Source organism: Rhopalosiphum padi, chromosome 1, assembly GCF_020882245.1.
Source record: "Rhopalosiphum padi isolate XX-2018 chromosome 1, ASM2088224v1, whole genome shotgun sequence".
NCBI lineage: Eukaryota > Metazoa > Arthropoda > Insecta > Hemiptera > Aphididae > Rhopalosiphum > Rhopalosiphum padi.
In genome coordinates this window covers 18,426,127-18,567,483 of record NC_083597.1, presented here as the reverse complement: position 1 = coordinate 18,567,483, position 141,357 = coordinate 18,426,127, and the positions used below count along the sequence as shown (strand labels likewise).

The 141,357-nt window shown below is 28.3% G+C and overlaps 4 protein-coding genes and 1 long non-coding RNA gene across 11 annotated transcripts; 1 reads left to right on the top strand and 4 right to left on the bottom strand.

The window, feature by feature from the left end:
• Window positions 1–21,433: 21,433 nt before the first annotated feature.
• On the bottom strand, window positions 21,434–65,646 carry LOC132932283 (innexin shaking-B). 5 transcript variants are annotated; one of them, XM_060998579.1, is made up of 6 exons: window positions 65,408–65,646; window positions 57,089–57,785; window positions 39,293–39,512; window positions 35,295–35,583; window positions 32,041–32,350; window positions 21,434–22,886 (listed from the first exon to the last, which is right to left on the bottom strand). In XM_060998579.1, exons 2-5 carry the CDS (start codon window positions 57,446–57,448, stop codon window positions 32,110–32,112), a joined length of 1,110 nt encoding a protein of 369 aa, XP_060854562.1. In that variant the 5' UTR covers window positions 57,449–57,785; window positions 65,408–65,646; the 3' UTR covers window positions 21,434–22,886; window positions 32,041–32,109. The 5 variants fall into 5 exon arrangements, with proteins under 5 accessions (XP_060854562.1, XP_060854565.1, XP_060854560.1 ...); XM_060998582.1 differs by lacking the exon at window positions 65,408–65,646 and adding an exon at window positions 63,547–64,006 and having other exon boundaries at window positions 21,434–22,880; XM_060998577.1 differs by lacking the exon at window positions 65,408–65,646 and adding an exon at window positions 63,547–64,005.
• Window positions 65,647–71,031: 5,385 nt separating this feature from the next.
• LOC132917893 (uncharacterized) lies at window positions 71,032–77,038 on the bottom strand. Of its 2 annotated transcripts, XM_060978877.1 has the most exons (9): window positions 76,883–77,036; window positions 76,723–76,818; window positions 76,385–76,617; window positions 76,246–76,310; window positions 75,945–76,085; window positions 75,362–75,538; window positions 74,995–75,210; window positions 74,865–74,918; window positions 71,032–71,702 (listed from the first exon to the last, which is right to left on the bottom strand). In XM_060978877.1, exons 3-9 carry the CDS (start codon window positions 76,575–76,577, stop codon window positions 71,661–71,663), a joined length of 888 nt encoding a protein of 295 aa, XP_060834860.1. In that variant the 5' UTR covers window positions 76,578–76,617; window positions 76,723–76,818; window positions 76,883–77,036; the 3' UTR covers window positions 71,032–71,660. The 2 variants fall into 2 exon arrangements, with proteins under 2 accessions (XP_060834860.1, XP_060834861.1); XM_060978878.1 differs by lacking the exon at window positions 76,723–76,818 and having other exon boundaries at window positions 76,883–77,038.
• Window positions 77,039–96,399: 19,361 nt separating this feature from the next.
• LOC132930020 (uncharacterized) lies at window positions 96,400–111,616 on the bottom strand. The gene is made up of 5 exons (XR_009662186.1): window positions 111,353–111,616; window positions 107,181–107,446; window positions 106,774–106,997; window positions 96,784–96,925; window positions 96,400–96,473 (listed from the first exon to the last, which is right to left on the bottom strand). It is a non-coding gene; the product is annotated as an uncharacterized LOC132930020 (long non-coding RNA).
• A 257-nt stretch (window positions 111,617–111,873) lies between these two features.
• Window positions 111,874–130,595, top strand: LOC132930013 (nose resistant to fluoxetine protein 6). The gene is made up of 15 exons (XM_060995674.1): window positions 111,874–112,810; window positions 123,458–123,630; window positions 123,880–124,058; window positions 124,140–124,315; window positions 124,385–124,432; window positions 124,505–124,672; window positions 124,788–124,881; window positions 125,410–125,538; window positions 125,622–125,787; window positions 125,864–125,943; window positions 127,733–127,828; window positions 127,926–128,055; window positions 128,133–128,307; window positions 128,542–128,684; window positions 129,858–130,595. The coding sequence occupies exons 1-15, from the start codon at window positions 112,075–112,077 to the stop codon at window positions 129,981–129,983; spliced, it is 2,619 nt and encodes an 872-aa protein (XP_060851657.1). The 5' UTR covers window positions 111,874–112,074; the 3' UTR covers window positions 129,984–130,595.
• Window positions 130,596–131,630: 1,035 nt separating this feature from the next.
• Window positions 131,631–137,785, bottom strand: LOC132917166 (26S proteasome non-ATPase regulatory subunit 5). 2 transcript variants are annotated; one of them, XM_060977774.1, is made up of 9 exons: window positions 137,316–137,785; window positions 134,707–134,884; window positions 134,497–134,641; window positions 134,188–134,409; window positions 133,815–134,073; window positions 133,523–133,738; window positions 133,280–133,401; window positions 132,325–132,523; window positions 131,631–132,224 (listed from the first exon to the last, which is right to left on the bottom strand). In XM_060977774.1, the coding sequence occupies exons 1-9, from the start codon at window positions 137,341–137,343 to the stop codon at window positions 132,013–132,015; spliced, it is 1,581 nt and encodes a 526-aa protein (XP_060833757.1). In that variant the 5' UTR covers window positions 137,344–137,785; the 3' UTR covers window positions 131,631–132,012. The 2 variants fall into 2 exon arrangements, with proteins under 2 accessions (XP_060833757.1, XP_060833754.1); XM_060977771.1 differs by having other exon boundaries at window positions 137,298–137,784.
• Window positions 137,786–141,357: the final 3,572 nt, after the last annotated feature.

Genomic DNA, 141,357 nt, shown 5'->3' with positions numbered 1-141,357 from the left:
AATATAATATATTTATGGCGTACATGGCCATACATCGAGAACGTTCACCCCCTATTTTATCTTTTAATTATGAATTTATATAAATTCTGGTTTTTCTTCAGTACACCTATATTATTTAAAAACCACATTTTCAAATTTTTATATTTTGTATTCTATTTACGGAGTATTCCGTAATGGTACACATTTATTATTATGTTTATTTTATTTTTATTTTAGAGAGAAGCGCCATTTTTAGTGTCAATTTTTAAAAAAAATATGATGGCCTTTTTTAAATATTAATGTGCTTTAATCGAAGTTCAAATGAGTAGTGTCTCAGTTCTCATAAGCTAATACTATATAAACCTTAAGTGCCAAGGATAATAGCCATTAATGATAGTTATATATATGGTAATATATTTTAGTATGAATATATTTATTTTGTTTACTTATTATATACTCCAACGATTTTTAAAACTAATATATTTTTATTTTAAATTAATATTAATTAGGGTTTCAACTATAATATATTTTGAAATAATCATAGCCTACATAATTATAATTTTATATTATCATGAACTATTAAATAAACTTATTTTGATATAGTTAATAAAATAGTAATTAAAATTGAAATCGTTCGTATCAAAAATATTTGTTATAGGTATATTAAAACATTAATATTAATTACTTTAATTTTTTTTTAAACACAATATTTATTTTAATATATTAGTTTTTAATTGGTTAAATTTCTGTAATATGATATGTACCAAAAAGCAATAAGAAAATTTTTTTGTGAAATAAATTACATAATAATAACATAGGATTACCCTACCTATCAACATTGATAATAAATAAATTCAAATAATCTAATTAAAACCAAAAGAGCTTTTCATTTCATCGAAAGTCCACGTAAACGTTAGCTAAAACCACGCTTACCACAATAAATCTTCCTAAAGAAGACTTGTAGACTTACCAGACTTGTTATGAGCAAACTTCAATAATTCACATCTACCTACAATATAATATAATAGGTTTATAAGAACTATGTAATATTTATATTAATGTAAAACATAAAGTATGCTACTATAATTAATTTAACTAATTAAAAATTAGAAATCATTAAACTTTACTATAATATACTATTTCATACTTGCATTTGAAAATTTAACAATGTTTTATATTTCGATAATTTACATTTTACATTATTTGCTATAATAATTGTTTTTAACTATTACACAACTTTTTATTTTTACCATCAACATTTTAATAGAGCTTTTTATATTAACAAACGATTAACGTTTTATTCCAAAATATGAGTAAGTAAACGGATATTATTTGTGCGTAGGTAGACAACTGCAAATATTTATTATGTAGGTGGACCCATCGTTGGAACGGATGTATTTTAGAGGTGTGTTAGAGTTAATATTACGTATATACGTTTATAAAATAATTTTAAACGGTGATGATGAGTTGCTTTTTTTAAATTTATCGAATTTTATGATAATCTGTAAGAAGTTATTCCTACGTTTACAGACATTTAATTTAATTTTTCAAAACTCATTACTAGATAGATGACTGTCTTATTGTCATATTATGTTAAACTTTTAAATTGATTGAAATTATTCTAAAATTCTAAAATAACGTTATATTGTTCAACGTTGTGTATGCCGTATGCGTCACAAATCACAATATATACAATAATTGTATTTTATTATACACGACAGAACTATTTCAATTTTGCGTTATAGAACTTTTAGTGATTACAATATAATTGTCTGCAATTTCTAAAGATACATTATCATGTTATTATAAAATATAATCCCATTGTATATTTGTCTAATGAAAATAATAATTTACCGAAATACGTAAACATTTCAGAAATAATATATGCATTTACGCTGATTTGGTTAAACATTGCAGCTCTTTGTACTTTATATGACATTTAAAACCACATTAATATACAAATTACAAGGTAACGCTAATTATATATTTTGTATTAGTTATTATTTATGTCGCTTAATTAGTAGTTAGGTAAGTACATTATCCTTGGGCGATTGATCAGATCGTATTTTTATTTTAAATATTCTTTATTTTATATCAATATTCATGGTTATTGATATAAAATATTTATCCCAAAAGTCCTATAAATCTACATAAAATAATATCATCACATCAATAATTCACTATCTAGAATAGGTTCGATAGAATCAAGGAATGTACATATTTGATAAGTTCCGTGTTATACATTGCCCAAACCTAAGTTTAACGTTTAATAATTAATTTAAAAGCTTTTCTGATGTTTGATTAAATAATTCAAAAGGAAATATATGTCTTGTCGTTGATTTAACTATAAAATATCGAATAAAAATTTTAAAATATTGCGTTACCTATGATAATAAATAATGATTTAATAATTAATAATGAGATACCTATGTGTAGTAATGATATGATCACAAATCGTTATATTATTATAATGTAATCATATTTTCCATCAGCACTCCTATGTGTAGGAAAATTCCGATACTCCGATATAAAACGATATAAATGTGCAATTTTAAAATGCACTAACTTGCTTGAAAAATAAGTAATAACACATCAAACTATAGGAGGTCTATACCTTTAATATATTTTACCTCAAATTTGATAATTGATTAATGCAAATAGCAAAGTAACAATTAAACATTAATAGGTAATATTTTATTATTTTATTCTTATATTAAATATTTTTCATCATGTTAATAAAAAATGTAAATGCCTTTATCAGAGTTTCAACATTAAATTATTTGTCTATTCTGTGTGAAATAATCTATAATTTTGGGACCAGTAATTTTTTATTCACCTCGAGCTCCGTAAGTCATACGGATGGCCCAGTGTGTATAATTTACTTCCCTACGACATAGTGACTTTCAAAAACTATAAACAAATAACTTCTATACAATGAAGGTAGATTACTTACCAACAATAATTTTATAACGATGAATAATCGATTTCACACGACAAGTAGATTTATGAGTGTAATATGTATGTATATTATATACAGCGGTACATAAAGCGCCGTAATAACACGGTAGGTAAATCATTAAAATCATCGTTGTATGGATAACACTCCAATCGAATGGTTTGACCGTCACACCGTTTGCTTATATTGCTATACATGAGAATATATAATAATAATAATAATAATAATAATTATATATACTCGGGCAGATGCCCACGCGCATTTCTCCTTTATTTACAGCAGCGCACACGCGTGTACATTAACGATTTGAAAACACGTCGAGTCATTGCAGAAATGTTTTAAGTCAACGCGATGACCGGGACTCGTGACGTGAACCATACGCATGACGCTGTATATATTATATAATATTATAATGTGTACACCCTGTACGGTGAATGTAATACGTATATAATAATAATATTTCGTCTTTTGGGTTCTCGATGCCCGCAATCGTCGCTGCGGCATCGGCGTCTGAGTGGGCCTTGTATATATATAGCAGTATTACGTATTGATACTAACGGCCGAGCAAAGTCCGTTGCGGGCTTATTACAGTTGAGCCCGACCGGTGGCTTGTCGTGAACATTAATCAATAACCGACAGGCGGCGACAATCATTATTTATTATGTTTATTCGAGATACACGCGTTTAACCGATACGATATAATATTGTAATATATCGGTTATTATATGTTATCCGGGGGGGGGGGGTGAAAACAAAGCCCTTACATATTATTATTATTATTACAACCCATAATAACAACATGCAACCGCAGGATATCACAGGTGGTTTTTCGTATATTTGTCGCTGTGTGGCTATTGTAACATTAGGCGCATTGTAATAATAACATTATTACATTCACATTCCCGTTACCTACGTTATTATCGGTATTGTTCACAGCGCATCATCACGGCCTAATCATTATGAACAGTATAATATTATGTAGGCCGGTGGTTGACATAAGCGCCGCCAAAACGAGATAAGAAGTAAAAGTATCGTATAATATAGGCGGAAACGTTTAACCTTAATCAACTAATTTATTACGAGCTCATAACATCGCTCACTGGTATAATAAGTTAATATTATATATTTCTAATTTTACTTAATGTTGATTGACGATTTATAGTATCTAATACCTATGGACTATAGAGTAATAAATTATATAACATGTATGTATGGTGTATCTACATATTATTGGCATACCTATTATAAATTGAAATATGATTTTTTTTTTTTTTTTATTACTTTTATATTATAGATAACTTACTATTTATATTAAAAAATATTAATATTTGTTTTTTATATCTTTGGCATAAATTATATTTAATATATTATCTTACATATACTGGCGTTTATACTACATAGAGAGCGATTCTTTCGTCATTAAACACTCATTGTTTCGTCAAGTACCTATGGATTTTTTTTTCAAAATATGTTGTTTTGTGGATTTATCAAACCCTACGAAATTTTTATTTTTTCACCATTTTCTTTAATAGTGAGACCACTATCAACTTTTAATTTTCAAATAGCAACCTATATTTAAAATGTACTAAATTAATAGGGCTATTTTTTATGGATTTTAACATTCAAATTATTATTTTTCGTTAATTTTTTAGCGAATTATAGATTTTCAAAGTTGGGCGGTTTTCGATTTTTATAATACTTCTTGTTTCATACAATCATTTGTAATTAACTCGTTATCGACTACCGATGCAGCGATGAACTTAGTATACCTGTAACCTATAGTTACCAACACCTCACAGCCGTAATGACCTGTAGGACGAACACCTAAAAACCTCAAACCACCCAACTTGAGCAGCTATAAACTCACTAACGTTAAAATTCATAAAAAAAAAAATAGCCTTACTATTTTATGACATTTTAAATATAGATTGTCATTTGAAAATAAAAAGTTGATAGGGATTTCATTACTAAATATAGGGGTAAAAAAAATAAAAATAAAATATAATTTTAGAAAAGCACGAAACTAAAAGTTTTGAAAAAAAACTGAAAAGTCAACACTTTTTAAAATAATGACTGTTTAATGATAAAAAAAATCACTCTGTATAGAGCCATATATAGGTACACCGTTAAGCCGACTTCACTCTGTACCGTGACAACGTGAACCGTGATTTTGTAAAACAAATAATGATTTTAAAATCTATAGCAATTTTATGATATGATCAAGTGATTTAAACGTTTGTATTAATAAACTAAATGGTACGTATAGTATCTGCAGATTTAACATATTGTGTCAAGAGTAGAATTCGGCTCTGTTCCCTTTCAGAAATATGTTATGGTAATATTGTGGTATACCACTTACTAACCGCAAGATCCAGCCAATTATAGTGACAAATTGTATTTTGGAAAACACAGTTGACCTTATCACGGCGAAGTGTGAAATTCTCCTTCCAAAACGTGTATTGATTTATTGCGTATGATTTTCCTACATGCGTTCGATATCTTTATTTTAGTTTTTTTAATCTCGCACCATTTGGTCGATGGACTTATTGTATTGTATACAACTCAGTACAATTAATTAACAGATTGTAATATAATGTGAAAATATTTGACACCACCTAGAATGTACCTTCGCGTATATTATTATAATTTATAATACACACACACACACATATATGCGTTTAAAATTTATTCTACATTGTGAATAATGAGCTCATTTGCTGACTTCGAGTAAATATTATAATAATATGTAAATTATTTAAATGTATAAGCTCTTTAGAACTGTACCTGAAACTATTTTTATTCAAACAATCGTCACTCTGCACATTATGCGCTCTCGGCACGTTTTACCGGTCAACATACGTATATAGCTATAATAATAACATCTAATTAATGAGGAATAAATTATATTTTTTAATTATTTTTTTTCATTCACTTCAATATAAGTGTTATAATAAATATGTGCCATACCTATTCTCCGTGAAATTACAAGCATATTTAAACATTTTTTTTTTTATTCTAAAAAAAATCACTATTTATGTACCTATACTAATGCTTTTAAATGTACGAGCATCATTATTCAACTGTTTTATGCACTAAAGTTTGTTTCTCCTATTTTCTAATATCAGTTTTCTTGTTAGCCTATTATCCTATGTTTCATAATATTTTTTTTTACATAGTAATCAATACTATTTATTATATCGGTACCCAACTGTATTTAAACATTAGTCTACGACTACTTAGGTACAACGGAATATAGATAATTGGGTTTAAGCGCAATTTTGTAGGATCTAAAGCGGAAACCAATCTCATCGGTTAATCGGGTCATTTCAATCCGACCGTGGGTCCGTTAAAAACTCGTAAAAAAATCACTGTCACACAACAATAACAATCGGTTTGTTTTGTAATTCACTTAATCGTAATAAAAAAATAAAATAAAACACGACCACACATTCTCGTTTTAAACCAACTCCGAAATAATTACATAAAAACGCGTGTTTTACCCTCTTCTCCCCATCACGCGCACACAAATCGTTCGATGATATACTTTGATAGCATTCGTAAAACCGCGTTACTGCCCCACGTGGGTATTATTAATAATTAGTCTACCTATATTATTATATACCACTCGTAACGCCGCCGTAAAACGATATATTATTTCGAGACGAACGAATGCGTTTAGTATAAAAGCGAGCGGAGAGACTATTTATACGCTGCAGCGTAAATCCGCGAGTTATACCGAGTGCATTATATGGATCCATTCACTTTGCACAACGCGTATACACATCATGAATATCATTAAAACTATACGCAGTTGATTGTGCAGCGTGTACAGAGCGATAATTACAATTTACAACGTATAATAAGATATTATATTATTATACTGTACCTGTAGCGGCGGCTGGCACATCAAATCATACACATGGTATTACATTCTCGTAGAATGCGGTCGAAACGATTATTAATATAGCAAGCCGTTTTGCTGCACGTGGTTTATGAAATCGGTACGGCGGCGAGCATCCAGCGAGTGCAATAAACTACTTTTTCGCCCAACTCTGTATACAACACCACACGATAACACTGTGCAAATTTCTGATCGTCGACTGTAGCTATATCGCAATACGATTTATGTATTACATTAAACGTGTCGAATATATTACTATGTATGCTACCAATGGAAAGTATAATGCGTGCGACCGACAGTCTTGAGTCTCGCAGTACCTGGTTAAGACTTAGGTGCTCAGTATTTATATCTCGTCTAGATAAATAAGTAAATGGAAATTTAATACATTTTAATCTACATATAACCATTACCGCAAATGAATCATTTTTATGGTCTACGCATGATGGACTTAAACACATGAACAGATAAATCGATAAAATAGTATATAAAGAAAAAAGGAAAATCATATGTATCTTTATTTTTTAAAAGCGATATTTACAAGAAAATTCAAATTTTATTAAATACACAGCTGTTGTTCAAGGTGATGACAAAATCAACTTCTTTTTTTTTTTTAATTTTCAACATTTTTTTTTTTTGAGAATTCTGAAAGTAGTTTTTTTCTGAAAACATTGATGATTTAATAATAAATGTTTGTTTAATTTAATTAGGACGCTCCTCGAAAACACGTTTTCGTGAACAATAAAAAGTATATAAAAATTTGCGTGAATTGGGGTTTGCGTTTCAGATCTTTTAGTAAAATTTATCAACTATTGAAACAACTGAATCTTCCTTAGAATACATTTATATATATGTATACGCATAAAATGTACTATACTTTTAATGCTTAGTGTTATACAATTTTAATGAAACTCTGATTTATTCTGTTTTACTACATGGCAATGGGATACGCATTAATGGGTATACCTATAGTTAGGTCAAACACAAACTTGTCTAAGCAACCAAAATTCGGAGCGAATAAATAATATATTATCCAAACGAATTATAAAATTTGAATATTAATGATAATAATGTAATACATGACGCATACTCGTATGGCATCCTATAATAGATATTCCTTATTCTATACATAATGTCATACATCTATACCTACCTACATATAATACGTACTTTCATAAAATAACAAAACATTTATATTATTTAAAATTTTTTATACCATAAAACTTATTTTTTCAAATAATAAGGACAATCTACATTGGTTAACTATGTATTGTAGTCGTTTAAAGAGCAATAAATGAACGCGTTATCGGATTATTATAACACATTATTGTAAGTCCTTATAGTTTCAACGCAAAATAATAAATCACGGACGAATAATCCCTTCCAATTAAAGTCAGTATTTAATATATATCGATTTAAAAAATTGTTATGTGCGTTCTTATTAATATTGTATATAATATTATGTTATTATGGAAGTGTTTATGCTGAATGAAAAAAATATACAAAGTATAAAATATTATAATATAGCTCTAAATTTATATATATATTGGTATCTATAATGTGTTTTATTTTTAGTATTATTAAGGGCATTTCTCTTTTTACATGACGTGTATTACACTATTACCTATCCATAATCTTAGTACTAAACTATAATATTGGATATAATATACCTACTTTATGTTTAAAAATTATTTTTTATTTTAATATTTATTTGATAGCAAGTAAATAATATTAATTTTTTAGATCTATGTAGATATTTATCATAAATATACATTATAAGTATAGGTAATTTATACAGATATCCATACATGAAAGACGAGTTAAAAAAAATTACCCAGCATTGTTTAGGTACGTGATTTTCTGATAATATTTTTAATGCTAATTCTCTATAAGTCAGTTTCTCTTTATAGCACCTTCTCAGTAGATTTCCAAAGATATTGTCGGAGTCAAGTACATGGATCAGTGAATATGAATGATTTAAAAAGTGAGTGATATTAAACTATAAGATACGATATGAAATCAAAATTAGTTGTTATAAATAAAATTTTCGTCGGTATAATACATAGTTATTTATTATATAATTTACTATAAAATGCATTATAAATTATAATTCAATCCTAAACAGTAATTTTCTATTAACGCAAGAACGTGTAGGTATATATGTAATGAATAGTTAGTATAAAATGGTTAATAATATGAAAGTTACGGTAGTATTACTTTGAATCATATAAATTATAAATCATATGTAATAATAATTTATTTTTTCTCCGGTGTAATAGATAAACACTAACCCTGGAGTGGCGTATTTCGAAGATATATCTGGGAAGTGTCTTATATTCATTAAAAATTTCTCAAAAACAAAATACATTTTATAGAATATATAATTAAACGATATTAAATGGAAAAATTATATATCTATAAAATCAGAAATATTGAGAAAAATTAAAGTTCTGTATCGAATATTTAGTAGTTGAGTATTAGTTATTATTACTATTTCGTGTATAATAATATATAGTATACTAGTATTTATTCTTAAATTATCTTTTATTTCATTTTTATGATACATCACATGCTTAATACATAATTCACCACTAATATTGAGTCTATAAATGTTTGCAATCTTAAATACATAATATCTATTTATTTATAGTTATTATAATTACTATTCCTAACGATCCTAACCTTTTTATTTGTATATATTATTATTATCATCATTCATATTACAATCATACATATTATTTATTATTGAATATAATATATATAAATATTTCATGTATATATATATATTATATATATATATATAACATGTATATACATAAAAGTAACTATAAAATTACTTTTCTTTTTTTATAGCGGTAAGCTTATAAATTGCTGTTTTTGATACGATTTATACTTTCAAATTCGAGTGAAGAGATTAGACACATTTATTTTGTTATCATACGTAATTATACGTATAAATGTTATGGTTTGTATTTTACGTATTAAATTGTGTATAAGCCAATTTCATCTCACGACCGTCAGTTATAATATAATGTATTAAATATGGGTTTTTAAGTTTCAATAACTAATTATAGTATATAATATATTATACAATATTAATAATACTAAAAAAATGCATAGCTATTGTGTAATCAATGGATTTATTTCCACGATTTGATTTTTAAATCAATACAATTGTTAAAAAAAACCTTTCGATCATTAATTTAATTGTCATATTATGATACGTAGGTATAGTAAATTAAGTAATAATGGTTACTAAGTTGTAGTTTAAAATAAATGTCATCAATAATCATACAATTTGGAATTTATTGGCGTTTTTAAAAGATTACATTATTTTATTATGACTCAATTTAATAATAATTATTAATAATTAAATAATATACTCTTACGTATCTGCCAGCTGTTATACTTAATATAGGTATTTTAATTTAAACTAATAATTATTTATCACATGTTATTGCTATTTGATGGAAAAGTAAAAAAAAAATCATTCCACGATTTAACAATAAAACTATCGACAATTTCAACTGCTTAAGTCTAAAATTAAGTAGATTCAAATAAAAATAAACTCTATTACAGTATTACACTATACTATAAGAACATGATAAGATTTTATCGTTTTATTTCAGTAAAAATAAACGAGCATGAACTATAGCTATTAATATTATTATATCACGACAATTTAAGTTGGTTATGTATTAAAAATTAATCTAGTTTAGTTTTGCATACAATTTTTCTTCGTAGACATTTATGAGGTTTTTAAGTTGAAATATTAATAATTATATTAAACGAACAAAACTCGTATAAATGTATAATATGCAGTTTTCAGTATTCAATACGTTCATACAAAATATGTACTAGTAAATTTCCAAAAAAACAATTCTTCAAATAAATCTATATTAATAATATCCTACTTATATAATTTATTTTTAAATGAAAAAAAAAAATATAAACTACACTCATATAAGTCATATTATAGCTTAACATTAATTATAACTTACTAGTAAATACATTGTTTAACAGTTGCTCGCCATTTTATTCATTCTGCTGGACAATTATGGAATACTTCTAAAATCGATGAAAGTCTTCACCATGGTAATTATGAATAGTTGTTACGCCAATTATAAATTAATTTTTAATTTTAAACATTTAATAAAAAATAAATAAATATATACTTTTATTTCACAAACTGTTCATATTACTAAAACAACAAGTGAATGAGATGAAAAAAATAAAATAAGAATATATGTTTCACTGAATGAAGAAGCTTCCCAGTGAAGCATACATCAATAATATGGTGATTTAATTATTATTGAAAAATAATATTAATTTAACAACTGTAAAAAATAAAAAAAAAATATTGTGATCATTAGGGAATCAAACCGTAGACGTTTTATTACTTGTTGATCAAAACCGATTAATTTGACGAAAAATAGATTAAATAATCATTTTATTTCTAAGAAACGTACTGAAGATATATATATATATATATGTGAAAAAGAGGTATGTGTTTCTAACCTAACTCTCCAGCGGCACTTGCCCCTTCTTATTTCAGTTAGCTTCACAGGGTTTAGCTTTCGGAGAGCTTATTTAGTCAACACATAGCCACCACGCCAGTACAGGCCACAAGTGATTGAGCTAATTGTATAGGTATTTAAATATTGTTTTGTTTGTTCTCTTGGTAACGAACTAAAATAAAATAACTATTTATATATATTATATAATATAATATTATTCTTTTTTTAATATCAAACAGCTGCGGCTACTCACAAAACGGAAAATTAAAATTATTATAATCAGCTTTTTAACCTTCGTCTTCGAGGTCACGATTCATTCTTATAATATTGATAATGTTACTATCAACAGATTTTCATCATTACTATACCTAAATATCAATAAAAACTATCTTGTTAAGTTTAATTTTTAGTCAGATAATATGTCAAACAACTTTTCAAAAATAATTTGTGCACGAGTAAAATTTCTAGCTATTCTTACATTCAAATAATATACAGTCACTTAGGAAATTTAAACATTACGACGAATTATTGTTACCGTTTATCAAGCAGAAGATTAAAATAAACCGGAAATTAAAAAAAAATTGAGACGTTCAAAACACGAGTTTATTTGCATTTTAACAGCTCCGGATTATATTATATTTAGTCTTCTGGATGGTACATTGATTAAACTATACAAAATGTTGTTGGATAAATGTTACATAATCAGTTGAGTTGGTACTTTAAAAGGTTCATTCATTATTTAAAAAAAACTTGCTATATAATCAACAAGATTTTTGATCAATGATATCAAAATTAAGAAAACTTGTCACAAATAAAATACAAAATGAATAAATAAATAAATGAATGATTTTAATAGTTCAAAATAATTTATAACGATAATATTGCATTACTTTTATTTTTACATCATAACTTAAAACCAAATTGATGTGAGTTATAAAATTAAATACCACTAGATTAGTTTTATTTAAAATTTATCTAAACAAATATGTTTGGAGTTTCTAAAGTGGTTACGCTGGACGCCTTTTCTTTCAAGTCAACGTATCAAAATTCAAAATGTTATTTTCAAATCACTTTTACTAAATAATACCTATTTTGATTGTATAAATACATTATTTTAAAAAGATAAAAATAAACTTAAATTTTAGGAATTTATCAATTTTTAAATATTTTGTATGTAATACAGATTTCCTACAATATTATAATATAATACACGGTATGGTTGTTAAATTATAGGTCACACTAGTCAATACATTACGGTATTTTCACCCAATAATTTATATATATACTCCCAGGACAGAGAAAATTCTATGCATTAGTTAAATCACTCAATCGGGACCACAATTTTTCCATCTCAATCAAATGCGCCATCGATACCAATCTATTCAACAAAATATAATTCTCGCTAATGTATCTAGTACTAAACAGTATACTTTTATTATCATTTGTGGATCGTTATACCTCTATTCGCATATTTTATCTTTACCATTAATACCATTAACCTGGTCAATACCACCCAATAGACAATAGCCTCTGTTGCTGGTTGTTTATTTTAATTAATTAATTTAAAAACTACATAACGGTACGCTGCAGGTATATTATGCATATTATACAGTAAGGGAATAGATATAATATTATGTAAGCATAAACATAATGTTTATATAAAAAATTGAAGTTTCGTTCTTTTACAAGGTAGGTATACTGAAAAATCCAGAGGCATTATGAGTTAAATTATTAATTTCCATTAAGTATACTTCCTACGTTATAAAGTTTATTTAATGAATAAAATATGTATATACCTACACGATACTAAACACGATGAAACATTTTATAATAAAATATATAGGTAATATACTTTTTTAATACAAAATTTAGCTATGATACTCTTTTATTATACCAAACTATAACTCATAAGGTATACGTAAAATGGAGAAGAGTATGTAGGTAGTACAATAATGTACGTGATATCAAGAATATATAGTAAATGTCTCTATAGAAAAAAAAATGTTTTTTAGTGAACTAAATAAGAGATAATAATATGTTGTTCTGAAAATCGATCGGTTTTTAATTCTGAATTCACTTATACTACACAACATAAATACAATATATATATTATGTTTATTACTTTATGAAATTAACCGTCATCTTACGCTATCGATAAATCGTAAAAAAGTAGAAATCAAAAGACGACGATTTTACTAAAAATGTTCGTTGAGTTCTGGCTGCAATTAATTTTACTTTTTAAAATCAAAAATTTGCCTGTCAATCGGCAATACAATATAAAAAAACCAGTTCCAGGTTGGAGATATATTATCGTATGTAATTCCGTATTTACGGTGTGGACGTGACGCGATCACGGAGAAACGCGCGTGGGCGATGTAGGAGGTGACAGTCATGAATGGTGTGGCGCGGGCGAGTGTTGTCGAAAATCAATAGATCTTCGGTAATCCAGACAAAAAAAAATATCGATTTTAAAGAGAAAACTTTGTGGTAAGATAAAGAAAACTATAATGCGTTCCCTCTAAAAAAAAACCAACGAAACTCACGGATTTCGTGACGTTATCAATAATGACGATATTACGTCAGGATAAACATAGTTATTTTATTATCGTATACGTTTTAGATATGTCTACTCAATGTCTTTATCGGTTGAATTGTATCCGTTCGATAATTTTGAAACGTGATTTTGGAAAACATTCATTATTATTATTATCCCCCCCCCCCGTAAACAATTTTATAATAAATATAATATATTTAAGTCATAATATATATGATTTTCGACCAACTTTTACAACAATTTCAAAGATTAGAGATAATAGGAAGATTAATACAGTAGTTTAAAGTTTTGAATTATGTCCCAACGGTGGCGCTGACCAAATTATTTTTTTAAACCGATTAGCTCAAGAAGTTATTATAACTAAACCGAAATACACCGAGCGTAGTATTCAATTTAAATAAAGATTTACATTTACAATATTTTAAAAAGTATTTTTAATTTATCTGGTAAAATATATTTAAAAATAAACACTATAAATAACAAGTAAAATAAACCTACATATAAGTATGTAAATACGAGTACAAATGGTATTTTTTTGATTATAACTTTTTCGGCAATTAAAAATATATGACAATTTTATATTTTTTTCTTTTTAAGTAGGTATAGAATTTTTAGGAATTAAAGTGTTAAATTTTAAATTGTTGAAAAGTCAATCTCGAGTAGACCAAAAATTCAAATCTGTGTTTATAATTATTATCGATTCACTGTACCAATCAGTATAGGTGGAGCTAGGAGGAATTTTGGAGCTAAGCCTCCCTAAATTTCCGATTTTTATATTATTTATATTTATTTTATATTTTATTTAATTGTTTTTACAATGCATAAACAAGATTATTTTTAACCAAATAGAAAGTTATTAATTATTTTTATTAAGTAATCTGGGGCTTAAGCCCCATAACTAAATTTATCAAGCTCCGAGTATGTCAATCAATATCATCAGTACGTTTGGCAAAGAACACGTCTATTGTCTATATGTTCCAAGTGTGTTAGACAAAACAAAAGCAGTCGGTCTGAAATCTCCTTAACTGTAAAACACAAACAAAATATGTCTGCATAGTCATAGGGGTTTACAATATCTCTATTTAGCAGTCAAGGAATATTTTTTTTTTATAGTTTATATTAAAATAATAACAATATTGTAGATAATTTCAATTATATTATAACAATAAGCTGTATAAATAAATTTTCTCAAATAAAGGTTTTCCAAGAACGCATATTAAGTATAATAATATAAAATATTATAATATAATATTATCATAATTAAATTCCTAATATTTTCGGGATCACGTTTTAACCTGAAATATCAAAAAAAAAAACTTTTGTAATTTAAAATTTTTTTTACGCATTCCTAAAAAATCTTAGACAGTCAATTTATTGAGATTATTTATATTCAATTAAATTTATAATTATTAGAATTGGTAGTTTACTACATAGTTTATCAAAACAATATACCATTACAATATGTCCACAGTCACTTGGGTTAAGGTGTAGATATTATATCATACATACGATATAGAGAATACTAAATCCCCGTTACAAACGTTTTTGATTTACGACCCGATCATCGCTTAACGCATTTTATTTTAATGTACCTAGGTATTTTGTTAAAGGAAATCTGAAATCATGAATGCTATTTTAATACATGTTTGCAGTTATTACGATAAAATTTATATTTATTGCTATACTACGGTTTAGTTTAAATGCAAATAATAACGATGGTCGATGATAAAACTCACCTATTATAACGTTTTATACTTTGAATTTTTATTTTTTATACATCACTTTTGATGCTGCAGTGTTATTATTGTTGTACAATGTTATATAATTATGGACTATTATAATAAATATATTGCAGAAATTATAATGCGCATCGGGATGACCAAACTTGATAAATCTAATCTACCATTGATCGCCGCAAAAAGTGAAAGTGAAAATTTACATCTCTTAAATTTAATTTATACCAACCCACCTAATTTTTTTCCGCAATCATTAAAATAAGTGTATGACACAGGCGAAGTTTAGTACGACGATCGATGTACAATCTCTTCTACAATACGCTCTTGAATTTTTGAATTTATGTGAACTTTCTTCCGCGCATAATAACTATTAGTTATAAACAGAAATATATTTTCTAATTAAAATTTTAATAAATTACCTATACAGTTCAAATTAAATATTATATAAAAATATAATTACATGCAGCAGTAGCAGTCTATAGTGTGATGTGGTACAGCATTTAAATTTATTTGAAATATATATACAAATAAATGGTTAAAAGATTTGAAGTAGGTTTTTGATGCGGAAAATATTGATAACTATAAAAGATTTAATATATATGATTAAAATTTAAAATTGAAAGAGGAGAGTAATTTTATTTTGCTTTAACATTTTTTAAAACGTTTTTGTTCTATTATTTTTTGGAAAACATTTATTAATTTTGAGAGGTGTTTTGGTTTGAATGACTGACAATATCTATAATTTTCCGACGAAACCAAAGTTTCCCAAACTACATCAGAGTGTGCATTTCAGATGGCATAACTATTATTGTGCAATACGTCTTCGCTGTATGGTAACGAATTGGCTAACTATGGCATCGATGTATTATAGGCATCGGCACTGGTAGACTGTGGGCTAAGCTCATTTTTCGAAAAAAAAACTATTGGACCAAGTGATTTTCCAAATGTTTAAGGTCTCGGTCCTCACATGCGAATTTTACACACACATATATAATCACATCATATATGCATATAGTAGTTTCATAGATCATTGGATTGGAACGCGTATCACTCATAAACCGTCGGACCACGACCTGATAGTAATTTTACCAAACGTTTCGACCTTCGCGTGTAGGATAATAATACTGATGAAAAACGAAAACGGAAACAGACTGACAGACGAGGAAGGTCCTGCATTTATCAGATTGCGTTAGAATAAACGAATTTTTTTCTATCAAGGTATACCTACCAATCCAGTCGTTTGGTCAGTAAATTCCATCGGGACTCCCGTACTAAGTTTTATTTAAGACTGCCGTCCAATATAATGTAGGATTTATTTTTAAAGAATATAGTTTATTAAATTAAAATGCCACAGATTTGTTTTGAGCTTAAAACAAGATTGGAAAAAATTATAAATTATACTACTTACGGCTTGATGCTAGAATAGTGTCTCACGAATTTGCCAATTGACATTTATGTTAATATTTAAACCATACGCATATACATAAATAAGAGATGAAATAATAAAAACTATTATTTTAATTATAAGTTCACTTCACACGCATACATGATATTATACTCTAGACTTCTAGAGTACTCAAAGCCAGTACCGGATTAAGGATTTTTCCGCTCAAAGTCTATAATACATTTGTCACATAATTCGGCATATTGATGTTTTACTCCAAAAATGCGTTACGTAAAGGGGACATCTATACTTTAAAAATTATCATTAAATAACAAAAAATATATAAATTGATCAATATCGTATTTATCTATTTAATAAATAAATAAAAATTATATTCATTAAATAAAAATAAATAATAATAATGCATTCATTCTCTTACACAGTTTTGTCTTATGTATTCATGTTTGTTTTTTTCAGTCTTTAATATTACTGTCATAAGATAACTGATTTGTTAACTAATATTCAATACTTTTGATGAAAAATAAAAAAACTAAAACATTTATTAACTAATAATATTTAGCCACTTACCGCGAAAATTTTCCCACATCGTATATAAATAATTCTTGTTATACAGTTAAATTTAAATATGGGTTCTAGACGTTCTAGTAGTGTTCCTTCCGGGCTGCGACTAACTATGAATACATATTATATATAATAAAATGTATGCATAACTACGACTGTGGTTTATTTTGAACACTTAATATTGACATTGTTTCATAGTATCATAATGCATTAAAATTACTTAGGCCTGTACTTTTAAAATAATGTTTCAACGTCAAATGTTATTTTACACCATAAAAAACGTGTTGTTTTTTTCCACCATATAAAATTTTCCATCGTAGTCTGTAGCCTAAACCTATACAGCATTGCCTAAAGCGGTCGTTGTTACACAGCCTTTGGGCCTTTGACAAGTCGCCACCATAGTTATATTAAATGGAAAAAAATCGCGATTTTAGATGTCTTTAACGGATTTCCGACATGTTCTTTTAATTTGCATAATATACACATTATATATATAGATATGTACATTGTACACTATACGACTAGTACGTAAGACGTGTTATAATGCATGTTGTCAACAAGTTCGGTTTACCCGTAGTTTTGTTCCAATAAAAAAGTACTCGCATTATAGGCATACGCGTATCACATAACTGTGTTGGTGTATCATATTATTATGTCTTTTACGTCTATATAAGGCCGTTTTTAATAGCGCTGCATATTATCTACTGTCATATATTATCATAATACGGTCGGGCTCGAAACAGCTTTTTTCGTGTGTCGTGCGGCGCAACCGTGTCGGACGACGAGAAATAAAACTGAACAGTGCTCCGTCGCGGCAATAATATAATATATTATATTATAACGTCGTAATGTTTTAACTTTAATCTAAATCGTGTTAAGACGGTGTTACGAAATTCCGTTTCGTTATTATTTATTATTTTATTATTCGTTCCGTCGGCATAAATAATGAGTATCATAATATAACACATAATATCTTTGTTTTCGTTGTTTGTCGGTACCTATAACATTATAAATTTATAAACATTTGTCGATTACATTATATTATAGTATTAATTATATTATTGCGTTTCACACTAGTAAAATTAACACACACTAATACGAGAGTAAACCGCATAAAACTCTGTACAAATCTGGCCTAGTGGGACACACACGGTATAACTGTATAGCTATATCTAAGATAAATTATTTGTAATTTTTTTTTGATATTTTAAAGAATCAGAGTTTGAAAAATGTCAAATAATAATTATAAACATGGTCTTAAAATAAGAAGTAAAAGTAATGTATTTTTCTACAGAGCAACAAAGTTATATTTTACTGTTTTTAAAGTTATACAAATTTATTTATTTACTTCTTTATATAATCTCAAACAACAAATTATGTTAAGCTTACCTAGACACTTGACGAATATACTCAATTAATATATTTCTTAATTTTTACCTATAAAAATATACAAAGTCTAAGATTTCCATTTTCTAAATTTATTATATTATTTCTGACATTTTTTTGTGGTAAATATATCTTATTAACATAGATTCTCGAATGCGTTATAATCTTTTTATATTCTTTTTTTAGTTTTTATTATTATTATTTATTTATTTTTTTACATGAATAATCATTAGAAATATTACACGAGTTATAAGTTATAACCAATTATTCGTTACACAATTTTAATTTATTTTTTTTAAATTACCTTTTTATAAAAGTCTCGACAACAAAAGTCGGGTAACCTAAAGCTTTGAAATTATGCAAAAAAATATGAAAAATAAATTGGACACAAAACTTTTATTAAGAGTTTAAGTAACATCACAGTATAACGAGAATGTATTTTTGTACTTCAAATCATTAACGTTAATTATTAATTTGTATTATATTATGCTCGTTCGTATATAAAAACAATTACTATTTTTCGAATACTTTCAAAAGTTTTTAAGAAAAAGACTTTTCCAAATTAAAACTTAAACATTTTAAATAAAGTTGTTTTAATTAATGTCCTTTACGTTACTAACACAAAGTTGGCTATTTAATTTCATGTATATTATATATGTAATGTATAAATTATATACAGACTAAAATGAAAAATATATTACTAACGGACACGAAAATGATTTAAAAACGAACACGTATAGTGTGTAAATACAGTAATAACATAAATGTAAAATGTAAAAACCATAAACACGTTTTCCATTAAAATAAAAAAATGACATACTACAATAATAATTGTCATGTAAATATGGTATAGTGCAGGTTATATGGCATCCGCGTTCATTGACGTGATTTATTTATTCATTTGTCAATATTGTCATAAATGCTTAATAATAATGTATTTCCAGTGGTTAAATAAAAAAATCGTGCCGCCGGCCAACTACACTCCTATAGCTCCGATAATATAGCGACCCGCTTAACTGCAACCGATTGATGCGACCACTTCGGCTGTAGGTACGCGAAGCATTCGGTTGGACTCGATATCTGTATGACACCGTATGTTGGATCACACATTCGCCATCTAACAAACGTCTTCAGACATTTTTTTATTATTATTATTTTCATAATAAATATACAAATTTACATCAAGCGCAATACATAGTATAATATGAAGAAGGAGAAAATAACATTATTAAAGGTGTATTATGATCAAGGAACCATTTATTAATGACACTTAACTTGGAATTGCAGATAGTACGTTAAAGTCGTTGGAGAATTAAGTTTGGAGATTACGACAACGTTTTCTTTTAAATCTACGAACGGGAATTACAGGAAGTGAAGGAACATGAAAACCGTTTATCAATGAATTTCGATGATTTTTTTCATCTGATAAAAATACTTTATAAAAGATTACTACTTCTTCCTCGATTGTTTTAATGTTAATGTTTTTTTAGAGGGTCAGGTTAAAGACAAATGAAGAAACACTTACAATCTTGCAAAGTGTCTTATTTGGAAAACTCGAATTAAATTTGATTTCTTAGCCGATCCAAATGTGTATAATTCAACTGTATAATCAGGTAAGTATACTATCATAATTTAGTCATGACCATTGTCCATTCTCGTCGAGTTCCAGATCACGACTGCGAACTACGTCCTTAAACATTTTGAACTATACCTGTAAGTCGAATAAATAATGCTCTTAACATGTTTACATAAATAAACTTTATTCCTTGACTTGGTAATTTCGTATGACTCAATACGGTTTAGGAAAAACCAAAATAATATCGTAATTCGGAAATGTCAACGTAGAAAAAATTATTGATGGAGACAAACACTGCAATTGATATCCTGGACAATTAATCGTGCACAGTTTATGATGTACGAACACATGACAATTAATAATTATATATTTTACTATTGTAATAATCGTTGCAAAACGCATTTGCGTCGTCTTCGGCTACCGCGACACCGTTTAATAACGAGTACCTATTATCAATTCTATTACCTATATTATATAGGTACACGCGACGACAAATAAATAAATAATATTACGGTTATTAACGATCACGATTTATTGTGCGCAGTCGAAACTCGGCGCGTTATTGTCACGATTTATTATCCGCGTCCTGCCTATTATATTTGCACGCGCGTTACACTTATTATATGATTTTCAATCGTCGCCACTTGTAATTATCGTCGTTAAAAACGGCGTTTTCATATGTAAACACACACGTTTACAGTGCGTAGTCAATATTACGTGTAATTGCGTTATATACGTATCCGAGAGACGCTGCGGGAATTACAGGAATTTTCATGATTTCCTAAACGCGTGTTTTGGTATGATAAGATAACAATTTAAGATCAGGTACCTACTGTATTAGTTATTAAAAATACAAAACTCGTGCTTCGGTTAATCATCGGTTTTACATGACGTATGGTATTACCAATATTATACTTTTTTAAGAACAACATACAAAAATACACAAGAGATTTAACTATCACAATGTTATATCCTTTTCTAAAATTTAACATTAATTTTAACATTTATTTTGGTCACAAAGTAAGATTATATGAAATATTTAATATACAAATTTAAACTGTGCAGTACCTACTAAAATATGTTTAAAAATATTGTAAAATTGCGTTATTAAAAGTAAAACAAGTGATTTTTTTCCAAAGGAATTATTTTATTAATTTTATTAAAAGTTAAAACAATTCAATAAATAAAAGATTTCGATACGCAATGATTTTCAATAATCAATCTGTAACTATCTGTCATCAAAACTGCAATATTTTTGAAATTATAAAGCAAAAACCCCTCATCTAATTTTTTTATACCTAACTTGTAAACTATATTTTTTAGTAAATATTTTGGGTTTTATAGGTTTGTTTTTGAACTGCAGATATAATCTTATACTTAAAATTATATGCAATTAATGACAATCTGAATCTAAATAACTTATAATAAAATACAAACAGATACAGACAAATATATATATTTTACTTTTATGACCAAAATAAATGTATAAATTAAGATTTTATTTTAGAATAGTACATACATAATATATAAAAGTATTTCAATTTTACAGTCGCAAAGTATTTTTTTTTAAATCTTAAAAATTCAAGTATAAAATAACAATATTAACTGAAACCTGAAATTTCTAATTATGAAAATCTATACGTGTAGATACTTGTATAATAAATACCTAAGTATAAACAAGTACATTTTTAAAATTAAAAAAAAACTATTTTTTAACACAACCAAAATAAACATCTGCAATAATTTAAGTATAATATATTTTACTTATAACATTTTTAGACATTTTAAATGAATAGTTGCTATTGTCTTCTTTTAGAAAATAGTATTTTATGTAATATATAATAAAATCTTAGTAATAACAATATTTACTCATACTTAATTGGGATATATTTGGGGTCTAATTATTACCACATTGTCATATTATTTAATAATATTAATAATTACAATTACAATTACATAATATAAGCTATGAGCCATTTTGGGAGATTTATCAAAAAAAATCAAAACGTCTTTTTGTTGATACATTGCTGTTCTTCATTTTTTTTTCATCAACAGAAATTCTAAAACCAAAAGATTACAAATGTATATATATATTTTTTAACAATTCGTTTGGGCGACAATTCACGAGTCTATAGGAAGCGCGTTCGTTAGTTCTGATGTCTGACGACCTTTGTTTTCCGAGACAACCGATATGGCAGCTGCTTCGTCCTATACATTAAAATATATAGTCTTCTCCTCCGCAGCCATAGCAGACGAGATCCATTAACAGTCATCGTATAATATAGTCGCGTGCAAGTCGGTCGTCGTTTACCCTGTAACTGTAGAGCATAATAATTATAATAATTGATAATAATATAATAACAACAACAAAACGCAACAATAATTCCATAAATATGATATGTTGTTTTCAAAGACATCCGACAAATCCAAAGATTACAGGCAGTACCTATTATTACTATTATTGTGATTTGTGAATCGTCTGATTTATAATAACATTATATTATCTTCTCTATCTTTTATTATCACCCTGCGGGTCGTCTGTGTATGATATAATATATAATAATATAACCCTGCACATTGTACACCATAAACCAATAGACATATATATATATATATATATATATATATATATACGACGTATACGTTTATACACTTTATAATCGGATTTTTATACCGCAGAACGTAATAAAAAAAAAAAACTTCTTTCCTTCATTTTCAAAACACGCATTGCGTAATCTAAATACATTTTTGGTTTTTTTCTTTTTTATGTCCTCGTAAACCGTCATACTCGGTCCGGCCAAACACGCGAAGACCCGGACGGCGGCCGATCTACATAATATAAATCTACAATATATTATTATACACCGAATGGGTCTAAACGATACTAGTATAGTGTATTATATATCATTATACATCGCTGTTGAGCAACGTCCGCTTTTACTTTTTCGAAGGTCGCCTTACTATCTATATCTACCTCATCTATCTGTAATAGTCGTTCCCCGGCCCCCTACGGATCGTTTATTATTACATCGTATTAATAATAAACGATAACATATTATAATAAAATGTGTGGTTTCTTTCTCGGGACAGTTGTAAAATAAACAAAAATTAACTATACTGCATATATTATGACGTCGACCCGATACATTCCCGACATCTACATTATATACATATGTATATAATGTATCATTTACACCGTCTTAACTTTCGGTATACTATATGACACAATTTAACAAATGTCTTATGTCATATTCATTCGGCGCTGTACACGAAATTAATACACGAGTATTTCAGTGATCTAATAAAACCAGTGACCGATGGCGTGAAGTAAAAATCGCTTAAGTACGACATTCTCACACCAAAGTTCCGGCACGGTCGATTCGGCATTTGATTACCTTAATTGATAAACACTATTTGTGACGCACTGGATAGAGCCATGTGGCTGTTATTAGACGACTATAAAATATAAAAACTAAACAATAAACATGCTGCACTATAATATTATAGTGGACCATTAAACAAGTTCCTATATAGTGTCATCGGATTAAATATAGACGCGTGCACGCGTGGAAAGCAAAAAAAATTCCTCGGCACCACGCCGCATCGGATGAACGACAGAATAAATTTGTAATGCGCGGAATTATGATATTATGTATTTATGTATATTACATCCGTTCTCCGTCAGCGATGCGATCATCATCGCTGTTTTAAATTGTTAAGTTATATATATTCATAATTTATTATCATTTGTGCGGGGGATAACTCTTAAAGAATAATAATAACGCACGAGCACAGCGTGAAATTATGTGGTAAATATAATTCGAAATTAAATAAGCACTGTTCCTTGCAAGAACTGAGCAATAAAACAAATTAAATTAAAAACGAGGTAATTCTATTATTATTTTTTTTGTTTTCCATATATAAATACGTCTCTTAGTCGTGTACTATGATCAGTGGACAAATAATTTCTAATTATTTATGTGCAAATTTGATTGAAACTTTGTTTGATTTTAAGTAATCTACTTCATAAGATTTACCACATGATATAAATTACTCTGATCTCAAAAGAAAAATCAAAGATATATACGATGATAATAATATGATAACTAAATGTGTAAAGGAATAAGGCGTTATTAAAGTAAAGACGAAAAAATATTTTCATAAACCTGGTGTTGCGTTGAATTGGTTTTTTATTCGTTTGTTCGCTTTTATTTTTTATTATTATAATATTAAAATTTCTCAACAAAAAAACGGTATTCATGAACGCCGAAAGATAGTAGCAGTCTCCTGTGATGGATCCATTGTAATATGGTATAATATCTACACGTTTGTCACATTTCTATACACATCGATTGTTATGTTCGAGAACAACAACAATATAATTATGTTTAAAAAGAATAATGAAGCCCAAACTAGGAAGTAAAATTAAAACCGCGGCAAATTCGTTTGAAAAAAAAATATTTGACGACAATATTTATATACATAATAATAATATACAATAATATAGTATATTACTTTAAAACGATATTCCTGAAACGGTATTCCGCGCACTTATATTATATAGGTACGATGAGAGTACGCAGACGATGACGGATTGTAAACTGGCAACTAAACGATGGTATTAGTGTCGAAAATAATAATAAAATATGACAGCGGTGTCAAACTTTTGATTAAACACATTTTTATTTTTTACCAAATGTGATACACATACCATGAAGCAAGAAATGGAAACAAATTATCCGAAGGTTTATTCAAAAGCCTAGGACTAAATTTTCCATTACCTAACATCGTATACTTCCTACAAAAAAAAATTTTAAATGTTTAGATAAATTAATAAAACGTGTAATCTATAGAAATTTATCATTATGATTAATTTTAATTCACAGGCATAACTAGGGGATGATCTTCAGCCACCCAATTTTTTTTGGTAAATGTGCCTATAAACATATTAGTATTAACTTAACTATTTCGACAGTGTAAAAAAAGTATAATGTTTCATATAAACGAATAATAATTCAAGAGTCAGTTATAAACATCAAAAGAAACCATAAATAATAGGTAATCTAATTAAAAAAAAATTTGCTATAAAACATTTTTGGAAATCCAGTCCTTGTCTAACTATAAGGACTAGTTACGCCTATACGTGTTATTAATATTATATATAATTTAATTTTGCATTGTATAATACTAAAGTACTAATCAAAAAAAAAAAAAAATGTCACTTTCACTAATACAAAAATATTTGTATAAGTATATTAAAAATAAAGTAACTCCCAATGGCCATGATGCCGAGTGTTATTTTATATTTCCCTGAAAAAAAAATCATAAAAATAAAAATAAACTAGTTGAGTGGGTGTAAGTGTAAGGGTAGCTAAATTACCACTCGTCAAACCGCTGATAAGTATAAAGGTTATTTACACTCAAACCTGAGTACTAATATTGCAGCAGTCGTACCTATATATATTGACATCCGGGTGCGTATCCATACAGACATGTTAAAATATAAACCGAAACATATCGCAACATACTATTATTAATTATTATATATATTATATGTATGATGTATATTGTATATTATGATATGTGTACATCGAGCCGCAAACAGTCAAAAGGACATAAATTCAGATCGTTAAAAAAATATGGTCTGGTAATGGTGAAACAGCCGCATGACCGACGATGTTGTCGAGGCGAACTTTGTTTTAAGATATCGCCTTATTCATTCTAATTCCCCCTGTCGCTTCCGAGAAAACGGTAATAAATTGGCGGTCAAATTTTGGACGATAATCAAATTCTATTTTATATTTATAAACCTAAAATTTCGCTTTATTTTAGCCAAAATCTATATTCCGAATTCCTTTGACAGTATTATACAAATTATCATATTTTATGATGATACACAATTCAGTCGACTCGATTCGACGATAAACAGAATAAACATCTTATATTATATATACTTTAAAAGTTTAAATTGTTCAATATATAGTTTACATTGAAATGAACGTACAAGTAAGTAGTAACTGTAGTATGATACACTTCTTAAAACTTTCTACAAAATAATATATTGTACTAACAGAAATTAAAAAGATTTTCGGCTATCAGTGTAGTATATTGTCAATAAATACAAGTAATAGGTATAATCTGCAGTTCGACAACAAAATATCCCGTGTAAATATTAACTTAAAATGTTAATCTTTATTATTAAAATTGCAATTAGAAATAATAATCGAACTTTATCTATAGTTAGTTAGTGTTATTCGTTATTTTTATAATGTCGTAGTGTCATCTTATAATATCATTACCTACAACGCGTTTCGTGAGCTAATAGCCTTAAATTAAATTATTTTAGTAGGTAAAACTGTTTATAATAGGTAATTTTATATACAATATATTAAAATATAATATTACAATATGATTTTAATATTTTTTTAAACATTTTTTAATTAATTTTTTTGTATTTTATAAATGTTAATAATAATTGTTTGTATCTATGTAACTTTTATAAAAATATTTAAATATGAATTAACATTTACGTGGAATAATTTTTCATAGAATATTTTTTGCGGGAATATTTTATTTTTGGGATTTTTGTCGGGGATATTTTGACCGGGATAGTTCAATGTGTCACCACCATAATCGGCGAAGCTGATTAGACTACAAAAACCTAAAAATTATTCAATTGAGAAAAAATATTCCAGCTATTCATAATTTTATATTTCAATTCTGCAGGCGAAGGAAAAATCGCTAACATTCGTCGTAAAAACGACATTATTATTATTGTTGTTGTTATGTATCACACGCGCGCGACATCGTTGTACGCGTGATCATACCGGATGGGAGAAAATTCTAACCACATGGCGTGGTGCAAATCGTACCTCGCACTGCATTATATTTATAATATACATTGCCACGCGTCCAAGGATATTCTAAGGGTCTCTGTGATAAATTCGCTAATGGGCACCGTACCGAACGTGATTCCGGGAAAGCGTTAAACAAATTCGAATAATCGTTTCCGTTTGCGCGGTGCATGCGTTGTTCCGGAAACGTGTTTATAAGACTAAATGCTTGATATATTATATATGAAGGGCGTGTGTGTGTGTCATTGATAGCTTTCCAAATGAAAAAAAAATCGTTTTATTATTATTTAAACGTCCAAACATCAAAAAGCTCGGCATCGTGAATAACTGTATATATTATGACAATAAAAACCGTTCCTTAATGGCACGATCGTAAACGCTGAAATCGACCCGCTAATCGCGATACTCGCTCAAAAATAACTTTTTCGCACAAACCGAAACCGGTGCCAGTTCAGTGCGTTCGTGCTGCAGCGGTAAAGTCGCTAAAATACCATATCGTTTCCACAGCGGCAAACGTCGTCATATATTATAATATATTATAATAATTATAGACCCGCGTGTAACGACGTAACAGTTGAACAAACTGTTTAGAAAACTGACAAAATAATAATGTGTCGTCGTCGGAAAAAATTGCTATTTGACGAGACGCGTAAATATTACGAGTATATACCTATTCCATAGCTAACTGCAGCTGCGGTTGGACGACATCCAGTCTTTCCGTCCCGGAACGACTTTCGGTTGCGATACATAAATTTAAATTTATTCACAATTTGTGATTTTTTCATGACGTACGCATCAGTTCTTTTCGTGTAGGATCGATTTAGTGTTTTCACTATTTTTTTTTCTCAATGATTATTTTTTACGTTATACTAACAATGGCCCTCGCTTTTTTTATATTTAACGAAAAACGCATTTAAAATTAGTAACGAATATTGAACATTGAAGAAAATAAATGATTCGCTGTATTATTTAAAAATCTTTAAGTAAATATATCTACGTACTCGAGTTGATGGATTAAAGAAATGGAAGTTGCTTTAAGTTATTTAAACATTTATACCTAATAATTATAAATATTCTAACCAGGAAATTGAAGAAATATGAATCTGGTACATTTAATACTTTTTGTAATAATGAATACCAAAAATGCACTTAAAATAATCATCCGGTATAATTTTAGCAATACTCATTAAACTCATAATATATAGACTGTATAGTTATGGAACTGAAAAAAACTTCATACGAATTTTAAATAGATTCCAATCAAAACGACATAGGTATTTATGTAATTATGTCTAAATATTTAGTTCTTCGCGCGTATATTTTATTTATCGCGTAAATTTGACTATTTATATTGCACTGTAATAAACGCTCGTTACGGTCCATTTTTTTTTTGCGCCTATGTGCGCATTACATATATTACTATTACGTATAGAAGACGAAAACCACAGGTTGCATCGCCGCGGTTTAAGTTATTCGTTCGAATGCAACGCGCTGTTAATTGCTATAAATTACACATACACACACGAGCCGATTTCAGTTATCAGACCTTGATGAAGTTACTCTAATTACTCGTTTAACCGAATACAATAACGATATTGGGAACATAATATATATTCCGGCACACTTTTTTCCGTCGATCACGGTAATTCGGTCAAACGGGCCTACTATGGCTTACCTACATAATGTATATACATATACATATATAATATAATAGTTTAGATTAAAGTAATTAAACTATGCTCAAGAGTGAAAATAAAAATTCAGAATGCCTATTAAATGTATTACAAACAGCACTATACTAAATAAAATATATTCTATTTTCAAACGATTCTCAGCCGTAAATAGAAGTTACGTCGTTGATAGCAATGTGTCGATGACAAAATAAATTTTCAAAATATCCTATTCGTAGTTTTAAAAAGTCGAAGAACCGTTAAGTGGTTCGGTTAAGATATTGTCGTCTATTTTCTATGGGTACAATGAAAAAAATTAAAAAGGTCTTCGATGGCAAAAAAAATAAAATTATATTTCTGACGGAAACTAATAAAAATGTTGTTCGTGGCAATATATTATCAAATAATACGTATGTTATTTTCTGCAGTGGGTTATTAGATGGAGTAGAGATCGGCTGTAAAAAGGCATAGTCGTCGCGATGCCTATAGTTGACTGTTATAGCATAAAAATAATAATAATTATGTAAACCTTATTCATTTTTATCACAATAACAATTATTTACACACATGCTCGGAGAGGAAAAAATATACGTCTACAATTCAAAGGAAAAAAAAATATCAATTGATGCTTAACGATATGTATTGCTCAATCAAATGTTACGTGCGTCTATTATATATGTCTGTATACTAAACGTGTTTGCTTTGAATCAAGCGCCGTCCGACGTCAATATCTATCTATTGTAAAAACTCCTATGTCCGCAGATACACATTTATTCACGCCGACTCGATAATAATAAATAATTATTGAAGAATGCGGCTACGGTTCAGTCCTTGGACTATTGTTACGATATACGTACAAACAAGCGTCTGTGGACTCACGCGGCATTTGAGCATTGAGCGTAATAATAACTCCTACTACCGAACCGGTTTGGTGCTTGAACCCTTGAAAACCTTATGGTTAGATAACCGTGAGGTATAACAAAGTTCGAGGCGAAATCATGAGACAAAAATATTTTGAAAACAATGAAAGTGGCATATATTGGTGAACCATGAACACAATAATATACACTCGATAGTCCCGACCTAAAATAATAACAACACTCTAAGCCCAGGGGCTGACGACATTTGTCCTTTTTATACACATACATTGACTGCTCACAAGTTGTCCTACTCCACGAAATCAAAAAGACTAAAATTATAAAGTTTAATAAAATGTTTTACTGATGTGTGGACAAATTTCTAGCTTTTCCAAATGTCTATATTATGATCTTCGAGTAGCCTGCGAATAACAACTTATCCGCAATATTACTAATAATAAAATCTGTAGGTTTATGACTTGCAATCAGATAAAATACTTTCAAGGATAAACTTGAATTTACTTCTCTTATAATATAAACGATGGAAAATAATACAGAAGAGTCGCACTTGAAATTTTAGGAATACGGTTATAGGTACTTCGTTATATATAGAAATGTATTGAAAAGCGTAGTATCCTAACACGGGCATTGATTTTTTCTATATTTTTTTTATTCTGTAGCAAATCAAAAAACGTTTGGTGAAAAATATCATTGATTGATCACATAAAAAATAACATTTGTAAGTGTGATTATGTAAAAATGCTTGATCCATAAATACATAAATATAAACAGTTTACAACATTATTAAATCTCCAAGTGTCTTGTAGTACACGTACCTATATGATATAATATATTTTATATATTTAGCTGTAGGTAAGTTCATAACAACACAATATCGAAAAAGGATATAATCGTAAAGCTCGTAATTTATTAATTATCCACGTCAGGAAAAAAACTATTTACTCATTATTGACATAATTAAACAAAGCAAATGAAAGACATATATTTATTATGTTAGTATGTTACGTAATAAAAAGAACTTACAATTCAATTTTACGTTTACGTATATACATAAAAACAATGAAAGAATGTATTATTTTACAATGTATACTTATATTAAATAGACCGCATGGAATACAAAAGGATGATCCAGGAGATATCAAATTTAGACTGTGGCAAAAATAAAACATGAAATTTCGGTCAAGACCTTTTTTATGTTGTCATTATTATTATTATTAGATCTATTAATAAACCCTTATTCAGCTCCGTCTTGAATAAACACTATCGGTAGTCGGAACACAATGAACTCGAGACAAACAAAAAAAAAGAAAGAAAAACTAACATTCGTCATTCTCTGCCAACTATACGTGTATATACTTAGGTAGATAAATAATAAAAAACAAAATCATAAATCTCGCAGAATTGTTGTGAAAAATCCAAATTCAATAGTCTGGAATTTATTTTTATTATTATCCATTTGGTAGGTCATTTTCATCCTCAGACTCAATCGAATTTTATTAAACAAAAAATAAACTATTTAAATCGTCATTTGCTAACAACAATATTAATTTAAGTCAATTGTATACACCAGATAGGATTTTGTCAATCAGAAGCACCAAAAGTCGCAATTACTTTTGATATAGTTGAACAGGTGAACAGCATAAATCTGTGTAATGTATAATAATACAATGGAATGGATATGTTATGATAGTATGCCCTTTAGAGCGCTCCAAAAAATGTCAATCTTCAAAAGCTTAAAGTCTTGCAAACTATGTATTTCGGTGCGTCTAATAGTTATGGAATATCACAGTGTCGGACGTGTCGATATATAACATTTGTAATAATTATAAAAACCAAAATAAGAGCATATTATATGACTAGTTTTATCTTCTCGAAATGGAAATCCGTATTTAGATTTATATAATGATTATATTCGTAAAGCTAATTTGAAATCGTGGTTATTAGGAGATAATAAAAATAGTGGGTTATATCTCCAAAAATAAATTAATATTATTATCTTTATGTTAAAGCTCACGTTCCGAAAATATCGTTTTCTTCCTACATAATATAATTGCAATATTATATACTGACCAAATATTACGTTTATTCGTTATCGATTTGAGCACAATATATACTGTTGACTGGCAAACACCGCCGCCGTCACGCGTCCACCGTCCTGACCGTTGAGTTTTTGTTGTGGTACGCCTCCAGTCGGTGCGACAAATCGTGCACGATGTCTCTGAACACGACAGAATCGACGTTGTCGCCGAGAACGTACAACAGCATCCAATCGCCCAACTTCGATCGGCGCACGATGTTTCCGATTGCCTGCCGTTTGATCAACCGAAATCGTATGCAGAAAAGGTACACGCGCATTCGCGGTGACACTATTATGATGAACCTATAAAACATAAAAGATTAAAAAACAAATTAAGGGAAAAAAATTAATTTCTTTGGATTTACAACGAAAAAAATAATTTCCGTGGACAATAATGCGCTACTGCAGCATCTAAAAATTTTAAAACTTCATGTTTACCACGAATATGCGTAGGACTAAAATCAAATCATTCGATTTCCATGTTAATATTAATAACACAGGGCAGGTGTTCAATACGTAATTAATCCAAAAAACTTAAAATATTTTTTTGATTTTTCTTTTCATTTCAATAAAATGTATTCCCTACAGAAATAATAACTACACACGTCATAAAAATTAAATTATACGCTATACGCTTGACTTCTATTAGATCAAAGCACAGTTCGCCGCAGTAGGTTTATGTATATTGGTATATATTTACACTGTTGCAATAGTGCATATATATGTACATAATTATATCCTCTCACTGGTATTAATAACGTATAATTAATAATACACGCTTATTGAGACTTTGCAAAATGGTAATATTTATAAACTGTATATATTGTATTGCAAATTGTAATAATTATAATATAATTATTTTTATTATTATGGCCTGTCTGTCTGACATATTTTGTTCATTTAAAAACGCTAAATCAAAAATCGTATTTATTATTATTTTAGTTTTCACGTCGATAGTTCTATTTGCGGAGCATTCGATGTAAAAACAATACGTCATCGGTTTTTTATTTTTTCTTAAAGCCGGAGAAAACAACTGCTATACTTATCATTACCTAGACCAACAAACGATATATATATACATATAATAATATAGTTACACATTTCCTAGCGTGCAGCTTCGTTAACGAAATAAAAGAAAATGAATGCTAATCTAATTATCAAAACTTTCGGATGGTTACGCTTCGTAGAATCACTTACAATATATTTTCTCGTAGATATTTCTTTTCAGTTTTAAACACATAAACCTAGAACGGTAATTTTTAATTGATAAAAATGTATGATCTGAAAAATATGCGCAAACTACAACTACTAGTATATGTATATCATCTGCTATTAAGCCAAAGTAAAGTAGGTTAAAATTTACAATCAAAACATAACAAATAGTATCGACTATCGTAGTAACTGTAATGCTATATCGTATTAATTATGTTAGGTTTAAATCAAAATTATTTCAAGCTGATACTATTGTATACAGAATCGGCCTTGTGCATACAATTGACATTATATGTTATTAGTTTATTGTTGGGATCAACTTTTGTGCGGCGCGATTGTATATTTTATTTTATTTTCTACTTTCAGTAGTTAAACCTGTTATTGTATACTTATACTGATGTCTTTTATAGATCAGCATTTTATATTTAACTATTAAATCTTTACTCGTAATAAATAAATTACAATGGTCTATAAAACCCTATGCGAAATGTTTACCTGCAGAAGAAAGTAGAAGACATTTTATGTGGATACTAAAGAACTCTGTAGATTGTCTGACATCTGATTCAATGAAATCCGATATCTATTATAGTGACTACAATAATATAATATATATTGTATTGTATAAAAACTAAAATTTATTTGGACGATTGTATTTTATTGTGTTGTCCAATTTGCGAATTTAAAGGAAAACAAATTATGTTTCAAACATTTTCGAATGATTACACCATACAACGATTTTTTTTCGTCTTATCCTCTAAAATATGTTGATTCTTACGAAACAATTGTACGAAGTAACAATATATTATAAATAATACTAAGAAGTTGCAGGAGTTCCATATTGTTCTATATGCTCTCAACTTATAGCAGACCAAGCTATGAATTCGAACTATACGATGGTAAGTTTAAAAATCGAAAATTTAAAACGCACATTTTACATAATTCGTCAATTTTAGGAGAAAAGTGCATATTTCATTAATTGCATACACTTAATATTTATTTTTAAAAATTAATTTTTTTTTTCTTAACCTATGTATTTTAAATAATATTGATCACAAAACTCAATATTATTTTACGTAGGTATTAATTGTGAAACCATCCCCCTAATTTTTAATTGGAAGTAGGTAGTTTTGATGGACGCTCCCTTCCACCACGTAGCCACGTCTAGTATTCTATGTTATCACATTTACTCATTGTATTATCCTGTGTATACAGATTGTAAATATCTTTTTATCTTTTATAAATAATAATAATAAAAATTGTCATCGCCGCAGTCGAATATTAATTTGACAATAAAGGTGCTATGTGCATTTAATCTTGCGTTAATATGCCGAAATATAATATCTTATCGTCGATAAGTTATCGATTTAACTTATTTTAAATGTATTTATTATTTTTTCATGAGAAAATATTTTGTACACGATTTACACTTTATAGTATTTTTTTATGATATTTTTTCCATTTAAAAAGATATTTTGTTTTTAAATTTCGAACAATTTATTGCATATTTAATATTTTTCATACAAACCTATTGTACAATTTTCGTGCATATTTGCGGTATACATACCTAATCTATTTTAACTCCTAAGATTTTCAAGCCCTAGTTATAAATGATATAGTAATTTAATCAAAATAAGCACAAGATAAACAATTTTTTGATACGAACATATTTTCCTATTGATTTCACAACACAATACAAGTATAATATTATATTATGTAACCTTTGCGCATACCTATAACTACACAAGTACTGTAGCAATATAGCGTCGGTCTATGCAATATAATTTTATATTCACATGATAATATATTGTATGGACCTAAAAACTTCTGCGGCCACCTCCCTTCCTTCTCGTAAAGCGCATAATATGCTACTACAATATTATAGTAATGACTGTCAATTTTATTTCTAATGTATAGGGAAGAAGATGAAGAGGTCAGTAAATATTTTTTATATAATATAATATATCATAAAAATACTATTTCAATAGTATACATTATATGTCCCACCCAGGTGACTGACGAATACTTATATTATTACCTGTAAACGATTACAGCCGCCGACAAGACGCCGAGGATCATGAACCAAAACCACAGGAAGACGTAGATTTTTTCGTTGACAGCATTTAGTGGCAATATACATATTGAGTCGTGCGTTTCCACCTCGCCGGATACGCCAAATTTGTGGAAAATGCATTTGGTCATCCTAGGAAATATAAATATCATCGGATCCACTCGGTCTTCCTGGTCGCTCTCCAAAAACCGGATCACGTCCACGCCGAATGTCAGAAACGCACCGTCAAAGAAACGGTTCATCATAAACATTTGACCTGTAGTAATCAAAAGAAAAATTTGTCTTAAATACTTAACATTTTTGGTATAATTTTCTATATAAGTATGTAATAAGACATAAATTTAGTTTTTTATTTGTAATCATTTAATAGTAAATCCTTGATATAATATTATATCGTAGTCGCAGAATTATAAATTATATTATGTGTTACATTTCACAGACTAGTTGACAAATGAAACTGTATCTTTGCCCTTTGGCACAAAAATCTAAATATTTTGAAAAACAAAAAATATAGTTTAAATATCAAACGAGGATAATTTAAACTGTAAATAAATGTCATCAAAAATAGAGCACTTTTCTCAATTCATATGAATTCGAAATAATTAGCTGAAGAATAAAAAAAAAGTATAATGTTTATAGCGTTTTAAATGCAATGATTCTTATTTCATAATATGAATAATGAATATAAACTAATTTTATTTATGTAACGTTGACGTTTACAAAAATAATTTTAGCACTTGGTTATAGCCGTAAACCATAATATTAATAACAATAAAAACTAAACGATTTCGGTAATATGAATAAATAAAATATTCTTTTAATAGAAAACATATTTTATATATTAATCGAAATTCTTTGGATTTTTTATAATAAATATTATAATACATAATTATCTGTCAGGAGCATCAGGGATAGAGCAAAAAGTCATAAATATATTTTTTTTTTTTTTATCTAAGTGTTATTACACCACAAGAAAATCACTTTAAAAACGTTAAAAAACTCAAATTGTTTTAATTTTAAATATTTACGGTAAGAAACGACGTTTTTGGTACATTTGTATCAAACTATAGGTATTATGATTTGAGAAATAATTAAATCGTTTACTTTAAAATTATAGATACTTAAAATAACAATTTACCATATTGTCTATATTTATTTAGTTTTGGAACTAATGATTTAAAGCTCTGAGCTATAATTAGGATCAAACATTTTGAATGAATATTTATATTTTTAATGCGATAGATAAATATAAACCAAACGATAACGCTGAACACTTTAGATCAATTACGTTTTATCTGGTATTTGAAAACCAAATATATAAATATTATACTCGGTAACTAAAGCCTGGATATGATGACATGATGTATCTTTGACGACGGTTAAAATAGTCATCTACATGTAGATCTATTAGGATCTATCATAGATCTATGGTAAAAATAAAATAAATATAAATGACAAAAAACCAATATTAAATAATAAATAATAATACATTATAAATTGTAGCTAATACTAATAATAAATTACTGGTAATTACATTACTATATGATATTTTAATTATGATATGGGTTGTGACATATTTAAAAATTAAATATCAATAAGACTATATAGTTATTACTTATTACTAATTATAATAACAATATATCTTATCAATTTCGACTTTTTAGTAAACATCTACGAATTAGGTTATAACAATTATCATAAAATGGTTTTTATTTCTCTCTGCTTGAGAAGGCCCAGTTCAAACCCTGTGGGACGCCTTTGGGGAGTCCCAACTTCAAGAAATACGCTACTATAGTTTAACAATACACATATAATCATATGTAGATCTGTGTACTCGGCACTACCCAGCTAAAATTTTAACTTTAAACCCTGGACTATCATTTCGATTTGTTTGTGAACTATTTGTGTTGGTTTCTGTTATTAAACCCTTCGTTTGTGCACAATTCCTATCAAAGCAGGTTAATTCATAATTTACCCTAGGCGGTGGTGACAACATATGGACCCGTTAGATGCAAGTACGTGTATATAAATGCTGTAGAGAACACCGACCTATCAAATCCAACCACTTCCCACTATCACACAGATATAAATTGTGCTGCGGTATAACAATATAACAATAGTAATAAAACGGCAAAACAACCGCTAAATGGCCGTCGGCGGGAATAACTGCAGTGTTGCAGTGTGCGGGACGTAACCGTCGTCTGTATAAATTATATATATATATATTATAAGAGACTAGCCCGACTAGAGCTATATCCATTAATTGGGCACGATTACGACACCGGTTGGACACACGAGAGGTAAAAAAAAAATATACAATTACTAATATTGACCGCTAATTCTGCAGTTTTGACACAGCAGTTAATGCACACCTAGAAATCAGTTCCGAACCCTGCCGCCGTCGCACGATATTATAAATGGGAGTTCTTGAAAATTCTCTATCGTTTTTATAATAATATTATATATTATTATATTAAGCCTATGTATATATATACATCGTCGTGACCCAATTGATCGTCGGGCGTGAGGCGAATTTCGTTTGCTCCGTCGTCGATATAGACGATTATCATTGTCGTAAAAAAACGACGATCGTTTCGGATGTGATTTTAAAATATTATACTGTCGCTGGTCTTATGTGCGTATTGTATAGATGCCTATTGTTATTATAATTAACATCGATTTTTTTTTTTTTGGTCAGTGATACTGTTATTGTTATCAATATACGTCAGTACATCTTTTATGAAGAATTTGTATGCGTTATCGAATAAAAATATAAAAAATAAATTAAGATATCTGCCGCAGCCGCGTGCCAGCAAAATATTATTTAATACAATGCAAGACGGATATTTTTGACAATTACAATAATTGCGTACACTTTTAAAGCTAATTCCGTCGGTTTTTAAAATATTACATTCACCGTAGTCGTTATAAAAATTGAAAATATGAAATTTGATATAATTATCAGGACAAAAAAAAATTTTACGAAGACCGTTTTATAAAAAAATTTAGATACTATTTCTGAAACATGCATATTATTATTGCACAACGTCTAATAACTATAATATCGTTAAGAAATTATCGATTTAGTCGATTTAGTCAAATTTGTTCGGTATTTTTTATACTTTTCGGACAATTTGCATTACGTATAAAAATATTGGCCTTAGAATAGAATATTATCATCAGTTGCAGTAGGCGTAAAATTTTAAAATGGCATGCTTTCTATACGCTTCGATCGGTGGTTGTACTCCCGGACTCCAGAAGACGAGATTGTGTGATAGTGGGCCGAAATCACGTTTTCCCACGCACCCGGATTTGGCAGGTGGTCGTCGTGTCAGCAGATGATAAAGGATATTATAATACCATCGTAGGTAGGTATATACACGTTTATTATACACAGTAATCCATTTATAAACCGCTATACTAATTTGCTTAGTCGAAGCTTGTGATTTTGAAAACAAAAAACGTTCAAGGAATATTATACCGTTACGTATTTTGGATAAAAATCTACTTCGTTTTCTATTTTCTATCGTAGAGGTTAAGATATTTCCACCTTTTGTGCAAATAATAGCAAATTATATTTTTTTAAATATGAAAATTTTATTGCGATTGTAAAACAAGCATATAAATTAAGGTGATGTGGGATGATCTTAAGTTTAACATAAGATAATGCATAATGTTATACAATATTTTTTATTTATACATCACAAATATGTTTTGGGTATAAATATAAAAACAAGTATTAAAACAATAACACATTATATTTTATATAAGAATTATTTTTGCATCGGACCTTTTTTAATTTTAGAGAAATTTTAGAAATCGTGTATACAAATATATTGCCTACCTTTAACTTAAAAAAAAAGCTATCAACCAGGACAAACTGTAGGAGATATATGTATAGTGATATTATAATTATAATCGAGATACGTTAAGTATTATAAATATATAATGTACCCAAGACTTACCCACGACGTTCAGAAGCGCCATCGTTTCGCATAAGTAGTACCTGTAGGTCCACCAGTTGTGGTACCGCAGGTTCTCCCACAGGTAGTCGAGCAGAATCTTTTTCTTCTGCTTCTTCTCGGCATCCGTGCAAATGGCTACGTCCAAGTCCATCATCAACGCCCGGATTTTTCCGCCTTCCCAGTGTTTCCACAGCCATCTTGGCGTGTAGAATAATATCGCCTGCGAGAAAAATATATAATACATTTAATTTTACAGTGATAATAATATAAAATCACACTAATTACTATAAATTAATAATAATGGCTGTGTTTTAAATGGTAATGAGTTTCAATCTCACTGCAGTACACATGTATACTAAAATACTAGCTTCACCTTATATCGCTCCACACTTAAATTCTCGATCTGCAGGCCTCTATCTATATTACGCTACTCATAAATATTACCGGAACATCTAAGAGGGTGCAATCTTATTTTACTAAATAATACACATAAACATGTAAATGAATCATCTTCACATCATACGACAACACAATAAGTTATAAATATTTATTTCGACAGACACAAAGATCACACCATTCTCCTACAACTAAGAAAGATTTTTCAAAAGACGTATTTTCATTCCTTAAAATTCGGATTCAGATTATTAGTAGCAAAACAGATAGTTTTATAATACACCTATTTAATTTAATGTCTTTCGGGGAAAACAAAAATAACAATATAAAAGTACTGGTGAGGCCAATATGACCATAATATAATATATTATGTATATAGCGCATAGGCTACAGCTAAAACGAACAAAAATAATTAGCTACATTTGAAAGAAAGATCGTTAAAAGGATATTCGGATGCAAGTATATATAAAATCATAAAATATTATCACGCAGTTACATATTTTTTATTTTTTATTTTTTTGAAGACTGTAGGGTTCATCCCCTCCTTTTTGTAGCACCTTTACATCACAGCTAGTGATTTACTATTCGCCGACGTCACGAGAATATACCCATATAAACACGTGCACATGATAAGTATATGTACCAAATGCACGTCACATATATTATATAATAATATAATATGACGAGTGACCATATTATGTACGGAGAGAGACCGAGCACGCGGGAGCGATCAATCATTTTGCAGAGCGAACAACAAATTGGCCAACATCCCGTACACATATACACACCCCTCGCAATCTCCGCAGTGGACGTCGTTTTTATTGGCCAGTATATTAAAAATAATTAGAAGTAATTTTATATTTTCTTTGGCACCATTGTCGTAGTTTTGGCACCGGTCTGGGTTATGTGCACATTGTGTCAACCTTCACCAATAGTAAACTTTTTTTATTATTATTATTTTGTTATATCTTCGTTTGTTTGGTTCGGTTTTTTCTTTTCTTTTTTTTTTCTCGTACAGCCGTTGAGTGATTTACGAGACACGTTTACCTCGGATCCTTTCGCTACCCTCCCCCTTCTATCCCACACCCCGTGAGAAAACGAGTTGAGAAACCCGAATCAGACGTATGGGAAATATTTCGACGGAATGTGACGAGGACCCAACGGTTGGACGGACAGCCGTCCGTCGACGCCCGTACAAGAATATAATATATAATGCTATTATAATATAATATTCGGCAGAGCGCCCGTCCTACCGTCGCCGTTCTGTAAAATTTCTTAATTAGAATTGTTTCGTACGGTCTGCAACGGTGGAGCCAAACGGCGTCCAGTTGAATTAATTTTAATGTTATAATCTAGTCTAGCCAGAGTGAACAGTAGTCGTCACGGACGGATTGTTATTATTATTTGTTTTCTTCATATATATTATCATTTTTTTTTTAATTTTTCGTAATTCCACGAAAATTGAGGCCAACGCAGTTCAGTTATTCAAAGCTATATATAATGATACTATACACTGTCACTGTGTATACATAGTACAGGATCACAGAAAGGATGCTTTACGACTATTGTCTCTGAACTATGGCCTTAATCCACCATCACATTTTTAGGCTAATCTCGATGTAGAAGAAAAAATAATAACATAAGAATGACGCGTCTTGCGATCGAACACAAAGCCGAGTAGTGGTACGGCAACTAATGAAGATAAAATTAATGACCATCGAGTGAGTGATGAACTGAAAATTAAATATCAAATATTTTGGTGTAGGTACCTACCTATAAAATTATAGTGTTACACATAAAGAATACGGTTATTTACCTCAAAAGTATTTTCTAAAAAAAAAAAATTAAATTTTGACGGTCTATAGATAATATATTATTCAGTATTATAATGTAATAAAATATTTACAAAATATACGTGTCCAAAGTAGGAATATATATTTTTTTTAAATTAATTGTTGCACATCTATACCAAATCCGTAACACGCGCGTTATGAATATAAGTGAATATTTAAATTACAAAACAATTAGATCTTACTTATTCTAACAGTTATATTATTATTGTTTTCGACGCGAGTATTGAGTGTATAATATTTAAATAAATATATTATAAACGTTATTGTTGTATGTACCTAGAAAACAAATTTGAATAATTAATTAAAATAATATTATTATCGTGTTCAATACGTATGAAAGAATCGTTTATAGTATGATTTAAAAATAAAAATATCAAGCAATTACGTAGTATGATAAATTATTATATTATAGTAGTCCTTTAAACACGAATTAACCGTTTTTTCGATATAATCAACAGTGTTGGATAGGACGTCTAGACGATCGATATGTATCCATATTATTTATTCAAATCCGTTAAGTATTTAATGTAGTATAAAATGTGTGCTACGTTTATTGTTTGAACAAAAAAATAATTTAGTAAAAATATTGCGTTGTGCTCGCGGTACGATGACAAAAAATATCAAAACCAAAAAAAATGTTCATACCTAAGGAATACACCGATGACAGTTCCTTCGCAAAATACCACCGCGGGTAGGCTTCCCGTCCATCGAACATCGTTGTACAGGTATCTTATATCACTCGAGGGGAGCAAAAACTATAGCATCTCGTCTCGCATCGTCTTGTTACGAATTTATTCGGTCGAGCGGGAATTCGCCTACGGCGCGGCGAGCGTCGAGACGAGTAACATGATAGCCAGACACGAGTATAATATATATTAACAAACGAGCTGGAAGAGTAAAAAGTACAGGACGAAATGCAAAAACAAATAATACGACAAAACTGGCGCGCGCGAGGCTATAATATCATGACTTCAAACAGTTCAAACTGTTTGATAACACCGTAAAGCATTTTATGTGTCACAGAAAAACAATAATCATTATTAAAGTATTACGATAAGTCTTGTACTTATTTTTTTATCCAACTTTATTTATTCTGCTTCGTGAGTAGTTGATATACAAAGCACTAGTTATTATTTTATTCAATTTCGTTTCCTTTTACAGAAAACGTACAATAGCCATTTCGAGTAGAATTTGATCGTTAACACCTGAAAAAAAAACTATATCTACTGTCACAACGTGCAATGTCAATCGAACGACATTCTTCAGAGTTTTTTCTCTCATATATAAATAATAAATAATTAACGTGAAAAACTCAGTAGCGTCAACAAAAATTGAAGTGATATGCTACAACAAAAACTCGTTATACATTTATGCTAACATGACCTACGATACATACATTAATGTATAATATCATATCTGACTGAATTATCTAAATTGTTGTAGAAAATAAAAACATAATAATTAACAACGTCCAGTATAATAAATACAATTAATGTACATGCCTAGCCTTTAAGGAATTTACTATCTTATAATTGGTACATTAACCGCGTGTTCACCTTTTATAATTAGAGCAGCGTGTTTACCGCCTGTGTATGCGGTCCAGATTACTTGGATGTTTCAAAACTAGAACACTACCTACATCGAAAATTAAAACGCAAAAATCGAACGTCACGGATAGTCGCTGAGTATACTACACGTTAATTATTCTATATTTAGACTTAATTATCAATGTCGAAAGTCCATCAGCTCGGCACAGTGAGTAGAAAATTTCTACTCATCGCAGCGCGCGGTTTTCGTGGCAATAAGTGTAAATTCATAACCCAAATCGCCCGCCTCAAATCCCGTGATGCCGTGGTATAAAAAGTCAAAAGTAGGTATACGAGACGCACAGTTCTTAAACATATGAGGTAGCTAGTTCGGGAGACTTGGTTGTCCATAAATCTTTTCGTCGACGAACCCTGTTTCACCACTCAGTAATAACTATAACATTACATCCTATATATAGTGCTTGCATAACATTATTACCTAGCATAATATCGTCTTATATTCGAACAACGCGGACCGTTGTACGACTTGTACGGGGACGACAAAGAATAATTGATACCGAACGACGCAAATATGCGTATACAAGACATGTCTGGACGGAAAAACTCGGCGAAGTGTTAATGGGCTCGAGCGATGATAATATAATGGACGTCGGTCACAAATGCTTTTAAAATCCAGAACATGTGTTTTTGATCTACGAGCGTGACAACTCGTCCGAACATCTATTTTGACGGATAATCACGAGACGTGAGTATGGATGGATATACAATATACATGTACATAGCTATGGTGTACAAGCATATACGTATAAGTTTATAAGTAGGTATACTTGTAAACGCGACGCTTTTAATAAAACCCATTATTTGTTAGCCGCGACCGCATCGAATCTATTTGATTTTCGACCAACCACACTACCCGAAACGTATACGGATCATATATGATTAACACGGAAATAAATTATTAAATAATGAATACCTACGATTATAAAATAATGAATTTTTTTTCGATTTTTTAAAAAATTTTAAAAGGCATATATTTCTAACGTACACGTATTATTGCCAACTATTTTCCATATTAATTGACATTATCATTCGTACTTCTCTAACAGAAATCTTTTAGAAAAATGTACGGTACAAGACTATATAAAAAAAAAATTGTTAAATAATATTATATGACAGATCTTGCAGGAACAGTGAATACACTGCACTATACGGTACCCCTATATCTAATAATATTATATGGCTCCACGACAAAATACAATAATACAATATTATTTTAATATTTTTTTAAACATTTTTTAATTAATTATTTTGCATTCTATAAATGTTAATAATAATAAATTGTATTGTATTAATAACTATGTAACTTTTATAAAAAGGTTTAAATTTTGAATTAATATTCACGCGGCCACGCGTAGTACAGTGGAATTTTTACAGGGATATTTTGACATGTCACCATAATATTATATTGCAAAAAATCAAATAGCTCTCGTATGGATTCAACCGATAAATGTTAGCTGAAGTTTAATGTTTAAATGCCTACAAAATTATTTTAAATATATAATACTATGATATGAAATTTAAATGTTAAAATTAATTTTAAAAATACGTGAATGACTCAATGCCACTCATTATAGTCGATCAAGTTTAAAATTTATATTTATTTATTTATTTATTATAATTTTAACGAAAGAAACTTGTTTTCAAACAGAATACAATATACACAACTTGAACGGCTTTCGTTTTTCGAAATGAAAAAAAAAAATAAATATATTTTAACCACTCCACCCTTTTCAACCACCATGCATTTAGTCGTCACTCTACGCAGTGGCATAGCTGACCAGCTATATAATCCAGGAGTATAAGCTAACCACGAGAAAACGACGACGCGTCCTGCAACTATATATCAAACATGTTTTACATAATATGACGGCGAGATATTTGCAAGCCGGTGACACCGGTGATTTTAACCCACAGAATTTTACTGACCAAACCTTTGGGTGCGGTCTCTGCCTGGGCAACGGCAATCTTAACGGCTCCCATCCACGTGTATTAAATACATTATACACATATATACCTATATAGGTACCATGGTGCCTAAGCTGAACGTACAATGTATAAGATATATATAGGTAAAAGCACGTATAAGTAGATGTACTAGTACGTTTACCGTCTAACGCTACGGGAGTCGAAGATTAGTCTTTCTTTTTTACTGCGTGTCGTAAAAAAAAAAAAACGAAACCGGTCGTTGAAAATTGTAAGTTTTTCGTTTTTATATCTCGTAAAACAAAACAACAAACGCGCAAGCGACGACTACGGGCAATACACTATTGCCTTTACGACAGTGACGGGTCAGAATGCGAGTTCGAACGGGTAATGTTATTACATACCCCGTGTATTATGTTATGATATTTTTGTTATTACGGCGCGGAGACATAAAACAATAAAAAAAAAAACCTATTCTGTAGAGTAGGTACCATTTTTCGAATTGTCTATTTAAAGTAGCGTATGTATACAATGTGTGCTGTATAAATTCCGCTAAAAAACTGGACTTAAAATTTATTTTTTGACGTGAACCTTCGATTTATTATAAATATATGCGCTCACTGGATGTTTGTTCGTCGTATAAAATGGTCGATCGAAACTTCAATCGTTCAAGCGATAACGCAACTGCCTGCTCATCTAAACTATGGCACGAGGCCTGCTGCAGCAGTTTCAGAATATTGTTCTCACACACACACACACAATAATTCCAACTGGGACCTACCGAATTGCCGAGATCCGGCGATCTAAATATAAATTGCCTAAAATAAACAATGGATTGTGTTTTTTTTAGTAATTTACTTGATTTAATGTATTATTGAGCCCCCTCCCTCCATTACTCGAAAAATTAGAACTCTCGACTGAGAGATCGTGCTATGAAATATGTAAGAGGAAGGGAGAGAGAATGTAAGAGAAAGAAGACAACTTATTCGCGCGTGCGTATTACGTAATAACTAGTACATAAAAAATTTTATATAGACGTTGCTAGATTCGCTGGCCCAAGCACACTTACGCCGTTTTTTTCGTATTTTATCAATATTGTTATGAATGCAACGTGGTGGCGTTTGAGCGTACGCGTAAAAAATATTCGAAACCGGTCCATGCGATTACAACAACAAAAATATAATATAATGAGTTTTGTGAAATATCTTTGTGTACAGCGTACGCCAACTCGTGAATATAATACGTCTGACGTCAGGACATATTATTATATTATAATGATTGACGATAGCGTGTATAGCACATATGAGCGGAGATCCAATCAAATATTTCAAAGGGTGTTTAAGTTTAAGCAGGCTTAAGAGTTTTATCATATCTGTATTTTTTTGGACTTAATTTCGATAACAAGATGTATTTACAATTAAAAAATTAAAACACAAATAAACTACTAATAGGAGAGAAAATCTCCCAACAGCAGTACTAGATACTTCAACCATGATTAAATTGTAATACTTAATAATATTTTTTAGCAAATATAGCTTTAAAAATGTCTGTATCAATATTAAAACTGTATAAAATAATATAAAAATTATGACCATTTAACCTACAATTTACTCCCGATACCGTAAAAATTGCCATTTATTATAACATATAACCCAATTATAATAGTCAAGTAGCAAGATTATTATTTATGTGTTTTTTTTTTTAAAGGTTTCTTTTAATAAATTTATTTAGGAATTTTAGAAAATAGTAAGCCCTAAAATTGACCATCCACAAAATCTCTAACTCTGGCAACCATTATACTCGTAGTAACACTTAATTACAGACGAATCAGTTAACTTATATACAGATTGCCATAATTAGATGAGAGACACCATCAGTGGATAAAAATCTTATACCGTAAAATAATAGGTATGTATTTTACACATACACATAAACTGACATAATAATAATAATATGCAGTATAAACTATATCGTAACACTCCGTAAAAAAATGCGAGAGTAGTTGCAGAGACAACGAATCGACAATACGATTTATATATACGAGTATATATATATAAAAAAAAATATGCATCTCGAAAACTTGTATTGACTACCACATCGACGTCTGCTGCAATGTCACGCAAGTTTGTTAACTCTGCTGCACATTACTCGAGTTTTTTTAGTTTTTTCTACAACTTTTAACTTTACTATACAATGACTTTTTTTAAGATGTACTGTACACAGTAGTATACCAAGACATGATTCATTTTTTATCGTAACAAGGTAAAAATAATAATATGTATTTAACATTAAATTAGATAAAAGAAGTGTATAGTGTTTATTCGTGCATTTTTTTCAATATGTCAGCGCTAGCTATTTATTAAGGAGCGAAAATGCAATTACTAGTAACGGTGGTCATACAGCAATATATAATATAGCCAAACACTATTTCAATAGTCAAAAATGACTTTATAGGATAAAATAATTACACCTCGTAAAATAGTCAGATTTTCGATATTTTATTTTATTATTATTATTTGAAAGAGGAAAACTTTATTTAGGTCGCATTGGACTATGATTTTTTTATTTATACTTAATTAATGCTAGAAAAGTTCTCAAAAACGTTTATTACAATAATCTCTATAAATAGAGATTTTATAATTAAAGTCCAGTACGACCTATTTTAAGTCCTCATCTTTCAAATACAAAATAAAAATTGTTGAAATTTGACTACCCTATTTTTCAAAGTGTGTTGTTTTATACTAAAAACGCTTTGACTTAGACACCCTTAACCGGATAATGACGAGAAACTGCGTTAAACCGACTCAATCCCTTCACTCCAACATAATTCCAATAATGTTAAATTATAACTGTATGACAAAGTTAAACGTTGATGTACACACTCGCTTTCTAACAGTACAATATTTAAAAAAAATTTCTTTTGACTTATCAAAGTCAATTTCTTTTATAGGCCGGCCCGCCGACCTGATTTGAATATTAAATAAAACAACAACAAAAAGTAACTCGTCCAGCCACCAGTTGTATACAAATTAAGCTCAGTAATAACATGTGTGTTGCACGACCTGTAGGCTGTAATATAGTAATAATAATATATCGTGGTGCATATACGGGTACCAACTACGTACGAACGCGATTAACCTTTCAAACTCGAAACAATGTCGGGCCATAATAATAATAATAATATATTAAAATAATGTGAAGTATCATTGACTAGAACACGTTGAAAATTTACCAATACCGTTATCATTGTTGTTATTGTTATCATATTGGTCGATTATCATCGCACGGGTTTTGAATTTTTTTGTCGAAAGAAACAAAATGTTATATATGTCATTAAACGGTGCGTCGGTCGCGTGCGCGAATTCCTTCATCGAAACGAAACGTAATATTATTATAAATCGACGTTCGGTTCGTAGGTACTGCAAAGACAGCGATTAAAAATGTACCTATGTCCTATGGTATAATATAATGTATAGATACGATATTAAATTACATTAAAACAAGTTTCGGGCGTTCAAATCGTTCCGATCGAACAAATCGTTTTTTTTAACGTCAATGTGCGACCAACTGCGTGCACACAACTGCGCTGGTGTAGTTTTTAAACGCATACATGATAGGTATTACATCTTGTGAAGGTATGTGCAATCTAAATCGACGCGAAATAAGACCGAACGTCAATATCAATTATTATCATTATTATTCAGCACATAATTGTCTATTGGTCAACTGTGTACACGGTTTTTGCGTACTCATTATTTTATTATACTTGCTATAAAACTTGCAATTAATCATCGAGTAAAGTATTAAAATTTTGCTAGAGAGGGGAGGCAGTGATCCCTTATAAAAAATAAGTCTTATGAGTGTTTAATGCACCTACCTTAAGACTCGAGCGTTACACAGATATGTGATGTTGAATTAAGAAATGAGAAAAGAAAATTAACGCAAAAACGCAAAATTAATTATAGCCTATAGGTACAATAAAAAAAACTTATAGGTAATCGTATTATACTCAGTAAAACAAAAAATAAATTATTAGTTAGATTACCATAGTGAATATCGATTATTTTCCTTATAGGTATTTAATAGGTGTGCCGCAATAGTGTATTATAATATAGTGCAATAATAGATCCGTGGACTTGAACTATAGTATATTTTATAGTTACAATATGCATATCACCGTTGGCGCAACTGGATGGAACCTGAAGTATATATTATTATTCAATATTTATTTTTTTTAAATTTTATTAAACGATTGTTTTTTGTTATTAGTATGATAGGTATATGTTATTTAAAAACAATGAGGATAAATTTATAAGGGACATTAGTCCTACGACCTACACATCATAATATATATCATATGTGTATGTACTTAAACTTGCGTTAAACCTCGTTAATCGCTATTGTATACACATATTAGTAATAAAATAACATTATTATTTTATAATATAAGAAAATCTCGTTCGCTTTTAAACGCGACAGACCGATTCGTACATAATATACGTGGGGTGCTTCCGTTCGCATATTCGCTTAAAAGTTATTGCCGCCTGCCGAGTGCTAAGCCGCGGAAATAGTAGTGGGTGTAAATGAACAATCGAATAACTCATGTCGTACCCGAACATACTATACGTATATTCGTATACGTTTAATGGAAGTGACTCATAATATACTTATAGTATGTAAATAATTTTCCGACGACACGTCATTTTAAATGCACTTTTTACGATAATATTTTCATATACAATTATTATTGTGTTCTCTAAAATATAATAAAATAACTTGACATAATATTTAGTGTCATAATATAAAATTAATAATAAACATCTGCAAATCTACTTCGGTTCATTGGAGCAGTCGCAAAAAAAAAAATGATTTACATAATTTATTTTAAACTATCATTCACATATTATTAACACGAGATCAAACCGCGTGCACGTATGGTTGTCGTGTCTGTATACGACAGTATAATATATTTTATAATTTAATATGTACACAAATTTACATTATATAATATATATATACGTATATATTTATAATATATATAGTGAATGAAACGGGTGTCGCAAGTGATTATGTTATGATATTTATACTAAATTATTATAATAGTATAACGTTATATTAAAGTCTGTATGAAAGAGATCTCATCTAAAAACAATATTTCAACCGCTACTCTTCTATTTACAATCCAGAATAATCTTTAGCTTATCGAATCATCCCGTGAATTCTTGAATAATAATTTCACTGTTTCGTTTCGTTGAACTTTGGATGCTACGACTTGATATTGTATAGTGACGTGAAAATAGTTTAATGTAATAAAAATATGGTTTTAAAAGAATACTGATTAAGAATAGATTTATTTTATCTGGTGGAATCTGGCAGGTGGTTTATATTCTAATATTCCATTATACATATAAATCGTCGAGTATCGATGTGTGTACATTTTTTTTTTTTTACTTACAATTTTGCTTTATCTAAAAATCCAGTTTAATTTTGTTGGGTGCTTGGAAAAATCAAAACACAATCTCTTCACAAAGCACCTAATAAAGTTAAAACGTACAAATTTTCAATTGATAAACAATCATTCGTAAAAAAAGCAATCTATATTCTCTTCATAACTTTATAAGGAAACTAAAAGGTGATATTTTTTTATTTTATCATAATTAATTTAAATGTAGCCTATATCGAATACTCGGCGGCGTCATACCACGTTTATATAATATTTTAATTGTACATATTCGTTCCGTGGAGAGAACCAAACATTTTTCTGTCCATCCTACTACAAAGTTATACACCAGTTGATGCGTAACTTTGAAGACGACATCAAACATTTAAAAACGCAACTATATTTTTAATATATCATAAAATGCATGTACCAGAAACAGTTTTATTTTAATATAAAAAAAAAGTCTGCAGTACAAAGCACTGTAGTAAATTGAAAGTAGTTGCGTCTGCGACATTTGTGAACTAGTGACTTACACATTGGAAGTTATATGATAATTTCATACAAAAATAAATTAATACGAACAAAATCATATTTTAATAAATAATAAACCATAATATTATGGTATTATTCTCGTTTTTACGTGAATCAGTACCTATCATTATTTATTTTACTTATTGTTATAAGTATGTATAATACATAATAATAATATTATAGGTAACTAATATTAATAATAATCGTGTTTAAGAGCGTAACACGTATCTTGTACGTCGGCCCTATAACCGTCCGTCTATTCGGCACGTCCCTGACGTTTAAAGTCGATATTATTTTTAGACATAACCGGCACGTAAATCGCATTGTCCAAAAAAAAATAATAATAAAAAAAAAAAAATTTAAAACTAAAACTAAAAAAAAGAACGGTACGCACGCGCGTGTAAAAAAAGGGAGGTGGATAGATGATGGGTTTTAAACGGCTGTTCCGGTGGCCGCCAGCCAAACGCGGACCGTGGAGTAAGTATATATGGTATCGTTTTTCAACCGCACGTGCGATGATCTTTACCAGGTGGCACATTCCTCCCCTCCCGCGGACATTGCGTTTATTTTTTCCGCCGTTTATATCTGAAAAACGCGTTTGATACAGCACGCGAATTTAAATCGTGTCGATACGTCAGCATTGTTTTTTATTATCATCGTTACGATCATTATTATAATACAATATGCTACGGTCGTAACGGAACACGGCGAGGCAGAACCGCGTATTGGATAGTCGACGTCGACTATGGGGGTGAATTCGTGGGCAGGAACGAAAGACTAGAGATGCCAGAGTTAGGACTAAACGTTACTTTTAAGCGAACGTGATGTTCTCTCAGAGATATAAACATACATCAGTGAACAATGTGAATAAAAAATTATTAGTGTGAAATACGCAATGAATATTGTATCTACTAATAATATATCAATATTAGAATCCAGGAAATTATCACGTACATATTGAAGTACACCATCAGGCGAGGTATTGGTCACTTGGCAATAATTGCGATCAAATGTTGGGTGATCAAGTTTCCACTGTGTCTTGTGGACAACATTCGCCAAATATTTGACGCATATTCATATAAAAAATAATTATAAATATATAAATTAGTGTTATAGATCCAATAATAAAAAACAAGTACTTAAAATCCGTGACTGGCGTTCTAGTACATAACTATGAATACGATTCTTGAGACTTATCCTACTATGATTTTTATCCTCTCTTGAGCGTTTTTAATTGTCCGTGTTAATATCGCGAGATTGTATAATGTATATACACACAAACTGATCGGATAAATCGATAGACCAATATATAATGTAATCATAAAAGACAATAGTGTTGTTTATTAATATATGCAATTTTATACCTATATATTGGCGTGCATGACGTGTGTCGTTGTTTTGTCCGTAAATAATAAGATTCCGTTAAATACATTATATGTGTAATGCGTAAGGGCAAAATAAATGAGATTTTACACGATCATTTCCAACCTCAGCTATATAATATTATGTATAGGTACTGTTTAAACTACTAATTTGCGTCAGAATACCAATTATTGCCTCGATCGTTTGCACAGGTATAATAATATATTATTTAGTATTGGAAATCCGTTATGAGTTATTACTCATTATGGTGTTAAAATGTTCAATGTGATGTCGTTATGCACTAATGTCGTCTATAAAACATTACAATACATTAACACTATAATATATTATAATAATGAACAATTGCTTTCTTTGACAAGTCGAGGTCGGCGGTTTGGCGCGTTCCTTTGGTTTTTGATTAAGCGCAATAATAGTTTAGCACCACTAACCGTATCTTCGCGACACATGCAAACAATAATAATTATGGGGACGGCGATTATGGTGATGATGACGATACAAACATTGTAACAAAATTATTTAATTTCACGGTACGACTTTCCGTGATTTAAAATAATGAACTTCGTCCAATGTACACATTAGTACACACGTGTGCGTGTATAATATATATTATACATAATATTATATTTTACAATTGTTATTAGTTATATCTTGTCTACAATAACATTATAGATGATACTCGTTTGCTTCGCAATCATGGTTTGAGATTATTATTATTATAGTTATATTTTATATAATAAATATAATTACCAACAAACACATCGGCAAAAAAATATTATCTACAGGATTTATGTTTTGTAGATTGAACCACGTCATCTTTGGTCATATTATGCAAATAAAGTTATATTATACATTAAAAAAAAACTCAATTTTATTTTTCACTTCCGTCGCCTCTCTCATCTGTTACTGTTTACTTGTGCATATTAAAGTATCAATAGTCTATGATTTATAAATTATAATTTACTATAAAATCAGTATTACACAATGGCTTGACGTAAATATACCTATAAATGATATAGTATATTATATGTATACAAAATGTTTCACTAAACATGCTTACCATCGCTTTAATCTTCAAATTTAGCAGTTATTCAAATTCTGATCGTTTGAAGTTTTTAATAGGTTTAAGTAAGTATTTAAAGACTATAATTTTTATCAGGAACTTAGGCTTTTATACCATCTATTTAAAGAAATGTACTATGGCAAAATAAACTTCTTTTTTCAAATTGAGAATCGTCTCTTTTACTGTAAATTGTTAGACAGATTAAATTTTTTTTTTGTATTCAAATTCAAACAAGTAGTTTCTGAGTTATTAAATTTTATATACTAATAGGATATTAATCCTGAATAGTTGTTTAACACCAATTATGAAATATATCTAATATTGAAACTAGTACAGTTTTATTAATATATTCAAAAAATATTGACTAATTATAATATTCTAATGTATTATTGTAATTTATAAGTAATTATAATTATCAAATTAATAAAGCCCCACATATCATTAAATTTATTATATTCTTAGTATATAAAGTAACAATAAAAAAGATGGTGCACATTTAAAAAAAATAAGTTTATATCGCTACAAGATACTCCTAAAATGTATCTAAGTATATGAAATTATGGTCTTTAAATATAGGCACTTAAATATTCTATAATCCAGAATGAAAAAAGTGGAGCCAACCGTATCTGAATCTCTCTGTATAAACAAGACGAATTATATTATAATGGTGTGAACTCCACTCGATTAATAATAAATCCAAAAATGTTTAATTCTTCGTGGTTTTTTTTAACGTAAAAAAAATTACAAAGACGGATATATTTGATATTTGCCGACGTCAAGTCGCTTTTATGGCGCACAAAAGAGCGTAAAGAAAATAAAAAGGCTTTTGTTTCGTCATCACTAATGCTGCAGCCGTATCGTGTATTTTTTTAGAATATTATAATGCCCACAGCGACAGAATTCCAATCAAAACCTAATTCATTCATTATTGAACATATTTTATCTGATCACAAAATTGTAAATATCGTTAAGAAGAAAACACGAACAGATTTTTTTGCGTGAAGTTAATTGAATTATTATGAATGCAAACTTGATTTTTTTGAATTATCTGAATTCCTTCTCTGATCACATTCAAAATAATTATTTTAAATCGATTACTGCTTACAACCTTAACATTGTCCAAGCCTAAATACATACGTATACTTACAAGTATTTATGTTTGGTGACAATATACCCCATACTGGCCATCATACCACATTAATTCCGTACGTTTAAAATATCTTTGATAGTTAAAGCAAAACTTCCTTTAACGTCCTCCTCTATGGCTCTATATAACAGTCTTACTTTTTAGTCCCCTTAAATTATTATGGTAAAAATATATTAATACCCTTGAGGCCCCAAATAGGGAGTATTCTTAAGAATATTATCACAATAAATGTGTCCGAAATAGAAAAATTGTCAATTGTTTTTAATTATTTACGTTAGTTTATGGTTATCGTATCGTATTTAACGATAACGTAGTAAACATAATTCAAATAATTTTTTTAAATTTAAATATACAACCACGATTAATTTTTTAAATTAAAATTATAGATATAGTTATATAGTAAATAACTTTTCAATATTGCATATGTCATTTTTTAATATGTAGATTTTACTTATTAGGTACGTATTTGATATCTTTTTTTTTTATTTGTATGTACTCTATAAAGCGGCAAATCTGAATTTCATGTAAAATCATCTATATGTTAACGGTCACTTCTAAGACAGCGATCATTTTTTCCGTTTTTTTCAATGAGCGTAAGCTGTATGGAAGTTTTACTGTAATATCACTTGGCTTAATAATAATAATAATAATATATATATATATATAAATATATATATTATAAAAAATATAAGTCAAAACATCAATCGAACACGTGTTTGAGAAACCTAAAAATGTAAGAAAGCAATCGATGTTCAAATAATATAAAAGCATAACATTAACGGCAATAAACATTATACATATACACGTTATTATGGCAATAAACATATTTTTATGGTGCAATTAAATAGCATATATTAACGTTTCGTTGTAATAGAAAAAAATAAGTTGATATTAATGTATACAATATTTTATGTTATTAATCTATCTAATTGTATTACTAATTACATTAGCAAATCGTAAAGTATCATACCAAGACAACGATAGACCGGCGCTAAATATATAAATATACATCGTAATAATAATATATACAGAAACGAATTCGGTTTGTCACGCGTGATTATAAATATTATAATATTATAGTTCATAATATAATATTTCGTCTTAAAAACAACGTCAACGAAACGCCCGTTTTTACATTCATAGGCCACACATTATATTGTTGTGTATTTGTGTAGCGATGATTGTCCCAAGTTCTGATGAGGAGCGTGAAGCCGTGTCAAGCAAAACAACATTTAGTGTACTTATTATTATTGTTATAGCCCGCGATGAGATTATTTGTTTGGAATTCACACGATTTACGACCGATTACGCCGGTTGCGCGGGTCGACGTTTTACGAGTTTACTTATGTGTGGTCGAGAGTTTTCTTAGGCTTTTTTTCAGCTATTTACTTATTTATTTATTTATTTATTTATTATTATAATTTTTTTTCCCCTTTTTTTATTGAGATTCTAACTACCGAAATTTACTATATTTAAACGTTACGACTGTTACGCGATGTATACGAAACACGAGTTTCGCTGCCATATAGACAAATACAGTACGAAAAAACGGAACGTCAGGCGTGCATAATATATTGGACATTAATAATTAGACATACAACGTAAACGTACACATACTATCGTCGGTTTATTTTTCTTTCGATTTTCAAGTAAATAACGTCACTGCGGCGACAGCGGTATGACAAATCGCACGTCATAGTAATTAGAAACAGACGGAAAGAAGCGTGTGTCACTATACTATTCTCTCCAAACGTTGTCATCGATCAACGATTACTATATTTAATGATATATAATATGATATCAGAGCTCCCATGCGGAAATAATTTTCTCACTCGTATCGGCGGTGTGCTGCAAAAACTCTCCGACGTGTTGCCTAATGCAACGCCATTCCTAGAGAAAACAATAAGACGGAATACCGGCGACGACGGCGATGGGGGAAAGAAAAACACTATTGAGGTTACTTTTATCAATACTAGCCCGAACGTACAGTTTTCAGATATGTTTTGCACGACAACGTTCGGTTACGCGATTTTCAAACGTCCGCCCTTTAATATTCTCATCGCCACACCGTGTGAGTATAAATATTGTTGTGGGCCACAGTGCCACTTACATTTTAATATATTATATACAGTTAATGATTTTGAAATTGAAGTGAGCACCACATTAACATCTACCACAGGGTTGGATACCCCTAGACTAGGGAATATCGATACGTTATTGCAATATTAAAACAAGAAGCTCACGAGGAATTATTCGTTTCCTCCGTGAAGCGTATAGTATCGTATAATATACGCCACTTATCGTGTTATATATATTTGTACGTAGGTAATATAGCATATTGTCATCATTTCGTGTACTGATAAGCAATAATAAGTGCCGACTAACATTATATTCTTGTATAATATATGAAAAATGTAAAAATAATGAGGTCGCGGCATGGGACGCGGAAGTGTCCTTACCTGGAAAAATAGGCAGAAGCACACCCACTGGTAGTAGCCGTACGTCTTGCGGTCGTCCGCTTTGCCGCGGGTGTTGTCCACGCCTGGGTACGGGACGCTGACACCCACCTTCTTCTTGAACGCCTCCTTGATGGTGTACGTCGAGTGTATCCAACAGTACGTGTTGAGCACGTCCTCGGGTATGTCTTTGGTGTGCACGCAGTCGATCGGGTTGCCGACGTACTGCCTGGTGGTGACGATCAGGCTGAACGCGGACAACAGCATCACGGTCAGGCTGTAGTGGAGCCGAAACACGGGCGAGTCGATGTGAACGTGGCTGATTTTCACCAGGCTCTTCAGGCCCCGGAACACGTCAAGCATGGCGTACCGGGCCGGCGGGACACCCCATCCGTAAGCACCGCCGCATGCCCGCACCGGTCGCAGTCGTCCAGGCTGTCAGCTGTCGCTGTCAGCGCCGTCCACGTCGACGACGACCAGCAGACGGCCGCCGCCGACCGCGCTCGCGGCCGACATCATAGTGGCCACCGCGGTACTGCTGCTGTTGTTTTCGTCGTCGTTATTGTCGTTGTTGGTGACGGTGGTGGTCACGGCAACAGCGATGCTGCTATTGCTGCCCCGATGCTCGTCGTCCTCGTTCTCGTCGTCCTCCGGCCGGCGGCACAGTGCCGCTTCTTCTTGTCCTTCCTCCGCTTGACACCTGCGAACGAAACGCCATCGCGTCATTAGCATATAACCAAGATTTTCCAAAGTGTACATTAGCGTTTTTCAATCAGAAAACAATAACACCAATTTTTAATTAAGCACAAAGTTATAACAAGAACAACCTACACAAAATACTACAAATACTCCAAATCGTTTTAAAAAAAAAAAAGAAAAACCCTGATGGAATGTATAATATTATCGCGTGACCGGAATCGACAGTGACGTATATTTCGATTTAATGAATTTCGAAAAAAATGAGCGAGGACCTTCCCGATCCTGTCCGGACAGCGCTAAGACTGTGAAAGTGCGAAAAGTAACTCTCCGTCCGTCCGAATATTGTATGTTCGACAGCATAATATTAAGGTATCGTTTACACGATACGACGACGGGGTTTGACGCCTATTTGCGTATCCCCAAGAAAATGTCTCGCGATCGATCTTCGTGCGATATGATATACGTGGCGGATATTATGTTTCCGATGCAATAATACGTCCGATCCGTGCCCAAATACTCACCCGTATTTGCCTAACACACAGCGAATGTCGTTATTATAATATATAATATTTAATGTGGGCATTCGGTTTAGAGCACGTGGGTGGCGTCACGTTGACGACGCATATTTCGAAGGAAACGATATATTTGCGCGGACCCGACATGCCACATAACAATAATAATAATAATATATTATTATACACACGTATCGCAGCTTACATTTAAATCCAAGAATATCTATAAAGACTCGCGAATTTCTTCACAGCGCGCCACCACGATCGGTTCTAAACCAGCCGACGACGTTATCACGACAAATTTAAATTTGCGCGCGCTATTTCTTAATCCACTCACGGTGCGTTTCGAATGCAAATCCTATAATGCACTTCCGCTTGCATGCATTTTCGATTATTCATAGAATATCTACCTTTAACTCAGCCCCGTTACAACGGACGAAGAAGACTTTGAAAAATAACAAAACAAATAAAATCATCTTACGATAATTATTATGATAATCGGTCGCGTATATTATATACATAAGCTGTTGTAGTGAAGACGTACCTAGTCTGTATAAAGACGCGTGTATATACACCTATAGGCTATAAGTACACGTGACTCACGCGACACGATTATCACCACGGTGTATATACCTATAACCTATAAACGTTTATAACGACAGCGATGACGGATAAGACGACAATAATTATAATAATAATATAATACTACAACGTCTTGTAGATATTTATATATATATATATATATAAAACCGCTAACAGGATTAAAATATATTTATATTAATATGATTATTATTATTATAGCACACGCATATGCGGTCGTGGAAAAGACGTTATAATATATATATTATACATGTATAATGACGACTGTCTGCTCACCGCCTAACGGCCGAGACCCTAAGAATATAATATTTCTCGTCCCCTAGGTCGTAAAAAAATAAAGAAAAACTCAAAGACGAAGCCATTTTTATCGTCACCGGACGGACGCGTTTAAACCGATGAGGGGTGACCGACTCAGATCTGGTTTCGGATTATGCGGCACAGAGACAAGACAAGGAATATTATAAATCAACCTCTTTAATACGCACGTGATAATATAATAATATACAACGCGTGTCGTTCGCATATTCTATTAACAGTTGATGTATTTATACATTTAATTATTATTATTACCAGCCTCTGCACGTCTCTAAACGATGGTAATTATTTCATTATTATTATTGTCGCCGTGAAATAATTTTAACAAGCCGATTCGACGCTAAGGACAAACACAGGCGACAAATAGAGTCAAATCAAAATCACTGCAGCTGCTGTTGGCAACCTTCTCTTGAGTCTTGGGCGGGCCCCGCTAAAAACTCATGTCTTTCTGAACATAATAATATATTAAAGTTCAATAAACAGATTTTAATTCCCAAATTTCCTAATAACGGCCAATATTGTTCTTTTTTCGTGGGGGAGGGTGCGTGGCTACTGGCTACTATTATAGTACTATAGCACAGTTAAAAAACTCATTTGAATTTTTTTAAATTCAAACATGTTAATTTGGTTTCCTTCTAATTAGGCCATTGTAAGTATCTATTTCTAATGATGATTGATTCTTACTTTGTGTACTATATTAATTGTTGATGTTGTACGATTATTTAGGTGAGTACTTCTCAGTTTTTTACAGGAATCTCATTGTTTATTTTTCAAGACATCGATGAATACAAAAATATTTGGATGTGTACTTTAGATCATGTCGTTGAACTTTGAATGAAAAATGAAAATCCTAATAGCTATAGTTTGCATAGTTATTGTTATTATTAAACGGTCAATGATGATAACATTATAGGCCTCATCGGATACAACGTACAAAAACTATGGAAGCAATTCGGATTAGACCTTTTTCATATCTATCTTTGGGACGCAACTAATATACAGCCCCTTTTTTCGGTCATTATTATAATATGCATTATGACGGTGTTTATCGTAAACCTTTTAACACGTGCACCGGTGCACCGCCGACGCCAACGCCATCGAGTAAATAAAAATTGGTGAACGCCACCGCCGACAGACTTTATACTATAATGTAGTCTATAGATATAGCTATATTATTATATATCGGGACCAAAGCGTTTATTTCTGTTTTCCCGCACTCCGCGTATTAAAACGGAAACGTAAATTAATCGACTAAGGTCCTCGTCGAAACATTATCGTATACGTAATATATTATATTCAATAATAACATATTATAAGCGCGTGTGTTATATAGTGTTATACCATTTACTAGTACCTATTTCGACACCGCTTTCCGGGGTGTACGGTACACGTTGTTGCAGTTATTTTACTCCTCTAGCGGTCTAAATGTTAACGCTTATGGAAAAACAACTATACACAAGCATTTATGGACTGTAACGCTTACAGTATGTGCTTTATTTTGGTACTTTGTCTAATTTTTAAGAAAAACCCATTTTTTTTTTTCATTGAACGTGGTCGATAAATTTAGTTGTTGACACACAAGTTTTCAGTGAAATAATTGATTAAATGTATTATATAGGTAAGTATATATCTTATCATAAACATTGTTCAAAAATTATATAACTTATAGGATTCGGGTAATTTGTATAAATAACTAAAAATAATTTCGTTTTATTATTCATTCTGCTGAAAACTCAATTTAATATAAGTACATGCAGATAAACATATTTCTTACACCATGTTTATAAATTATTTTATTATACTGATATTTGATAGAGAAAACCGTTATTAATATCATATTAAATAGATTATAGGACAACGTTATTTAACCTGAGGTGCATGTACCTATAAACCTCACTATAAAAATTTAGATTTACTATTAATATTTAATGTCATCCACAAAAGTTCTACACTTTCTAATCTCTTTTGCGTCGATATATCTATACAAAAAATAAATTATACGTAGAAAATGATTTATAAATATTCATATTTTATTATGCAAAAAAAGGTTATTAGATAGAATGGTACTAGAAAATTTTCAAAATGTATAGATGGGATTTTAATAAAAAATATCGAGAACCTCTGTTATACAGGGCAAAATCGTAAGTACACTGATCTACTTACTTTTTAGCATAATATTATTAATTAATAAAAACGTGTATTATATATTATTATTTATTTATATAATTATAATTGTAATAAATTACACAGAATACTAGAGTACTTGGAACGCGTGTATGCCGTTTCCTTTTTTTTTAGACTGTAAAATAAAACGATTTAAATGTTGATCTGTACAAAACTTATTATTATTTGTTAATTGTTTCAAATTTTGACCAACAACGACGACCATTTATCTATAACAATTTTTTGACCTGCAGTGTTATCATTATATAAAATTGCATTAAATTATTATTTTTGGCATAGTCCAAGATTAATGATATACAATACACATTTTTACAACTATCACTGACCAAATTAAAGGAATTCTTTAGATTTCTGCTGTAAAAACAACTTATAACCCATCATAATAAAAACTGATGTGACACGTACTAATATTTCGTATAAAATTTTCGTTACGCCGTTACGGACTATAATTAGTGAAGATACAAAACTAATCTCCACGATTGTCGGCCTCGGTATAATATTATCGAATAATTTATTATCGTTGATGTCGAAACACGAGAGTAAAAAACCTACTTATAAAAACTCAAGTAAATAATGCTAATTCATATAATATTTATTTTTATCAGATTTAAAATAAACATAAACTCGTACAAATAACTACCGTCTACCGTATGTATATAGTATCACAAGTAGGTGGTATAATTGGCAATATTTATTATCTGGTATGCTTCGAAAAAACGACTTCTTTAGGTTAGCTTTAACGTGTATACTTTTACTAAACGAAAACTACATTTTTTTTTAAAAAGGATCACATACAGGACTAAAATTATTTTTAGTGATACCATGATAAAACAACCAATTTTAAAATCAAATACATTTTTCTTATTATTTCAAACAAAAAACCTTTATAGTTTTACACGGGAACGCAAACCCTGCGATTGCTGAGATGTATGAAACAATAAATATAAATAGTCTGAACTATTTTTTATATAAATCTTGTACCAAAGTTTTGTTTATAATAATGAACAATAAAGTTCACAAAAAATTTTTTTATTAGAAATTCCTGTATCTAAAATAATTTCAGATGAACTATGTTATATACATTATTTAAGTTCACAAATAAGTATATTAAACAAAACCAAGTGTTCTAGTGACAATATCGCCATTTTTAAATTAAATTATGGCTGCTGTATAAAAATCGCTGTATCTTTAAACAGAGGTAAGTTATTCTAGAATCCGTAAGTAAATCATTTTCCTCCTGTTATTAATTTCATATTTTTATAACCAATTTGTACACAAATTGTATGATACAAATGGATACACTTCGAACATGAAAACATGAAATCGGTCGAATTTGGGCGTTTTGGAGTCCAGGACGACTTCTTTACTGCACCAGGACTTAAGAACTCGATTTAACGTTAAAGGAAAAAAGGGTTCAATTCTTTTTAAATTAAATAAATTGTATAAATAGATACAAATCGGGTGAAAAAAAATTAAATTAGTTAGTGGGGGAAATTATGACTTACGGCCTTACGAGTGCGTGGACGACTGACTCTCCCTCTAATCCAGTGTATTAGAACAAATAAATAATTTTAAGCTACTTGTCACTAGAATTAAATTATATTTTGTTGGTTGTCATGTTAAGTAAAATAATTGATAAATTAATTAAAAATTAATACCATTTTAGAATTTAAAATGTTATACATTAATGTTATCAATAGAATTGATATTCACCAAATAAGACTTAGGTATGTAGAAATTGTTGTATTTGAATAACAAATGTTTATATAAATTAAAATATAAGTAAGTACCCAACTTAACCTGCAGTGGATTTAAAATTCAATTCGTTGGTTCTCAAATGCAAAATTCTCTCGTTTCGTCGAACACGACAGATCAATGAAAGTACGTAATAATGTTTCTATTATATAGGTATGTCATGTATAGATATTTAACTAGGTATATAATTTCATATCAAGATTGTGACGTATTACAATCATTAATAATTTTATGGGGTGTGTCGGAACGCGAGTCGCTTTTTGAAAACGGTCGATGATAGTGGCGAAACGACGAGTGATGAAAAAACCGTTACCCGCAATAATAGACGTCGGTATAGGCAAAATGTTCATTAGATAAGGTATAAGACAATAATTTTATTATATTGGTGGTACTCACTTTTTCCGGCAGGGTAATACTACGGCGGGGAGAAATCCGCGTTTCGGGGGTTGTGTCTTTTACTCAGAAACCGGTTCCGGTGCGCGAAACACCGAGTAAGGGCACTTACGCCCCGGATAAGAAATACAATAATCGTTGAATTCCACACCGGTGTAATATAATGAATTATAATAACATACAGTAGACGCGCGTCGCCGGGTCGAAGACGGTGATCGCTGTCGAAAATTCGGACGACCGCGTACCTCGCGCTATAAGCCGAACCGAACCGAATCCGCCAGCGTTTAAGTGTACTATAATATTATAATATTATATTATATATATACAATAATAATACGATTTCGTGTCGCGTGGTTGTCACTGTAATGATATATTGTGCGTCGTCGTCGTCGGCTACACACGGCGGCGGCACTCGCACGACTTGTAGACGTACGCACAGACGCCTAAGTACGGAGACGGAATCCCCTGAGCGCGACCATACGTCTCCGCCGCCGCCGTTCGCCACACACGCACGCGATATTCGCTCCACACACGCGTTCTATATTTAAATCGCCGGCCGTATTCTCTCTCCGCCCTCCGTTCGCCAGCGCGACCGTGTGTGTCCGTGTTGGTCTGTAATCGTGTTAACAGAGTTCGAGTGTACGCATGTGATAGAGTTTGTAAGTTTGTAAGTTTGTGTGTGTGTGTTTTGCGGTCTCACCGATTCGATTGACTCTCCCTCCGGAGCCCCTATATAGGTTCGTTATGTATGAAATGTGTATGATTATGTGTACCTATATATATATATATTTAAAAAAAGCACGGCTACAATATTATTATTAAATGCATACCCTATATCGTCTAGCTATCGTCTCTCTGCGTGCACTGCACGACGATGATCGAAATGTCTCGAAAGTGAAGGACAAAGAGGAGACTAGAACCATTTTTTAGAAACCGTCGTATGTTTGATATGATTTTGAGGCACGCATTTGTGTTAGTTTTGGATTTCTAACAATTGACCACTCGCGTGTCTGTTTAATGATCGAAAAACATATATCAATAATTTTTTTGACGTGAATATATTATAAAGATTGCAGATCTGTGATTTTACGTCCTATTCACAATCGAGTCGCATTTATTAATTTATTTTGAACGTATTTTTACATATCATCCTGTCATTTATCAATATCACGTGAGTGAGTGAATTAAATCTGGTTAACGTACACGTTTTTGCGGGGATGTGTATCTCAACTGAGAACTGCGAATAAGAAAAAGTTAAAAGACGATAAGAATGGACACTGGGATGAACGTGCATTTCGTTCAATTTCAGCCTTTTCTAACCTTCCATTCGTTATTTACGGCCTTTACACGCTGGATCAAATCTCTGTGTATAATATTTTTGAAAAAAATAAATCCACATCGTGACACAAAGAAAAATAAAACGATAAGCACAACTCCTATTTTAATTGTATGTTTGTCGTCTTCACAATCACCATTTCTCACCGCTCTAAACCTTTAGCATCACTCAAAAACTCGAATTGTGCCATTCTCACAATCAAAATCATGAAACTTTCCCTTGCAAATTTTTTTTATTTCAAGAAAATTAAATTAACGCACCGTTTGATTTTTATTTAATTTGAAACGAAAAATGATGTAACGTCCTAATCAAATAATGTGTAAACATATACATTAAACGCCCGATGTGGACCAAAATATATCCTTTAGTCTTTAATTATGAATATTCCGAAGTTGTTCACCATCCCACATTCCCGCTTTATAAAGTATAATATAGTCACATGGTCAGGACAGTATATTTTTCAGTCTCATTTTCACTTTTCAAACAGTCACATTTTGTATAATTTATAATATTCAACATTTAACTTACCGTGGTATGTATTTAAAATTTATTCGAAAAAATGATTTCCAACTCGACACTGACGCAGGTACAAGTTGAACTTTGTCCAAAATCACGAAACACACGGTTTATATGAATCAGTATCCAGGTCCAGTATGGTAGTATATATACTCGTATAGTTGCAGCCTGCAGGTGACAAATAGTAATACTTTCAAATAATTTATCTTCGTGGGATCATATAATACACATAACCGCTGAATGATCAAATCCAGCAATAAGTTTAGTATTTATACATTTACACAATATACTTACATCACATAAAAAAAATTAACGTTTTAGTGTTACACCTTACACATAATACACAATGTCGTCGAAAATAAATATCAGTTTATTTTTTTTTTATATATAACATATAATGGTATCATAAAATCAATATTTTTTATATCAATCGGACTCAATAAGTCAAATCATGACTATCAAGGAAAATGTACAGGTCATTTTTATCATATGTAATACCAATTATAGTCATATAATTTGGTTAGTCAATTGATTGAAAAACTTAAATGCTTTATTTATTTTTTTGCGATTACTTATCGACCAACAACATTATACAACATTTTTAAATCAAATATTAAATAGATTTCTTTAGACTAGCCTATAATGTTCTTATGGAATAAAATGATTTAACATTACATAATATTTTTAATTCCATGATGTCAATTAAAATATTTTTAAATATATAAATTATAATATTATTATAACTATATAAAACCTATTTTTACTTTGTTTGACTGCAGTAGGTATAATATGAAAATATATGTGAATATACATCATTAACTAAAAGTGTGTATATTATATAAATTGTTTCAATTATATAATTTGCCTACAATATATTATTCAGCATCCCTATGTATATATGTATGGGTAGGTTGTTTTTGAAATGATAGCCTTCGTTATAGGGCAATTCACTGTATTTACAAGTGTTTTCAGTTCCCCGCTGAGATTTTATATTGAAACTTGTAAGTTAATGCTAGAGAAAGTAGATGAATTATATCAAATTGTGTTTTATTTTTGCAATAAGGTTATTTCTATCATATTCAATATAAAAATTGACTGGAAAGTAAGGTCACGGAATCAATACTCAATAGGTAGTCTAATGTACTTTATCTGCATTAAACAATATACAAAGTATTTTCGATGAGCAATGTTGGGGAAGGAAAGGATAAATGTGGAGTTTAACCACCCCATACAATTTCAGTCTAATTAATTTTTTATTAAAATTCACAATAATTATTTAAGTTACCTATTACATACTACTTATTATTTTTAAAAACTTTGTTACAAAGAAAAATGTGCAACTAGAAGAAAATGTCACGTATACCTAATCTACAGCTGGCAATTATAATTTATAGTTCAACATTTCCATAGTTTAATCTTAAAAATAATATTTATATCTGTTAAATTCATCAATTTTTTTTTTTGTATGCTTTAGCATAATTCTAATTAGTTCTATAATATACTACTGCCATCATAAAATATCCGTTTGTATATGATATTATGTATATTGTACATTAATATATGTGTGTATTTGTGTTAATATACCTATGTGTCCTTATATTAATAGGTAAAGAAATTGTATTATTTTTAGATTCTGAGTGCGAAGCGATGAATCATAAATGTATCGATACAATGATGTTTTTTTTATGCATGTATACGCAATAAGAAAATTGTATCTACTTTGTATTTTAAAAAAATCAAAATAATAAATTCTTAGTATTACCTATTAAAATGTTAAAAATTAACGGAAGTTTTTACGAAAAACAGTATTTGACAAAATCAATTTTTTTTTTTGTGATTCAAAAATAAATAACCATAGATAAAATGTTTAACAAATGTTTACATTAGCTTTTCCTTTAAATAATATATAATTCTATTAATATTTTAACTCATTTATAGCCAATTATAGACTTTTTAAATTTTAACCTAACCTTATATTATGATGTATACCTATATGCCATATTGCTATATACATGTTTATAGACATATCATAGTCATAAAGTATCTACTGCAGTCTGCAATGATGATTTTGTTTACCAAATGTTATACATTTACGTATATGTACATAAAATACATGAACTAGTTTCATTGACCATTGTGTAATACTTAAGTTTTAGTTAGGTGGAATTGTTTTAGTACCTATAGGTTATAATAATAAGTTAATTTAACAGTTTATAACTTTAAAGTTTTGCGTTATTACCTACACAGTATTTCAAAAATAAATAACTCTCTAAACTTATACCTACCTATCAACAATCAATATTAATAACATACCAAATTTTACACAATTTCGTTCACTACAATATGCATACAGACTGGGTGCCAATATTGTTTAGCGACGTAACTCTAATACGTTATTTATTTTTACAAATTAGGTACTAACTATATGAGTATTCCATTCCGTTTCCCTAACGAAGTACCTACTTACCATATTTATAATTTAAATTTTAGTTTTACATAAATAGTTAATATTATGAGAAAGGTAACACACATCGCAATTCGTTTAAATACGGCATAAATGGTAAAAATATTTCATAAAAAACAAACGGATATAGTGCTGGTCGATTCGATTGTACGTATATTATAATATACGGTCCACCGTTGAGGTTTAATCACTGTGCCCAGAATCTGAAAGCCAGTATAGGAAAGAACGACGTGTGACGTCACCGAGTTATTTTAACTACAGGATTATCACTGGAATACATTTTTCGTCCGCACACCGTTGTAGTATATGTATATTGTATAATGTATATATATAATATACTATTACCGCAATACGCGATCCCCGCACGCTGGAACGGATTATTATTATTATTTTTACTATTACTATTATAACTATTATTTTTATCATTATTTTTTTTTTAAACACCGCTCGCATTTTAAATAGGCATTACGTTGCAGTAAACATATTTTGAGCCGAGAGGTGTCGCCTAACGGACTCGATTTATAACTTTACGGATCTCTTTCTCTTTCTCTCTCTGTCTCCAATCCTGGATGTATATAAACCTTAAAATGTATAAATCACTTCTAGTATATGATATAGTCGTAAACTCGAAGACGTATTCTACAGTTATACACAATTTTTGACAAAAACATCCATCAGTAATCAAACTACAATGAAGAAAACGTTAATTATAAAATTACCTATGTTGTTATGGAAGAGTGGAGACTGTAGATTATGATCCATAAACTATGGACCATAGTTATTATCAGTGACGGCTTTAGAAGGGGCCCAAGGAGCCATGCCCCCCCCCCCAAAAAAAGGCGAATAATATACTAGTTATATGCTTTTATTATTACGGTATATAATATCACCTATTATTAGTATATTAAATATTAATATATCGCTTTTGTAAATTGTAAATTTTCATTAGTCTTTATATTTTATTTTCGCGTAATAAGTACTACGCCGGTAATAAATCGATCACAAAAAAAAATAAAAATCGAAAATTAGATTTTTTTATTTTATTGACTTGTGTATTATTTTGCATAATATTTTATATAAATAACTAATGTGGATTATATGAGGCAGTGATTTTTATGCATTTGAATAAATGTATCATGAAGTATTTAAAAAAAATGTGTGTGGTTTTTATGCCCCCAGTCCAAAAAAAATCAAACCCTAAAGCCACCACTCCTTATTATCTAAACACAATAAATTAACAACTATTTCTTTCATTAATGAATGATAATTCAGTTATGGCACTATATTAGAAATCGCTGGAAAAATTATTAACAATGTATAAATTAATAAGTAATTATAGAACTTTAATAGGTACTTGTTACTATATTATGAAACCAAAAGTACAAAAATGCTAAATGCATACAAAATTAATGAATTTATTTAATATTTAAAAAATGGGAAGAAGAACATCTTCTCTCACAAACAAATGCATTTCATTTCAAATTGTTAAACTTGTAATTAATCAAAAAATTTTGAACTATGTTGTAGTATATTAATATTATAATCTCAATTATTATAGATTATAAAATAAATTATGTGATGCTGTATTAGTTTAAAACTTTAATTCATTAGAAATCAGTAAGTCAGCCATTTAAGAACAAACATTAGAAGAACAGCCAAATTCCTACCAACAGTTTAACAGTACGAGAGAACTTCTGAAATGTCCACTCTGCCACATCATACAGAAATAACACAAATTTAAAATTAGCAATAATATAACGTCAATACTTACAACAATCAAACTTGATACTTTAGAACTTAGGTAAGTACGCAATATCTCGACGGTGGTTCAAAACATACCTACTCTAAAATCTTTTATTTAAATAATACTATTATATTTAATTATCACAATTATAATTGACCAAAACTTAATTATAATAGATAAATAAAATAACTAGGTATATGCCGATATTATGATGATGTTATAGTTTGGTGAAACAATAAATAGTTTAGAATAGATACTTCAATACTTGCATTTATAATGAAGTAAAGATAAGCCAATAATTATCGTATTATTTTAAGTAAGTATAATACTTACTGAAAATTGATTTCCATAATTTATTACTAATGGAAGAGAAAAGGTGGTTGTGTGTTACCGAGCTAATAAAATATGTGGACGATACAAGTGATACAACTAAAATTGTGTTGTCTCACTAACAAAAAAAAATTACACTACCATATTATATATACTATAAAGTATAAATTACTATAAGATATAAATTAAGTTAGGTTAATATATATAGTAATTATATTTATATAGTTATATATAGTACTGCCCATATAAATTTATTTTATTAGTTATTCTTCAATAGACGGAGATTAATAATTCATTTTTAAACGTACAAGTTATAATAATATCATATACCTACTTACTTTTTTTGATATTTCTTGTGGTGGATTACAGACGCCTGTTTGTTGTATTATTAAATAAAATATAATTACAAATCAAAAAATGTTTTGACCATAACACAATTATTTTACCTGCCTAAACATACTTACCAACCTAATGTAGGTAAATAAACTTTTATGCATAGTCACCCGATGAATCCAAGTTGTAAATGTATATCACCACACAAGCATGTGATTGTGAACAGAATGCAGATCTGTAAGAGTCAAAAATGTAAATAATATAATATAAATATATATTATTTTATTTTATTAGGTACCTATACCTATTCTGATTCCAAATGTTTGACACCTGCATCGACACAACATAGTTCATACTATTATTTGTTATTCATACAGCGTATACTGCTATAGTAAAGTATATCTACGTGATAAACCAGTAAGATAAAAACTATAAATTTTATAGTCTTTATCTTCCCAGTATAAATCATAGATGAGTGAAATACACGCGCATCTGCGCAAAACCAAATAACGCCGTAAAAACACGCATTATGGTAATTTAAGGATTGCAGGGGTTATATTATGATACAATACACCCAGATGTCGTGATAAATTATAATACCTAATATAGACGTCTCATTCGTACGCCATATTTATTTTTAAAAAATAGTGATTGTAGGTTGGATAACCGTGGTAAACGTGTGATGGCAGTGAATTTTACCAAAAAATAAGGGGCCCACAGAAACACGAAAAGTCCTTAAAAGCGAACAAGTCTATCATTCTAGTATTCTGAAAATAAATAATTTGTTTTATTTTATTCTTTTAATAAAATTACATTTATTTCTGTCTACTTCGACAAAATTTAACTGAACAATAAACTTGTTAACATTTTATCGTTAAGTTAACTTGCCTTGAAAACTCAACAATTATATCTTAGATTTAAAAGTAAAGACTAAAACATTACACATAAATTATAAAGTTAACTGTATTTTAAATTTTAATAGGAATATAGGAAAATTAAATTATTGTAATCATGTCATTTACACTAATTTCACTTCCATTACATAAAAAAAGGTGTTAGTAACAATGTAACATAATATTACCATTAACAACTACTACCAAGTGCAAATATTTGGAGTGGAATTTTCAAGAAAGTAAAATAATAAACAAGTTAGATTACTAAAATTGTCTTGAAAACACAAATAAATTGTATCTAAATAATTCCAAATTTTTATGCTGTAATAAGTATAAAAATTATCAAATACTTTAACATAATTTGAATCTTTTTTATAAGATATTAGATATAATATATATAATAAAAATAAAAAAATATAAAACTTCACACTCAAAAAAATTTAGATTTTATACATATTATTATTATTACACAAATTTAATTTATATATAATTAACGGGAGTTTATGAAGTTTTTCTTTGACATTCTTTGCTATCCGACATAGACTGAAAAAAAAATATTAATTAAAAATAGAAAATCAGCTAATGAAAAATCAAAAGGTATTTATAATATTATCTAACTATAGACATGTTTTTCTAAAATTACAACTTACTATAATAATTTGTAAAAGGTTAACATATATAAAAATGTACAATGCATAACTTGAACTTAAAAACATAAACATATCTATAAGTTATATTTAATTCAAATCAGTTATTAATGTTAAATATAAAATTACAAATTTAACTGATTAGACTAAATTATTAATAGTTTTCAAAATTGTTTTTAATTTCAACATTTCCTTTAAAAAATGTATGTGAAATCAAATATCACATGTGCTATAAAAATTGCACCACATTATTATATGTATTAATACTACCTGCATATTATGTATTATAAAGTCTGAAAAAATGTACAAAAGTTTCTTACTAAGATAAAAAGCAAGTACCTAAAGTTTGATAAAAACTTTTTCAGATGATTCTAAATCACTTTACCCACATCACTTCTTCAACTCATGTAATTCCAAACTTTATTTCTGAAGAACACTTGACAATTATTTATTTGTCACAATTTGGATGACAATATAATATATATATATATATATATATTAATGACAATATCATGCAAATATAAAACCATTAAATATTAGATTTGTAAACCATACTACACAATTAATAATGCCTAATAAATTGTGTAAATATGTATACATAATGTGATCTATTTAGAACTTTTAAAAATTATATAATATTATGCACAAACTATTTTAAATTTTAAAATAAATATATATTAAAATACAAAACTTTAATGTATTTAAAACAATAATTCAATAATTTAAAAAAAAAAAATATGAAAACAAATTGCCATTACCTTTTTGGCTTTTTATAAGTTTAATTTCATGCGATATCTTTGGCTGTAGATCTATTAATTCATAGCCATATAGACATAAAAATATTTCAAAATAATATTATGGTAATCAGACTTTTAATATCTTTTATAAATGATAATATAAAATAACAGTTCTTAAGCTTTTGAAATACTAAAATATACGTACCCCTAATAAAAGACTTTTAAACTTTTTTAAAGCATTCCTCCTCAGTTTTCAATCAAATAACTTTTAACTTTATACAATTTTTTACAATAAATCTCATGTTTAATAAAAATACGATAAGCTATCTGAGAAAAAAAGTTGAGACAACTTGAGTGTAAAATAATAATAAATAAAGAAACTTGCAAATAATTACTTTTTAACAAAATGTTTTTTGGATATCAAACTATAATTTAATTATATTTAATGGATTAATTTCCTTAAAATACACATTATTTTTTTTTTTTTCATAAAATTTCATAATATAGAAGTTTCACTAAACTATTATTATTTATGTTATGACTCCATGGCCAAAAGCATTGATAGCACAGATCACAGTTTAAGAACTACTGATATACAATATTTTATTTTTTATAACCAAAATATTAATGAAAATAATAATTATAATGACTTCAGCTATTATGTTCACACTATTAAAGCAACTAAATATGTCAGTCCAAAATATTTTTGGTAAAGAGAAATTATAACGATGAAACTGATTCAACAACAGAACTAATAAACAATATCAACATTTTACTACTTTAGGATTGAAGATAGATGCTATAATTCATCAGTAATTGTAACATGTAGATAATAATAATTAAGATAATGTAGTTAATGTATCACTTTGTCAACTAATCTAAAAACAATTCAAATTATATGTTTTTATAAACAAATGTATCATAACATAAATTACGTTGTAAAATGTCCATCATTACATGTCCATACATAAATTAAACATTGATTATTATTAATTATCAACTATTACTTAATATTCATTATGATACGTAAACTGAAGACCAGTGGCATAACTTCAAAATGTGGGTCCAACTGAAAAATTGTCAACAACCCACTTCACCCAAACATTAAATAAGGAGGTCTGAGAGAGGTGCATTCATCTTACTAAAATTATTTTATACATTTTTACAAATATTATTGCTTGTTTTATTAATTTAAAATTGTATAATAATTTTGCATTTATTTAAAAAAAAACATTGTATTACCCAAGGCCAAGATACACCCGCACCCCTTGATCTCTTTTAATAAGCCACTGCATAAGACTTAAAACTTTTGTTTAAATTTTTTTATAACTAATTATTATTATTACCTCTTGGCTCCTACCAACTATAACGACAAATTGTATTAATCCCTTGAGAATCATTTTAACAGATTTTCACTATATCCATTATATATTTTATAATCAGCCTTAAATGTTCATTATAATGTAACATAACTACAATTTGTACAGCTATTTACAATATTTAAAATTTTTGATCAACAAAGTATTTATAAAATATTTCAACAGGAAAATGCCTTTAAGCTAAAATTACAATAGTACACATTTTGTGATGTTAGCTTTAATGTTAAAGTAAATTTACCTATTATCAAATTTAAAGGTAAGGATATTATCTAGGAAATATTGTATGCTTTTATTGAAATCATCATTTTAAAGTGAGTTATTGCTAAGTAAAATATTACAACTTTAAAATTATGATATAAATTAAAGCATTTGACATTGCCTAGATAATATTCTTACCTTTAAATTTAATAATAGGTAAATTTTCTCTAATATTAAAGATAACATAACAAAATGAATTTCGCTGAATGAAAATATTCCATATTATATGTATGTAAGCCAAAGACAACATATGCGGGTATAACATCCTCTTAATTTTTACACTTCGGGTAAACTACCTTTAATATAATACATATTATATGAGTATTGAATAGTAATGTAAATTAATACAGTCGAATTGCGATAGCTCTAAGTTGAAGGGAGATAAAAATTCACTCTGAGATATCTAACTCGACTTTACATATATAAATATATAAACATAATATTTATTGTATATATATTTATATTTATAGGCCATTTAGGGGAATAAAAAAAAATTCGAGTTATCACAACTCAACTGTAGCAAAATTAAGTAAAAATATTTGATCATGCATACAATTATTGATTTCACATAGGTATAAAATTAAATATTTTTAATACTTTTCAATATTTATCATCTTATCTTATTATAATTATTGTATTATTACAAAGTAATAAAAATGTAAATAATAATTCATAATATTATACCTGTACTATTAATGAATCAGCTAAGATTTGTAAATCTTGTTCAGCTTTTACAAGCTGAAAAATATTTAAAAAAAACAATTGTAACCAACAATATTATTGATATATAAAGTCTAAAAAGATTTAAATTAACCTTATGGATATATTCTAATTTGAATTCTAAATTATCAGTATGAATCAAATTTTGTTTTTCTGTTAGTTCAAGAAACTCTTGTGGGGTCATTTTGATTGAGCCTTCATTATTTAATGGAGTTATCTTTTTGTCATTTGAAATCTTAATACATTGATCAACTTCTTTTTGTATTGATATCAAGTCCATAAATTCTGAGTTTGAATCTAATGATCGTTCCTAGAAATAGTAGAATAGATTTAAAATATATTTTTTTTTGTATTACCTAACCTTGAATTTTATAAATAACTGTTATTATGTATTAGCAATATACTACATACCTACCATATATACTTTGATTATTTACATATTTATGTTTTATTTTACCTACCTCACAATTTGAGGGAGATTTAAAATCATTATTTCCATCATGTATTATTTGTTTATTTATGAGCTTGATTAATTGGTCTGTAATTTCATCAATACTCTCACTATTTTCGTTCAAAGCTGTTTCAATTTTCAACTTTGATATAAGTTCTGGAGGTAGATAATTTTTATTTTCAGCAGTCTAAAAAATTATAATAAGTAAAACAGATGATTAAGATTTATTGAATATTAAAATAGTATAAGCTACTATTATAATAAACAAGCTCCAAAAAAATATTGTGTTTAGCAAAATACGATAAAATATGTACCTGCATAAGTATTTTATACTTAAACAAATATAAGTAATGAATCTAAACAATTTTTATTTTTTTGTTTAATTAAATTAAATATACATTATTTTATTTTATTTTTAAGTTTTTTAACAGGACAAGTATTGTTGACCCTACAACTCACATGCTATTGGAATAAATTAAATAACAATATAAAATTATGTTTTATCAATCAACACATTTTACATGATAATCTGCTCTAGACTTTAAACAAATAACAATACTAATGAGTAATAACAAATTCATATTAACTCTTACTCGAAAATAATTACTCTTTTCGTAAATGGTATTCATTAGTTCTTCATATCTCGGATATTGATTGGTGATTGTTGTAGTTGGTATCAAAGATTCAATAATTATTTTCCATGTAGCTATATGTAACTTTGTTGACATATTACCCTAAAAATAAAAATAAACATTGGTTTAATAAAAAATTGACGTTAAAAAAATTAACCGATTAGTAGGTATCTAAAAAATTACCAAATTCCTATTAACTCAATATTTTTTACTAAAAACTATATCTTAAAAAAATATTTATTTACTAAGTAATTTCACTTACTTCTAAAAAATTTTGAGCAGTTTTTTTATTTAACAAACCAAATGACACAAGTATATATTCTAAATCTAAAAAAAATTATATATTAGTAACAATGCCTTCAACTCACACATTATTTAATTAATATACAGTTAATTATTACCATATGTTTTTGAGTATTCAGACTCAGGATCAATATCCAATAACAGTTTATATACCAAAACCTTTATAAATTCATCTCTGCTGGGTCCGTTTTGGAATATTAATAATTGAAGATTTTCATCATCAATATCAACTAGGTGCATCAAGTCGACCTTGGAGAAACGATTACGCACCCATTCCAAAAAAGCCTTCATAACGTAAAATTATGATGTACTATTGTCTATTTGTGATGAACTGGAAAAAATAACAATTGGTACGTTAAAATACATAATTAATTAATTCACCACTATCATATTATGATATAGCTAGTGAACAAATAGACACAAATTAAATACACACAATGCGGGCCAGCTTATAACAGTCTACTTCTATGATGAAGAATGAACAAAGATTTAATTCAAATATTGGCTATGGTGTTTGTAAATTGTAGATTACCTATTTTAGAATAAAATATTCAACAAAGGTATATTGGAATTTAATGATTAGATATATTACTTACTTGTTCAGTAGATTATTACAAAATACAATGCAAAAGGTTAAAATCAAAATCCAAAATGATGTTTAAAACTGATTTATAATAATATGTTTAAACAATAAAATTATTTATTAATCTAGGTAATATTTATTGTCATAAAGATTTTCAAAAAACGGTTATCACTTAATACTTATCAGTCATTATCGTGAAAATATTATCAGTCATACAATAATAATATCACAATAATATACAGCCTGTTGCTGATAAGGAGACAACCACTCAGGAGCGACAAACCACCATGCATGTACAATGTACATTGTACATGAATCTAGATACATATTTTGGTCCAAATAATTAGTGTTGGAACCTGGAACTTCTTTTAATCTTTTTTAAGACCATGGTCTAAATTATTATATTCAACGGGCTGAACATTGTTAACACAGAAATGCATCACTTTTTTAGTTATCATTACATTAGGCCACGCCGCAATGACGCCATGGCCTTGGAAAATATTATATAATATCTTCTACAAAATCTGTGCGTTAGGCTTTGGAAGTTATGGAAATTCAAATATTAATTATCAAACCAAGAATCAAACTATTCAAAATAGAAACATTTTTATTGATATTTAAGAACGTCTTTCACTCATAATTTAAATAAATATTCTCCATTATGTTATTATAAACAGAATTTAAATACATACCTACACATTAAATGTAAGTATATACATATAATATAATAATAAATAATAATAAACAATAAATAAAGTGTTATAATAATTCACAGTTAATTATTTAATTTTAGTTCTTATAACATATCAAAATATAAAATCGGAAATTCATAAATTATGAAAAAGTATATTAAATAGATAATAAATCTATAATTATAAATATTAAGTATGCCAAAAAAACTCTCATCAAGTCTTAAATAAATCAAACATTTAAAACACATAATTAATTTCAATTATTGTTATCTTTAATCTTGCATAATGCATATCTAGGTACCTAGATAATAAAAAACTAATTTTTAGCTTATTCTGATTTTTCATTTAATTTTTTTTTTTTTTTTAATTTATTTCGCATTAGTTAGAAATTACCACAATTTGACATTTAAAAAAATAGTGAAGTATAATATACATATATCTATATAGTTTTTGTTTGTGTACCATGTTTATATAAGAACCTATACGCTGAAATATATAGATACACATTTTTAAAATTGAAATAATATTATGTCTATTAGGCAGCACTGCAGCAAAACTGTCAGGAAGTGAATTTTAAAGTGACGTTTTGAGTAATTAGAATAAGTATTACCGTTGATTATAAATAGGTACTAATATTTACTGGTGTCTGGCAGTATGACTATAATATAAAATAAATGTACTAATATCGAAGTGAATTAAATATAATATATAAATACAAAAAAACAAAGCCCAGAGTGACAGAGTATTAATTGTATATTTGTATTAATATAGACAAGTTCTTCTATAAAATTGAAAAAAAAATATACAAATTTTAATTTCTAATATTTTTTGATGAGAGGAAAATTAAAAATATTTTGGTCTAGCTTTATACAAATGTTCATCTATGTAAAACAATATACAGATTATTAACTATGAGATGAATGAAATTAATGTAATTTTTGCTACATTGTTTAGATTTTTTCTCTGGATCCGTCACTTGTTTACGCAATTCCAATTTAAGTATGGGTACCCGGATTACGAAATAAATTCAGCCAAAAATAAGTTATAACCATAACGTTCTGCAGTACACCTGATTGACCACAAATAAAAATATATTATTATTATATTATATGTACATATAGGTTTCAGATTTATATATGACTTATATATTGGGCCATATCGAATTTTACGATTCTGTGACCAAACGAAGCCAGCCGACCTAACACGACTTGCTTTAAGTGTGTACAAAATATAATAGGCACCTTAATAATTATAATATTGTATTATGTTTAATATAGTCATAGTCATACGCATAGGAATAATATAACATGCGGAACTATGCACTCGAACAATATATATGAGGTGGGGTATATAGGAACATAATAAAATATAAATATATACTAGTATATTATATAGAGTGAATCAAATAAATGTATGTTACAACCAATTTATCATATAATATTAAAATTAGCAAAAAATTAAATTACTAAAAACTTTGATCTCAAGCATAAATTTGCGTTATTTAATCACTAAAATATATTAAAAAAATGTTTTCGCATAACGTTTAAAAAACCCAACAATTCCCTATAATAATAAAAACAAATATTAAACTTACAAATAATTTTAGATATTTTATAAATAAAAAAACTTTTATAAAATACATTTTCAGAGATGGCTGTAACATAAATTTTAAATCACCCTGTATACGAGCATAAACATTATAAATTATTTTATTATACAATTAGCCATTAGGTACATAATATTACAAGTATAGTGGAAAACCTACGACTGATGTAGACCAAGGTTTCCAGGTCAAGTGTTTCGTGGAGCGCAAGATATAGAGTAGTCGGGTACACGTCAATTATAGACAATTATTGATAATGTTACAACGGTTATACACTAAGTATTGCGCGGGCTGTAATAATAATCGTTACGCCAAAAATACAAAAAAAAATACGTATAAATCGAACAATTTTCGATGTATTTCAAATTCGTTCCTTTCGGTGTGGTAACGCAGCGCAAACACAAAAATCGCAAACGTTTTTTTTTCATGAATTCTTATAATATTCTAGACTCCGCTCATACAATAAAATATTAAAAATGTCGAGTATATAATATTATTATTATATATAAAAATTATATACTCGTATATATATATATTAAAAATTCGTATAAAATCGAACAAAATTCATATGCCCAAAAAAGGGATTTGGCAAATTCCCAATGCAACATAATATCAAGAATGTTTCTACAAGAAAAAAATCTTTTGTACATATAAATTGCCGATGACATCGATCTTTATATACCAAGGTCCGTTATGTGATATAACCTTTGAGCCTCATAAAATCATAAATTATATTAAAATAAAAAATCTTTCTTATGCAGTTATGCTATACAAATAATTAATAATCAAACACAAAATAGATGAGCAAGTGAGAATTACCTACTCTGTTATATTCATACAGTTGGTGTTGAGTGAATCACTATGAAATTTGAATTCAATGCTGGATCATATTGTCTATAAAAAACAATTTAGAGTAAAGAAGACCTTTCAGCTTATTGGATATATTTAGGCTATATCACTATAAGTATATTTCATGATGATTTTTTTAATATTGCTATTAAAGTAATTTATTATACTTTTAGTATTAAGGTAGATTGATTTAATTTTTTCCAAAAACATTATTATTAGTATTTACTTATAATATTATAATCATATTCATATATTATATTTCTACCCATAGTATATCAACTTATATAACTTAAAATTGAATAACATATTTCTGTAAATACCCTAAGACAGTAAAAATAGATTCATAGTACTTATAAATAAATCAAAAATGTTATTGTTTATAGTAAATTTCATAATAATATAAAATAAATAACAATCCAAGTACTTACTTACTAATAATATTTTTAAATCATAACAAAATATTAACACACTGTATGAATTTTGAACTACAAAACAGTTTGCATTTTTTTGTGATTTTCACGAATTTTGTCAAAATTCTAACTTCAAATGCATACATAAAAAAAATTATAGTTGTGTGTTTTTTAATATTTTTTTACAGATATACAGATATAAGAATAACTTTTTTGATATCTTGTATTCAATTTTCAAGAATTTTTGACGGAGCATTAATTTTTTTATTACAATATAGAAAAAATTGAAAATTTCTCATGCCTATAAATAGCTTAAAACTATTTACGAAAATTAGTAAATTTAATCTTTAATAGAAAATGATAATATGAATTTTTGGTGAAAATTTCAAATTTCTATCGTTACTCGTTTTCGAGTTACATCAAAAAACAAAATCAATTTAGTCGAAAATTGAATTTGAGTAAAAATTCCGATTTTTCCTTAATTTTTTGGTTATTTTTCGACAACTTATTACTTAACATGTGCTCATAAAAAAAATAAACACATCATTATAAAAACAATACATTAATCGCTCTGTCAAAATCTAAAATTTCAAATATCTATAAATAATTGAAAAAGAGTCCGAGTAATGTTTAAAGTGTCACCATAAATAAAATTATATCTTTGAATTAAAACGAAATATCAAAATTCGTTTGAGTATTCTATACTTCAAATGCTCATAAAAATTAATGAAACTTTTTGAGTAACTGATTTTTATTATGGGTGGAAAATCTTATGAGGTATCTAATTCTCATTTTTTAAATCTTAAATATAAAAAAAGTAAATTACAATTATTCGTTTTAAAATTTATTTTGAACTAAGTTTGCATAATCTAAGAAATTTGAGTGGTTTTATTAGCAAAATAATATTTCAAATATATTAATTTTTAGCACCAAGGTGTGTTGGTGGTATTATTGGTATATGTGTTGGTCACGTAATTTTACCGAGATAAGCGGTATTGTGTGTTTTTTAAAACAAAGGTTGCCTAATATAATCACGAGAATAACGTGCATTTTATTGATATACTATATACACTAAGTACAGTATATTTCGAAAATCTTAATTTTTTTCTAAGGGAAAGTCACTTTCCGAAAATGCTTAAAAAACTTATTTTTGCTCACTTTTATATGATTTTAACTTTACAGGGGAAGGAGTTTTATGCGAATTTCAAAACTAGATTTGAATGTTCAATAGAATTTCGTGTTATATATTACAAGAAAAAAATTTGAAAATTTTGATTTTTAATAATATAAAGTAATGGAAAAAACGTATTTCTGACCATTTCATATAATTTTGATTTGGCAAAGAAAGCGTGAGAATTTAAAAACTAGATTTAAACAATTTTTAAATTTGACCTATTCAAAGTACAAACTAGATCCAATTTTCAATCAGAAACAATCATACAAGTTAAAACATTTTTCAACTACTAATTCTGTATACATATACAAATTAACACATTAATGTAAAATAAATTAATTTATCGCACCTCTCGGAATCTAAGATGTTAGGCGAAAAATATTGTTTAGATCTTATTCACTATAAGATTATACCAAAATAAAACGTTTGAATAACACACGTTTAAATGTTGGATTTTACAATCTTAATATTGTTAAATTAAGTTTAACTCTTTCGACATCCAGTTGCTCTATAAAAAAATAATTTTCTAAATTTAAAATATTTTAAACTAGATTAAGATCCTCAATGAAAGATAAATGCATGAATATCTTATGATTATTTCCAGCAAAATATTTCATAATAATGATAATAAATTGATAAATATTTATCAATTATAAATGTATTATTTGTGTAGCTTAGGTCATATATATGATCTAAGTTGTGTAGATAATTTTAAGTTTAATTTGAGGTTATTGATAATTTTGCTACAAAATCGTCGATATTAACAAATTATTAAATAGTGATCTATAGTTTGGTTATATTTTAATGATTTTAAGAATTTATAAATAGGTAATTTTAACTTACTATGTCTTGTGTGAGAACTTCTAATTTACTTTCGCCAAAAAAAAACAGGGTGTAATTATGAAGGAATTTTCACCGTAATACTCAACTGTATTATGCTGCTGCTATACACTACCATTTAATGAATCTAAACATATATCACCTTCACCAAACGTGTGAAGATGATAGTATGGTTTCAAAAATACGGTGTTCGAAAAAAATAATAGTATACTTTCTTGAAACCATTCACTGGTCACCTGGTATTTACACAAGAAGTGTTTTGTGATGTAATCATCGTGGTTGACGGAGTATAGTAGTAGTTTAATCTAAATACGTGCAATGTGCATATTATTAGGTATACATACGATTATGAATATCAATTACTATATTAGAAGGCTAAAAGAGTGAAAAAAATCACAATATTACCTGGAATACGTAGACTTAACGTTTAATATAATAATTTGTGTATTCAACATTCAAGTACGCATTTATGTAAGATTTTTTAGTTGTATTTTGTGTTTAAAATCTCTTTTGTTGGTTATATTTTCAGTCGTATAGTCTTAAATGAATAGTACTATGCGTAATATATACTAAAAATAATTTGCTATAGTATATATTGTATTTATTTATTATATTGGTTATAAATCTATAAGTAAAATATCTCAAAATCAAACAAAGTCTATTACGCAATGGTCGGTCTACGCAATGTTTATTCACGAGAAATCACTTATAATTATGTAAATGAATTGATAAAATAATATTATGTAGACTACCTATTTTGTTTACAATTCCTCGAGAAAAAAAAACAACTACTTTTAAATAACTATTAACAATAAAATTTAGAACATCTATTTTTGAGCGCCTCTTGTTATGATATTGCACGCTCTCCTTACCATACAATTAAGTTAAAATAAATTTATGTACAAAGTACCTACAAATATATTCCTAATAACACCAACAGTATTAGTATCACGGATATTCATGATTAAATTTACATTATGGGATGGACACATTAAATATTTAAATTGTATTTAATATTTTTAAGAAAAAAAAATCTAACCAGTTTTTTTATAAATATAATTTTTTGATAATTTGGTTCAAAAAATGATAAAAATTGAAGCACGCAGGTTAGATAAAGCAAACGTCATTTGACTTTAAAAAGTTCTCGAGATCACTTTTAGACCACAGTCACACAATAATAAATTAATATTACCATCACCAAGACCCAGTATTCAGGGGTGAAGAAAAAGCTTTGTTACAGTTATTATTTTCCTAAAATTTATCATCACTTAATGGTAAGTTATACTATGAAGGAGTTTTCCCTTTCAGAAGCACTTATTGCTTATTGAACACTAAATTTACTAATTATTACCATGAAAATATTAAGTAAAGATAGGTCGATCCTAATCAATTCCACAGTCGTTTACCACCTTTACCCAGTTTGTGGATCCGACACCGAGATTCCGCGCTATCGTCACTGTTGCATAAAACCTATTCGAGATTATTGCACAATAAATAATAATGCTCGCACAGATAGCCGCGTGTTAACAGAAGCTGTCATATCATATCTATTTATATTTCACGTCTAACGCCTTAACCTGTATCGGTGCAGGTGGCATTGGAAATTATATATTAAGTATATATTTGTTAGGAACGTGTAATCTATATATGACTATATTATAATAACAAATAATAATATATATACCTACTGAAGGTATATAGTTTATTCAATATTGTAATGATATGATATGATTGTGGACCGTGTGACGAATTGACTGACTGTACAATATTATAATAATAATTCAGATATCGCGTCCTCCGAAGGTCGCAACTGATACAAACCGCCACGCCGCCATTGACTCCTTATAACGCCCGTGCGTGTTTTCCGCCGCCGCCAACTCCATTAGTTCTCTCTTATTATGTTCGCTTTCTTCTCGGCATGGGCTGACGTGCTCGCAATGTGGGAAAATCTATACGGTTTCCAAACGCCCATACATTTTGATATGATACTAACAGTGTGCGTATTGCGACAAAAAAAAATATACATACAATATTATTATACAACTCGAATCGCCCTTGTAACACATTTGGGACGACCAACGACCCCGAAGGGTCCAGAGTGCGACGGCTTCGCGGGAAAGACTAAGACTGAACATAATTATACATAATATACTATACATAGGCAGGTATGTCATTATTTCGACACGCTGCGGTCGACAGTAATAATCGATATAAGTTGATAAAAAATACGCTTTTTCCCGATGCGTGTACAAATTTAATCCCGATAAAACTAAAACCACAAACAAATGCGTATTGAACTTGTAAAATCAACGATTTGTATTTTTTATTTTGGTCCCGTCTAGATGGGTTGAACGACAAAATATCTCCGATAAAATATTCCTAAACCAAAATATCCCCGCGTAAATAACAACTTAAAATGTTAACCTTTATTATAAAAGTTGTGATTAGAAGTAATAATCGAACTTTATCTAAAGTTAATTAGTGTTATTCGTTATTTTGATCATTGTATAGTGTGTCATTTTATATCATTACCTACAACGCGTGTCGTGAGCGAATAGCCTTAAATTAAATTATTTAATTAATGTTTTATAATAATTTTATATATAATATAATATTACAATATCATTTTAATATTTTTTAAACATTTTTTAATTATTTTTTTTGTAATCTTTAAATGTTAGTTGTATTGTATTAATGTCTATAATTCTATATAATTTTTATAAAATATTTAAATTTGAATTAATATTTACGCGGAATATTTTGACGTGTCACCGTCTAAACGTGTTTTAAGAAAGTCAAATTTCATATTTTTTCTAAATTTCAAATAATTCGAATTATTCTTTATCTTTTCTTAAAACAATTGCATCAATTTTTAATACCAGGAATATCAATAACAAACAATACATGCTGATTATTGTATTGATGTGTTAAACTTGAATTTTGAGATTGCCTGAAAAATTGCTTAAAAATCATAATTCAACATATTTCATAGTATAACGCTGTAAAATATTTCACCATATATGCTCACCCACCTCCTTTTATCTTTTAACAATATATTTATTGAAGTTATGATTTTTTTTTGAATTTTTAAGTATTTTATAAGACCAATATTCAAAGACTTTGATTTGTTTTTAATTTTTATACCATTTAAGGAGTATTATACATAGAATACTATAGAAGATTATTTTTTTCAAATAATGAAGACCATTCTTATAAATTATTAAATGTTAATAAATAAAATATTAATAGTATTAATAAAGTTATTAAATCATTATAGCTCTTATATATTAAAAACATATTATCATCATAGACTGTTATTATCTGTACATCAAGTATAATAAACACAAAAACTACTCGTTTAAACTTAAATTTTTATACATAATAAACATTTTCCAAAATATAATTTACTTAATAACTTACAATAAAAAGGTTGTTTCTCATTAAAATAAAAAACTTTATAGCATCTGGACTCCTTAAATTGCACAACATATGTAAATAATTTAAAATGTATTCTTTAAGTATACTTAAAACTTTAAAATATGTAATAGAATGAGGTGAACATACTTATCGAGTCGCCTCGTATATAATATAATTTACACACCATTGCACTAAAGTTTAGTGACTAAACCCATGCAGTTAAGACGCGTACCTGTTACCCATTAGTCTATCAAGTATCAAGCATAATATTCACTATACATTATACAATAAACATGAAGGTAGAGTAAATATATGGTGTTGCCTATGGAAAGACATGAACATCATTAGAATTTAGACTATTAAGACTATTAACTAGGTTAAGAAAACATTTATGTATAATATGTAACAATCTTTAGCATTTAATTTTAACAAGTAAGTTTTAGTAGACTAAATACAAAATGTAGCAAAATAAGTAGTAATAATAAGTTCAGTTGTAATTTGCAGGAGAAGAGAATTTTTTGGAGAGAACAAAAAGTTGGTTCTTTAGCAGAGATCGCTTAATGCAGTTACTGTAGAATAAAACAGTATGAGAAAGTGTTGTATGTCGGAAGCGATCGAACGTATACGACACTACATATTGTTACATATACATATATAGTATATACACTTAAAACGCGTTAAGCACTCCATTCTACGGCCACTAACCTTCTTTAAACCTTAACTTCAGACCACTACAGAAGGTCATCAACATCACTGTTTCTACTGCACGCTCCTCGAACCCGACAACTATTATAATATTCACATTTCATACTCGTGACGCATTGATGGGAGTTTTTATTTTAATATATTTTTATTGAAGCTAATTCGGGTATGTAAAGGTACCCTCTGGCTCGTTTAAATATTTGATAACGCGTACTGCGTAATTAATATAATTACAGATATATGATATTGATATCGTTCTATAATAATCAATGAACAAGTCAAGAGAAACCCAATTTGCCGTTTTACATGGTTTCCATACGTAAGTAATAGATATATGTAGAAGCATCTACTATAATATTAAATACATTATTTAAACTTGGTCAGCGTGACAACGTAATTATATTGCCAATAGAATTCAATGAGACTGTCGACTTGCCGACTATCGGACGGTAAATACATACTTGAACTTCGCGTGGTGTAATATTATCGTTGGCTTCCTGTAATAAAAAACGTACGAAATGTACAAGTAGTTAATTTTAATAATAATAATATGTCAACAAAACAATGGAATACGAACAGGACGTTTTCACTCGTCTCGTTAATGAGACTTCAAATAGGTCGTTTTTAAAAACAAAAATTAACAATATTTACTAACCCAAATATACGAGAACTATCAATTTATGCCAAAAAATTAAATAATTTTGGGTGCTGCCCATCTATGCTAAAATAAAAAATGATACGTTTTTATGACCACTCATTTGTGTCAAATTTACCTTCATTGTACAGTGATTAATCATGATTATAATAATCAATTAAATATACTTTTATTTTTAACATTATAATAGTTATAATATAAATTATTTTAAATTAACAATCAATAAACTATGTATTTTTTTTGTAATTGTCAACATATTTTTTTCAATTATAATAAATTAATAAGTACATATTTTTATTTCAAACCAATCACACTAATTTATTTTTCAAAACAACTTAATCTATATTATAGTTAAATCTTAAATGCAACTGTTTTTACATATTTATAATGCATTAATTATTGTTTTTAAAGTTTTTTTTTAAATCTTATTTTGGCTTATACATAGGCACAATAAGGGGGGCCCTTAGGGTGTATTAGCATCCCCAATTAGTACCCTCAAATACTTTTTTATAATATTACATTCAGCTATGCCCGGAAAATAAAGAGCTTAAGCACCCTTAGCTTTATATTATATATTGAAATTGTACCTTTAATTGTATCATTTTTTGAATGGCTGAAGATATTGTTAATACTAGTTACTATTAATTCTAATATAGACACCTGTTTGACCTAATTTGATTAAATTTTCTAAAAATGTAAAAATATTAGGACGTGATTTATAAAATTGTTGATTGAAATAAGCATGGAAGGATTCATAGTTATTAGTGAGTTTAATTAAATCTGTATAATAGCTATTAAAATGTTGAAAATAAAAATATATTCATAAGTGAAATTTTAGGGGTCTTGAGGGGCTAAGCCCCCCCCCCAAAAAAAAAATCAATCGTAGCCCCTCCGAAATGGTTTGTATATATCCCCTTCCACCTTTATATATCTTAGGGAGCATACACACAGTACATACATGCAAATTATAATAATCCCCCCCAAATTTAAATCTCAAATTGCGCCTATGATTATATTGTATCGTTTAAAATCAGTAATAATTGTACAACGTAGGTAAATTTAAAGTAAATGAGCGATCGGAAAAACGTACCTTTTTATTTTTACTTTTATGGACTGTAAATAAATAAAGTGGAATAAAAGATTTCGAGTGATCTCATAAAATCAATAACGACGTCACAATATGTATATATGTAGCAGATAATTGAGATAAAATGTAGATAACCCTTCAGAATTAAAAACATTTTCACGTACTTTTCCGACGACTAACACCAGAATCGTAGAATGGTTTAATCACTTTAATCCAAAATTGGAAAGTTGAGATTATTATAGAACTGGAATATAAGTCATCTTTTAAACGTACAATAATGTACTGTGATATGATGTGTATATTTACTAATAAGTAAATAAGTATTTCTCAGCTCGATGGTCAATAACTATACATCCAGAGATTCTTATGTAACGAAAACATATTATCTATAATAATCAACCAATTATATAGGGATGGACTATGGACGTACAGTTAATATACAGGTAGGTATTTAACGGTAAACATTTTTTAAAGAGCTTATTACTTATAAAATATTTATAAATTTTTTTTGAATCAAAAAACTCTAAAGTTTAGATTTTTAAATTTTATATGGATATATCTACAAAAATATGTTATTATTATTATTATTGTTATCAACAAATATTTATAATAATATTTTTTCAAGCATAATATATACCTTCTTCGCAGCGAATATCTATACATTTAATCAATTTTCAAACATGAATTTTCTTCATCCGACGATTAAATGTTGAACACCTTGAATAATAATGCAGAAAACGCTTGCGGTTCAAACACTTAGTTCTTTACGGCGATTCATTCAATAAAACATTATTATGTATAATAATAATAACAATAATATACCGAGAAACTGCCTGTTGATCACAGTGATACTAAATATTATAATACGTACCTAAACGTCCTAAACACGGTAGTAATAAATTAAACGATTAAAAACAATGAAAATAATACATTTTAAAAATATAAATTGATGTACACACATTTTAATATTATTATTCTATAGTATTAATTTTATAACTATAAAATAACTATAAAATCGTATACAACTATACGATAGGCGTTTTGGCATGAACGTTGTTCTGAACAATCGTATTCGAATTATATAAACTCAATATTATAATATTATTCACTCGGCCCGCGCTGGGTGTCAAATTAAAAATGTTTTTTTTTAAACGAACCAAACCTCAGAAATTTAATTTCGAACAAAAAACAGGAACTCCTGAAATTGAATTATTATATTATGTAAGCGTTAACGTATACATATACGTTATTCTATACTTCTATAGAATACCTTAATATGCTTATTAATCTATGGATTACACATGTTTAGTTTAAACGTATACAAATATTAGAATAACAGCTAGGTTTATGTTAATCTATAGATTCGTATAAAAATATGTAGGTAATAGTAAACAACGCGGAGTTATGGTTCGTAAAAGTTTATTTCATTCAGTTATATCACAAAAGAAGAAATAAATCTTCCAAAAAAATGTTGAAAGTTTGAACTAATTTTACCAATAACATCGCATATAATATGATATATAATGGGCATCCTTCCAGTATTGACCCATGTAAGTCACGTATCAACACTCTTAAAACGCAAACAATTTAAAATATCTGTTTTTGAAAAAATTATAGTTATAATAATTTAATATATTATATTTTTTCTTTTAAACGTAGGTTCCTTTATGTGATTAAGGTATTTCAAATCTATATTATATGTCGAAAGAGCAATTAAGAGTAAATTGTTTTCATCACTTACCGGAAAAAACTAAAAAGTCTCAAATATCTAAAAAAAACGTGGAAAGTACCTATTTTATTAATTATATCTATAAAATGCTTATGTAAATAATGTTTAGCAAAAATTCAAGTCTCTACAAAGAGAATTACAATAAAAATTTGAATGGATATATCTATATTATTATTCAGTACACGCCTCGTGTCCTTATATTTTTAAATAATTTTTCTATGATATGGTATAGGTACATATAAAACTTTATAAGACATAACATGGTCTTTTCTCTGCTACACAAAATAATATTACCTATTATATGTATGTATATTTTTTTAAATGTTATGATTGAAATAAATTAATCAACCTGGTTTCTATTAAGCAACCTATTTAGGTACTATATATAACGTTAAATTATAATGTTATAGGTAACATAAATTTCATCGTTGTTATTATTTAGTTTCCATAATTAATGTGACTTTCCAGTAAACATTTTATATTAAATGTAGAAAAATAATGTGGAATCTTGAATTACATTTTAAAATCTTAGATATAATAACAACAATTATATATTAAGTATATAAATAAATTAATATTGTGACTATACATTTTCGATATTTTTTAATAAGTAAATGAAATTATGAGAAACCTATTACATTTTTTTTTTACATTTTAACCAAGCGTTAAATATGTATTGGCCTATAGAAAATGCAAACATAAAAATTCTGTGAAAATTACAAATGTCTAAGGTTTTTTTTTTTTGTTATGTTAAAAAAAAAAATCAATTTTATCGAAAACTAGTTTTTTGTAAAATTCCCATTTTACCCGGAAAATATATTTTTCAATAGGAGGGAAACTTCACGTGGCCACCCACTATATCATATTTACCTCAAACTCTCACCAATATTTTGGGCTAACTTCACGCACATCCTTTTCCTTAATTTCGTGTTTGTTTTTTCCGATTATCTTGTAAATTACAGAGAATTTTAACCTCTATAAAGTACAACCTAAATCCAATTTAATTTAATTTTCAAAGTTGAAAATCAAAGTATTTTATTGTACCCCCCCCCCCCTCAAAAAAAATTATACACACACTATTGTAAGAGACCAATGTATTCATAGCTTCAGTTCTAACCTAAATCAGAGAAAATTATTCAAATTTATATACCGCCTCGTCTCAATTAATATATTAACAAAATACAAACATTAGTTTATAAAATAGTAAAATACTTGATTAGTATTTGAAGTAACTAGTTGAAATATGCATTTTTCACTGAAAATTCCGGACATTCTATTATATAATATAGAAAAGCGAAATATTATGTTATTATTACTAACATAGACGACATTGAAATGAACTGGCGATGGCCATATCACACATAATACATGTTATTAATAATAAGTTACGTAATAAGTAATATAATAACTTATTATAATACTATACGCTTTAGTGAATTAATGATAAATTGAAATATAAAATAGGTAGGCATATACTCGTAGACAGTATAGCTAATGGTTTGGTTATATACAAGTAATAGAAATTTACATACCAGGCAAATTTATGAGTAAATATCGATTCAATTGTTGATCGTTGTTAAACTACGCGTGCCTTTATATTTACTATTTTGTATGAATAGATAGTAAACATAAATTATTATATATAGGAAGGTTTTAAGGAAGTAAATTTATCGGAAAGTCTTGTATAGATACTACAAACACGGAAGAGTATTATAAAATAATAATAAATCATAGTTGTACATTGTATATTATAGTTGTATCATAGTTGTATATTACGCTAAAACATTTTTACGATGTTTAATGTGTATGTTAATATAGAATACTTATTGCCCAAAATATATAAAAATTAAATCAATGCCTGTTATTGTGTAAGCAAATAAAATAAATGATATATATATAGGGTAAGTAAATAATTTGGATCAATCGTCGAATTCGGGAAACATTTTTCTGAGCTACAGAGTTTATTTAAACGAAAACCGAATTCAATCCTATAGGTATTTTGTAAATAAAATAAAATATTAGTACAAATCTTAAGTCGGAGGCTAACTTAATGTGCATCTTCTTTACATTATTGTTTTAAATTTTTAGTAAACCTTTTCACTATTTTCTCAAAATGGGTTATTGGGTTCTAACTTTTATACAACCAATACATATAGTCGATTCCCAATTCATAGCTATAATTTCAAATTTTAACCCAAATATAGGTACATCGTAAAGATAATTTTCTCTTAACTTGATTCATCCCTACAGAGTATAGAAAATTACAGACACTCGTTTGAATCTTTGGTGCTGACTACAATAAATTGTTTTACACACTAACTATATAATAATTAGTATTACCTATAGATTGCATATCAGAGACGATATTGTAATGGAAGTTTTCTTGTGTTTCTTTGAACATTTCAGATGATACGATTGTCCTGTGAATTTGTATGGAATACTAAAAAAGAAATATTATTTGTATGTTTTTAATAACTCATATCGCGACGTCTGATTTTGTCATTTTTATTGTTTGATGTCACTTAGTACAAACCACAAGGCCACACGTGCAATTTATGAACATAATTAATGAATACGGATAAGGAAGGACACACGCATCTGTACCATTAATCTAATGCTACCCTTTTACAGCACTTATATATGTACACCCAGAAGTTTACAAACCAATAGTATGAGTTTTATTTGATTCATATTATGTAAAATAAAAACAGAATCACGTGTATCATCCGTCTTAATCCTTGTAGCGTCCACATCCTTATATGGATTCTAAATAATTCGGGGTCAGGTAAACACAACGTAAATACGCAAATACGCAACCATCTCTAATGTTTCTTAAAATTGTTTGTATTATGTTTATCTATGAACTCGACGATGTCAAGAAAACAAATATTAACACTGTAAATTATTATCATGATTGATATTTTCAAAACCCCTTTATAAACTGAGGGTCAAGATGAACAACGAACACTGTTCATTAGACTGAAATAATTTTAATTCCAGATACGACCATGGACGCAAATATACCTCTAAATAGTGTAGTGCTAAGACTGTGGCAATTTACCAATCTATGGTATTTCACTAAAATAATAATAGTTAAGTATAAAAAACAAGGGGTGCTAAAGACCTTTTTGCAACCCACCCCTTCCCCGCTAGTGGTCCACTGGTTACGACATGATACATATTAAGTATTAAGTATATAATATAAAATAGTTATTTTAATTCGTGAATATATTTGTTTTTAGTCATCTCTGATATTTCATTTTTTGTAACCAGAAATAAAATAATATAATAAATGTCAATAAAATTGTAAATACAATGTACCTATCATAATATTAATTCAAATAATCCACCTAATAAGTGCCAGTAAATGCCATCTATCTGATGGAACGTATAGTCTGTATAATTGAAATTGTTTTCCCACTTAAATATTGTCATATTCATTTAAATTATAAAAAATAACCATGTATTACAAAGGTCACAGTCTAACTAAAAGAAATAAATAATCACCTCAATTTTAAAAACAATTAAAGACTTAAGTGTCTTATTTGTAAATTCATGAACATATATCGGACCTTGAACACCGTGACGCACGTCACTCTATTCTAAAAAACCCAAATTATGTACCGTGAGCCTAAATTACTAAGTAGGTGTATATTTGTTTTAAAAATACCTACCTTGAATTATTCTATTAGAATTCGAATATGATTCACTTTGCAGAATTTAGTAGATATTGATTAAATAATTCTTCGAACTAAAATATAAATTAGGTACTGTATTTAGTACTTAAAAAATGGTAATAGAAATTTTGTGAAAAAATTTAGAACTGCTTTACATTTTTACTTTCGATTACAGCTCCTTCTAATTATTTCCCTATAAACCACATAAAGCATATCTACTGACGGACAAATAAATTATTGAATTAATTTGTTAAAATGTATTTATAATAAAGTTTATTATTACAATAATAAATTATATACATAACGGTGAAACTAAAGCTAGACTTAGTAATCACGATTTTGAGAACAGTGCCAATCTAATCTACGTAATAAAATAATTTATAATAAATGTTAAAATATTTATATAGGAGCCTTATGAATTAATTTACTTTTTGTAACAAAACAAATATATTTTTAATTGTTTACCAAACGTCGTTGAGGGAAAAAACACTAACCATTGTCGATATAAACCAAGACTTAGATTGGATGATCTGTTTATGTGTACCTATATATACAGAGTGATTCTTTTATCATAAAAAACTCATTATTTCAATAAGTATTCATGTTTTTAAAAATATTTTTTTACATAGTTTCGAGTTGTTAAAAAACAACGTTTTTATTAAAAAATTATATTTTTAAATATATTTTATCCTTATATTTTTTAAGTTTTTTACATCAAAATACTCAGAAAATTATTCTACTTTGGAATATGAAATTAAAACTATATGTTGTCATTCAAAAAAGTAAAAAATTTAAAAAAATATAAGGATAAAATATATTTAAAAATATAATTTTTTAATAAAAAAACGTTGTTTTACAACTTGAAACTATGTAAAAAAAATATTTTCAAAAACATGAATACTTTTTGAAATAATGAGTGTTTTATGATAAAAGAACCACCCCGTATATACAGGGTATAAATATTATTTATTTATTTAATTTTTTATTTTTGTTTACAAAGTGTAGACTTAAGTTAATAACAAAAGATAAACTATCACAACGCATACAACTAAAAGTACCTACGTACACTCGAATTTATGTTATACTAATTTATAATATATAATAAATGTATAGTATTAACTATTAGATATATAATATAATACGAATGGTATATTTTTTGAAGGTTGAATGACTGTTAAATATTGTAATAACTTAAAATAAATCGTAGGTATTATGTGTTAATGACTAGGAAATCATTCTTACAATTATGATCGTATAATATGCTTTGTTTACGGCGTAATTGATGAAAATTATTGTTGGTTATTAATAATTATTATGTACAATTTTGTACTAATTATATAACAAAATTAAAATTTCAAATATCCCTTAAATGTATGCATTATACACAACACCAAACATATATTGAAACAATTTTATCATAAACGTGACCACGACAGTATGCAACCCGTAAAAGGCTACACCAGTATGTAGCCGAAAAAAAATTACGTTCATTAATATTGTTCTACGCGAGATTAATTATTCCCAATATTTTATTAAGCAATTTGAATTTGAACGCATTGCCCAAGTCAGTGCATGTTGCATATTATAAATTATGCTAAACCTACTTTTACATATTGTGATTGATCGGTGCTATCTTGTATTCTTGTCTTACGATACATTATACGAAGATACCGTGAAGCCACCAACTATAATAATATTGCAATTTAAAGGAGCGAGCACCGAGCAGTGTAAAATATTTTTTTCTCCAAATCATAGTTATTTAATATTTATTTACCGTAATCAGAATCAATTTATCTATCTACTTACAATAATATATTTTTATTTATTTTATTTTTTCATTATTATACTTTTGAAGAGCAATTTAAGTATTTTTCTTACTAGACTCGTGGTAAAATCAAGTACAAAATTATTTTTGATTTGTTGTAACAGATATTAAATATTTAATTCTGTTATTGTATATTTTATTATTATTTTTAAATGCTTCTTTTCCGCAATAAAAATTATTATATTTAAATAAATAAACGGGAAAAAAATAAGGATTAATTTCAGATTAATAAATATTTTATTAAATATTATTATCAAAAAATATTTTTATTTTATTTTGCATATTTAATGCACGTTAGAATTTTTTATAACTGCAGTTATGTTCAGTTTCATTACATATTATAGTCTTATAGTTATTACTAATGTTTATTGCGCAATCGAGTATGTATATTATACATTATCCATATCATAGTGTTTGACTGTTATAATTATAAAGTATTCAAAATTCCAGACTCTCTTAATAACATAGGTACGTTTTTTATATTTAAGAATAAGTTAAATTTGAATACCTATTTTATAATATTAAGCATGTTGCGGTAGTTGTAGTATAATAGTCAGTGTATACACACACACGTAATAATTAATTAATACTTAAATTATACTATTAGTATACTTCTATATAAAGTAAATTTTGTATTACAACTCTTTACTATTTAATAAGTAGGTACCTCTCTATTTAAACTATCATGTACCATGTTTATTATAATTTATAAATCAATGTATGTGTGGTGTGTATTGTATACATAATACATATATGTTTAAAAATATGTTTTCACCGTAACTAAAATCAGATATATCACTAGAAAAGTCTACAAGATATTACATTTTTGATTCATAATTAATTAAATAATATTATATAATCATCATACTTTTTTTTTTGATTTGATGATTCTGTGACAACAATTAAATAAAACGGGTAATAAGTGGTGTCCGTGAAGTGGTCAACTGAAAAACACGATATGACTATATAAGTTTTATTTAAAAATAAATTAAAAAATTATGTGCTTGACTTAATTATTATTTTCTGCATATTTTAAATACTAAACATTAAATTAAAAATACCTTATACTAAAGTCTAAAATTATAGTTTTAACATGTTCTTAAGTCTTAAACTCACTCGATTAAAAATAAAATATCAGAGAACGATAAACGAAAACATTATTAAAAAACTGTTTGGTAATGAATGCATTGCACAAGCGACTTTAAACACGTACCACCAACACATATTTTGTAGTAATATCCTTCTTTTACTTACCTATAAAAATATAACGTTTATATTAAAAACATCAATCATATTAATGTCATATTGTCATATTGGGAAGAGATCTTGAGCAACACCTTTTTATGATAATTAATGAAAAAATTCTTGAGGGCATTTCATATCATTTTATTTGCACCTGGAAATGAATGATAATCAATTTGTATAACAATATTTATGACTGGTTTTTACTCGGGGCTATTTATTTGTGATCTATTACTAAATGTACTTAAATATCTGCTACACCGCAATAAATAAATATTATCTCTAGAGTAAAACTGTGTACTAAGATCAGGAGATAAGCAATTAATAAAAAAGTTTAAGAGATTGATTTATGAAGATTAGCGTTGATGTTATTCAATCAACTTTAATTGATTAGTTTAAGCGATGTAATAGCCAATAGGCCATACCTACATGTACCTACAACGTATTGCGCGCCTGTTTTATTATGTCCTCATCATACGTGACGGACAAATCATCCAAACCTATATTAATGTCATCAATTCTTTTATTTTTCTATTCATTTTTTTTCTCGGAAAGTTGAGAGATTGTATAGGCATAGGTTTTACGTTCAAAACAAGTAACATTATGTCAGTCATTAATACATAAATTTATGCATTAGGTCTTGGGTACTTTGGCTGACTTTCGCCTAATGCAATAATATGATCCTTATTATATAATATATATTATATACAATATGTCTTGCTCAGGCGTTTGTAATCAGGATTTTTCGTATGCAATAATTATAGGCTGACATGGAGTATTAAGATAGTAGTGTGAGAAATACCAAAAATTAAACTCCACTATACATTATTACATTATTTTACGTCTATTTATTAAAAAAAAAAGTTGAACGAAAATTGGTTTTTACAAACACTCAATAAATTAAAATAATTATGTTATGTATAAAAAAAATAATTAAATGCACCTAATGAATCTGAAAATAAAATATTAAAACATATTTATTATTTGTATGTTATAGTTTATAGTTTAAAAATAAAATTGATAAGACAATTATATTAAAAAGTGGATTAAACCTTTTTTTAAATAAACCTTTTACTAATTTACTAGAATCTATAAAGTAACTAGGCAATATATAAAATACATGCATAAAAATAAACAATTTATTGATGTACTTTCTGTAAGGGAAGCTTATGTAAGGCAAAAAGTTATTTGCTTACATACTACAAGTACGAAATAAACTGAATTAATATATAATAATACAACAACAAGACAAGTTTGTTTCAGATTATTACATTTTAAATAAACACAAATCGCTTAAAGTTAAAAAAAAACCGTATTAGTTATTCATATAGAATTACCAATTAATTTTAAGTATTTAAAAAAAACTTAAAAGTGTTCGATAGTCAACATTTTTATGATTCTAATACTTATCATTATATTATTTAAAAAAATAAATATTATGCATTTCTTATGAAATCAAACTTATAAGTTATTTAGCCTTTTATTAATTTAGCTGAAATTGTAGACTTCAATAACCATTTGTATAATTGTTAAATCCACATAATATATACGTTTTAAAATTTACATGTTATTTGATTCAATTAAAAATGATAAAAATTTGTTTTAAAAAATCATTTAATATAGTTATTTTATTTATTTCAATAAAAACATTTTAAAATATCTTAGCATATGTGTTAAATGTTTGTTTTTTGTTTTAATTTAAATATCAAAAGAATTTCTACTTTATTGTAGTTTTATAGTTATTCTTAGTCTAACATTAATACTGCTTTCAGATTTTTGTATTTTTCTATGAAGATAGCAGCATTGTGGTTTCAATTTTACTTAGCCTTATGTCCACTTAAAAAAAAATAACACATTGTCATTCCGTAAAAAATGTAAAAACAAATATGTCTTATATTTATTACAGTTATGTACTGATCGATAAATATCAATAATTTAACTCCAGAAATAAATACAAGTATATTGAACAACGAACATTATTATACAAATTAAAATTATTTGTTATATTAAATTATTTATTAATAAATAATATTACAAATCTGCTGTTGTTTATATTTGTTTGACATCTCTTTTTTAAATTTTGTCTCGAATTATAATGCATTTTCTTTTGTTATTTATTATTTTTACACATTTATAACGTGTAATAATATCTATTAATAAATAATTTAATGCATTGAATAATTTGTATAATAATATTCAATATATTTTCCAAATAATTACTATTGCAGTAAAAAGCATTGATTTTTTTTTACTATAACCTGTGTAATATATTAGAACATTTTTGAGCAGTGATAATTTTTTTAATTAATTAGTTTACTGGTAAGGCTATTGATTATAGGTTTATTTATGTCCCAGAAAGTAATGTATTACAATTTTGAAGTTTGTCCTTTAAAGGGAGGCTTTGTAAAATCCCCCTAACGATATTATTTCTTTTTTACCGGGATAGGAAATGATTTGCGAATTCTGAAAACTAATCTACAAAATGAGTACATAATTTTCATACAATTGATTGTGATAATGGGAGGGACAAAGTCATGCACATAGAGTTGAGTTATGTTAAATTCGGCGGAACCTGATTGAGCACAACCAAACGAATTTTTTGTAAATATTTGTAGAATGTTCTTTTTAAAACGACAAACGTGGTCGAAAGTTTTCATAGAAATCCAAGTCTCACCCACATATACACTTGATAATTATGATTTTACAAGAAACTAAGGCTGAAACAATGAAAATTCGGTCTAATTAAAACTAACAGTCATAAAACTATGAGTTTTATTAAAAGGCAAAAAATTAATGTAATCATAATAGCTTACGTAGAATACCTAATATATAAAAATAAACGTTCTAATAATTTACTTAAATATTTATTGAAAGTGAAAAAAACATATTTAGAGATATCACTTTAAAATATATGATTTATTTATGATATTGTATGGCATCTACAAAAAAATAGGCAAATTTTCAAGAACAAAAACGTCAAAAAAACAATATTGTATATATAAATATATGAAAATTGGGAAATACGTAAATTGTAAGTAAAAAAAATAAATTGATGTGTATTGTTGAATAATATCAATGAAAACGTACATATTTCTGTATTTAATAGTTGTATCGTGTCTTAATAATTTTTTCGAATCCTATTGTTTGATCGCATCTGTGCTCCTTGTGAAAAAGGTAAACTGTGTTTAATCGGGCTGTAGCCGTTAAATTACGCCACTATATGTAATACTTATCTATGATGATATTATAAAGGATAATATAAATTATGCTAGTCCATGTAAAATCATAACAACAAGATGACTAATGTTAATAAGTAGTGTAATGAGTGATGAGTGATGAGATCCTATGCTATTATTCATCTTAATAACTGAAGATAATTATCAATAGATCGTTGACGTAGGTTCATATTATGCTTAGTCCGCACATTCACAGTTCTCGGATTCCCCCGATCCACTCACCCAATCTAATAGTGCGGCAACAACCCAAGTTCGTGATATCAAACTGGTTTTAAACTTTTTTTAAAATTCGAATTCACAGCGTAAATATGGAGTTGTCGCTGTAGATAAGAAAAATAAAACTAATAATAATAATATTATTAATATTAATGGTAAAATAATAATATTCACCTAAATATAATTTATGTATGAATTAATTTTTTTCTTTAATATGCATATAGTCACAGTTTTATTACAGCCATAATATTATGTTTAATAATTAATGATTAGTGAATATCGCTTTTAGCTAATTATTATTATTATTATTAATATTAATATACCATTATTATAGGTACAAAATATTGATGTTTAATGATACAAATATTGATCATGAATGGTTATGATATACCATTAGTTGATCTTAATGAACAATTGCTTACATATCATTGTTAAATTTACAATTGTATACTCAACTACATGACACTTTTCGAAAGAATTTAAATAACCCAAAAAGTGTTTGCCAAAAAAACACATGATACGATAACTGATAAGACTAAAAGAATCCATTGAGCTAAGAATATAGAAGAATTCTATCAAATCTAAATTCCAATCCAACAACAGTATATTATTTTTATCAAGTATATAGATACTTGAAAGCTATAGATGATTAATTAATATAGGTATGTATTGCTTGAAAACATTTTGTTTTGCCAGTTATGTTTTACGATAAATTATTTGCACTTAAAAATATAGAAACATATTAAAAACGGTGTTGAAAAATGTCAAATAAAAATTGACATAACAATTAAAAATGTTTAAAAATATGTCAATTGCACCAGAAATCACAAATAAAATTTTAAAAATATTTGTAAAATACAAAAACATAATAAATAAATTACGTCGAAGGATATTAAAAATTGGTGTATTAGTGTATTAGTGTATATTAATTTAATTGTTTTTATCATTAAATTATTTATAATTCTTTTTTATAGATACAACGAATCGAAGAAATAATTATTTCTTAAGAATCGAACACACAACGTTAATTCATGGATTTTTCATATCAAAAGATAAACCTCTCATATGCAAATCATGCGGTACACAACTCACGGAAAAACACAAATATATCTTAAAGGAATGTCAACGATATGAACAGGACTGAATAAACCTCAAAATGACCGAAACTCTTGATGTCCCTCATCTTGGACCCAACCTGACACCAAAAGACAATTTTTAAAATTAACAAATATAATTATTGAATTGTAATATGGATGTAATTTAATGTAAATAGTAAATACCTTAAATAATTGTGACTAGTAATATTAAGACACTGAACTAATGGCCCTTTCTGCCAAGTTATAATATAAAAATCAATAATAAAAATAAAAATGAAAGGATTTTTCAATCATTTATTTCCATTAAGACTAACTTTTAAAGTTTTAACATAAAAATATATATAGTATTTTTTTTGGTACTAGCTAAATTTTAAATAATTTAAATTAAATATCTAAAAATATTATATCTACTATCTTATAGTATAATACATATGAATCGTTATGATATTTTTCTGGCGTAATTAGTGTATGTACCTATTTAATTTCTGATAAATACAGTGGCATAAAACATTTATATAATTATTCAGGCTGACTAAAATGCAGCATTGACTGCAGTCTACAGTTATTACAATTTTATATAAAATATTTAACATAAAAACTTGTTTTTGTATAATGTATAATTGTCGGCACACCTTATCGGTTTATAATTTAATCACAAGTCGCAATACACCAATCAATAATATATTGCGGTATATAATGTTCGTATTAATGTTATTATTATATTTTTATACAGGCGTAGGTACATCATATGACACAATATTGACACCCGTCGTTAGATATCGCAATAAATGTAATGAAACGGCTACGGATAAAAACAATAGTCCCATCGACAATGCAACAGATCACTCTCTCAAAGCATAATAACACACGATACATACATATATAATTGATGTGTACTATATATAAACAATATGTTCCTAAATATAATATTATTTCGGATGTATATTGGTTTAAAAATAAAAACCTTTTATTTACGGACACGGTTTTTTAGAATATACCGACACGTCTTTTTTGTTCAAAATGAAAAGAGTACAAAAATCTCTTCTGGTTAGCTAACGAATACCTAATGCCATATACATCTAATAATACCTATGTTTAGGTACATGAAACTCACCGTAACAGAACAACAAACGATGTCAATATTGATTAAGCAACGACGTATTTGCAACGCTGAAATAACAAACAAAACGTTATTACGCGACTTACGATAATCATGCATCTGCTGTGGCTGATACCTCTGTTGGTTACACTATACAATATCCATTATACATATATAGTGGGTACATAGTAATAGAATAAAATAAGCCATCTATTTTTCAATAAATAATTTCTTCTATATTTCGATTGTTCTGTAAATCTATACAAAAATCGATTGACGAAAAAATTATAGGCAGAGGTACGCATTTACTGTTCAATTAACTCTGATGACAGCATCTGGCCTTTTGTTGGTTTTTTTCCTTCGAGTCATCATACGATTTACAGTAGAATACTTGACACTAAAAAAATTGCTTGAAAAATGATCAATCACAATCAAAAACTCGACTCATAGGCATTACGCGTGAAACATGCGCGTGTAGATTATTTACCAATATATCTTGAAATAATGAATCATCTATTAATATTTCATGTAAGACACTTCCTACATAATATTATGTGCAGGCGGTTCCGTTATTGTGTATGTACGTTTTTTAAATTGCAGATTCCTTAAGCTTCTTAATAATGTTACGAACGCTGCGGCAACTGTTAAAACGTCAGTAAACCTCACTAAGAATTATTATAAATTGGTATTTGGTAAATGTAAAACGTACCTATGTAAATGTACAATTAATGTTGATTTAAAACTTATGAGTTTATGACATGTAATCTTCAATAGATTAATTTAATAATTATAGGCACAGCTATTTTTTTATAGCAAATTCCAAAGTAGTGAAAAAAATATGCTCTCAAAAGACGATCATAAAACATTATAATTGTTTCTTTACAGTTATATGCACAACGTGTTTACGAATATGATTTTTAAATTAATCAATTAAAAACCTGTGTGGCTGTGTAAATTACTTGTTGCTGTTTTTATTGTGTACAGAGTATGGACATAATTACTATAAATATTTTTAAATTAAACAACAATTCATCAATCAGAGTTTAATCATTTTTTTTATATATTTATAACTTATTATGTATTTACTACCATACTGAGTTTATAGCTTCAGAACTACTTTTTATCATAAAACTATTTTAATATTCTTATTAGAATAATTCAATAGGTCTTTAATGAGTAATGACTATAAAACATTAATACCTATTGATTGTCTTAAATACAATTTCAATTTAATTACTAAAGTTATTTTGTAGTTTTGAGTTTTATTTGTATAAAACATTTATTATTTTTATATTTACTCAAACTTTATCTATTATATTATTTTTATCCTGAGATTTACCATTAATTTTCTGTGAAAGTCCTTATTATATAATCGTTATTATATTATTAATTTACTTAATTAATCGTGTCAACATACTTAATGCTTTTACAATGTTATAATCATTATGGTTATTATTTTTTAATTTATTTAATTAATTGTGACAACACTCAACATACTTAATGTTGACACAATGTTATAATCATTAATTATCTTTCGGGGTATGAATACTTTATTCATCTCATTTATAAAGGTTAATCGGTAAAAGTACGAAACTCTGACATTGTCCAAAAACAGTTAGTATATTATATAACCTAGATGATTAAAGAAACTTATAAGTAGGTACTTTTACCACGTAATTAATTGGCAGTAGAAATTCAAAGGGGTTACTTCTATATTTCACCCAAAAATATACACTTCTTCATTATTATTATTAATTACTGTATTATGTACAATAAGATACAATTATGCTGTAAAATATTTTATGTTTATATACAGATAATATTTTGTATACGTTTTTAATAACAACATTGTATAATATATTGAGTTAGGAATGAGTAAGTTAAGTTTAATTTACAGTTTACCTATCTTTTACAGTGTACATTTATAAACAGCCATAGTCTGCCATACCAAACGTTTCGTTTAAAAATATAATTTTATATTGTTGACAATTCAATCATAGTTTACATGGACAAACTACGTGTGTGAGAATGTGCCATTGAATCAAACAAGTGGTATTAACGTATTTGAACCTAATCCCAGAATCATTCAAGGAATTATTGTTATTTAATATCGAATGCGATTGTGGAATTATATATTGAATGTGGTGCGTACTATACTACTATTGTTAATATTTAAAAAGTACCGGTATATTTAAAATATATATAGGACAGGCGTGCGTAACGATTATATGCAACATTGTATACGTATTTTGTTGATATTGTTATGCAGGTTTTTGTACTCCTAACAAGTGCGGTGGAGCCTATTCGGTAAAGAAATGGGTTAACCAGCCGATCATCCGAACAAATCCGCACGGTCTAAAACCTGTTATCCAACTATGTTTGTTCGATTAAACCATTTTAACGCGTATAATATTGTCGGGCGGAAAACAAATATAAAATGCATACTATTTTTGTTTTTTGTTTTTTTTTACGTAAAATTTAACACGTCATATTATTATTTATTACCATAACATGCCATGAGTTAACTCGATTTGTCGTTGCCATAACAACGCAGTATTACAGCAGTGAGATGGTGTAAAACATCATAATATTTTAATAAAGTCACAATAATCACAATTTACAGTTAGGTATATTTTAATTAATAATACTAATCGTTTTTTTTTTAATCGAAACCGGTGATATGTTAATTGAAGTGGGACACAAAGATTTGTTTTGACGTGTTTATATTATAAATGTTGTACCGTTATTAAAGCTTCAAGATTAAAACAAATAATAATAATAATAATAATAATAAATAAACAGGTATTTTGTTTTCTTCTAATAAATTGTAAGTGCGTAAAAATAAAGAGCCGCATTTTTCAAGCCAACTAAAATTATGTTCATTGCGGCGTTGGCGTATAGGTATTGCATTTTAAAATATTCAGGGAAAAAGCGTTTACGATGATTTAGTCTGTCACGCGATGGTTTGGTAATTTAAAATGACGTAGTCGTCAGTTTTCCGGCACATAAAATAACAAACAACCGATTTGTGTAAGACCAGTACCGGCGGCACCTGCTGCAATATGAAGCTGCGGTGACCCCGAGGTGACTGTACGTATAGTACAGATTATATATTATAAATACCTATTACTCGTAGTTATTTTTACGGCTAGTTCTACAGTCCATGTATGAAAAATAAATTACGTTGCAGATGATACAGTCTCATTCTGAACTATTACGCTAAGTAACGTCTGACTAGAACGCCGAGACACGTTAAAATTGAAACGCGACGCTGCACGCTATGGCCACCAGATGTCTATTGAAACAAATTTAGTCGGCCTGACGTGAAATAAATCGATCAGATAAACGGGAGGCGATTTTATTTAATATTATGCGTAAACAAATCCAACGCCGTCACAAAGACGTACTGTGTTAATATGCATGCGCGACGCGCGTGCGTCATACTCTGAAAGTGTCATATAATGTTATAAAGCCAGTTAAATACTATTCCTATTTAATATCGAATTAAACTAATGCGTGTTGATATGATAAAGAGGCGCTAAAAAATTGTAATTAATATTATATACAGTGGCGACACCAAAGAGCTGAGGGCAATAGTATTTCCGAAATTTCATATAAAAATTTAAAAAAAACTTACTGTTTTTTAAGACGTAATTATATTAAGTATTACAATTATAATTTTTATGAAGAATACTACATCAGCATACATATATAAGTTATATATATTATATATATACCAAACTTACGAGACATCTTAGTTAAGCCTTTCCTATAAAACAAATTATCTGCCCCTCTCCCAAGCAAAATCCTGGTTTCACTACTGATTGTATAATAAAATAATAATAATGTTATCTATATTATTCACACAATTTCATATTTTATCGCAAAGCCTTAATATTAGAAAACATACGTCGGCTTGATACAAATGACCACTATGCGCGATATTGTAGGTCACACCAGAGAAGTCGTGGAAATTTTATTTACTTTGAAATGTTATTATTATATCTGCATAAAATTATAAGAACGTGCATTTTAAGTCGATAAATCTACGGCAACTTGTTTGCAAGCTGAACTCGCACAGTTGTAATCTACAGCTCGGAGTTATTTATACTTACTCAGCCATTACTTAGACAGCCCTTGATCGCGATATTAACTTTGAAATCGGATGGCGATGGCATATACATTTTATCCAATAACATTGCCTATACATCTCTAATGGGGGATATTTTAAATTTATTTATTACTAAACACCTTTATTAGTGATTATAATAAATAAAAGGAAATATAACCGGAGATGTTCAAGAATTCGAAGGAATATATGTAGTGAAATTATAAATATATTTATATACCTTACTTTTAACGAACTGGGGCGTAATTGTAGGTAGGAACTCGATGGTGCGCTGAATTATTGAATTGCTTCTATACATAACCGGCCTGGAGACACGCCTTCTATAGTACACGGGATCGTATATGTGTTTTTGAACGGCTGACAAGAAATTCATACGATTTCGGACGCACCTTGCGAAACACGCGACGTCGACAAAAAAAACGAGTCTAGAGTCGGCGAACAATGCGTGTCTATAATATGGAACAAAACTAAATCATTCAATGAAAATATTATTATTATTATTATTATTATCATTGTTATTGTTATTATTATTTCAATAGATTACATCAGAACCTCGTGTATGCGTATGCGCACATTTAATGAATGTCTATCGAAAAGTAAGACTTATGCTCAATTCGTGTGTACCTACTTACATGTATAATATAGGTATATAGATAATATAGACGTATAATACACATATTCAGAAGCGACTTTCCCGTTGCATTGTGGAACTGTAAACTCCGTGAATGAAAACAATATCGAACAAACGTGTCAAAAGTGTAAATACGACCGACATAATGGGGTTTTAGATGAAACGTTTCCCGTCGGTATTTCCGTGTCGTATTAACCACCATCTCGGGTACCCAAGTCCAAGTGTCATTATTTTCACATGAATCTCGATCGATGTCTTTATTGGAGTCTGAAACGTTACAATAATTTGAGGTCGATAACTCTTTAGACGCGTAAATACAAATTATACAGACACATATATTAAGCTCTCGCAAAATATAGTCCAAAAGTTAATTTATTGGTATGTGTGACTGTATGTATAACTCAGTGTGTTTTTCTGTTTACTTGTGTTCACTATTTTCACGAGAAACCGCATACAGTATGATAACTATCTTATATGCGTATAAGATCATATTTCAATTCTGCGGACGACACATTATAGACTTTATTAAAGATTTTGATCGATTTAAAAATAATAATTTAATCACCCTGTATTTGTATGTCAGTTATAGTGTCATGTTATATAAGTATTTTACTACAAGAATATGTAATATTGTAATACCTTTACGACCATTCGAATTGCATTATTGTCATTAATCCAGTAATCCACAAGTATAGTACCAATGCTATCTCATAATGTCGTGTAGGCACGAATGTGATGCGACTATAATATAGGTAGGTTGGTAATATTATACTTCCTAGCTTTCCTATACCTAAAATATCGTTTCACTGCTTCTTAATTCGCTTTATAATATTGTAATTGATTGTTTAACCCATTTTTAGCGTATTATATCCTAATAAGGACTATTGTCAAAACTATTATTCGAACCTAAAAAATATATACACAAACTATTGTTTGTTCATATTGCTGCGGCATTGATAATAATAGTTATAAAAATCAAATGAATAATGTCGTAATGGTTATATCATATTATTATGATAAATGAATAGGTACGTATATTATTAGTAATATTATTTCATGTTAACTGTTATGTTCAGAGCAAACATAATGATATTAACATTTTTATACGTCGTCATAATGTTATCCAAATATTCTTAAGTATAACATTTATATTATATATATCATAGTGTGGTATAATTTTATAATTTACGTTTAAATATATTACACAATAAACGTGCACATCGTACACGTGTGTACATTATATACTACGCTTAAGATGTTAAATGACCATTTACTTTTTTGTGAATAGTTTCTATTTGAAATTCACCATATTAATCGATTACGACGTACTTATATGGTTGTTATATAATCATATATGTATGATATCTCTAGTCGGAAAGATTTTCCGATATTATAAAACCAATTCTATATAACATTAAAATATGAAATGCAATGCTAGGTAAAAAACAAAAGAATTTAATTTAATTCCGTTTCTTTTAATTTCCGACGAGTATATATAATCTTATATTTTTTAGTAATTATATATTTATATTACATATCATCAAATTCTTCTTTATGCATTAATTCCTTGTATAAGATATATAAGTGCTGAATAATAAGTGTTCCGGAGAAGTATGCAGACGATTAACGCAAGCGCGTAGGTAAAACAGGTACTCGTATTCGCAATCGACTATTTGACTATTTCAATAAATACCTAATTAATTATTGTATATTAAACCATTATTCATTAACTGCGAGTCCTTTTTTTGCCTCATATCATCCTATAATTTCTATGATGAAATTTACATATTTTATAATGTTAGACTTCGTCCATCGATAGTATACATATATATATATATATATATATATATAATAGTATTCAAAACGCAGAGTACTAATAACATTATTTAAAAGATATAGGTACAATTTTGCTCTTAAAATTGACCGCGATAATCAATAAAAATTTTCCGTCCGTCGTCCGAGTGTCGTTTGGCTCGACTAAAACAATTGCTATAGTGAAGTAAAAATATGAAGAGTGGCCTGACTTATTATATTACAGTATAATAAGTACCTGATTACCTAGAAATACAAGCGGAAGCATATACCTAAGAGTATATACTGCCGAGTCATTTATAAAACGCACATCACTCATATTGACTATATTATATTGTAACAACTATATAGTATATAGTAAATGTATACATTATGCTAGACGATTTACATAATGTACTCCCTCCCTTTTTTTCCTTAGCAATATTTTTCAAATTCTAATTTTCAGATTTATTAAAAATACTTAAGAACTACATTTTAAAATGCTTAACATTTTTTGTACCACTTAAGAAAGTGCACTGTGGCGATATTAATTTAGTTTTTTTTAATGAGAATCAAGCTTAATACTATAAATTATTATGTGTATGTTTTTTTTAAGCTAATGTACCTCTCTAAATCGAAATTCTAACGAGTAGTTTTGAGTTATTTAACTTTGCATATTAATAATAGATCCATAGAACATATAATAGATTCATAATTAGTAATAAGTAATTAATATTAATCTATAAACACTTCAAATTCGAAACTTTTTAAATGCAATTAAAAAATTCAAACGATCTAAATATTGTCTTTAAGCATTCTTATTTCTTAAACATTTTAAAAATCAGAATTTAAATAAATTCAATATTATGTTTTGGCGAATCACTACCACGTATTCGTTTATACTTGTGTATAATATACCCACGCACACAATACGAGCCGTATCCATTCTAATGTGTTCTATTCCGAAACATGTTATACGACGTCAGTATAGCCGTATAGGTCTGGTAAAAGCGGCGGTTGCGCACGACAAAATAATATGATTTGTGTACTAATCATGGTCGCCGCGGGTACCTGATCACAGCGCAATCGCCAGACGACGGAAACAGCCCGCCGACGTTGGAGACGATTATTTTCGAAAAATCGTCTAAAAACTAATTCAATTGAAAGCCTACACGTACACGGGCGTGATTTCAGATGGTTTGTTTTTTGCTGTCTCATATCGCGAGAAACCAAGTATCGTATAATCGGACAATTTTTAAGAATGCAAGAACAACATTAACTTTTTAAAGTTTAAAACTCTTCATACGCGTTTAACCAAATTATAATAATGCCGGTAGCAGGGCCGCCATTTGGGGTATCGCAGGGTATACATTGGTGGCCCTATTTTTTCCTATAACATATTGGCCTGCCTTAATTGTATACTGCCCTGGTACAGCACAAATGTAATAAATAAACTATTATAATAATTTTTGAAAAATATTTTATAAATAATATAATAATATATTTTATAAATTATTAAAAATTTTTAAAAATCAATCTTACGTTATTCATTTTGCTAATTATTTATAAACTCTTAATTTAAAACTTCAAATAATTTAATGATACAAATAACTGCATACTAATATCTTACATTGATTTTTTTTTATAATATATTGCTTACAGCTTTATTTGTATAATTAAAAATTTTATTTGAATGATAATACTATAATAGTCATAATTATTCATTATAAATTGAGGTGCTTAAGTTAAATGTATGAATTATATTTATAGATAATGTCAGTATAATCAAGATTCAAAGTAAGAGTGTGTAGGCTGGTTCTAAGACTTCTACAAACAGGCTAAAATGTATACATAATGTCGCGCGCCCTATATCTTTTAAGACAGTAATAAATTTCAACATTTTTACTATGTTCTGATATGGTGGACAAATTTAGCCTGCTTAATAATTTGGCAGTCCTATTTTAAAACTGAATCAGCGCCCCTGGCCGGGTAGAATAATACGATAATAATATGCTATACACGCGTCTTGTTCGTGCAAAGACGTTCACGATTGCGGAACATTATAATTGTCTATAGTCAACTAGCCACAGTGGTGGTGTCGTTACAAATTATATCATTCGTATGTATACCTATACGCCGGTAATTTAATATATGCAAGCATTATGCGATGGTTTTTGTGAGATATAAAGTCATGAAAACATGTTGGCCAATGACAAACGTGTGCTTTTCGAATGAAGCGCATTGTTCTGCAGATTGTCATAAGCCTCGTGTGAAAACAAAAACGCCCTTGTATTTGCTCTTTGTATATATATAGACGAGAAAACTTAGAATTATTCGCACGCGCACTTCATACTCGTACTGCGACGGTTGTATTATACTTACATTACGATGGTTACTGACCACAACCGTCAACGAAACCAGCAAACAGCTTACGGCGGACACTCAACAACATAGTAACTACACATGCACCATTTGCCAATGTACACACATACCCTCGTGCGGTAAATTATCGTAATTAAAGGACTTGTGGATTTCGGTTAAAAAAAATTCTGCGCGATAGTCATAATAACACAAACTGTCAAGTTTGGGAAAAACCCCACGGAGCCACAACCGGAACCGCGTAGTACGCATACCACATACCGCGAACAGAGTGGTGGTGGTGGTGGTAAACGAGTGGCGCGAGAATCTATGGTCGGCGGCGGCGGCGGCGGTGCTCCGGCCCGAAATCCAACGAGCCCGTCCGCCAGAACTCTAACCGGACTGACAGACACCGACGATTAACGGCCGCGGCCTCGCCTCCCTCTGCTCGCGTTGGTTTGCGCGCGCAAAACGAAAATACCGAGCCCGCGGATAGCCGCCCGTTTACAGATCCTCGAGCAAACGCGATCCGGCCACGCGACGCGTATCAGTCTGCCGATACGTCTGATGCGGCACGGTCGTCGTAGCGCTCAGCGATAAATAATAGTATCGACGATATCGATTTACATATTTTATATCGCGTCGCGTACTTATACGAAGTGCCGTTCGGCGGTCTGCACAATATTATCACACGTGTACGTGTCCCCAAGCACGCGAGTCGGTGTATACACACGAAATCGCACGCAATGAAAACGTTACTCTGGTCATGCTGTTGGGCGCTGATGTTCGCGTCGGTGTTGCGGCCGTCCCTGTCCACGCCGGCGACGACAAACAGCTCGTCCGCGGAACAGCATGCACGTCGACTGCACGACGTCGGAACGTCTCAAAACTCGACGGCCATTACGGCGGAGGACGGCGGTGACGACAGCGGTCGGGCCGCCGATTCGGGAGAGTTGACCGGTGGTGACCGCGGAGAAGACGACGGCGGTGGCGGCGCTAGTGCCGCCGACGGAAGTGCAACTGGCGGCGGCCGGGTGTCCGAACTTTACGAGGATCTCGAGGACTCTGTGGTGTTCGAAGACTCGGACGGCCACGGTCGCGACGGCGGTAAATCTCTGGACGACGTTGCCGCGGACCACCAGCCGCTGACCGACGCCGGACCGGTACCGGCCGCGGCTGAGACCAGCGAATCGTCCGCGTCCGCCGAGGAGTACGACGCCGCGGCCGCGGATGACGCTTCGCCGGCCGGCACCAGTCCCATCGGCCACGTCCTGCAGCGGTCGGTCAAGTATCCCGAGTACGTGCGGTCGTCCAGCTACCGCCGAGGGTGGTCGGGCGGCAACGTCACCCGTCCCGAAGAGCTGTTCCGATTTTGGGACCCGTATGAGTGGACAGCCACGCCGGCCGTATCGCCACAGTGCGCCGAGCACGTGCAACTCTACCAGGAGGCCCTACGCAACGGCAAGATGTGGGCGTTCAAAAGTAAGTGCATTGCTAATTCGTTAAAATATTATCGGTCAAATTAAATTTTGATAATTTTCGATTTTAATTAGGCACCCACATAGATGGTACAATTCTTATAGGCATTACATTTTTTTTTTATTTAAAAATATTTATAAATGCCGATTAAACCGATTAAATTTTTAAAGAGCAATTTGTTTCAGTATTTTTTTGAACAATTTTTTTTTTTGTGAATGATTATATGATAGAGGTGCAATACTTTTTTTAATAATTGTTAAAAGTTCAAAAATACTTAATTGAGTACTTATTTATGTGCTAAAATTCCTTTCGGCTTTCCATACAAGCTTTATAATAGGCCAGACACCCGTAAAGCGTAAATGTACGTAAAATTGTGACACAAACAAATTTGCATTAAGAAGTTAACATTAAGTGTCTTTAGTTATAATGTTATGGCAAATTAATCTATATTTATTTTCTTAAGTTTATATAAATATGGTCTTATAATAAAAAATGTCTTAACATAAACGTAACACTATAAAATAATCGTTGGTTTATTTTTGATAAGATATAGTTAACAACAATAACCAAATAACAAACATTCACTCAAATTAACTATATTATTCATATGCCTACAATCTACATAGTAATAAATGTATTTGACATAAATCTATATAAGGTTGTGTATTTTAGTTTTTAATTCCAAATACACACTATTGAAGTGTTTTCAAAACGAACGATAAAAAAGTGTATTTTACACCTTTTATACTTATTCTTTTTTAGCACGTTTTTTGAATTTTTTTTTAAATATCTTTTATGTTATTAATACATTAAAATGTACGTAACCTTATTTATGAATTAATAATTATACATAAATAATAACTAATAACTAATGAGGAATAAGCAATATATTGCGTTCTTAAAAAAGAAATTGTAAGATTATAGGTAGCATAGTAAATATACTTAATTACAAATTACAACCATATAATAGTCGTTTACAAAAATAAAGCTCATTTACAATTTCTTCTTTTTAGTCTTGATTTAACTACAGTAGAAAGTTTTTGACTACATTAACTTTTAATGAAACTTAATGAACCAATCGCTGGTTGACGGTCGGGTAAAATTATCAAAGATTTATATATATTAAATGTTTAACGAACCTTTATTGTCATTTACATAGTCCCAAAGAAGATAATAAAATACATAAATGTATTGTAAACAAACATAATATTTATAATATCTATGCGTATTATTTTTAGTTAATACTTTTATTTGAAATAATATAAATACGTTTTTATTATTATTATTATTATTATTAGCTACTAGTATAAAACTATGATAGCTCAATAATTAAACAATATTTTTATTATTATACTTAAAATAAATTTTACTCAAAATTGATAACAATTGTTAAGTATTTCAAATTGCGAAATCTGTAAATAAATAAAAAAATATTTATTTAATTAATAAATTATAACAATGTGATATATTGTTGAAAAATTATAGGTAAATATAAAGAATAATTACTTTATTTTGTTTTGTTGAAACTTTGGTTGGGAATGTGGGTTGTTTACCTTGATAAAATAAGAAAATAAAACATTAATACCACAATGTAATAAAAGACAATAATCGAATTAAATAAATATTTTTCATCAACACTATTGCATAGTCAGCTTCAATATAATCGTAATATAACAAGAATAAGACATTTTAATATAATATAAGGACAATTGCTTAAAAAGTGTAAAAACATAATAAATGGATTAAATTATTGGTGTTTTAAGAAAACCTAAAATTTTTCAAAAATTTAAAATATATTGACCCGTTTAATGCGAGATTTGAACCTCGATTAAAATGAATAACTCACGTGTATAAGCTTGTATAGCTAGATCATAATATTGTATACAAACCAAAACCACAATAAAATTATCTAAGGACAATTTTTTAATATTTTACCAATTTTTCATTTGTATATTTATTTATTGTTATTATGTTGTCTTGGATGTATTAACATACTCACATTTATCACGTTAATCAAACAAGATGAACGACCTACAATCATAGATACAACATAAATTTAAATAGATCCTATCTATGTCTACCGCTATATAAATTATATAGCAACACAGATAGGATAACATATTACAGCAGTGGTTAACATGCATTTATTTTGATCGTTAATAAGTAGTCGTTAATTGCATTTTGCATACTCCCATACATAGTAATTATTGGTTTTAAGATCCATAGCTCAGGATATGAAGTACTTCGCCTCCCTTCTCCCACCAAAATTATGTTGATTCCAATCACTTCAAGTGCCACTAATTTTTCAAGTCTATAGACTCTTATAAGAGTCCCACTTCTTTTATTTTTTTTCAATTCGAGCGCTATACCTATATAATTATATTTAGGTCATCGGCCAATGCGGCCTTGTGTAATATACTAATATATAGTAAGCACTGGGCACACAATACAATAATATAACAGTTATAATGCTGTCGGATCTCTCAGGATAAAATAATAGATTAGATAATATTATCATCGTTCATCTATTGTGTCATACACATATTATGGACGCATAATATGATATTCAGAATCCCGGGCAGAATCAATGTACAATACAACACGACAATTTTAAAGGTCTTAAAATATAAACGTAATTAAAAACCCACCGAACGCGTTAAGTTTTTAAAAAATATTTTCAATAATCACGTTCAAATGTATACGATTTACTAAAAAAACTTGATTATAATTTATAATTTTCAACATTAAATTATAAAGCTTTCATAAAAAATGTTGCCAATCTATTATGTTATAAAATTTATTTTTAAAAGCTTAGTCCCTACAAAATGTAATGACTAAGAAAACTATTTTTAATACTTATTGCCCCGTCTCAAATCGCATAGAGGATAATTTACAGGATAATCTCAGTAGTGCCTAGGCGGGACACTCGCACCAAATACTAAAATTGCATCTGTTCTCGAGCGGGAGGGTTTCAATTACTGTAGTGTCACAGGGAAGAGTATATTATTAAACCATTATGATTTATTTATGTGAAATATAGTGGTTCACTGATTTTTCTGAATAATTAATCACTATTATACTAAACTATCTTGAAATAATTAATATTTTTAAATACTTTTTTGAGCACAGCATGAACATTTTTTTTATAAAAAAAGGTGGGTGATGAGCGCGTATACTTTTTTTAAGTACACCATGTGCTCTCAAAATTCCTCTACGTGTCACTGGATAGTACTTGCAACTCAAAAAAAAATATTGGTAAAAAATGCGCAATAGATCCCTAGGTAAACAAATGAGTTATTTGCTTGAAATTTTTTTATTTCCCCAATGGTCTTCCCACAAACGTAGGTACGTTGTTTATAAATTATAATAAACGCGTCGGGGCGGAAACCACGTACCATTTCGCAGGTGATATCATCGTTGTTACGTAGATACTCGTCACTGAACTGCAAGAGATTGTGCGCGTTGTGTCGGAAAATTTAAAAAAAAAAACAAACAGACGCCGTTTAATCGCGGATGTGTTATAATAATATAATATGGAAACGACTCCAGCGAAACCGATCGCGCACTTCGGCACTTGTATTATTGCGTGTGACCGCCCGCGACCCGCCGCCGTGGGTAATTCGATTTTCGTGGGCCGGGCTGGTTGGGAAATCGAAAGTGTGGCCAATTAACAAGGACCCCGTTTCAAATGGCGCGTGTCACCGTCGTCACCACGGTCAGTGCGTATAATGTACTTATATTTTTATTTTTATGTGCTGCAGCGGCGCCGTTGTGTAGGTATACAACGTATGGTATTCGACGCGAATCGAACGCGATTCGACATACGGTAATATATATTATATCTTGTATGTATATTATAAGACAATATATAATATATAGGTAATGTATTTATTGTATATTATGTATATCGAATAATAATATATCGGGTGATTCATGCATCGAACAAAACAGACAGCACTGATTATATATTACAAAAACCAATTACGTTTTTGAAAATATTTATTTTACATAGTTTGAAGTTGTTAAAAACAAAATTTTATTATTATTTTATAGTATTTTTATCGTTATAGTTCTTTTTTTTTGCTGTCACTTTTGACACTTGGCATTTTCTTACTTCAAAGCAGAATATTTTTTGGAATACTTGAATATAATAAAATCAAATTTTTATCGAGTATTTTATGAGTTAAAAGTATTTAAAGTATAAATAATTAGAATGAAGTAATACCTACTGCTTTGATACTCTGTAAAATGTTGGTCCATTAATCCACTTATCTAAATTTTAAATACTTATGAATTGTAACTAAAAAACTATACTAAGTAGCCCGAAATTTTATAAATCGAAATATATTCGGAATATGAAATAAATACGTATGCTGTCATTCAAAAGTACAAAAAAAATCTTTCTTTAATTGATGTAAAATTAAAATTAGTATTTTCAAAAACGTAAATACTTTTATTCCAGATAATGGTAGCGAAAAAAATGCACCCTGTATATATCTACGGAGCGCATAAATTATATTAGATTTGTATATGTCTTACGTCGGAATGTTTTTTCGTACTTGTCCGTGTAAACACGATCGGAATTCCCATTCACAAAATTCACCCGTAACGTGTGTAGGACATAGGTATAATATATTTTTTACGCATAATATTTAACTGCAGGCATTTCGTTTAAATGTAGACAAATATATACAATGAGTGAACAATTTTCCGGCCAGTCGCATTTATTGGTTGCAGAACGAACTCGAACCGAACAATTGCCTATACCACCGGCCACAGCAATATCAATCGGTCGAGTGATGAGATCTGCAAATTGCTAAATAACAAATATTATAATAATGTATATTCAGCTACTGATAAATACGTAATAATACAACACGTGCATAGTATTGAGAAAAAATATCATGTATACTGAAAGATAAAATATTCAAGTTAAATTGTATGTTAGAACATATTTAAAAATATATTTTATTTGTTAATCATTGTCAAGTGCTAATAATAAATTAAAAATCATGAATAATATTAAAGTATACATATAATGAATAATAATATATAAAGATAATATTTTCTCATAGAACTATTATAATATCTTCGAAACATTTGACAACCATACTCAAACGATTATTATTTTTTGTAAATAGGCATTTTCTATTTTTTTTTATATAACAAAAAAGAAAAATAGAGCCAAAAGGTCGCGACAATTATTACCGAAATTAAATACCCTATATTATACCTTCATAGTTTTTTAATACTTTTAAACGTATATTGTATTTACAATATACATATATGAATTATGAATTTATTTCACCTGCAAAAGTAAGATGAGCATTTTTTAAGATAAAAACTAATCTATCGACTTATCGTTTGAATTATATGTACCTATATATTATATACTGAAAATAAATAAATAGGTTAGGTCATCTAAAAAAAAATGTTAAATATATTCAGATCATTTCGACGAACACTACAACTACGACTTACGGCGTTCACAAGCCAATTTTGCTGTGCCGTTTGGGTTATCACTTATCGTTCCAGATAAATATTACGTATTCATACAAACAATTAAATAGGGGTGTATAAAGAGTCCGTATCCATGAATAAATATAATTCGAAAAACTTTCTTTCAAACACCTTTTTCGGATATGTATAGCGTATTGTAGTTTGATTAAATTAGCTCATTTCTACGAAATTGTAATTTATAAATTGGTACTTAAACACCATCACCCACGTGTGGACGTACCATATAAACGTATAATAATATGCTATAATATTTTTATATACATAAAGCCGTTAACCACATAACGTATATTAAATTATATTTGTTTTGGTAGCGTTTTTTATGCATACTCCATAGTTGGTAGTTCTATACTTCTATCGCTACTATCGCAATAAAAATCCGATCTGCCATAAAAATAATACATTGCTCACAATCGAATCACTACGTCGAAAGATCTAGGTATCAAAAATTATGTAAATATGTACAATATATCATATCATTGTCAACGAGAGAAAGTGAATAGGTCGAAAAAATAAAAGACAGGAGCACATCGATTTTGCCTAGGGTGTAAGTATGCGTATATATATATATATATACGTATTATAATATATTATCTATAAATAACACAACGAGACGAATTATTTAATAAATAATGTACAAATAATAACAACTATTTACAATAATAAAATCATTAATGTGTGTAGCCACAAGGAACGGTGTTTGGTTGTTCCTATAGGATATACGACAATTACATATAATTTATTTATTTATGAATGTTACAATACAAGTGCACGCGAGTAGACGACCTCGAACTTGACTCCTCAGTGTTTTGCAATATTATTAAGTCTCGGAAACCAGTTTAAAAATCCAATGCGTTTTCGCATCTGTTTCTTTATTTATTTATTTATTTATTTAACATCGTTATCGTTGTTTTGAAAAACGTTAGATAATATGTATTTTTTTCTGAGACAATAATAAAAATACGTATTAAATTGACGATTTTTGAATTAACTGCGAGCTCTCCGGCGTTCAATATAGAGTTTTGGGACGATTGTTCGTTGCTTTCAAATTTAAAATAATAAAACGACATGATGTACACATCCAACGGTTCGCGACGAGATGAACGAACCGATAACGTCTGCTACGGCGTCCGCACGTACTCTCTATAACTATAGGCCTATAGGAAGAATACTAGTGGATATACTTCCCGCGGCTGTCGGTAAACGATGTTTTTTGATTGTACGCTGATATATAAATGTGCAATAATAACAGTAGTAAAACAATCATTAATTATGTTCATAATCAAAACACATATTTGAGAGTACTATAGTAAATTAGAACTTTAATTATTACAAAATGTATTCAGATTTAAGACGAAGTGAACATACCTAACCGTGTGTACTGTGTAGTGTCCTCTTAATATTAACTATTATAGGTCAGTATTATATTGCGACTGTTTTCTAATCTAAAGGAGAGTAACCATACACACATTTTGGGGGTTAGGGCACATTCTTAATCCTTCTAAAGATTGGTCAATTGTTTAATCTATAAAAAAAAATGTAACTAAATCAACAAATAACAAAGATTATTATTTTTAATATCTACAAAATGAATAATCATTCAATTTAATATTTATGAACAACAAATTATTTCAAAAAAACATAAACAATATTACTTGAATAAAATCCGTTCCAGACAAGTGTACATGTTTTTAATACATCATTCTCAGACGTCTAAAAATTATTAGAAAACATTATACAAAGCGTAAAAATATCGCTAAATAGATTAATTGATTTCTTGAAATTTAAAAAAACTCATAACCTTTAAGGTATATATGATACATAAATAATAATTATAACATATTTATTAATACACATAGTTATAATAAATAATTTATTACTCAAGTGCATTCATAGATAATATTATATTCGGGCGTCGCCCGTTACCGCACAAATGCTCAAAATACGCAATGGACAAAACCGCATACACATTTTAAAATACTGGATTCCCATTACCGTTCACAAATTTAGTAATATATTTTTCACAATTATCGTTGCTTATCGATAAATAAATATATCTTAAACGAGATGGCGTGACATTATTATTAAGCTTTATTTGTAAAAAATTATATCCACAATATACAAATTTGTAGTGAGTTTTCAGTCAGCTTTTAGTCTTCGAACAATCAAACGTGATATTTAAAATAAATTAAATGTAATGTTTAAACTTTTTACAAATAATCATTGAAATGTGATCGAGAACGAGAAGCCAATTTGGTATAATAATACAAACTTTTATTGAGAATATAGAATATGTTAAAAAAAAAAAAGTTTAAATTTAAAAATAATATAGGTATCTACAATAAATTCATATTTAAATTATTACATTATTGTTACAAATTATTTATATATAAATGCTATTTTTAATTATATTGATTTAACACACGCATTTTTAATTTGAATTGTGTATTTTGACTTTATAGAATTTGAATTTAATTCTATGTAATATTTTTATATTTCAATTTGTAATAGTTTTAATAAATTTGTGCGGTATTGGATTATATTTATTTGGTAACGGAAAGCGCCGATATATCTGTATTACAATCTGAAATAGCCATCCTAAAACCTATAGAATTTATTTGAATATTTTTTGAATTTAATTAAAAATCTTCATTAAGATATTAAGACGTATTTATAAATAAGTCTAATGTTTATTGGACTTTTTTTTTTATTTTATCACACGTAACTCTTGCGTATAATTTTTACAAGATAATACCAATATATAATTAAATACAAATAATTAAACTAATGGTTTTTAGGAATAGCTCATATTATATAATAAAATAAATTACTTATATGTTTGTTAAATTAAACAAGTTATTGAACAAGAAACTGGTAAAATAATACTATATAAGTATATATATAGTGAAATATTATACTTAATAGTTAATAGTATACTATTATAATATATTATTAAATAAATGTGTGTTTTATCCAATGGGTTTTAGTTATTTATACATATTATATTAACTATAAAATTATAAAGATATATTTTTATTGATTTATAGATAAACAACTGCTTAATAAATTAAACGTAGCTCGTAGGTATAAAAACATATGTGTTCACGCGAACACAATCAAAACAACATTGACTAAACAGCATACAACAACAGTACAGTAAGGTCAAATTTTCATTCGTTTATTCTTTGCTATAGTTTAAAACCATAGAAAATCTTAATTCCGTAGTATGAAAATTGAAACTATTTTAAAATATATTATATTGTACGCGAGTCGACAGTCAATAAGCATACGCAATAATACTTAATATATTCATTACTGTAGTAGGACAGCAGGATACCACATAGGTATACGCACTCATGTTAACACTATAAAAACTCGTTTGAGCTCTTCAGCTGAAGTATCTTTTATAATCATCGTGAGAACAAAACATATCGAAATATTTTTTACTATAATATGCTTATGCTTATCTTTTTAAACTTTTAAATTGAATTTATTTTGTAATATATGACAACGACATCTAATTTTTAACAATTTAATATAATAAATATAAACATATTTTTAGAAAATCGTAACGGCTGACGTACACACGTAACCACATTATATGACTTTTTACTATATAAAATAATATTATATTAATTATTCTTTCAAATTCTTTATGATTAAAATATATACAGTCAGAAGAGAATAGAAGAAATAAAGACATTTTATTGTATATGATATACAAGTAGACAGTAGTAACAACAAAGAGAGCCAATCGCTCATCTAGGAAGCTTTAAAAGCACCAATTTAATGAATAGAATTTAAATAATTGATACCTTAAAGATACCTCCTAGCCTTTATTTTGTTTTACATTTTTTTTTTTTAATAATATTTAAATGAGCCCATATAAATGACATAGGTTTTTTTCTGTATGTAAGAATAAATGTAATCTCTATTGGTACTAAAATAAAAACTCCACAAATATTATTGAAAAAAAAAACAAATCCAAATTTTGATATACAATTATATTATATTTAAATAAACTAAAATTAATTTATAAACTATAGGTATAGTGTTGGAATAATTTATTATTACACTTTATTCACTTTATCAAAATTTATCAGGATATAAGGTCAACTTTAAAAACTTAATTTCAAATAACAAACGTACCAAATCTTTTACTAAATCAATGTGACTTTCAACTCTAGAGAAATGTTAAAAAAGTCATATTTTAATGCAATTTAAAAATAAATCAAAAATAATTAGGTTCTGTTTTCGTAAAATCAATATTACCTACCATATGTCACTAATCTACCACTCAACAGGATAATTCTCTTATCGTTCAAAATATAAAATTAAAAATATACATGTTTATTACATTTTATACATCATCATTTGTAAATTATTATAAATAAATAATTATTTATTAACTATTTATGAATTATTATTATTATTTATATAATTAAACTTATATTCAAGATATTAGACACAGTAACACGACTTGATTTGTGATGATCTGATGAATAATCGAGAGTCTTGATAAAAATTAAGTAGAACAAAACTGGTAACTAAAATATAAAATGTATAACTATTTTTTTTTTTAATTGTTTCATATTGGTTTAAGTTTTAACACTGAAATATGTATTTAAATTACAGAAAAAACTTACGTAAAAAACTATTTATTGTAGTCTCAACCTTAAATTATTATTGAATTATATTTAAGCGTAAAAAGATGCAAGTAGACATCATCTCTTATATTATTATTATTTGAATATTAATGAATGATAATTAAAGAGAGATAATTAAATTTGATCAGTACATGCAAAAGTTGCAAACTTATCCTAAAAGCATTAGCTTGTATGCGGATTATTTGAGTTCATAAAATAAAAAAATGTTTCTTACAATATCAAAACAAAGTGAAAACTTAAAAATTTTTAATTATATATAAATTATATCACGAAAACAAATAAGAAAAATACAGATTTTAGTTGTCTATTGTAGGGTCTTGATTAGAACACTAAGTACATCATTTTTATACTGAGCAAAATTAGCAAAAGAAAAAATAATATTATTATATTGACGTAATAATAATATACTTAACTATATTTCCAAAATGTATATCATAATTATTATTATTTTTTTTTATTCTTATAGTGTCAGATGCTAGTGGACATTACAGCAGTGGTTATTTCTGGGGAAATACGTTCTGGTTAGGATCGAAAAGTTTGTGTACAGAAATATCAGAATATGATAAAGAAATACCTTTCAAACTTGGATTCAATATAGTAAAAACATACATCGCCTTAAAAGCACCTATTAATTATACGGTAAATATGATTTTACTTAATTTACAAAATATAAATAAGGAACTCTGTATTTTAATTCTATTTAGTATTCATAAATAGTAAAATATACAATAGTACTTATACCTTTGATTATTATTTTACAATTAATATAATAATCAAAGGATAACATAAATTATTATTAGTATTTTTTTTTTAATTACTTATTTCGCGATATTGTTTATACTTTACCAATTACTTTTATTATTATCTTATACATAAATTTGTAAGCAGGAGAGGTATCAACACTTAGGATTGTGTATGCCGTACTCGTGTTCCAAAGAAGACGTGGACGAGATGGTCAATCAAACACTACATCAAGACATCCCCGAAAGAGATGTCAAAGTTGCCAAAGTGAAATCACCTCACGATTACTACGACTTATTTAATGACAAAGTTTTCTGGCTCCTCGTGTAAGTGCCCCCTCTTGCCCCATGAGGCGGCTCAACCGTCGATGAAGTTCTATTCAAACCATAATATTTTCCCGTTTATAGAATAATATCGGCCACGACCGCGGTGTTCCTGATAATAGGAACAAGCTTGGACGTGTACTTAGAAAAAAACAACCGTAACAAAATGAACGGGTTCATGTTTGACAATTATAGATACGCTGTCAGCAGTGCCAAATTACAGCCGCTCTCTGAACATTCCAAAATCGATTTGGAGTCGGGTAAGACTGGGTTTTTGAATATTTAAATAAATTATATTTTATTCAAACGTATTTCTATATGTTGTGCAGAATCTTCAAAGAGTTCTGAGAACTTATCTAAAGCCCAACCGATGACTTGTAAGTACTTATGCCGAAAGTCCTATCGCGTAATGACAAATCTTAATGATTTATAATTGCGTTTTAATTAAGGTACAGCCGTGAACATGCTGCTGGCGTTTTCGGTGCGAAGAAACTTAAGACAAATATGCGATAAGTCGATTGGTGAAGACACGATATCCACAGTACACGGTCTTCGATCATTGAGCATGGTTTGGATCGTATTGGGTCACGTGTGTATTGTTTCATTTAAATACTCGGGTAAATAGTTTCGATTGATCATCATTCGTTGATCGTCGCCTATCACGATTTACATACATAAATCATAAATGCAATGCGAGTTCAACATTTCTCATATAATAAATATTTGTTATAGACAACATGGAATTCCGTACCACGGCCGAACGGCATTTGTTATTTCAATTGATCAACAAAGCGACGTTTTCAGTAGATACTTTCTTCTTCATCAGGTAAATTCAGTGTTGTTACGCATTTATATAAATACACTTTTATTGGTATAGAATATTTTTTTATATTCAAGTGGTTAATTTTATCTTATTTGTTTGGTAATAATTTCTTAAATCGTGATTAAAAATATTATTAATTTATCATAAATTCATAAAACTATTTTAATAACATAAATAATTCATTCTTCATCCATCCAAATGATATAAGTAATAGATACTTTCGACACAATACGAGTACATCATTTTTGGAATTATATATTAATTAACCTATTATAAAACGATAACATTGTTTTGTATTACCAAAATAATATCTAATAAATAATTATTTTAGTATTTTTTTTAAATGTGTTGGAGTATTAACTTGTACCTATAGTGTACCTATAGATTTTCAACGTATTTTCTTCATGACACTGAAAACACTAAACGCAATTAATAAGTATAAAAACACCTATCGACTTATTATAATCAATTCATAACGAAAACGTTTAGAATATTATTAATGACCTACATTTTTTGGTGTTGTATTTACAGCGGACTTTTGGTTTCATTCCTCTACTTCAGGACCACGGCAAAAGTGGACGTTAACAAACTGACCAAAACCACAGGTTTTTTATCCAATTTTATCGAGTTTATTGGACTGCTGATTTACCGATTCTGCAGGTTAATAGCGCGTGCAAAATTATGTGCAGACTGTAATAATTTGTTATTCGTTTTAATAAGAAAATGTTCAAATGTTTACTCAGGCTTACTGCACCGTATTTCTTTGCTCTGGGCGTCGTACAACTGACAATGAAATGGTTCCATTACAATTCCGTGTTCGACCCCCCGACAGACGATCACTTAAATTGCCCCAAATATTGGTGGAGAAATCTGTTGTACATCAACACTCTGTTCCCCGTTCAAGACATGGTGAGTAAAGAGCTACCTAAAAAATGCATTAATACAGTCACCCAACGCAACAATAGTATTACGGTATTTGTTACAGTGCATGCTTTGGAGTTGGTACTTGGCAGATGACACACAATTCTACATACTGGGAGTTATTCTTCTCATACTATCTGTTCGGTGAGAGATCAAACGATTAATTAAACATAAACAACAAAAAATAATCTAATAAGACAAATGATAGACTATTTGTACAGGAATACGACGTTGCGTCGTTGAACAAATTGAAATTCCTATAAAATAGTAGATCTTTGAATGATCAACATTCAAAAGTCTTAATGGCCATTAAAGAAAAATCTAATCAATTAAAAACAGTAAAACAAATTAAAATATACTGTTATTATGAAAAGTGATTCTGAAAGTAATAAATAAAATTTAATTTAATACAAATTTAAAATAAACCATTTAATTTAAATAATTAATACTTTCTGTAAAGGTGAGTGTTAGGTTACGGGTTAGTGATTGGAATGTTTCATACTTGAAATGCAAATAGATAGATTTGTTTTACCAATCGCCTGACATTATAGATGATTTACAAGTTACAATAATACAACATGTTCATCGATAGATCATTTACTTAACAATTTTTTGAGCAATGAATGTTATGATTACTAAAATATTGATCACTGTTTTTTAATAACTGTATCAAAACGACCATTATGTACACAATTGAAACGACCGTTAATTTAATATACATTAAAATAGATATACTGTGTAGTGTATGTGTATATATGTACTCCCTACTCGAAATATGATTCAATAAAATTACATTTCGTTCAAAAGTGAAAAACTATTGATAAAATACTTCGGGAAAACTCAATTAATAGTCAACTAGTTAAGTTAGGTAAACTATAGGTACACATAATTATCATCTACATAGGTACAAGAATTTTCTCAACAAAATAATACTGTAATAGTGTTTTTGTGATTCTTTATTAACTTTATTCCAAATAAATACGTTTTATACGTGTAATATAATTTCATTAAAAAACCTTCAATAAATTACCCACTATTCGAAATTCCATCAATAAGTCACCACTCATATCTCTCCATCGTACTTCACTTACATTTATTGTAAACATATACAAATTGTTTAGTAAATGATAAATTTAATGTTTTGTCCATTATAACCTTAATAATAGAAAATTGGATTTTATATATAGGTAATAAATAATAATAATTGTACACCTCAAAACTAAAATAGTCTTATTCGACGATACACCCACAAATCGCAATATAACTTGAAATAGTTAATCATTTAATTCTTGTAGTTACAAGAATATAAATTAAATATCATTACGTTTTTTTTTTTTGTAATAGCATATTAAAGACAATACAAATAATGTATTGTTAAAGATTAATCGTTTTGTTTATTTTTTTTTTTCAATTGACTATTACAAATTAGTGAGTATTGATTTATATCATATATATATATAAGAACTCTACTACAGGATAAAGTTATCTTTTACATAGTGTGAAAATGTGGTGAATTTACGGTAAATGTTATACTCAAAAGTTTTTACCGTGTGAAATCGTTTTTTCTGAATTACCTCGTTATTATACAACAATTATTACTCATAGTACTGAAACTGGACCACTTTTTATTTAAATATAATTAAAATTGTAAATGTTCATTATTATTGCCTATATCACACCCCTTCAACTAACGGATGTGTGGTGTCTTCTTAATAATATTACTTATAACTTATAAGGTTTGAGTTTAAAAGAACTAAAATTAATAAATATTCCACACCAATAAATACACTTGTTGTAACGTCAGCAAACAAATTGACAATTAATGAAGTTATCGAAAACCATATTATATTTTTTGTATCTTTACAACTTAGACTAAAGTAATATAATAATTTACGAACGTCTTGAAAACTCACGACACCGATTGGCTGTTTAGGTATTTCAAAGCAGCTGCAGTTATTTTAGTTTTCTGTACGGTCGCCTCGTGGTTCACTACCGGATATATAGCATACACTAACAAGCACATGCCAAAGTGAGTGATTGATAGCAATTATTATTTTCTTTTGTAATTTTTATTCTAATAAAAACGATTAAATATGACGAACAATATAACTTACGCTTTTTTACAGTATTGACGACCCGTTAGCGCTATTCGACAAAATCTATGACAAACCGTGGACGAGACTAGGGCCGTATTTCGTGGGCATGTCCATTGGATGGCTGCTGTTCAAGACCGAGTGCAAAATCAAGATGAACACGGTGAGTGCTACAGGCAGCGTTTGCTTCGATTTTCAATTTTCGACAACGATATCACTTTCGCGTTTTACTATTTGCAGCTGGTCGTGATTACGGGATGGACCGTTTCGTCGGCGGTGCTTTGCAGTCTGATATTCGGTCTCCATCAAATGGATTTACATCCGATCGCGGCAGCCGCGTACTCTTCGTTGAGTCACACTCTGTGGGCCCTATGCTTATCGTGGACAGTGATCGCTTGCGCTACCGGACACGGGGGTAAGTCATATACAACTTCAAACGCCCGAATGCAACACACCCACACAGTCCGTCGTTTTCTTAACAGCAATAATTATTGTTCCCAACGTTTAAATGTATCATTTAACACCATTAACACTTGCAGTTTACACTATCTGTACACGACTGAAAACATTTTTAATCGATACTTACCTATTATAATAAAAAATTGCATCACTTATATATGTAACAACGATGTTATTATCTCGTCCACAGGTTACATAAACAAATTATTGTCCTGCAAAATCTTAATACCGTTCAGTCGGACAACCTATTGCGCTTACCTAGTTCATCCGATCATCATCAGGTATGTGGTAATGAAAAGAGACACTCCACTTCACCTGACCGTGGAGACTGTGGTACGTACTCAATACATTATTATTATACATACATTATTAACTATATATTATAACTAATAATAGTGATGGTACTATTATTATATATAATAACTATACACCGGTATGTGGTTCAAAACTAGGTATAGGTATTAATTAGGTATATTATAATAAACCTAGTACCAAAGTTTGAATGCGGATTTTAAACTTGTAAATAGGTAGCGTTTCGTCATGGAATAAATATTTACTCAACGAGTTCTGAATCTGATCCATCGAATGGTGTAATTTTGGGGGACAAAAGTACCTATGATTTAATCAACCAAATATCCAAGTTTTAAAAATCTTCAAATCTTCTAAAATAAAGAAATAATGCAATACATTTTTAACATAGGACATTATTAGATAAAAATTAAAAATATATTTTCTCGAATTTGTATACAAAGTACCTATATTTATTTCATATTTATTTTTTTATTTTTATAATATCATGTTGACGTATTGTCAATGTTGAAAGAATTATCTTGGCTACAAAAATAACCCAATAATATTATTTCGTGAATTAGGTACCTACCTATGATTACACGATTGTCATCAAACTATATTTTTCAAAAAAATTGTAGCACCTATTTTATGATGAACTATTAAACTCTTATGTAGTTTGTTTAATATTATTTAACGATATGGATACCAGGATACCTACGATTTGTTTCTAAGTCATAAAATAATGTTTAAGACTTGTATATTAACAAGCAAATATTAGGTTATGATTTCGATTTTGGTAAATAAATTAATTTAATAGTTTAATACACCTAATGTATTACCTACCCAGTTAAACACTGGATTATTCATCCTTACATATAATAGGAATAATAATAAGTGAACTGATGAATATAATAGATACCTTATGTACAAGGGCGGATACAAGGGAGGACAATGGTTGCAATTGCCCCTCCCTCCACCCCGTTCATAAAAAAAAGTATCATATATTCCAACGAAGTTTTTTTTTTGAAATAGATGATGACCTTTTTTTAGTTGATAAATGATAACTAACAAATTGCCTCCCTCCCCGTTTAGGACCACTGTATCCGACTTTGTTTAGATATAGGTAATAGGTATTAGACCACCTATGGCCTATAACTGTATAGTTAAATGTGCTTATACGCAAATACATACTTACATTTTTTCTTTGGTTTTCAGGCAATTTTATTTTTGGGACAAATCGTCGTGTCTTACCTTTTTGCGTTTATCCTTTCAATCGCATTTGAAGCACCGATCGTGTCGCTGCTGAAACTCGTGTCACCCACCAAACGGAACAACCACTGATCATTTATATTTTCTGTATTTCATTTCATCGACGTCTATGCGACTAAGCCTATTATTTTATTTTATTATTGACTATTGTATATTACTCGTGACTCGTCCACCAACGCGACGCACTCGAAAACACGTTTTTCTCATCACGACAACAGACTACAAATTCGCAAATTAAAATAATAGTATTTACTACATAATTATAGTGGCGAGTGAACAGAGTATTTATAAATTAATTTATAATATATTTGTATGTTGATTATTGTTTTAATAATATGACATATTATTATATTATATGTTAATAATTGTTGTTATATTAATAAATAAACGATTTTTGTTTTAAACAATTATATTTTTACGGACTAAAAATGTTATTGATTCATGAAGTATGTTGTAACTATTATTTACGAATTAGGTTATTCATATGATGTACACATCTTTTTTTATATACGTTGTGTTAATTTAATGTAACAAATTAATTATAATTTGACAGTAGATAATATGTTTAAGTACCTATATGATAATGATGCACTGCTTCCTAAATCATAAAATATTGTTAAATATAATTTCATTGTGTATCTTTTATTTGTAACATTTGAAAAAATATACGTAAAATGTAATTTATTTTAATGAATCCTACCTAACATATTACCATATCTAATGAGATTTTTTTTAAATACTTTTAATTATGATTTATAAAACATTTACTTAGTCCCCATCATGAAATTATGGACATCATAACTCACATAGGCTGTCTTAACAAATACATAACGATAACATACTAAATTGTATGTACTGAATAATCTATTTAAATCTGTTGAATTTAATGTTAGTCAATTGACCTAATAATCAATATTAAATTTAAAGTAAGAAGTGAATCTAGGGAATTTCATAAATTTTTTTAATTTAAAAGTGATTTATGTCAGTTATTAATATTGTTCACATTTACAATGGTACCTAGCATGTTTTCTCAGCATAGTAAAAGACAACAAATGTGAGTACAGACGGTACAGTCATCTTAAGACTAACTTTAAGCCATTTCTAGACATTTGAAATTTTTTTATTTAGTAAGTTTTACTTCTATAAATGTTAAAAACAATAATTATGCCAAGCCAAAAATTTGTAATACAAGCATAATACTAATTACTTATTACTTATTATATCTATCGATATATGGTTCCTTTTAAATTCATTATTTCAGGATGTAAAAGGACAAAAATTAGTTAAGGATAATGTATTACTATTTAATACTAATAATATAAAAATAATAAAAAGGAAAATATCCTCAGAAATATAGGTCACTCAAAATCATTTTTAGTATACATGATTTTTCAATGAATTAAAACAGCTACAACACAACCATTACGGCAAATTCACAATAGAATTTCTATTACGTCTATGCAGTACAGTGACTGAATGATAAGGTATAGTAAATCACAGACTAAGATGTCTTAGTCCGTGTAGTAAATCAACTTATCCAGTCTTATCAGATTTGAACAATTTAATAGTTTAGATGTTTAGAACCAATAGAAACTAATAATAAAGTAAATTAAGTTTTATTATAATTACTATTCTAATAATTTATTATAGATTTAGCTATTAATTAATATATAGTTAATTTGATAACTAATTGATCATACTAAATAAAAAAAAATGCAGTAATTTAAAAGTAAAATATATTTAAAATTATACTTTTACAACTCTTTTACCCTTCAATGAATTACATACTCAGTCTTTATTCTATTTCATAAAATAAATATAATACCAATTTTATGATATATTCCATTGAGAATTTTACAAATTAAGCTTAATTTGTTGAAAGAAAAATTAATTTTATAGTTATTCTTTAAACTTGAATGGTTAATCATTTATATAATATTAAAATAAAAAAAAGTTTAATGAAATTAATTTGACTGCTTCTAACTTACAATCAGTAATAAGATAGAAAATTATTTAAATAATTGAATTATAAAATATACACCATTTTGTATTATTTAATATGAATAATAATATTTAAAAAGTCAAAACATTAATTTAATAATTAAATGGCCATCTTTTCTACCAACACATCAGGTTGAGGTGAATGTTCATTTGATTTTATGATATCATTATTTTGAATTCGCAATAAAAGTTCTTCACTTAAAGTATTTTTAGATGTATTAGACTCTAATAGAGTTTTAATAATAATTTTTTTCAAATCTTTTATTACAATAGGGTCTTTTGGACAGTCCTTAAACACAAGATCCAGTAATGCTGAAATCAGAAAATATCGGGTTTAGAAAATGTATAAAAATTAAGATTTCATAAAAACTTAAAAATAATAAATTAATATTTAAATACTAATTATATTTACATGAACATGTATTTATATCTTCTTGACCCCATGGTTGTTCGGCAAGTGCCTGGAACATTTCATATCCAGCTTGCTGTATGTCCAAAAATGGTACAATACATGATGCATGAACAATATTTTTTAATGGGTTATCTTTCAATTGTTTGTACCATTTTTTTGTACGTTCAATCATATCATTTCTGGAAGAAAGTTCACCATTCTAAAAGACAAAAATTATATAAATATTAAAATTAAACCAATAATTTTACTTCATAAGTTAAAAGCAACACTAAATATTGATGACAAAAAACCTTTAATTAGTATCAAATATTTGAAAAGTGAGGAACATTGTAATATACATTTTTGAAAAAATATAAATAACAATAAAATGATAAATATCATATAATATAATGTGTAATTTGTAAACAAATTTTATTGTATAATAAAAGAATGCTTATTTAAACAACAGATTAAGATTTATGTAAATTACTATGTATTGTAAAATTGGACTTTTCCCAAAACATGAACAAGACACAAGTCCTAATTAAATATATTTAAATTTAAGGTCATTACATAAACATTAATTTCATAATTTCTTTAACTTTGGAGACACAGTATATAACAAGGGTAGGTTTGCTTTTTGGGGTCGTGCCAAATTTTCCCAATCAAAGTATTGAAAATTGTTCACATGCCCAAAGGAAATTATATTTTCTAAGGATAAAGTTACAGATTTATAATATATTATTTTATTTTTTATTACCTTATTTTGTGATAATAATTTTTAAAATGTATATAATTTTTCTTTGAATTTCTTATAACAATTAAAATCAAAATTTTATAAATAACATAATTTTTAATAATTTCAATTTTTTTACGTGCCATTAAAATTTGATAAATGTGCCACCTTTGGCACATGGGTTGTAGGTTTGCTACCCCTGGTATAATATAGTAATAAACAAAAAAAAATTTAAGTTACCTCTATTTGGATAATCTTTGTGATAGCTTGAATAGCTCCTGCTTTTAATTCAGTTTTGGTACTAGAAGCAATACGACTTAGCTCTATAATGAATATACTCCAAATATCTAATTGGTCATCATCTATTTATAATATATATTATTTAATTAATTACAATGATAGATAGAAAACAAGTAAAAAAATATATCAATGTAGAATATTAAAATGAATATTTGTTAATATTTAAACTTTAACATACTTTACCTTCAAAATTTAAAATCACACTAGCTGTAGGATTATCTAACAAAATTTTGCACTCCCAGGAAGATGCCAAATTAGTGATTGCATTTATAGCCACACCTACTAATGAATTATCTCCTTCTTTTAACATTTCATAAATTACAACAAACACTTTAGGATATGTTGTAAATATAAAAAGTGGTCTGACTTGTGTAATTTTTACGAAAAACTCTAACACAACTATATACACACAATTTTTAATTTTAATTAATTATTGTAACTTTAAATATATACAAATTATTAAACTAATACATACTAGGGTTAAGTATAACAATCAATGGGTCCTCCAATTCTTTTGGATTAGAACTCAATAAACGATATAACCCACTTATAATTCCAATAGAATTCAAATAATCAAAACCATATTCAGTGACGCTCAAAGGAATTAACATTTGAATAGTTACCATCTGCATCATTACATCTGGATATGTGATGTCTGTAACCAAATTAGAAAAGAGACCTTTGGAACTTATCAATGCTAAAGCATCAACAGACTTAGCCCAGTGAATTAAGATCTGTAAAAAATAAAAAGCTTTAAATAAAAAACTAATAGCCAAAGTAATTTATGAATTAGAAAATACCAAATTTAATCAATGATTTATAAACTACAATATGAATAAATAACTTACATCATAGACACGTGTACGTATTTTTGCATCCATTGCCATTATGGTTTGTAATTTTGATAATATAGGAATAGATGAAAGGGTTTCAACACTTTGAAATCGTTTAAGACATTTAACTGCATTGTATGAAACAGACATATCACTGCTTGTTAAACAGTCAACTATAGTACATGCCAAATCCACTTGAATATCAACATTATTATCGTTAGCTAATATTTTCTCCAGCTAATATAAAAAAATAAAAAACAAAAATTAATATAACAATACATAAAATAAACAATAAATACCTAATATTACATAAACAATATTTACCTCTGATAAAATTGTAGATTTAACTGTATCATTTGGGTGATGAATAGACCGTTCAATACTGACTGAATACTTATTAAAAGCATGACTTGGCTGTAAAACAGATAAAAGTTTCTGGAGCAATGCACAGCTTATTTCAATTTGTTTCCTAATAAAAAAAAAAATGCATTAAAATAATTGATATTCAAAATAATAACAAATCATTTTACTTACTGATCTGTAGTATTTAAGCAATCAAAAATAAGATTTAAATCCATGAGGTTAGCTGATTTTAATACATCAGAACGGTTCAGTCTAGTGAGATAAATGTTGCAGTCAGTAAGTACATCTGTAACATTTGTGTTGTCGATTGATAGTTTATGCATTGCTAATGCAATCAAATCAGTATCCACTAAAACATAATAAATTAAAGTTATATTAAATAATGTTTAAATAATATATAGATTATTTATAAAAAAAAATTATTAAAAACAAATCATATATTTAAATCTTTAAAATTCAAATTTCACTTTTAAATTTTAAATATATCTAATTAACAATTAATATTAAAACATTTTTAAGAAAATATAATTTTCATAATCATTAAAGAGTTGTTATAATGCTATAATGATATAGCCAATTGTAATGATTCTCAACTAGAAGAATGTACAACAAAAAATGTTTTTAATGTTAAATATTTAAAAAAAAAATTTTTATGTGATGTATTTTAGTAATCATATGATTTTATGTGATTAATATATATGTTTAAGTGGATAAAAAAACATATATTCACTTATTTAATCTAATCATCCCCTCCCCCACAAAGAATATTTGTTGGAATAGAACTTAAGCTTTTATTAAAATACTTAAATTATCTATAACAACCATCCGTAAATCTGTTATTGATAATGTCTGCTATATAATCATTATTCATTTCTAGAGCTCAAATATTTATAACAATATATTTTTAGCGCAATCACAATCAGTGGCGTTCTCATGAGGGGGGGAGGCACTGATCACAATTATACCCAAATATGACTTATTTGTTGAAGTATAGATTTCAAATTTGCTTACTTATTTTGCATATATGAGCATACATTTGCATAAGGTGATTATGCCTAGGTTTTTCTAATATTCTAATTTGAAATAATAAAAAATGTTCCATTTTATTATAATTATTTTGAACATTTACGAGAACGATCAAAGATATTATCGTTAACTATTTACAAACATTACTAAATAACAAATGGACAATTCGACACTATATGAGATAATTTTTGCAAATTCGAGACATACTCATAGCCTAGTGGGTTTTAACTACCAATATACCAATAAGTAGAGATAATAAATAAATGCTTTTTAGTTGCATAGCACATTTTTTATATTTTAATTTATTGTATGTTTCATGTAATTATTTATGTAACATTAACATATATAAAATAATATTTACCTATTTTTTTTTTACATATATTTGTGAAAAAATAATTAATAAACATTAATCATACATTATACATTTAAATACATATGACTACATATTTTGACATTTTCAAATGCATATTTTAATGAATTTATTGTCATTAACTTCCAAGCATTATTCATTACAATAATATTAAATTGAATAAGTTAACTTTGTATATTTGTATCTTATTATTAACATACATTAATAAAATGTATTAGTTATAAAATCCTCAAATCCTAACAACAAACTAAATTTTGGAATGATTTTGAAAAGTAAAAACAGATCCACATTTACTACGGTTCCTGGAACTCCATATCTTAAGACATTTATTTAGGCCTATTGTGAAATGTGTAAGGGAAATTTTTAACATTTTATTTAATTTAATTTTTCATGCATGTTGTGATACAGCAATGTTTCTAGAACCTGAAATTAGATATCACTAAAGAAAGTCATCTAATAAAATTCAGCCAAAAAAACTTAACTATTAAATTTATGATCCTCAATTGTTGGTTAGCAATTAGTAATATTGCACAAATAAAGTGAGTTTTTGACATGTGATTTTTTTGTGTTTAGATATTTATAACTACCTATTAATTTATCCATCTAGTATTAATTGTGATATACTGATGTCTTGATAATGATTTCAGTTTATACTTTCTAAACAAAGTTTAAACTTTATACATTTTGCTATTGGCCACAAATAGTTTTTTACAATATTATTTATTTCATACATATGTTGACATGATAAATATTATGCTCATGATAGTGTATTTTTAAACACTGTATTTTTAAGTTTTGAGGGTAGGTTAGTACTTAGTAAAAATTAATATAGGTAAGGGGTGCCCAAATACAAGTAAGCACTAAGCTGTGGGAAACAGGCAATGCATGTAGAGGTCATAAAAAGTATGTATCAGTACATAATATGATTTGGACAAAAATAATTAACAATGTTACCAGATAGTTTGAAATGGGTGAAACCTGGTTCAAATAACATTGCTTCAAATTGTGTTCAATATTATACTGAATATTAGGCAGTAAACAAAATATGGATAATTTACCTATAAATTGAATATAATATTCATCTCTACAAAACACAGTTAAGTGAGAACCCAAGATGGACAGTTTAATTCATATTGGTATGGTTGCCACAAGATTTAACATACTCGGTGATAAAAGATCACTGAGCTTATTTATTTAGATAGGTGGGTACTTAACAAAATATATTCCCTCCGTGAAACTAGACCCACCACAGGTCACAATACTAGTTTACATACACGTAGAAAATATATTTTACAAATGATTACGTAATATTATTAAGTATAAATCGAATAATTTAATGTATAAGTATAAGTCAATAATAACTAACGAGTATGTGTAATGTTACCGTCGACCGGTGTTAGATCCACAGACATGACTACCGGTTTGTTATGAGCTTTTGGCGGAAATTGCGAAGTCGATACGACTGAACGACAGTGTACGAGCGAACGAAAAATCGATGATTATTACTTGGAAAAATGTTTTATAACGAATAATGACGAAAATGTAAAACGAATTCTGTATTTCGAATTCGATCAGAAGTCTGTATGGAATACTGGTAAATGTTCAGTCACTCCGTCGTAGTCACCGGATACCGGGGTGCGCAGTATTACAACGTTTGTTATTGTTTTTGTTTATGTTCTTTCTGCGAAATCATTCAGGGCAGCACGACCAACGTGACGATATAGTGCACTGTTGCAGTCGGTCAGTGACTACGGGCGGTGGGAATTACGACGACCGCCGACAAATCTTAAATATTTTTAATATTACGCACAAATCATAAACATTACTTTTCCACGTAAAGCAATAATACCGGCTTGATGAGTGTTGGCTTTAAATCACGATTATTGAATATTTTATAAGCGTCCTTTGAAATCAGATAACAACACATTGGTGTTTTTACCGAGCCCGTCACATAGATGGCGACACGAAATATTCCAAACACATTCAGTATTATATAATTATCATAATATTATTGTAATATTATAATATTGTTCGTGTAATCGTATGTTATAATGTTGGCACGTAGCACCATGCCACTGTGGAGATGGATTTGGGCCCCGGCCCTTCGGGAGTCAGCAGGCCCACTGTTTTTCTCTCAATATCGTGTGGTCCCCATCAAGACATAATTAAATAACACTGTTATATGATAAATTAATAAATATGTACAAGTACAATAATTGTCATTTAAATTTTAAAAATTGTATACAATAATTTCGTTTCATTGTAATATTATGTTTTATTATAAAAAGATAAATATAAATATTGCACAAAAATAAAATACACTTAAATGTTAGTATTAAAGAAGTGGATTATTGTAGTAGATCTGTATTTTTAATATTTTTTAATAGCTTTAATAACTTATGAGGAATCCTGTATTCAATTTTCAAGTTTTTTAATGCAGCAAAAATATAAAAAAAAAATCAAATATAGAAAGCAAACATTTTAAGTACCTATCTTCGAAATAAAATTATTCATTTTTGGGATAGACAAAAAAAAACAAAATCAATTTCCACAAATACTGATTTTGTGTAAAAATTCCAGTTGATCCTTAATATTTTGTTATTTAGAAAATTATTGTGGATTTTTATTCTTCACTTTCCAGAGTACTAACTAGATCTAATTAACTATCAGAAACCACCCCCGGAGTTGAAAATCCAAGCATTTTTAGTGAATTATTATCCCAAAAAGTAATGACAGACACCAAAATAAATAAATTAAAAAAAACGTATCTTTGTAAAATCAATACATTCATCGGCTCATCGCTCCGCTAAAAATTAAAAAAAAACAGAGAACTAGATTTTTCTGATCATTAAATTTGTTCTGAGATAACACGTCTGGATACATTGTCCAATTGGCAATTCTAATGTCTTATATTTTCATACATTAATTTACGTCAATAATATAACCAAGTCCTAAATACATTAAAAATTATCTTTTTAAATTTGACTTTAATTATTAAAAAAGTATTTCAATTAGATAACTTAACTGCATTTAATTTTTATGTTAGGCGGCTTTATCCTAATGTGATGATCCTTTATGAGCGGACACTTCTCGTAAGTTAGGCAATAAGCTGACCCTCGTTTCACAGTACTAAAATCATGGATAAACCACTGTATATTATGCAAGTTGTAGGTGTATACTGTATATACCTAATTAACATTCATTTAAAATTTTAATACTAATAAATCAATAAGGTAAATAAACATATTTTTTATTATTTATTTTGTTATTTCAATTATTAAGTATAAGCATATCATTTAGGCATATTGTATGTTCTTTAAAAAATTGATTTATCTTTCGAATTTTATTCAAACTACAATAATTGTTATACTTTATACGTAAATATTATGTAGCACAACAGCAGATTAATATCTATTCGTTAACGCTTTAAAAGTATACAATAAAATATCGATAGACATTGTAGTACCTATTGAAAATGAAAAAAGTCGTTCTCGCATAATTTCATACACAGTATAATATGTATAACGTATAAGTACAAGTCTGAACCCGCTACAGTAACAGATCTCATCAAACTGACAAAACTAAAACATGTACTTAATTCAATAAATTTCAGGCTGTAGCCCATAACAAATTTACGCTATTGGGTTTTGTCTAAATTTCGATTCAAGATCCAAAAATACTAATAGTTAATTTTACTTTCTTAAACAAAATAATTAATAAACTATAGTAAACCTACATCCTAAGATTTTAAACAATGTTAAAATATACATTAGTCATTATTTCATTAATTTATAGTTACTTGTAAATATTGTATAATATCATTGATTATAAATAACAGTATTTATAATCAATGATAATATTGTTCATAATATTAAGTATTAGGAGTTTATGGATAATATTTCCAATTTTAAAAATAAAAATAAAAATGTTAAAATTACCACTCCTCGATGAGACCTGTAGTTATAAAGAATCTAATTTCAAAAAACCAACTAGTCAGTTTTATATTTCAAAACATATTCCTGTAATTCAATGACATAAACACTACTATGTACTATACTTACATATAGTAAATATAGATGTATACTGTATATAATACCTTATTATCTACCTGTATTTGAGAAAACACATGCATTATGCATATGTTATATAGTATATAATATATACAGATAGATAATAGTATATTAGTATGCGTATTATACACTATAGTACCATATATACGTATGTACGTCTATATCTTATGCCGTTATTAAATTAAATGTAGAACAAATCGGTTGTATTACTAATAGGTATTTAAAAGCTTACAATCGTTCATATATAGCTAGGCTAGGCCGCTAGGGTACCTATAATCACAATTTAGTTCATAATACCAACACAGATATATTTTCTTTAATAAACTTGTGTTACATCCCTTAATGCAATCAATAAAGATGGAAATAATGGATATCTCTGAAAAAAAATATTAATATTAAAATTTCAGAAGATACGAAAAATTATAGGTCATCAAAAATATCAATCATAATTCATAGACAAGACAAAAATCAAGAATATTTTTCCGAAACTTATAAATTATCTAAGTTTCTATTTCATTCAATCTTCTCAAAAACCAAAATCTGTTCACGTTGTCGGTCGGAACGGAACCAATAAAAATAAGTTAGAAATTGCTTTAAACCGTAGGTAAGTTCTAATGAAAAATCATATAAAACAGTCTATTATATAATTTATATATTATGTCGTTGACTCTCGGTAAATCAAAGTGAAGGTGTAGCAATTAAGTACCTATTTGAACATTCTGAGATATCAATAAACCAATCGATGCACGGTGATTTTAAACAAAAAATTTTATGTTCAGGATATCGAGAATTTTAAGTTATAGTTATTACCAGCTGGCGACAATCAACAGTGCTATAATTATTATAATAACAATGTATAGTATATACCGATATAACATTGAAAATATTTTTCATTATTTAAAAAGTTTTGATGATTCTTTACACTTCAAATAAATTTATCTAAACCTAGGTAATAGGTATGGTTAATTTCATACTTGATTTGAGTTTGAATTTCGTTATAAAAATAGTTTAAGAAACTTAAATACCTGATATTAGATAATTGTAATAACAGTTCTTGTAATAGTCAAACGGTTAAAAATACCTTTTTAATACTTCAAATTGGAATTTACAGGATACAAACACAATAATAATATTTTGTAGAGGTCGAACGACGATAAGAATTAAAAAGGAAGTTAATTGGTTTTTTTGTCGGTATCCAATAAGCAATAACTGAAAACGGGAATGGCATTTTAAATAGTAGTTTTCTACACCACACAAAAATATACAACTATAATAGTAGGCTTAGTATGCCGATAGTATATTATTTAATTCATTGCTTGTCTTTAATTCAATTCAATACATTATACCTACAACATA

Coding starts and splice junctions, on each gene's coding strand:
- LOC132917166 (XM_060977771.1), bottom strand. CDS start 137,343: ATGTCTGTGGATCTAACACCGGTCGACGGTAACATTACACATACTC. Junction 134,885..137,297: donor CGGTAACATTACACATACTC/GTTAGTTATTAT, acceptor ATTATGTTTTAG/TGGATACTGATTTGATTGCA. Junction 132,524..133,279: donor CAAAGATTATCCAAATAGAG/GTAACTTAAATT, acceptor TTTGTCTTTTAG/AATGGTGAACTTTCTTCCAG.
- LOC132930013 (XM_060995674.1), top strand. CDS start 112,075: ATGAAAACGTTACTCTGGTCATGCTGTTGGGCGCTGATGTTCGCGTCG. Junction 125,944..127,732: donor CTTCTCATACTATCTGTTCG/GTGAGAGATCAA, acceptor TTGGCTGTTTAG/GTATTTCAAAGCAGCTGCAG. Junction 128,308..128,541: donor TTGCGCTACCGGACACGGGG/GTAAGTCATATA, acceptor TCTCGTCCACAG/GTTACATAAACAAATTATTG.
- LOC132917893 (XM_060978878.1), bottom strand. CDS start 76,577: ATGAAGGCTTTTTTGGAATGGGTGCGTAATCGTTTCTCCAAGGTCGAC. Junction 75,539..75,944: donor AAAAGAGTAATTATTTTCGA/GTAAGAGTTAAT, acceptor ATAATTTTTTAG/ACTGCTGAAAATAAAAATTA. Junction 74,919..74,994: donor AATTAGAATATATCCATAAG/GTTAATTTAAAT, acceptor AATATTTTTCAG/CTTGTAAAAGCTGAACAAGA.
- LOC132932283 (XM_060998579.1), bottom strand. CDS start 57,448: ATGCTTGACGTGTTCCGGGGCCTGAAGAGCCTGGTGAAAATCAGCCAC. Junction 35,584..39,292: donor GGCGCTTCTGAACGTCGTGG/GTAAGTCTTGGG, acceptor TGATTACTACAG/GTCAAATGTTTATGATGAAC. Junction 32,351..35,294: donor GCGGCTGTAATCGTTTACAG/GTAATAATATAA, acceptor TATGTTTTATAG/GTTCATCATAATAGTGTCAC.